This window comes from Notechis scutatus, chromosome 4 (genome assembly GCF_049901735.1).
Source record: "Notechis scutatus isolate UNSWTSFEM ecotype Mainland chromosome 4, rNotScu1.2, whole genome shotgun sequence".
NCBI classification, from domain to species: Eukaryota; Metazoa; Chordata; class Lepidosauria; order Squamata; family Elapidae; genus Notechis; species Notechis scutatus.
Genome location: NC_142012.1, coordinates 160,075,650 through 160,179,311, shown reverse-complemented (window position 1 = coordinate 160,179,311; position 103,662 = coordinate 160,075,650). Strand labels below are relative to the sequence as shown.

General features: G+C 41.5%; 2 protein-coding genes across 2 annotated transcripts; both read left to right on the top strand.

The window, feature by feature from the left end:
• Positions 1-5,587: 5,587 nt before the first annotated feature.
• Positions 5,588-70,240, top strand: LOC113422709 (kininogen-1-like). The gene is made up of 12 exons (XM_026683828.2): positions 5,588-5,677; positions 16,192-16,302; positions 50,134-50,342; positions 52,371-52,481; positions 53,305-53,389; positions 56,619-56,809; positions 57,290-57,397; positions 59,129-59,210; positions 60,062-60,234; positions 60,686-60,793; positions 61,757-61,849; positions 70,149-70,240. The coding sequence occupies exons 3-12, from the start codon at positions 50,163-50,165 to the stop codon at positions 70,224-70,226; spliced, it is 1,209 nt and encodes a 402-aa protein (XP_026539613.1). The 5' UTR covers positions 5,588-5,677; positions 16,192-16,302; positions 50,134-50,162; the 3' UTR covers positions 70,227-70,240.
• A 5,943-nt stretch (positions 70,241-76,183) lies between these two features.
• KNG1 (kininogen 1) lies at positions 76,184-103,347 on the top strand. Its single transcript, XM_026683827.2, has 10 exons — positions 76,184-76,420; positions 83,436-83,543; positions 86,335-86,410; positions 89,996-90,168; positions 91,186-91,293; positions 92,979-93,060; positions 96,192-96,364; positions 97,821-97,928; positions 99,202-99,294; positions 102,282-103,347. Exons 1-10 carry the CDS (start codon positions 76,235-76,237, stop codon positions 102,783-102,785), a joined length of 1,611 nt encoding a protein of 536 aa, XP_026539612.2. The 5' UTR covers positions 76,184-76,234; the 3' UTR covers positions 102,786-103,347.
• The last annotated feature ends 315 nt before the right edge of the window (positions 103,348-103,662 follow it).

Below are 103,662 nucleotides of genomic sequence, written 5' to 3'. Positions count from 1 at the left end.
GTGTTCAAAGTTACAACAGCACTGAAAAAAGCAACATGGCTATTTTTCACACTTATGACCATTATAGCATCCCCATGATCACATGATTTACATTCAGATGCTTTTCAGCTGACTCACATTTATGACAGTTGCAGGGTCCTGGGGTCATGTGATTCCCCCTTTAGGGCCTTCTGACAAACAATAACTTGGTCCTCAACACCAATAAGACCAAGGAGCTTATAGTGGACTATAGAAGGAACAGATCAGACATCCAGCCCTTGCTTATCAATGGAGACCGGGTGGAGCAAGTGGCCAGCTTTAAATTTCTGGGTGTTACCATAAAAGAGGACCTGACCTAGGGTGCTCACATTGCAGCACTGGTCAAAAGGGCCCAGCAGAGAAACAACAACTGAATGAAAAACTGCTGGTGACCTTCTACTGCTGCACCATAGAGAGTGTTTTAACTTACTGCATGGTTTGCCAATTGCTCCGTGGCAGATAGGACAGCACTCCAGAGGGTTAACATCATTGCCCAGAAGATCATTGGTTGCCCTCTCCTCTCTTTGGAATAGCTTTATAGCTCCCACTGCCTTAAGAAAGTTCAAAACATTCTTAAAGATCCATCTCATCCTGGGAACCCCTTTTTTGAACTATTACCATCTGGCAGACGGTACCGAATAATAAAAACAAGGACAAATAGGCTGAAAAACAGCTTCTATCCCCGGGCAGTAGCTCTTTTGAATTCTGCTGTATGGTGCAGTGCGGTGTCGGGGGTTTCCGGTTCAATGTGTGAAGGGTGAAGGATGTGTGTTTGTGTTTATTTTCATGGTCATGATGTGCACTGAAGATGGTGTCTGATTTCGTTATACGAGGTGCGATGACAATAAAGTAAACTAAACTGAACTAAAGTCAATGGGAAAACCAAATTCACTTAATAACCATGTTACTAATTCAACAACTGTAATGGTTCACTTAACAAATGTGACAAGAAAAGTCGTAAAATGGAGCAAAACTCACTTCACAAATTCTCACTTAACAAAATCAATTTTGGGCTCAATTGTGGTTGCATGTTAAGACCTACCTATATTAAGATCTTCAAATCAATGCAAACTACCTCTATCTTCCTGTAGGCCACTATCATTGCCCTATGCAATGTCAGAATTTCACACTATTTTATCCATAGCTTCAGACATTAGTTGCTCATTTTGAATCCCCTTTCCCCCTTATTTACTCTATCAATCATTCATTTTCTATTTATTTTGCGTAACCAGGGATCAAGGCAACTGGTTCAAGAACCTTGAGACCAGATCTACCCAAAAAATAAACATCCCTTTGAGATTATGGAACTGAATTTTTAGAGTCAGCTCAAAAGAGCTCCAATTTGGTGACTTAAGAGGATCAATCCATCGCATAGCCCAAATGAAATTGCTAGCCTGGGCTCTATTTATTGTAGCATGGACCAGTTCCTGCCGTGCCCTGATAGCCCCCGAAGCCTGTAATGATGCAAGAATAGAGAAGGATGCAGGGGTGGCCCTGAATTTAATCAATAAACATCGCAAAGAAGGCTACATTTTTGTCCTGTTCCGTGTTTTAATGCAAACAGGTGGATTGTTATTTGACTGCATCATGTGATCATTTCGGAAGTACTTCTCTGTCTTACTTAGGAGTTGTTTGGGGTCTTTTCGAAATGGCACTTTTAAAAAACTATTTTAAAAAAAATCTATTATTAATTGGTTGAGCTCATAAACTTAATTGGGCTTAATTTTGAAATGTGGTTAATTTTAAAGTACAAATATAAACATATGCTCTGTGAAGGTGAAGAATCTAGAATCTCTTCTTTTCCATCCATTTATGAGGGGGGGGGGGAAACAATACAGGTAGTCTTTGACTTACAACCGGTTGTTTAGTAACTGGTCAATGTTACAACAGACACCCCTCCTCCCAAAATCTACTGAAGATGGTGTTTGATTTCGTTGTACGAGGTGCAATGACAATAAAGTAAAGTTAAAAAAAAAAAGTAAAAAGTACTTATAACCAGGTTTTAAAGTTAAGGCCACTGCAGTTCCACTGCAGTTGTTTACCTTTACAACTGACCGTAGGTACACTGTAGTGGCACCTGCTCCATCTCCGCCATCCATTCTTCTGAGTCCCTGCGTGCCTTTGCCTGCTCCCAATCCAGCCACTCAGCCACCCAAGGGGAACTGAAGCCAGGCAGCAGAAGCTATCAGTCCAGGTGGTGGGTGGAGGCCTGCTTCCCACTCAGCCAACCCAAGGATTTGCAGGACTCGGCCTGTTCCTTCAGTTCATGGAGTCTGTGGGGCTTCCTTAAAAAGCCGGCTGCCTCTTACAGGATCGTGAAAAGAGTCCACGCTTGCAGAATAGCACCTGGTTGCCACGAGGAAGCCTCCGTTGGAAAGCTGAGCTTTGCATTGCATCGGCCTGAAGGAAGAGAAAATTGAGAGCAAGTTTGGTCACATTTTCAAGAGGATGTTGTCCCAGCCACTAGGGTCACAGTTTCAAGAAGATGCAATCCCAGAACAGAGGAACACAGTAGAAGTTAACTCAAAATATCTAGTGTCAAGTTCTGCAAAACTGGGGATAGCCTCAAGAGCACCCCTTTTGCCCCAGCAAGGCTCATTAGCATCCTAAAAACACACACCTCAAACATTGTGGGATGTCATTAAACAAGTCTGCCTGCACATTTAGCAACTAACCAATTGCAACACTCTGCTTGTTTCCTGTGAAAAAATGACAAAAAGCCATGTATGATGCTGTTGGGGGCTCCTCCTCCTTGCTTGGAGGCAACCCCTTCGCTGTTGCGCATCAATAAAGGGATTTTGCTCAAGGAGTTTCTCGTGTCCAGTGGGACTTAATTAGACATTGTCTCTGGACAAAGGACCATGGTCCAATTACCTATGTTGACAGGCCTGACAGGCCAGGCACCTCTCTGTAAAAACAGAAAGGTCAATTGGATGCTGCTGAGTCTTGGAGCTGGCTGTGGAGTGGGTTGAGTCCTGCAAGTCCCTCGTGGGGACTGAGTGGGAAGCAGGCCTCCACCTGCACATTCTAGCAGCCCTCCATGCACCAGGAGCTTCTGCTGTTTGGTTTTAGGCTCCCTTGGGTGTTTGAGTGGCTGGGTGATGAGCAGACTGAGGCCTGTGGAGACTCCAAGAGACAGGAATTGGAGTCCGGGGTGCCTCAGAGACTGGGGCCAGGAGAATAGCAAAGACAAGCATTGCTTAGTTTGATAAACTATCATCTAGCTCACTTGTCCCCAACCCTTGTGGCTTGGCAGCCCAGCGGAGGGGGTTGTTAGGAATGATAGTCACTTAACAGTTGGGTTGGAAATATATAAACCAGGATAGCTAATTTAATACTGTATCTTTAAGAGAATGCTCTAAGTGTGATTCGCTGAGGTTCCTCCAATGGCCATAAGATGCAGCCAGAAACCTGGTTTGTTCCCTTCTTGCATTTCCTGTTTTGCCCTATTAGCCTGATCGTCGTTCTACTTGGATTGCTGTGAGTTTTTGCAACTGTTAGCAAACTCCATTTACTGAACTTTGTTTATGCTACTTGACTTCGTCTTTGGATTATCCCTGGACTGATACTAACTGCTTTAACTGTGTATGATTTGGACTGTTTGTTGGACTTTGTTTACCCGTTTACTGGAAGTAAAACCTACATTTTACTATTCAGTGTATCTGTATGCTGGTCGTGTGTTATTCAACATCACTCTCACTATGTTTCCCTGAGTGCACTCATTCTCCTAATGGGGAATACCTCAACAGGGGTGAAAGAGGAATTGGCCACACAAGCAGCAGGCCAGTGTTCATATGCACACAACTTGACTTGTGCGAGCAGCAGGCCTTGCACAAGTTGAGCTGCACACAGGGATGGGATTCTCCCAATTCGGACCAGTTCGGTGAAACCCTTGTTCCACTGATCAGCTGGCTCCAAACCAGTTCACATGTGGGCCCGCCTGCCCACCCCTGCTTTTTCTTATAATTTATTTCCTGGTTTTAGAGCACAGCTGATTCATGCGGCAGAGCAGTTTGCCGCACATCAGCTGTTTTCTTCACAGGAGCTGCAATAGAAGGAAAGTATAAGGCCTTTTTTAAATGGGGAGCATGCGCGCTCACGGAACCAGTTGTTACACCAGTTGAATCACACCCCAGCACAGGTGTGTTTACACCTGCTGGCCCACCACTCATGCAAGTTGAGGTGTGCACACCGGCCTTCTGCTTACATGGCCCAGTTGCAATTAGGCCATAGCCCCAGTAGTGGGCTTCAGCCCAGGGACGGGGAACCCCTGATCTAGCTATTCTACCCAGAAGCCATCTGAATACAATATTGCAAGTGTCGGAAAACCAACCCAGGAAAAAAGTCAGACATGCAGAAATCAATCCAAGTATAATTAGTTGTCCCTTTCTAAGGGTTAAAAAAAAAAATCCATCATCTAGAAACATTCCAAAGATTTAACCCCTGAAACAAGCTTCTCTACATGAACTGTGCAAGTCAAGAAAAAAACAATTAAAACCATTTGTTTATTTGATTTGGAATTGATGGAATCGGAACCAGTTACTGATTGGATATACAGTTCCTGTAGCGGTTCTTCATACGTTTTAGCCTCCAGTCCCCTAATCATCCTGGTTGCTCTTCTCTGCACTTTTTCTAAAGTCTCAACATCTTTTTTATAATGTGTTGAACAAAACAGGATGCAGTACTCTAGGTGTGTGGTCTTACTGAGGCTTTATAGAGTGGTATTAGTACCACACTTGATCTCGATTGTGTCCCCTCTGTTAATGCAACTTAGGTTTGCATTAGCTTTTTTGGTTGCTGTTGCACACTGCTGGCTCACATTTAGCTGGTTGTTGACTAAGACTCCAAGATCCCTCTCACAGTTACTGCTATTGAGCCTGGTCTCACCCAGTCTATATGTGTACTTTTAGTTTTTCTTGCCTAAGTGTAGGACTTTACTTTTCTCTACAACTGAATTTCATTTTGTTAGATATGGCCCAGTGTTCTAGTCTGTCAAGGTCCATTTGGATCTTGAGCCTATCTTCTTGGGTGTTAGCTCGTAAACTAGTTTGGGAGCCTGTTTTTGCTGACAGAGCACTTGGGCTACCCCAGGTACATGAGTGATGTTGAGCTGACCATACCCCCCTGGCCACGCCCCCTGCCCCCCCCCCCCAAAGTCAAACACAACCCTGATGTGGCCATCAATGAAATCAAGTTTGACACCCCTGTTATGCTATTTTTATGAATGGGACACATATCATGTTTAACCAATCTCTTAACTGTATTAAAGTCCTTTCATAGTGTCATTATTGTACTAGCAGTGTTGAGAAGGGGCATCTTTAGTCCTCTTTCCTCATCCATTATCTTATACCTGGGATTATTCTGATTTAATTCTGAACAGACCCAAAGGAATAGCCTGATTTTTCTAATGCTTTCCTAGGTGAAAATTGTAATCAAAAAAATTACATCTCCCCTGCAGTCATCCTTAGATGCGAATGCCAAAGTGAACTATAATATTGGAAAAGTTAGATATAATTTGATCACCATTTTGTTTTGTTTTATGCAGGTGGCCGATCGTACGGTATTCATTGTTGAATTCACCATAAAAGAGACAAGATGCCCTAGAAACATCGATGCAACAAGTGTTTCCCAATGTGAATTCCTGCCTGATGGAAAAGCTGTGAGTTGAGATATATGCAAAAGTGGTTTGGCTAACCAACTGCAAGAAGAAAACAGGCAGTTGCGATATAGAGGTTTTCAAGATATATTATAGATCCTCAAATGTATCTCAGTAACAACAGAATAAAGACCAGTAGATTGGAGAGAAAAGCATTTAAACTTTGCTCAAACTATAGCTTCTAAAGGGGAGAATAGCAGATCTAGATACTAATTTAATAAGGAACCCCATAACTACTACAGTCCATTTTTACTGTTTTTCACCCACTAAAATTGTTGGAGTCAAGCCTTATAAATACGATGTATAAACAAAGGAAGGCTGGTATGATGAGTGTTAAGCCTGAATTCCCCAACGAGTGTTAAGGAAAACAAACTAAACAGAATGTGTAGTGTAGTCAGATAGGCAGACAGGTAAATGTGTGAGATAAGTTTGTATTTTAGTTAACACGCAGTAAAAAACAGATACGCTTGTGCTATCAAAATTATAGTTTATTCCATTAGGAATTATAGCATAGTCAAAATAAACAGTCCATTAGTCATGTATCATTTCAGTCAGTCCAGTCGGGGATAGTCAATTTGCAAAATCCATGTTGAATAGCCAATGTCAGTTCACTTACAATAAATCAGTCCGTATTATCTCTTCTCTCTGTTGAGAAATCAACACTCCTTTCTCTCCTCCGTTCCAGTAAGGAAAAACGCAGTCATCAATCCATCCAGTAATTAGGGATCATTAAGCCAGAGAGAGAGAGCTGCAATTGACTTGCTTCTTTTATGGTGCTTTACAACCACACCCTTAATTACATTCTTGTAGTTAAAGTTACACACACTTTAACCAACAAACCATGATAACTTATTTATTATTTTTTACCCAAACCAGTTAGGGTAAACAATGTTATCCCTAACAATGGGAATTGTAATTCAGCAATTTGGGGAGAACTGCAATTTCCCCATTCCTGCACAATCTTGGGCATACCAAGAGGCATTTTTTGGTGTGGTTTCCAAACTCCTAGAAAAATTGACATTTTATCAGATTTTTTTGACCAGCATAGAGGAAAAAATATTGCCTAGCCTTCTCAGGCTCAGAAGCTAAGCATAATCAAGACTGGTTAGTATTTTGATGGGAGATCTTAATTCCCGAGCTGAATTGGGAAACTGAAAAATAACGTAGTAGAAGAAAATGTCACACCCAATAACACACTGTTGTCATGTTATCAAGAAAACTGCTGCATATTTGTTTAGTCCCCAGGGCTCAACCTCCACTTGAGGGTGTCTTGATCTTAACTGTATTTAAGTAATTCAGTGCATTTTTGATCAGTGAAATTAGATTACACTTTCGTTCTGGCCCCTCTGACTTTCTATTCCATCACAGTTTCGTTACCTCAGTTTTAAATTGTGAGCTGAACTGAAAAGTGGCACAGCATGCCCTGTGGCAGCAATTCTCAAACCTTAGCAATGTTAAAATATGTGGACTTCAACTCCCAGAATTCCCCAATCAATCTTAAAGTGGCTAAGATTGAGAAACACTGTTCTACAGTAAAAGAAGATATCGCATACAATATGATGGAGTTAAATACATTTGAAAGGAATCTTATGCTTATTCCTTCCTCAGATTAAGTTTCTCTTGTTTGCCTTTCTTTTTTTTCTCCAGTTATAGCGCATTTCAAGCCAGCGGTGGGATTCAAATTGTTTTACTACCGGTTCTGTGGGTGTGGCTTGGTTGGTGGGCGTGGCTTTGTGGGCGTGGCAGGGGAAGGATACTGCAAAAATCCCCGTTCCCTCCCCACCCCACTAACCTGCTTTCCAGCTCCGTTCTCCTGTGCAGGGCAACCAAAGGAGACCCAGCCAATCAGCTGGGATTCAGGTGGCAGAGAAGAGATGGGGGCGGGGCCAGTCAGAGGTGGGATTTGCCGGTTCTCTGAACTATTCAAAATTTCCACTACCGTTTCTCCAGAACTGGTCAGAACCTGCTGAATACCACGACTGCTTCAAGCCCTAGGAAAAAATTGGAGTGGGAACGTGGGTCCTTTGGGAACAAGGAAAGGGGAAGGGAGGGAGAGGGGAAAGAGTAGGAGGGCACCAGTTACACAGAGATGAAGGGGAGGAAATTTGCAGAGGAAAATGCCTAATTACTATTATTAAGCTGTTGATATTTTTTTTATTTCTTAATGATGTAACAGATTTACAGACTATAAAACTGTAATGTGTGTTTTTGTACATGTTTGTGGATAGATCATGGATGGAGACAGAGAGAGAGAGATACCGTAGATAGATAGATACTGGTATAGACAGACAGACAGACAGATAGAGGAGAGGAGAGGAGAGAGAGAGAGAGAGAGAGACTTGTGTCAAATTTAGAAAATTCAATACTCTGTCAATTGTTACGATTTCCTTTTTCTCTGTAGAATCTGGGATTTTGCATAGGAAGAATAGTTAAAGAGACAGGAGCCCCAGATGTGGTCGAAGTAGACTCCTGTGTGATCTATGATACTCAGGTAAGAATGCAATGATTTAACTGCTAGGAGGGAAAACATATAGGCTTAAGTGCAATGGTAGCCATCAGCAGGAATATGAATCTGTTCTGTCCCAGCCTTCACAAGTAATGATAAGCCATTTACTCATGAGTAAAACAACCCCCCTTTTTATAACAGGGCAGTAACAGTCTTTTATTCACGGGGCTAAACAAAATATCAAACACAATTAGTCCCAACAAAAGAGGTTGGGGGGCCTAGTCTTTCTTGTATGTAACCATTAGGTAAAAAGATAAAAAATATATATATAATATTTTTTAAAAAAATTGGAAAAAAAAATAAATAAAAAAAAAAAATAAAAAAATTTGGTTTAACCAAAAATCTGAATTGCTTGCTGTGTACTAGAAACAAATCTGTAACAACTGGCCTCTCCCAAACTCCTCCTATTTATTTCCCAGCCAGGGAAGGGCTGGCTAGTGTCTGCATCTGTCTTTCCCCGAGAGCCGGCTTATTGCCTTCCGTTGCTCTCCTTTCCTCCCTATGCATACGTGCCTATGGGATGGGCCCCAACTGTTCCTCCCCCTCACTCAGCTCAGGCCCTGAAGACAGCTGTGTCTCCACCTGTGGGAGGACAGAAGGCCCCAGCTCTGCCTCTGTCTCTGATGCTGTTTCCTCATCAGCGCCTTCCAGTGGCCACAAAGCCAGCCCAGGCCCTCCCTCAACCCTCCTCCTTGTCAGACTCTGCTGCTAGCTCTGCTGGCAGCTGACAGGCCACAACACTGTCAACATCCAGCATGAGTATCAAAATAAAAGCCCAGGACCTTTTCGTTCCTGAAAAGCTTACTGTTTTTTGAATGCATTGCATAGTAATGTTGAGGCAAAACTAATTTTGAGGTTCTCAGGCACCAATTCATAGTATTAAACAATAATTTTCCCAGCCAACACCACCACCACCCGACTTCCACGTAGACCAAGTAAACAAGTTGTCTTTGTTATGGGAACCATCTGCCTCAACTTCACACCTGTTAAGACATCCTTGAAAAGTTTCCAGACTCTCATAAGCTTCAGTGGAGCTGTAGAAGTTTTGTTTCTCTAGCTAACCCATTCGTAATCAACACCTCCCACCCCCTTACTCTAATGGCAAATTAAACGAAGAGGCATGTATGTAGCTGCCAAATTTTCACTCTTGACAGAATCACAAAATGTAGAACCATCTCTGTCTCCTCTTCAAAGATCTTTCCAAAAAGGGGAGGAGTTTACAATTTACCTCACTTAGCAGCTATCTCGCTTAGCAAAGGAAATTTTGGGCTCAACTGTGGCTGTAATTCAAGGACTATCTACATCTGTATTTGAAGAGTGGTGAAATACACCTCATAATCAGTGGCCCCGAGAGGATCATTCAGATGGCAAACGTAAGAGTAAACAGACAATGTTTCTGAAGTACTTTCATATAATGTATATTTTATATTTATGTGTATTATTAAATATTATGCTGCGAACTCTGTTCAGGCACCAGGAATGACATCTAGCCAGTAAACGTTCAGCTCCAGTCAGTTGCCCCAACTCTACTCTGAATTAAGAGATTACAGGCTAGTAAATACCACGACTGCTTCAAGCCCTAGGAAAAAATTGGAGGTTTTTAAATTCATAAGGGAGGGAGTATTTTGATTTATATATTTTGCATTTTTTTTATTTCTTGCATGATGTAACAGATGTTACAGACCATCATAAAACTGTAGCAAATAAGAGTCTTGTGGAAGATCTGACTTGGCTACCGTTTTTGGTATAGACAGACAGACAGACAGATAGAGGAGAGGAGAGGAGAGAGAGAGAGAGAGAGAGACTTGTGTCAAATTTAGAAAATTCAATACTCTGTCAATTGTTACGATTTCCTTTTTCTCTGTAGAATCTGGGATTTTGCATAGGAAGAATAGTTAAAGAGACAGGAGCCCCAGATGTGGTCAAGTAGACTCCTGTGTGATCTATGATACTCAGGTAAGAATGCAATGATTTAACTGCTAGGAGGGAAAACATATAGGCTTAAGTGCAATGGTAGCCATCAGCAGGAATATGAATCTGTTCTGTCCCAGCCTTCACAAGTAATGATAAGCCATTTACTCATGAGTAAAACAACCCCCTTTTTATAACAGGGCAGTAACAGTCTTTTATTCACGGGCTAAACAAAATATCAAACACAATTAGTCCCAACAAACTTGTAACCATTTCATGTATTCACAACTATGTATACATTTATACTTATTATCTTGTAAACAATTGGCAAATCAAATAAATAAATAAATAAAATAAATAAACTTGGGTTTAACCAAAAATCTGAATTGCTTGCTGTGTACTAGAAACAAACGATTGTCTGTAACAACTGGCCTCTCCCAAACTCCTCCTATTTATTTCCCAGCCAGGGAAGGGCTGGCTAGTGTCTGCATCTGTCTTTCCCCGAGAGCCGGCTTATTGCCTTCCGTTGCTCTCCTCTCCTTTCCTCCATATGCATACGTGCATCTGGGATGGGCCCCAACTGTTCCTCCCCCTCACTCAGCTCAGGCCCTGAAGACAGCTGTGTCTCCACCTGTGGGAGGACAGAAGGCCCCAGCTCTGCCTCTGTCTCTGATGCTGTTTCCTCATCAGCGCCTTCCAGTGGCCACAAAGCCAGCCCAGGCCCTCCCTCAACCCTCCTCCTTGTCAGACTCTGCTGCTAGCTCTGCTGGCAGCTGACGGGCCACAACACTGTCAACATCCAGCATGAGTATCAAAATAAAAGCCCGGGACCTTTTCGTTCCTGAAAAGCTTACTGTTTTTTGAATGCATTGCATAGTAATGTTGAGGCAAAACTAATTTTGAGGTTCTCGGGCACCAATTCATAGTATTAAACAATAATTTTCCCAGCCAACACCACCACCACCCGACTTCCACGTAGACCAAGTAAACAAGTTGTCTTTGTTATGGGAACCATCTGCCTCAACTTCACACCTGTTAAGACATCCTTGAAAAGTTTCCAGACTCTCATAAGCTTCAGTGGAGCTGTAGAAGTTTTGTTTCTCTAGCTAACCCATTCGTAATCAACACCTCCCACCCCCTTACTCTAATGGCAAATTAAACGAAGAGGCATGTATGTAGCTGTCAAATTTTCACTCTTGACAGAATCACAAAATGTAGAACCATCTCTGTCTCCTCTTCAAAGATCTTTCCAAAAAGGGGAGGAGTTTACAATTTACCTCACTTAGCAGCTATCTCGCTTAGCAATGGAAATTTTGGGCTCAACTGTGGCTGTAATTCAAGGACTATCTACATCTGTATTTGAAGAGTGGTGAAATACACCTCATAATCAGTGGCCCCGAGAGGATCATTCAGTTCAATCCCATATGGCAAACGTAAGAGTAAACAGACAATGTTTCTGAAGTACTTTCATATAATGTATATTTTATATTTATGTGTATTATTAAATATTATGCTGCGAACTCTGTTCAGGCACCAGGAATGACATCTAGCCAGTAAACGTTCAGCTCCAGTCAGTTGCCCCAACTCTACTCTGAATTAAGAGATTACAGGCTAGTAAAAAGGGACGGTTTTTAAATTCATATAGTATTTTGATTTATATATTTTGCATTTTTCTTGCAATACGTGTTACATACCATCACAAATACGCAGCAAATAAGAGTCTTAAACTGACTTGGCTTCTTTTTTTTTTCTCATTCTCATCTGTGTTCCATACATTCACAAATGGTGGCTTGTCCTTTGAACTTCCTTTGCAAAGAATCTCAGCATCTGCCATCACCATCACCACTTCCACCATGATTTGGGAAAAGGCCGTCATCACTGCAATGTAACTGGGCATGGATGTAGACATCCGCTACATAAACATCATCATTACTACCATCACCATTGTCATCCTCACCATCATCATCCTCACCTGTTGTAATGACGAGGCAGTCGAGTTGTTTGATCATAAACAACTGAATCATGATGATCTTTATTGGAGTCTAGTCTTGCATTTATACATATGCCGGGCGTACAAGACGACCGAGCGTATAAGACGACCCCCAACATTTCCACTCAAAATATAGTTTGTTATATACTCGCCCCCTCTTCCGCACGCCTTCACTTTTACTTTTTTTTTTTTTTGAGGCACTTTGTGTGCACCGTGGAAAGCAGTCCGAATCCCGTGAAGCGAAAGGGCAGCCAGCCTTCTCCCAGCTCCCAGGAACGAGGCTCGCACCGCCCGGGCTCCACTGAGGTATCCGGCTGGGGCTGTCAGGAGTTGTTACCACTGGCGCGGGCTCAGCGGCTCCAGTCCCGCGTTGCCTCGGGAAGGGAAAGGCAAAAAGGAAGAGCCGCGGCGGCGCTTGCAATGGCAGCAGCGGCTCCTGGTTTTGCCTTTCCTTCCCGAGGCAACGCGGGACTGGAGCCGCGGAGCCGCGCCAGCGGTAACAACTTTGACAGCCCCAGCCGGATACCTCAGCGGAGCTCGGGCGGTGCGAGCCTCGCTTCCTTGGGAGCTGGGAGAAGGCTGGCTGCTCCTTTCGGCTTCACGGGATTCGCTTCCACGGTGCGCAAAAGTGCCTCAGCCGCGGGCAGCCGCAGTGCTTCCCAATTACTATTTGCCGGCGTATAAGACGACCCAGCATATAAGACGCACCCCCAATTGGAGGCATGTTTTTCAGGGCAAAAAAGTCATCTTATACGCTGGCAAATACGGTATACACATTTTTAGTTATCCTCAATCACTGGTTAACTTTGGTTACTGCTTAACTTTGGTTACTGTTTAGCACAGTAATCCATACAATTAATTATCTCTAGTTAAAGTCTAACATATGTTTACTTCCTCTCTCTAATCCTCCTTTAGATTAGTGACTTTGTTTACCTGAGTTGTATTTGCTTGGAAACATCCTTTATCTGAGGTTTGCCATCCAAGATTGGAACATTCCTGCAATTACAACTCTACACTCACCATCATCATCATCATCCTCACCACAATCATTCTCACCATCATGGACATCTCCACGAGTATAGAGATCCACAAATTCTTGGTCCTGGGGTCCCAGGGGAAACCATAAGTCTGAACAGACCCAAGAGGAACATCCTGGCATTCCCCCTCCCCCAGGACCTCAATACCCTCCTCCTCCTCCTCCTCCCGGGGGTCCCCATCATTTTCCTCCTAGTAAATATCCACCACCACCTCCTGGGCCTCCACCTCCCCGACCTTTTCCTCATTGGCCAGATGATCACCACCGACGGCCTTATTGGAGGTTTCCTAAATTTGACCATGGCTGCCACCACCATCATCACAGGTGTAATGACACTGTGTGTAAAAGAGAAGAAAGCAGATCCTCAGAAGAACAGGATTCATTCAGCCACCATCTTTCTTTCCATCGTAGCAGTGCGGACTTTGTCCATCGTGTTCCAATTTTGAGTGAACACGATGTCCTCCAAGCTCCTGATGCCAACTTTCTTGACCATCCTTTGCCTGACCAAGGAAGACATGGATCGAAGTCATGCCCAGGCAAGCCCAAATATGACCTCTTCCCAGGCCTTTTGTCTTTATTTCCTACATCATCAGCACGTTAAAAAGCTTTTCATGGAAATAATAATAATATCTGCATTTGTATGTGTTGGTTTGAATTTAAACTTGCCATAAATTGTAACCACGAGAGATAAATATCTTATATGGAGAGCATAGTTTATATATAGAATAGAATAACAAAGTTGGAAGGGACCTTGGAGGTCTTCTAGTCCAACCCCCTGCTTAGGCAGGAAATCCTATACAATTTCAGACAAATGGTTGTCCAACATCTTTTTAAAAACTTCCAGTGTTGGGGCATTCACAACTTCTGGAGGGCAAGTTGTTCCACTGATTAATTGTTCTAACTGTCAGGAAATTTCTCCTTAGTTCTAGATTGTTTCTCTCCTTGATTAGTTTCTATCCTTTGCATCTTGTCCTACCCTCGGGTGCTTTGGAGAATAGCTCGACTCCCTCTTCTTCGTGGCAACCCCTGAAATATCAGAACAGTGCTATCATGTCACCCCTTTCACTTCTTTTCATCAAACTAGACATACCCAATTCCAGCAACCCTTCTTCATATGTTTTAGCCTCCAGTCCCCTAATCATCTTTGTTGCTCTTCTCTGCACTCTTTCTAGAGTCTCAACATCTTTTTTACTTATAATCTTAGAGTGATGGATGCATGATCTGGAAATCATTTGAAAAATATTTTTCAGATGTTGCATAATTACATGTGCAATAACAACCTCTGCCATTCTTTAAAGCGGCCTGGGTTTTTTTCCCCTAGTCTTTCCATAAAAATCTGGAAGGAAGATCCTAATGTTTTATTCTAAGGAATAGATTGCATGCACCACACACAGGGAAAGAGGATTTCGTAGAAAGAATCTTCTTATGGAATGTCTGATTCTAAATACCTATTTTATTTAGCCCAGTGGTGTTCCATTAGAACTATCAGATTTGGACAGAAAAAGTCCAAATGACTAGTATCTGGCAGCAAAAGAAATAAAGAAAAAAAGGACAGGAAAAAGGAATTTCCCGAATCTCTTTGCTGCCACCAAATGGTTATCTAGAGTTTTGTAAACCAGATTTTCTTTTATAGCCAGATTGAGTTGAAGTGAGAGGTGACACCCATTGCAAATTGCTGAAGTTGAAAAATATCCTACTTTTCCTCAGGCCAAGCTTTTATCAACTGTAAACAATCCAGAGGTTTCAAACTGTGGGCAAATGACAAAGGCCAATGTTAACTCTGTAAAAAGTGTCAACAGAGATTGTATTTCCACAACACATTTACTCAGTGGCATATGCATAAGATATTGAATTAGTGTCAGCCTTGAGTAGCATACTATGCAGGTACAACTTACTTGGTTAGTTTATTGTTTAATGGGTAGCCTGAAAAATGTATTTTAAGGGTTTCCAAGCTGGCAAAAGGATTTTGAAATCAATAGCACAAGTCCTGATAGGAGCTATAGATGTGAAAGATGAGTAGGCCGAGCTGGAAGGTGGGTTTAAACACGTCATCATAGCACAGCCACAAAAGACCTATGTCCAGCCCACCCACCCCCATGAATTCCATTGTCCTTATCTAGTGCCAATTTATTATTCCTTATCTAGTGCCAATTTAGTTTTGACCATTAGTTGACTGGATTCTTGTGTGGAGGAAGTGATAATAAATTTTTCTGTGCTTTGAACTCAGTGAGTGTTCCTGGTTTTTTGTGCCAGACAGTAAGCGAGCCAAAACAATCTGTACCTATATGTCATTCAGAAAGAGGGATTGTGATGCTTAAATGCAATCTATCTTGATCTTGTCTTTATGTTATTGATTTGAAATTAATAAAAAACCACAAAGGGGTTATTTTAGCACAAACCACGACAGGTCCATGCAATCCACAGCCTCATGAGCCATTGCTCATAAAATTGCAAAACAACGATTTTTCAGACAATTGCACATAGGCCTGAATACAAAATGGAATATAGAGTTGGCTTCAACTGCAGATTACAAATGATTATGCTTATCCTTGTAAAAATAAGCAATCTAAAAATGCATCCATTTGCATCTTACTCGGCATTAAACTGTTTTTCCCTTACTGTAAATTCAACATCTAGTCAGAAGTGATGGCTCCCTTTATGACTTGTGGACTTCAACTCCCAGAATTCCTGACTCAGGAATTCTGGGAGTTGAAGTCCACAAGTCATAAAAGGGGATACCCCTGATTTAGCTATATTTATTCCAAATATAGTAGCACATTGAGAACCATTTTCAATCCTTGGATCTACTGGACAAGTTTTTTCTATGGGTGGGATTTTAAAATGTTTATCCTACAAAAGTGCTAAGCGAAGGATGTTCTGTGTGGCTCTGAAAACTGCTTTTCCCAGGCTGACCAAGGTAAATATTGGGCAGGTTTCCAAGCAGACTCCTAGTTCTGTTGATTCAGCATTTGCATCACATTTTTACTCCCTGAATCATGCACATGCTTACTGTTGCGTTGTGGGAAAAGAGACTCGTGACCCAGTTGACTTTTTCCTTTTTATTTTCTTTCTAGTAATCGCATGCGGAGAAACCGTGGCAGCCTTTTTTTATAGCCGGCTGCTTGTGGCTCGTGGCCAATGACGGCTCTTCAAATCTCCCGCCACCACGGACCAACCTATCATAGGTAAGTATGCAAATATATAATACCCCTCCCCATGTGGTCCAGTCTAACCAATCCGGGCCTCACCTATCTTACGTAGTCACGTAAGTAGATGGAGCACTTATGGTTCTGACTGGACCTGCGCAATTCAGTCATGAGTTCGCCTCTGGACTGTTTGGACGGGTTTGCTTTTTTTCCCGTTCTTTTCCGTGGAGCCTCCTGGAAGGTAGAGTCAGCCATGCTGCTCCCGCCAGACCTTTCCTGGCTGGTTGAGTTGGCGTGGCCGCTCCCACCAGGAGTGGCTTCCTGGTGGTTCTTCGAAGTCTGCTCCAGCTGTTTTCTTCTTCTATAGTTTCCCCCAGTTGTTTTCTTCTTCTATAGTTTCAGGTACGTGTTTGCGATTTCCGATTGGGACTAATGTTAGTATTGGTTGTTGTGTCATTGTTAGGGTTTGTTTTGTCACTTCTTTTACTTGTGGAGGGTCTCCCCCTCCCCTTTTGTTTGTGTTTGAGGGGTCTCTCCCCTTTCTGGTTTGGCTATTTTTGTTTAATGTTTGCGGCAATTCCTTTATTTATGTAGGTTCTCCCCCCTCCTCATCCTAATTGTTAGCGTTTCTCAGTGTGGTCCTCGATCTGATTTGGTCTATGTGTCTCCTCCAGCTCTTTCCGTCCTCTGTGTCTACCCTGTATGACCGGGGTCCTGTTATTTGGGTTATTGTTGCCGGTATCCACAATGGTTCCCACATGAGGATTTTTGCATAGACTATGTCCCCTGTTTTGAATATGCGGCACTTACTGGAGGAGTCTGCTGGCTTTTCTGGGCTATATGTGGGGTGTAGCCTGTCTAGGTTTGATTTTAGTTTCCTTTCCATTAATAATTCTGCTGGGCTTTTATTTGTTGTGGTGTTTGGTGTAATGTGTTGTATACTTAGTAGTTTGTCTATTTTTTCCTGTATATCCCCCAGTACCAATTTGTGTAGTGCTTCCTTAGTGTAATGGATCATGCATTCCGCCCGTCCGTTCGTAGCCGGACGTCCCGGCGCTGTTAGTGCATGCCTTATTCCTTGTTCTGCCAGGAACCTTTCGAATGTTATTGCCGTGAATTGTGGTCTGTTGTTGGATACAACTAAATCCAGCAATCCATGTGTCGTAAAAAGTTTCCTTAGTTGTCTAATAACAACTTCTGTTGTGGTTGAGTGCATGATGCTTACGTCTAGCCAATTTGAGTAAGCGTCTACCACTATTAAGAATGTGTGTCCTTTAGTTGGTCCTGTGAAATCAATGTGTATTCTAGACCATGGTCCCCTAGGTGTTTCCCATTCGTGTATAGGTGCAGAAGGGGGTGTAGGTCTAGATTCCTGGCATCGTTTGCAAGTTGCTACCCATTCTCCTATGTCTTTATCCATCCCTGGCCACCATACATAACTCCTAGCCAGGGACTTCATTCTGACAATACCCGGGTGACCCTCATGCAATAATTCAAGTATTTGTTTCCTTAATATGTTTGGTATGTGTTAAGTATGGAGAGTAACGGAGACCAGACATCTGACCAGTGACTTCAACTCTTTAATAAAGTAATAGAACATAACAGAGCAACGCTATGGGCAGCAGTAACCCTTTTATAGGGTTAGCTGCTGCCTTATTAACCAATGAAAATGTGCAACAAGTTCAAACTACTAACCAATAAGAATAGTCCCAAAAGTGGCCAATCAGGGACTAGTTCTGGCCCAATCCCAAGTTGTTGTATAAGGACCAATCAAGTGTACAGGTTTTCAACCCCTAATTTGCATTTAGGTTATTCACTTTTATTGATTCACAACACCCCTCCCCCTTGGGTTCGTTTGAGGGAGCTGTAATAAAATCCTCAAGATAGGCAGGCCGTTTGGTCTGCCTGGATGATTCTGAGGCTCCACCGGGTTTTGTCTAATGTCCGGTTCGGTGGAGCGTTTGGATGACCTTTGTTAAATTCTATTTCGCTGCACGACGATTCCGTGCTGCATTCACTGTGGTTGTCTCTGCTACTCCGTGTTTCTTCGGGGTTTTGCAGTTCGTTTTCCCCGTATTAAAGTTCCCTGAAAACGTCAACTCCTCCCGCTTCACGTTCGGTGCTTCGCTGGGCTGTAGGGCTCCGTTGACCTGCTATTAGTTGTATCAAAGTCAATTCCCTCGATACTTCCTCCCCCTTGAATTGGTGAACCGGGAAGTCATGGCCGCTGGGTGGTAATCTCGATCGGAGCTGGTCTATGTGGCGTTTCCACACCCTCCCATCGTCTGTTAGCAGGCGGTAAGATCTAGGCCCGGTGAGGTGGGTAACAGTTGCGGGTATCCATAACGGGTCGCGAAAAGTTTTTGGCAAAGATTAAATCGCCTACCTTAAATTCCCGGCATTTGCTGCTGGAGCCGAAAGGTTTTTCCGGTGCGAGCGGGGTGGAGCCGGTCAAGGTGCGATCGTATTTTCTGCCCCATAAGAAGTTCAGCGGGTGTTTTGTTGGTCACGCTGTGGGGCGTGATGTGCTGCAACAAGAGAATTCGATTGATTTTCTCGTCGATGTTGCCAAATTCCATTTTGTGAAGGGTCTTTTTTACAAATTGTACCATGCGTTCTGCACGTCCATTCGCCGCAGGGTACGCGGGCGAGGTTAGCGCATGGCGGATGCCCGATCAGCAAGATATTGTTCAAAGGGCAATGCAGTGAACTGTGGGCCGTTGTCCGAGACCAACACGTCCAGAAACCCGTGTGTGGCAAATAGTCTGTTTAATTTATTAATAACTGAGTCTGTTGTAGTTGTGTGCATTCGATGAATCTCGAGCCAGTTAGAATAGGCGTCAACAGTAATCAGGAAAGTGTGACCTTTGGTAGGCCCCGCAAAGTCAATATGAATACGGGACCACGGTCCCCTTGGCGTTCCCATTCGGTTGGGCTTGCTTTAGGTGGGCGTTGCTGGCGTCCTGGCAACGTTGGCACGTGGCGACCCAGGCCTCGATTCTTTTGTCGATTCCCGGCCACCAAGCATAGCTGCGTGCGAGTGATTTCATCCGCACAATACCCGGATGTCCCTCATGCAATACCGCCAAAACAGTCTGTTGCAATTTGCCAGGGATTACGACTCGATCGCCCCACAATATATAGCCTTTTTGGGAAAACAGCTCGGTTTGGCGGGCTTTGAAGGCGCCCATTCAGGTGCTATTTGGTCCGTCGGCCACCCCGTTCAACCCAGCGTAGTATGTGTTGCAGAACTGGGTCACGTTTCGTTTCAAAAGCAATGTCTCTAGCCGTCAAGGGTGGTGCATGTAGAGCTTCGATCTGTAGTGTTGAGAGGGTTGGGGCTGGATCCACAACAGCGTCTGGGAGCGGTGTTCTGCTCAATGCATCGGCGTGGAGAATCGATTTCCCGGGCGGTGTTGCAAGGTGTAGTTGTAGGCCGCCAGAAATTCAGACCAACGGGTCATTCTGGGGGACAATATATACGGGGTTGGTTTATTACCCGCAATGATCCCTAGTAGCGGTTTATGATCAGTGATTATTGTAAACCCACGGCTATAAACATATTCATGAAATCTTTTAACTGCAGCAACAATAGCTTCTTTGTCCAGCTGACTATAATTTTGTTCAGCTTTAGCTAAGGTTCGCGAAAAAAGCGATGGGGCCTCCGCTCCGTTTGGTAACACGTGGGCCAGAATTGCCCCAACCCCAAAGGTGATGCATCACACGTGATAGTGAGCGGCAGAGTCTCGTTGTACTGCATAAGTACTGAATCAGAAGTTAGCAATTTCTATACTTGTTGGAAAGCATGTTGTTCCCGTTGCCCCCAAACCCACGTTGCTTTTTTGTCTAATAGTCTATGCAATGGTTCAGCTACTGTTGCTTTGTGGGGTAAAAACACATTATAGAAATTGATAAGTCCAAGGAACGCCTGTAGGTCTGCCTTGTTCCTTGGAGTGGGTGCCTTTTTAATTGCTCGTAATTTGTCTTCGATTGGGATGAATTCCTTGGCTGTCCAGGAGATATCCCAAAAATTCTACTTTTTCGGTACATAACTGGCATTTATCTTTTTTTACTCTGAGGCCTGCATTTTGGAATCTTCGTAAAACCTCTCTGAGTCGTTTTCTAGGATGTCTTTGTTAGGTGCGGCGATGAGTACATCGTCGAAATATGGGACAATGCCTTTTATCCCTTGTAACAACCTTTCCATTAAACTCTGGAAGATTCCAGGGCGACGCTTACCCAATTGGAGCCGGTTGCATTTAAATGCGCCCCTATGTGTTACGATCATTTGCGCCTCGGCTGTGGTTGGGTCTACAGGCAATTGTTGATACGCCTGGGCTAGATCTAGTTTGGCGAAAACTTTCCCGCCGCCCAGGGAATGGAGTAAACGTTGCACTACCGGTACTGGATAAGCACTTTGCTGCAGTGCGTGGTTTAATGTGGCCCGGTAGTCTCCGCAAATTCTTAGGGACCCATCAGGCTTGATAGGCGTCACTATCGGGGTTTCCCAACGGGCGTGGTCGGTGGGTTCCAGTACGCCCTGCGCTATTAGTTTATCGAGTTGTTCGTCGATTTTAGGCTTCAAGGCGAACGGCACCCGGCGCGGCTTAAGGCGGATGGGTGCTATCTCAGGGTTCAAGTTAAACGAGATTGGGGTCCCCTTATACTTGCCTAGTCCGTTCGCGAAAACGTGTTGGAATTCTTGCACGAGTGCTTCCTCCCAATCGACGCTCTCGGCCTTGTGGACTCCGGCTACAGTGATCCCAAGCGGCCTGAACCATTGAAGGCCTAGAAGACTAGGCCTGTCTCGATCCACGACCGTTAGTGGTAGTGCGACGGTGCGGTCTTTGAATGAGACCTGGAATTTGTGGGACCCGACAACGGGAATTCTGTTACCCTGATAGTCTTTGAGTATAACCCTTTGAGGGTTAAGGTCTTGGCGGCGGATCGTGGGAATGAGCTGTTGGAGCGTTTTCCACGATACCATCGAGAGGGAAGATCCCGAGTCTACCTCCATCACGCAAGGTTTGTTTTCGATGGCGACCTTTACTCGGATTTTCCCGGCATCAAGGGATGTAAGCGTGGCCTATGGTGATTGTTTGGTGGGTCTCTTCCCACCGGGTTTCTTCACGCCTGGTGGAAGTGGTGGACGGTTTGTTTCTGTAGGAGTGGTTCAATTTTTCTCGGTGTGTGCCAAAGAATCCTGAAGACTGGTATTCGGCCTGTCGGGGTTTGGAGTTCTGTTTGCTTCTGCAAACCTTTGCGATGTGACCTCGTCTCCCACAATGGCGGCAGAGTGCGTCGAGGAATTTGCAGCCGGATCGTGGGTGATTGGCTCCACAGCCGGCACACGGTCGCAATGAGTGTTGTGTGGACAGGTCTCTCTCCGTTCGAAGTCGGTTGACCTCTTCCTCATCACTGTCGGACGGGGACTCTAGGTCTTCGTGGTGAGTTGATACCAGGTGTCTCTCCGAGCGAGGCGAGGTATCAGTGGCGAGTTTACGTAGCGGTGCGTTGGTGCGGCACATTTAGGCTGCCGACTTCTTGGTCGCCTCCGCTGCCGAGGCTTCTTTAAGGGCATCGGTGAGGCTGATGTCCCCTTAGCCATAATTTTGCTCTGGATCGCGCCGTCTTCTAGGCCCAGAACCAGGCGGTCCCGGAGGGCTTCTTCTAAGTCTGCGGAACCCGCAGAGGCCTCCTAGGTTCCGGAGGTCCGCGATGTAATTGGCGAGGCTTTCGCCCTTCCGCTGGTCCCTCTGGTAATATTCGTGTCTTCTTACTAGGGTTGGCACGGTGGGCGCGTAGTGAGCCCGTAGTAACGGCTCGAGGGACGTCCCAGTCCATTTCTTTTACCTCTGCTGGCTTGGCAAGTGACTTTGCCATTTTAAACACGGTTGGCCCACAATGAGTTAGAAAGATAGCTCTTTTTTTGCCGGTTGTCGCATCTTTCAAATTGTTGGTCTCCAGAAACATCTGGAACCGATCCATGTAGGCCTCCCAGTCTTCGGTTTCTGGGTTGAATGGAAGGCGGGTGGTGCGGCACCGCTGGCCACGTTGCCGTTGATGGTGCGTGTTCGACCACGTGCTCTGTTAGTTGCTCTGTAGGTTAGTCAGCTCTTCGATCTCCGGATCCCACCCTCGTCGCCAGTGTTAAGTATGGAGAGTAACGGAGACCAGACATCTGACCAGTGACTTCAACTCTTTAATAAAGTAATAGAACATAACAGAGCAACGCTATGGGCAGCAGTAACCCTTTTATAGGGTTAGCTGCTGCCTTATTAACCAATGAAAATGTGCAACAAGTTCAAACTACTAACCAATAAGAATAGTCCCAAAAGTGGCCAATCAGGGACTAGTTCTGGCCCAATCCCAAGTTGTTGTATAAGGACCAATCAAGTGTACAGGTTTTCAACCCCTAATTTGCATTTAGGTTATTCACTTTTATTGATTCACAACAGTATGACCACCCTATCCCCCCATAGTATACATCCCTTTAAGATTGATAGTTCCGTTCTATTTTTTCCTGTATGTCCCCCAGTCCCAATTTGTGTAGTGCTTCCTTAGTGTAATGGACTATGCGTTCCGCCTGTCCGTTCATAGCTGGACATCCCGGCGCTGTTAGTGCATGCCTTATTCCTTGTTCTGCCAGGAACCTTTCGAATGTTATTGCCGTGAATTGTGGTCTGTTGTTGGATACAACTAAATCCAGCAATCCGTGTGTCATAAAAAGTTTCCTTAGTTGTCTAATAACAGCTTCTGTTGTGGTTGAGTGCATGATGCTTACCTCTAGCCAATTTGAGTAAGCATCTACCACTATTAAGAATATGTGTCCTTTAGTTGGTCCTGCGAAATCAATGTGTATTCTAGACCATGGTCCCCTAGGTGTTTCCCATTCGTGTATAGGTGCAGAAGGGGGTGTAGGTCTAGATTCCTGGCATCGTTTGCAAGTTGCTACCCATTCTCCTATGTCTTTATCCATCCCTGGCCACCATACATAACTCCTAGCCAGGGACTTCATTCTGACAATACCCGGGTGACCCTCATGCAATAATTCAAGTATTCATTTCCTTAATATGTTTGGTATGACCACCCTATCCCCCCATAGTATACATCCCTTTAAGATTGATAGTTCCGTTTGTCTATTCCAAAATGGTTTAACAGTCTCGTCACTTGCAGTCTCTGGCCACCCTTTACCTACCCAATTTAAAATCCACGCCAGGTTTCTGTCTCTCATGGTTTCCATAGCAATGTCTGTTGCTGTTATGGGTAGGTTTGCCAACGTCTCGATTTGAAGGGTTGATGTGGTTGGTGCAGGATCATCGTCTAAATCAGGTAGGGGGGAACAGCTCAGGGCGTTAGCATGTGTTATGTTCTTTCCTGGTCGGTAGATCAAGTTGTAGTTATAGGCAGCTAGGAATTCAGACCACCTCGTCATCCGCAGTGACACTATGTTAGGTATAGCTTTGTTTCCTGCGAGGATTCCTAGGAGAGATTTATGGTCTGTGACAAGTGAAAAAGGTCTGCCATAGATATATTTGTGGAAATGTTTTATTCCTGTTATTGAGGCCAATGCCTCCCTATCTAGTTGGCTGTAATTCCGCTCCAGTTTAGATAGAGTTTTTGAATAGAATGCGATAGGTGCTTCTCTTCCATCTGGTAATACGTGGTTGAGTATGGCACCTAGGCCGAATGGTGATGCATCGCATGTTAATGTTATTGGAAGGGTCTCGCTGTATTGTATGAGCATGCAGTCTGATGTAAGTAAGTTTTTTATTTCCTGGAATGCTGTTTCTTCTTGTTGCCCCCAGGTCCAGGTAGCTTTCTTATCAAGCAACCTGTGCAGTGGTTCCACTATCGTTGCTTTCTGTGGTAAGGATACATTGTAAAAATTAATAAGTCCCAAGAAGGCTTGCAAGTCTGTTTTATTTTTGAGTCTGGGAGCTTCCTTTATTGCTCTGAATTTTGCTTTCAGTGGGGTGGATCCCTTCTTTGTCTATGAGGTATCCCAGGAATTTGACTTTGTCGATGGCTAATTGGCACTTCTCTTTTTTTACTTTAAGTCCCGCGTCTTTAAAACATTTTAAGACCTCTCTTAGGCGGTCTTTCAGTTGTTCTTTGTCCTTGGCTGATACTAATACATCGTCAAAGTATGGTACCACCCCCTTTATTCCTTGCAATAAGCGTTCCATTAAACTCTGGAATACCCCTGGGGCCACGCTAACTCCAAATTGCAGTCTGTTGCATTTGAATGCCCCCCTGTGTGTCACAATTGTTTGTGCTTCCACTGTTTCTGGGTCAACTTGTAATTGTTGGTAGGCTTGCGCAAGGTCCAATTTCGCAAAGATTTTACCTCCCCCTAAAGAATGTAATAGGTGCTGTACCACCGGAACTGGGTATGCGCTTTGCTGTAGTGCGTAGTTAAGGGTTGCTTTGTAGTCCCTGCAGATACATACGGACCCATCTGGTTTAATAGGGGTAACAATTGGGGTTTCCCACCTTGCGTGGTCTATTGGTTCTAATATCCCCTGTGCGATAAGTTTATCTAATTGTTCATCAATTTTTGGTTTTAACGCGAAAGGAACTCGCCTCGCCTTTAGTCTTATAGGGGCTATATTTGGATTTAAATTAAATGAGATAGGGGACCCTTGGTACTTGCCCAGTTCTCTGTTGAAGACATCCTGGAATTCTTTCATCAGGTTCTCTTCCCAGTCTGTCTCAGTAATGCTGTTTATTCCAGTTACTCCGATTCCTAATGGTGCAAACCATTCGAGTCCCAGTAGGCTGGGTCGATCCTGGTCGACTATTGTTAATGGAAGGACTTTAGTGTGTTTTTTGAATTCAACTTTGAAATGTCCAGTACCTACTACAGGAATTCTGTTTCCCTGGTAGTCCTTTAGTGTGAGTTTTTGTATTTCGAGCTCTCCCTTGTTTATATCAGGTATTAGTCTTTTTAGGGTATTCGATACCATTGATAAATACGAGCCTGAGTCCACCTCCATCTCGCATGGCTGGCCTTCTGTGGTGACTTGCACATGTACCTTTTTTGCATTGATTGAGTTTGAGTGCCCAATGGTTATTGTTTGATGTGTTTCCTCTTTTCTGTTTGCTTCTTTCCATCGCTTCTTTCTGTTTTCTTGGCTCCAATGGCTCCCTATTTGCTTTTCCTTCCCTCTGGGGGAGGTATTCCATCTTTATTTAGGGCCATAGTTATTTCTCGTTCGGCATGCCCTCGCTATGTGTCCCCGCCATTCACAATACCTGCAAATAGCATCGAAGAAATGGCATTCGGAACGTGGATGGTTTCCTCCGCACCCAGCACAACGGAATTCTGACTTTCTTTCATTCCGCTCCCATCTACCTTTTTCCGACCGGAGTTGATTTACATCTTCTTCTTCCTCTTCATCTTCTGAAAGGGATTCAATGTCCTGGTGGTGTGTTGTGGTGGTGGTTTTTTTTGTTTCATCTAGTGTCTTATTGCATGTTTGATTAGTGTCTTATCTTGGGTTTATTTTGGTAATTTATTCATTTGTCGCATGTGGCTGCCGATTTCTGTGTGGCTTCCGCTGCAGTGGCTTCTTCTATTGCCTCCTTCAATGTTATCTTAGGTCTTGTTAGTAGTCGACCCTGTAGTGTAAGGTCCTTTAATCCGAGGACCACACGGTCCCTCATGGTCTCATCCATGTTTAGAAATTCGCATGCTCCGCCAATGTCTCTTAGTGCTGCAACAAAATCTCCAATGCTCTGGTCTTCCTTTTGGTCGTGCCGATAAAATTCGTGTCTTTTGATGAGGCATGAAACGGTTGGTGCATAGTGGGCTCTGTTGAGGTAATTCCCCGTTAGGAGAATGAGCGCATACAGGGAGACATATTTGAGAGAAGTGTTTGAATAATACACACACAGTACACAGATACACTGTACAGTAAATGTAGGTTTTTACTTCCAGAAACATTAAGCAAAGTCCAAACAAGCAATCCAAAGTCATTCACAGGTAAGATCAGTCAGTTTTCAATCCAGGAATAATCCAAATATCAAAGTCCAGTGTCAAAAAACAGTTCAGTATTAGACTTACATTAAATCCAGTAATATCAGTCAATTAGAAGAAATGGAGGAACGGCAATACTTTCCAACAGAAGGAAACAGAGATACACTCACACTCTCTTCTGAGATTCAGACTAAAACAACCCAGGTTTCTGGCTCCATCTTATGGCCATTTGAAAAACCACACCCAACTACAGTTTTGCATTTTCTTAAAGATATAGTACTAAAATGTCTATCCTGGCTTATATATTTCTAACCCAAATACCTGTTAGGTGACTTATATTCCTAACATTCTCCCCTTTTGGGTAAGATAATATATACAACCTTACATTCTAAGTCCATAATCTTCACAGCACGCCTTATGATTTATAGAGCCTTGGGCCTTTGTAAAATGATCTGCTATATTGTTTTCTGACATACAGTATTCCAGCTTAATCATTTTACTTTGCATACATTGTCTCACATTTAAATATCTTAAATCTGTGTGTTTCGTTCTTGTTTTAACAGCAATATTTGAAGCCATCTGTATTGCTGATTGGTTATCTTCGTAAATAACAATAGGATATGTTACATTAATTCTCATATCAATTAATAATTGCTTATACAAAACTAAATCTGTACATAATAAAGACAAACATGAGAATTCAGCCTCCATTGTTGACAAACTTAAATGTTTCTGTCTAATAGACCTCCATCCAATCAATGCTTTTCCCAATAATACAGCAGTACCCGATGTAGATTCATTTACATCTTATGGCATGTTTACCTGGTGGTAACTTAACATTTTCGTATACCTCTAACTTTTTAAATGATTCCAGTTCCTTATCCATTGCTTTCTGCCAAGCAGCCTGACCTTTAGCAGGAAACAGTTTTAATTCACTATAATTACTTGGAACTGTATTCACTTGGCTTACAACACTAGTCTGATATCTATCAGGTGGTCGTGTTACTCGGGTTGAACGTCTTGGTAATACAGGGCTTACTGGTGGACTTTCCTGTGCCACCTGCTCCTGTTCTTCTACCTCCTCCTGTGCCTGTTCTACTACTTCCTCCTGTGCTTCCTCTTTAATGGCTATTTGTTGTTTACTGATTTTATCTTTAGGGACTATTTGGGTGTCAATAATAACATCATTGCTGGATTTCTGTTCCAGTTTATCTCACCCAACATGCTCAAGAAATTTTGCACTAGCACTACAATAAACATGAGCTGTGCTTTGATCCCAGAATCTAAATGATCTATGCTTGGCCTTATAACCCACAAAAAATAACTTCTTAGCTCTATGTTGCCCTTTCAGTCTTACTTGTGAGGGAATATGCATCCATGCTGGAGCTCCAAATGTGTGTAAATAACTTAAATTTGGCTTTCTGCCATGCCAACAAGTGAATGGTAATTCTCCAGTTGTTGTATTTACTACATTGTTTAAAACATTGTTGCTGCACATTATGGCTTCATCCCACAGTGTTTCAGGTAAAACTGAATCAGATAACATAGTGCAAGCCATGGCTTGTAATGTTTGCCCTCTTCGTTCTACAAACGAGTTATGTTGTGGTCTGTAAGGTGCAGAATGTTTATGCTGGACACCAGCCAATTTCAACATAGTTTGGAATCTCTTGTTAATAAACTCAGTCCCGTTATCAGTAACTAAAGTAATTACTTTACTCCTCATTTTTCTCTCAGCAAATCTTAGCCAGTTAAAGAAATGTTGGAATGTTTCTGTTTTGTTTTTCATGAGATAGCAGAAACCATACCTTGAGTAATGGTCCATTATACTCAAAACATAGCAGGCACCTCCCAAACTAGGTTTCTTAGGACCAATTATGTCAGCAAAAACAACCTCTAAAGGTTCTTTGGTCTTAAACCCATTAAGTTTGTTTGCTGGAATAGCCTTGCTTTTCTCCTGACAACAAGCATTACAGTTTAAGTACTTGCTACAGGGTTTTAATTTTACTCTCTTTGACAATTCAACAGTTTGTTTGAGCATTTTGAAATTAATGTGCCCCAGACATCTATGTAGTAAATGTATACATTCATCTTGTGGCTTAACATTGTTATAAACCGAGTTAGCCATCTTCAACTGATCATCATGTATCACATATAAATCATTCTCTAAAGTAGCAGTAACACTTTTACCCTCTTTCTCTATTATACAGTTATCTCCCCTAAAGGTTACTACATAACCAATATTAACTAAAGCCCTTACTGATAACAAATTAAATTTCAGTTTAGTACATATAACATAGTTAAATGCTCATTTATACAAGAACAATATGCAGTACCTTCACCAGACACTTTCATCTTCCATCCATTTACCAATGATACTCGTCGCTTACTTGTGGACATCGTTACAAACCTCTCTCTATTTTTAGTAATACACTGCGATGCTCCACTATCAACAACCCACAAATCATGGTTTACAGTTGAATTGCTAGACATGGCTAAACTAACATTCTTTTTAACCTTCTGGTGATTACCAGTATTCTGTCATTTTCCCTTCTTACAAAATTTAGCTATATGTCCCTTAGCCCCACAAGAAAAACATTTCCTAACAGTATAGGCAGTTGAAGACAAATCCTCTTCTTGTGGTTGTTCCTTCCTCAGTTGGTTCCTATCCAGCCATCTTCTTGCCTCTTCTAACAACCTTCCAGTTATGTCAGTCAATGTTAGTTTATCTCTGGTCAGGACTTCCAGTGAAGATACGTAATCATCATAACTTTCATCCAATGAGGAAAGAATGATGTAAACTTGATGCAGCTCTGAAAGTATCAGTTCCTTTTCATTTAGCTCTTGAAAAGTTCTTTTCATGAAGTTCAAATGAGCTAACATATTTCCACCTTTCAGAAGACGTGCTCTAAACAGTTTATGTGTAAGATGTATGTGTGCACCTACACTGTCATGAACATAAATCCAAATTCTCCCAACACCTAGCAGCAGACTCTTCTCCACGAATATGGACTAGCTGCTGGTCACTCAGTGTTAGTCCAATTATACAAAGAGCTTGTTCGTTGTTCCATTTAAAGTCAGCAAGCTTCTTGGCATCGTCCTCATTATCTGGATCCTAAGTATTTATATCCGGTGGATCTTGAACTGCATTCCATAAACCTTCTCTACGCAGAAGTAGACTGCACTTCATAGACCGGGAAAGATATTTTGTTCCATCCAACCGGGTTATCAGTGATAGACTTCTTGATGAGTCTTGTGCCATCTTTACCAGGATAGTAACCCACAATTAAACAGTAAACAGCTGTCTGTATACAGTACTGTGCATTCACACCAACTCTCAGTTATCTGAGCCAGGTATGGCCTGGGCCCATAACCAGTGTTGAGATAATTCCCCATTAGGAGAATGAGCGCACACAGGGAGACGTAGTGAGAGTGGTGAAGAATAACACACAAACAGCACACAGCTACACTGTATAGTAAAACCCAACTGTTAGGTGACTTACATTCCTAACACCTCATCTTCATCTTTCTTAGATGGGTTGAAAGTCAACTCCCTTTATTCCCCTTTACATCCCCAAACCACAGCCATTTTGGCTTGGAATGATGGGCGCTGAGCTTGAATATACTGTATCGGGTAGTCACCAGAAATAAGAAATCTGCCTCTAAAACGTCTTCAAGCTGATCCTAGCACTTGGTAGACGGACACAGCTTCCTCAGGCAAAAGATGTAGAAAAGCAACAGAGGGATGTCGGGGGGGGAAGAGAGTTGCATCAGCTACCACATAGTTTCCAGAAACATGTGGATGCTCTTCCTGGCAGCACTTTGCTTTTTAAACAGACAATGCCAGACTACACCCTTAAAAAAAAAAGTCAATATGGGGGGGAAAAAATCCTAGCCTGCCAACTTGGCTTTCTCTTATCTCACAGCAGGTCTTGTTGCCCAGAAAAGCAAAAATGTTAATAAAAAAAAGTTGCCCTGCTAATAAATTAAAAAAAAAGTTGCCCTCTTAGTGCTCAGAAATATTTTCTAGCTGGAAGGGAAAGTGCCCATTTCTACTTAATTTCAGACAATAAAATATTGTGTGTTCCAATATATCGGCTGATATACAATTACAGTATATTAGTCAGTAGTGGGATTCAATTTTTTTTCCTACCAATTCTGTGGGTGTGGCTTGGTGGGCATGGCAGGGGAAGGATACTATAAAATCTCCATTCCCTCCCAATCCCACTAACCTGCTTTCCAGCTCCGTTCTCCTGTGCAGGGCAACCAAAGAAGACCCAGCCAATCAGTTGGGACTTGGGAGGCAGAGAATAGATGGGGGTGGGGCCAGTCAGAGGTGGGATTTGCCGGTTCTCGGAACTACTCAAAATTTCTGCTACCGGTTCTCCAGAACTGGTCAGAACCTGCTTAATACCACCTCTGGTATTGGTGCTTTGTTAAAGTGGAAATGTGGAATGAAATATGTTGAATGCATTTAAATAAATGCATTGTTTGCAGAATGCCCAATAACGGAATGACATTTCAGAGGTATCTTAAGGTGCCTCCAGGTTTCACCCCTTTCTGAAATATGTCCAGAATCTCTATTCATACCAGAAGACCACGAGTTGAGTAGAAATTCATCCCAATCTGAGAGGAAACCACATTCATGAAACCAGGCAGGGCCTTGGCCATGCCCACGGACACAAACAGGGCCACAGACATGGACATAAAAAGTCAACAGAGAGCTCTTCTGAAGAAGTTACAGTTCTACCACCTGTCCCAAAGGTGCTTTTCAAAAGGCAACTGGACTTCCTTGGGTTGGTTTCCTTGAAAACATTTCACTTCTCAGATCTGAAGAAAAACTGAACTAAAAAACTGAAGGTGAACTGAAGTTTCTTGGATGAGAAGCGAAACATTTTCAAGGGAGAAAAAAATCAAGACAGTCCAGCTGCCTTTTGAAAAGCACCTTTGGGACAACCATGACCTGGAGGATGGAGAATCTCCAGAGACAGTTCTACCACCTGTTCAAACCCTAAGTCAACTGATTCTAAATTCTAAACATTAATCAGAAACTGCTTTTCCTGGTGCATTTGCCTGAATCCTGCCTCAGTATTTAAAAGGGCATAAGCTTTTCTCAGTATCCTATAGGGATAATCCCAAAAGGTGCGTTTTCTGAAAGGTAACTGGACTTCCTTGGTTTTTTTCTTTAAAAAATATTTCGCTTCCCATCCAAGAAGAGAAGTTGTTTCCAAGAAAGTCAAGTTGTTGTTTTTTTGGAAAAAGTTCCTCTGGGACAACCATGACCTTGATGATACCAGTTGTATACATCGATGACAATGTCATTCATTTTTTTCCCTTTTATATTGACCCATATGAATTCAAAGGGGCTTTCATTCTTGGTTTTGTGCATTTCAATACAGATGTAGTGAGCTCATACATATAATGCAACTCCACCTTCTGTTTTGTTAGGTCCGTTTCTTTTGACTAGTTTGTTCAACAGTTTATCCTTCCATCAGTACATTCAACTTGTAAATTTTATCTTACCAAGTTTCAGTAATGGAATCTATATCATACTTGCTGTCCTGTACTAACACTTCAAGTTCACCTTGGTGGTTCCACAAACTTTGAGCATTTGGGGAACAACCAAAGTGAACTTGAAGTCCACTTGAAGTCCACTTGTCCACAAGGGCAAGTATGATATAATTTTCATTACTGAAACTTGGTGGGAAGAAACTCATGACTGGATTGTATTTTTTAGAATAGAATAGAATACTTTATTGGCCAAGTGTGATTGGACACACAAGGAATTTGTCTTGGTGTAAATACTCTCAGTATACATAAGAAAAGATACATTCATTAAGAATCAAGAATCATAACGTACAACACTTAATGATAGTCATAGGGTACAATCAGCAATCAAATCATACTAGGAAACAGTCAATATAAACCATAAGGATACAAGCGATAAAGTTAGTGATACAGTCACAAGTGGGAGGGGATGGGTTATAAGGAGGAATGAGAAGGTTAATAGTAATAGTAGTGCAGGCTTTGTAATAGATGAACAGTGTTGAGGGAATTATTTGTTTAGCAGAGTGATGGCTTTCGGGAAAAAATGTCCTTGTGTCTAGTTGTTCTGGTGTGCAATGCTCTATAGTGTCGTTTAGAGGGTAGGAGTTGAAACAGTTGAAACAGGGTGTGAGGGATCTGTAAATATTTTCACAGCCCTTTGATGGAAGGATACAAACTGTTCAAAAGAAACAAAAGAAATGAAGTTGCCTTACATGTAAAAGATCACTACATCTCTACAGAAATGCACAAAACCAAGAATGAAAGCCTCCTAGAATGCATATGGGTCAATATAAAGGGGTAGGGGGAAATGACATTGCCATAGGTGTATACTACCAGAATGGGACAACTTGCCACAGCCAACTCACTGTGGCCAACTCATTGAAGTTGAAGTCCTCCAGGCTTAAAGTTGCCAAGGTGGGAGACCCCTGTATAGAGTCTTCTGCTTGACCAGAGGGTTGGCCTAGAAGTCGTCCAAGATCCCAACTCTGTTATTCAGTTCTGTTCTGATTGAGAATCTTCATGGATTGAAGGAGTCATATTCTGACTATGTGTGTATAAGGCAAAAAGTTTCAATTCTGTGTGTTTCTTTTCTCTATTCTGTGTGAGAGAGATCTTAGCTTGTGCCAGCTACACTCACACTAATGCCATCTGGATCCCTGGGGGGAAAAATCCTCTAAGTCAGGGGTCCCCAACCACTAGTCCCTGGACCAGTACCGGTCCATGGATCATTTTTTACCAGGCCGCAAAGCTTGGGCGCCGCCATCTTGTTTCGACGGCGCTTCCGGGTTTTCGGTTGCTTCTGGGTTTTTGGCTGGAAAGTGCTTCCGGGTTTTCAGTTGGAAAGCGGCGTTTGGGTGCTCGCGCCTTAGTTTCGTCGAAGAGCGGGGGGCGGCTTCGAATGAAGAGCCGTCCCGATGGCAGTGGAGTCTCGCGTTACTCAAGTACCGGTCCGTGGAAGAATAAATAATCGTGAAACCGGTCCCTGGTTCAAAAAAGGTTGGGGGCCACTGCTCTAAGTGACACAAAGAAATTCCTTGGTAAAAGCAGGGTTTAATTCTCCTTTTTATTTTTTTGCCTTCTTCTAGTGACAAGGTTCCTGTAGAGCTGATACTAATATTACTTAGTGGAAATTTTTTCTGGTCACCCAGTTTGTTGACTTAGGAGCCTTCCAGATATTCTTAGCATCCAAATTCTGGGAACAGATGGATGTATCTGCTGGTCAACATCAGGAAGAGCACAGGTTAACCCACTGAAGATATATGGAACAGAACAAACCATTCCAAAGCTCTGTGTGTACACATATAAACAACTATGACGCAATGAAGAAGCGCACAATGGGATCACTAGCAGCAAATGTAAACTGCAACATAACGATTTCTCAAATTGGCAAAGCCACAAGTAAAGTGCCCCAGCCCTGAAGAATTATCTCCCAACTGGCCTGGGCCCTAATGGGGGCATCATGTCATTCTGGAGGTAGTTAATGAACTAAGATAAGACAGCACCTCCTTCTCCTGGGCATCCTGCTCCCTTCTTTAGTCATCTTTGTCCATTTTAAACCAGGTTTAGCATTACTATTTATTATTTTAATGTTTTATATTGTCATTTTTATTGATTGTAATTCACCTAGAGTCACCAATATGGGCAGCATATAAGTTTAAATTAATAAATAAGTAAAGTGTGTCCATTATTTCTATTACAAAATTGACATAGATACTGAATGTTATTCCTGGACCCTCTAAATTTTGGAATAATCAAATATATATAAGTTTAAATAATCGAATACACACACACACACAATTATTTACAACTAAGAAGGACCAGGGGTGACATGATAGCAGTATTAAGGGGCATGAATAAGTGCACAATCGTGCCTCCTGTCCCTGTCCTATTGTCCCCATTTAATCGTACCTATTTTCTGTATTCTTACTCATGTTTATACTTGTATCTATTATTTTGTAAACGATGGACAAATCAAATAAATAAATAAATAAATAAAATAAGTATTCCAGTGTTTGAGGGGCAGCGACAAAGAAGAAAAGGGAGTCAGGCTATTCTCCAAAGCACCTGAGGGCAGGACAAGAACAAATGGGGGGAAACTAATCAAGGAGAGAAGCAACCTAGAATTTAAGAGAAATTTCCTCACAGTGAGAACAATTAACCTGTGGAACTGCTTGCCTTCAGAAGTTGTGGGTGCTCCATCACTGGAGGTTTTTAAAAAGAGACCAGACCAGGGTCTACCGGGTCAATACAAACTATGCAAGACAAATGTCCTAGGGAAGTCCACATACAATTCACCAGAAGATGTGTCCGAGACATGATATATAGAACCTCAAGAGATAAAACAATAACATACAAAGAGAAAGAAATTGTGATCCTTAAACAGATACCGAGGAGAATAAGGAAACAAAGGTGTGATTATAAATTTCTCACAGCATATTTAAATCAAAAAAGAATTACATTTAAATGGCTTATTCCAGAAGGGATGCTAGTGTCGTGGAAAGAGAGGAAAATCAAAATAGACACTATGGAAAAAGCTCAGGATTTTTACGAACGGATGGTGGGCCCACAGGAGCAAAGCAGTAGGGAGGAATTGGACATAAATTCCCAAGAAGAATACAGTGGACACAAAAATAGAACTGGAACGGTAGGGAACCAAGAGAACACTTATCCACAACAAAAGACAGAAGGAACCACATTAACACAAGCGCAAGAAGAGAGAGGAATTGTTACACAACAAAGAGCGAAACAAAACTAAATAGATGGGAGAAGAAAAAAAATTACTATCAATAAATATAAACGGTTTAAACTCGACAAATAAAAGAAAAAGGATATTATCTAAATTAATTAAACAAAATGCAGATATAACATGCCTACAAGAAACCCATACAAAGAAGAAGGATGAAAAATACTTAGAATGCCCGAAATTAGGAAAGTTATTTACCACACCAGCGGATGAGGAGAAAAAGAAGGGAATCGCAGTATATGTGAAAGAGGATTTGAAATCAGAGCTAATATGATCGGACTTGGAAGGAAGGACTCTGGGTTTGCAGATCTGGATCAATGATATTCCAATTCTTTTAGTAGTAATTTATGCCCCAAATGGAGATCAAAAAGAGTTTTTTAATCACCTATATAGAAAATTGGTTGAATTGCAAAAAAGAAACATTTGTATTGTAGGAGATTTCAACTCCATTGCTGATTTCCAAAAAGATCACAGTAATGGCGGAAAGAATAAAAAGGGGAAGAGAGAGCTCCATAAGATCTGTAGGGAAATGATGAAAGAGCTAAATCTGACAGATATATGGAGAAGACTACATCCTGAAAAAAGACAATTCACATTCTATTCAAATCCCCACCAAACTTGGACACGTATCGACATGGCATGGATGAACGGGGAAATAGCAAACGAGACAAAAGAAGTGGAAATCTTGCCTAATGAATGGGCAGACCATAACCCAATACAGGTAATATGGAAGGGCAGGGCAAAACCAAAGAAAAGATGGACTTTAAATACTCAATTAATAAGAGAGAAAGAATACTTTAATAAATTAAAGGAGGAACTAATTTTTTTTATAAAAGAAAACGATAACGGAGAAACCACGAAACAAAATATTTGGGATACGATGAAGGCGGTAATAAGAGGCATAACAATCTCTTATAACGCCAAGAGAAACAAGGAAAAACATTCCGAACAAAACAAATTACAACAAAGAATTAAGGAGCTAGAAACCCTACTACAAAATACCCCAAAAGAATCCAAACTGCAAAATCAGATAAGAATAGCCAAACACAAACTGAATTTAATTGAACAAGAGAAAATGACCATACATTTGAATTTGACTAGACAAACCTATTTTGAACACGCCAACAAGCCAGGAAGATGGTTATCTTATAAATTAAAAAAAAAGAAAGAGAAGAGATTGATATATCAGTTAATAGACAGTAAGGGTGATACATACCAGGAAATAGAACAGAAAAAAGAAATCACTCATAAATACTTTGAAGATCTATATAAAAAAGAAGATGTTAGTGAAGATAGAATAAGGAATTATTTAGATGAAATGAAGGACAAGGCAATTGGGGAAGAAATGGTTGATCTATTAAATAAAGACATTACTGAATCGGAATTGAAATCAGCAATAGAGAACCAGAAAAATAATAAAACCCTGGGCCCAGACGGGATCCCAGGGGAGCTGTACAAGGCAATAGTAGATCAAATTGGACCACTTATGGTGGAAGTCTTCAATGATGTTTTACTGGCAGCCAGGATGCCGGATTCATGGAGGGGGGCATTGATTTCGCTGATCCCGAAGGAGGATACAGATCCCAGATATATAAATAACTACAGGCCGATTTCGCTCTTAAATACTGATTACAAAATATTCGCACTTATTATAGCAAACAGATTAAAAAGAATGTTAAACTCATATATACATGAAGACCAAAACGGATTTCTCCCAACCAGGCAAATAAAGAACAATTTAAGAATAGTATTAGACGTACTAGAATTTTACGAAGCCCACCCCGAGAAACAAGTAGCACTTATGTTCCTAGATGCAGAGAAGGCTTTCGATAATCTAAATTGGCAATTTTTAATCCAAAAAATTTATAATTTGAATTTGGGCACCAAATTTGAAAATATTATAACAACCATATATGACACACAACAAGCTAATATAATAGTAAATGGGGAATGTACCCGCCCAATAAAGATAGAAAAAGGAGTGAGACAGGGGTGCCCACTCTCTCCCCTGCTCTTCATACTAGCATTAGAGACATTATTAATGTGAATTAGGTGGAATTCGGATATAAAGGGATTAACGGTTAAGAAAGAGGAATATAAATTGCAAGCATTTGCGGACGATATGATTTTCTTTATTGAAGAACCAAAAGACAGGGGACCAAAATTGATGAGTGAATTAGAGAAATTCGGAGCAGTAGCAGGACTCAAAATAAATAGAAAAAAAACCAAATTAATGACTAAAAACCTAACAGAAAAACAGAAAATAGAACTAGAAGAAATAATGCACATACAAGTGACAAAGAAAGTGAAATACTTAGGAATCTGGTTAACACCACACTGTAAGAAACTTAAAGAAAACAATTATGATAAATTGATACACCAGGTAAAGAAAGATTTAGAATCATGGGGGAAACTTCAAATTTCACTACTAGGTCAAATCGCCACTATCAAAATGAACATTCTCCCCAAATTCTTGTACTTATTCCAAACGATCCCAATTAAATTGCATAATTTTTTTTTTTTAAGAACTCAATAGAATAACCCTGAAATTTATTTGGCAAGGGAAAAAACCCAGAATAAATGTAAAAGCAATGCAGAATATGAAGAGCAGGGGAGGATTAGCATTTCCAAATTGGGAGTTATATCATATGGCCACCTCGTTAGTTTGGCTGAAGGATTGGGTGAATCTAACCAACAAAAGAATACTATTTCTAGAAGGCCATGATTTACAAAGGGGGTGGCACGCTTTTTTATGGGATGTAGGGAAAACCAGTCAAAAATATTTCCATAGACATTTAATCAGAGACGCACTACTAACGAATTGGAGGAAAATACAGAAAAAACATTATACAAAAGTACCAGTATGGATTTCAACAATGGAGGCAATGATTCACCCAAACAATCTGGAGATTACCAAAATGATTAAATACAAAGACTTATTGGACCCACAAGGAAATTTGAAACCGAGGCAGGAACTTCAGGAGCAAGGACAAAAAATTGATCAATGGGTTTACCTTCAGATTCAAAGCAGATACAAACAAGGCAAAAAAGAATTCGGAATTAACAATAAACTGCAACAATTAGATAAACTTTTATTAGGATCAAATAAAAAAAACATAACCAAATTTTATAATTACTTATTAGAAACAGAATTAGAAGAAGAAATCGTAAAAGGAAATATGATCGCTTGGAGTAAGAACGTAGGGCGCAGTATCACATTAGCGGAATGGGAGAAAGTTTGGGGCAGAAATAATAAGATTACTAAATCGGCAGCATACAAGGAAAATCTTTATAAAATGTTTTATAGATGGCATCTCCCCCCATCGAGATTAGCGAAAATGCACCCTAACATGAGTCCGTATTGCTGGAAGTGTAGGAAAAAAGAAGGAACCTTTTTCCATATGTGGTGGTCTTGTGCAGAAACCCAAAAGTACTGGAAGAAAATCAAAACTTGGTTGGAAGAAATTACAAAAGAGCAGATCAAATACAAACCAGAGTCCTTCCTCCTAGGGATTTTTGATAAGCAAATTTCTAAAAAAGCTAAATATACACATTTTAACAGCGGCCAGATTAGCCTTCGCTCAATACTGGAAACAACATCAAACCCCATCAGAAGAAATGATTATTGAAAAAATTTCAAAATGTGCAGAAATGGACAAATTGACTTTGGCACTAAAAAACAAAGACACTTCACTATATTATGATAGCTGGAATTGTTGGTATAATTGGATTGACCAAAGATAAATTATATACCATAAGGCATAAGAGAAAAGTATCAACCTATAATAATGAAGTAGCGATATAAGTAAAGAACAGGTGTGGGTATATGACATAAATTAAGGTTATGAAAAAAAAGAAGACCTTGCAAACTGTAAAAATAAAAATGCTTTTAACCTGGTAACCTCTTTTTTTTTTTTTTCCTTTTCTTCCTTTTTTCAAAATTCTTTTCTCTCCCCCTTTTCCTCTTTCCTTTCCTTTCCTTTCTTTTGCTTATTTATTTAAAAAAAGTTTTTATTGGTTTTAACAACAAACAAAAACACATACAACATAAGACATAACATAAAACCATCATTATTCTTCATATATTTACAGGCAGTGTATCGGTTGGTTTACCACTCCTTTTTGTGCATCCATTTCATAACCATCATAGTAATTATATTACATAATAACTCATATTATCAATCAACAATTGTATATCCTAATATCATTATTAAACAATCATTTAACTGATTTTAGTAATTCATACTTTAACGAGATAACTATAATTTAATTAACTTATTTTATAACAGATCATAAAATCATACCAAGTCTATCTTAATAAAATATTCTAAAAATGTTATCAAGGCCAAGAAGAGAGAAAAAAAAGTATATATTCGTTATTTCCTAGGTTTCTGAATATTCTATTGTTATATTGCATTATCTAACCATTGGTAAAAAAGATCCCAAATTTCATAAAATTGTTTTGGCGGAGCCACGTCGCCGCGCCACAGCTGTAATTTCGGGGCTCCGAAGTTACAGCTGATATCTTCGCCCCTGGTCGGTCCAACGGACCTAAACCATCCCGTAGAGACGGTGATAGTAAGGGGCGCATTCTGTCAATCACAGGGACACCGCAAGTCCCTGGTGGATCCAGGAGAAGCCCTTTTACCATCGGCGGAGAGGCAGCCATTAAGCTACTGAAGCAGGGACAGCTCCGGAAGGAAGAGAAGAAAGAAAGAGAAAGTGTATCGGCTGGTGAGATTTTTTATTTATTTATTTGGGATTTAAGGACACTCTAGAAGAAGAAGAAACCTGTAAGATTTTTGACAGAACTTGATAAGATGGACTTAGTGGCGATTTTTTAGGAGATGTCAAAATGAGGCTTGGCTTTTTACTTTTTTTTTCCAGTGAACTTCTATTGTGATTAGTAATTGTAACCAGACTGGTTTTTCCTTTTATAATTACCTATTTTTTCTTTTTTTTTTCTCCTTTTTGACTGTTTATATTTTTAATAGAGGCTCCCTTTAGTATTTTTTTCTTTTTTAAATATATACACATATATACACATATTTTCTTTTTCTATTGGGCTTTTTTTTTTTCGGGAAGAAGGGGGAGTGGAGTAGAGAAACTTAGTAACTCTGTAACACTGCCAACTAGAGGCTTGAAAATACTTTACTTGAAGTTGAGAGAACTGTGAGAAACTCTTTCCCAAGGACACTGAGTTGATAAGATAGAGGGAGGAACTCTGGAGAATGTTTTCACAGGTGTCTCTTTGGGATTTCTACAATCAACTGAATATTTGAAGCTTGGCTTTGAAACTTGTGGAGAAGCCATAATAAGAGCCTTGGACGTTTAAATAAAATGCAGTGTGCTCCTTGCTTTACTTGTTGTTAGCTTTTATCCCTCCTCCTCAACCCTATAGCATTTCGTAATATTTGTACACTTTTGCTTATCACTATTATTATTATTTTTCATTTATTCTTTTTCTAAAGGGAAAGCCTCAGAATATTTTTTCTTTTTTCCTTTTCTTTTTCTTTTTGGGGGGGGGACTTTTGCTTTTTTCACCTTTATATATATATATTCTTTTTTTATGGCTATGTTTTATTTTCTTGAGATCTTGCAATTGGATTAAAATGTGAAGAACCTGAAGAATTTTTCTTTTTTCCCTTTTATTATTATTATTTTCTAATATTATTGGGTTTTATTCTCCTTCTGACTATCGCAACTGAGGATTAAGGTCTAGAAGAACCTGAAGAAACCTTTCTTTTTTCCTTGAAACCTTTTTCTTTTTTTAAATTTTGGGCTTTTTATTTTTTACTGGTTTTTCTTTTTCACATTTTTCCTTTCCCTAATTGGATTACAATTGCCACCCTGCCAACTGGATTAAAAGGGTGGGAAGATTCTGAGTTATTCAAATGAGTAAGAAAATTCTACCTTCTGGTACCTCAACTTCTGCTCCTGCCTCCCCATCAACTGGAGGACAACTTTCAACAATGGCGAAGCAAGATAAAGCACAAATGGATCTAACGACGGTTATACAAGGAATTCAAGAACTTAAAATGAGTATTGAACAAAGGACGGGAGTATCGAACAAAAAATTGAAAACATCCAACAAATGATGGTGAAATATGATGAGAGACTGCAAAAATGGAAGAGAAAGACAATCAAAGAGATGAGAAACTGCAAAAATGGAAGAGAAAGACAATCAAAGAGATGAGAAAATTGGAAATATTGATGACAGAGTGACAACGCTTGAACAAAACAAGAATGAGATGTTGAAGTGGAAGATGGACAGATCAGAATATTACCTCAGATTTCAAAATATAGAGGAAGAAAAAGGACAAGATCTTGTTGCAGTAATGATAGAAATCTTGGCTGAAGCTCTGGAAATAACAGAGGAAAAGATGATGGATGGAATAGATGAGATATACCGAGTTTTTACAAGATATGCGTCGAGGAATAAGCTACCAAGAGAAGTTCATGTCAGATTTACCAAAAAATCTATTAAAACACAGATATTACAAGCGGCAAGAAAGAAGGCATTGAAATATAGAGATAAAGAGATTGTGGTTTTAAAACAAGTACCCAGAAAAGTTAGAGAGATGAGAAGAGAATATCGATTCTTGACTAAAATATTATTGGAAAAGGAGGTGAATTACAGATGGTTGATTCCAGAAGGATTAATGGTTACATGGAAAGAACAGAGATACAGAATTGGCTCAATTGACGAAGCAGAAACGTTTTATAATGAATTCTTCAAAAAAAGAGAAATAGAGATAGAAAAAGATTACTCCAACTGAATTTCAAGAGGACCAAATAGAGATGGGAAAAGTAGAAGGTGCAGTAGGTGGACGAGTGGAGACTAAAGAACAACGTGAAGTAAGATCAACGAGAGCTGTTAGACCTAAATATAAATCATAACTATGGAGGGAAAAAAATTGATTTCTTTGAATATAAATGGACTGAATTCAGCTACTAAAAGAAGGAAAACCTTTCATAAAATAGAGAAATTAAAATTTGACATAATTTGCTTACAAGAAGTACACATTAAAAAACAACATCAACAATTATTGGTGCGACCAAAAATAGGGAAAATTTTTACTTCTTTGACTCACTGTAAGAAAAGAGGAGTGGTTTTGTATATTACAGAAACTATCCCAGCAAAACTGATTTACAAGGATGAAGATGGAAGAGTATTAATGGTTGAAATAGTGGACAACAATACAAAAATACTCCTGGTTGCAATGTACGCTCCGAATGATAAACAAAAAGATTTTATAAAAATTACACATGAAAATAATTGAATTGGACTATGCTAATATATTTATAATGGGAGATTTTAATGGAATTGTAGACAATGAACTGGACTATACAGCAAAAATAACATGACAAAATAGGAAGACCCTCCCTAAATCCTTTTTTGAAATGATAGAGGAACTAAATTTAAAAGATATATGGAGGGAAAGAAATACTAAAACTCAACAATATACTTTCTATTCGAATAGACATTCATCATGGTCCAGAATAGATATGATTTGGACGTCAACAGAATTATTATCTAATATTCAAGAAATAAATATTGAAACAAGTACATGGGCAGACCATAATCCAATGACAATTAAATGGAAAGGACAAAAAAGAAGATCTAGATGGACATTAAATAATACTATTTTAAAGGAAAAAGACTTTACACAATGGATGGAAAAAGAACTGGCCTTCTTCTTTAATGAAAACAGAAAAGAAGATACTTCAATACAGAACGTTTGGGACACAATGAAGGCATATGCAAGAGGATTGATAATGGATTATACAAAGAAAAAGAATATTAGGAAGAGGCAAATGATTAAAACTTTAGAAGATGACTATAAAAAATTGGAAAAAGAATTACAGAGAACGCATACAGAAAAAAGATATTAAATTTAAAATGGACATAATCAAACATAAAATGGATCAAACAGAGAAAGAAGAATTGGCGCAAAAAATCAGAAGCGCTAAACAGAACTACTTTGAGGATGCAAACAGGCCAGGTAGATAGTTAGCATACAAACTGAGAAAAGAGAAAGAATCAAGGAAAATACTACAGTTAATGGACGAACAAGGTCAAGTTTGTCATGGTAATAAGGAGAAAAAGAGAATTATTCGAGACTTTTATGCACAATTATATAAGCAGGAGGATTTTGATGAGGGAAAATCAAACAGTATCTACAAAATGCTAACCTACCTAAGATACCTGATGAAACTGGGAAAATGTTAGAAAATCCTATAACAATGATGGAATTAACTGAAGCACTCAATAGGCAGAATAACGGAAAGCACCAGGACCAGATGGTTTCCCGGCAGAATTTTATAAAACATTACAAGAATCGTTGAGTATTTCATTGTTAGAAATTATGAATGAAGCTATGATAAATAAGAAAATACCTAAAACATGGTCAGAAGCTTATATTACGCTTATCCCAAAAGAAGGGCTGACCCATTACAAATTAAGAACTATAGACCTATTTCTTTATTGAATGCAGATTATAAAATATTTGCTTCAATTTTGGCAGAAAGGCTTAAAAAATACCTAAATAATTTTATCCATCCTGATCAGAATGGATTTCTACCAAAGAGACAAATTAAAGACAACATGAGAGTAATTTTGGACACTTTGGAATACTATGAGGCACACCCTGGAAAACAAATGGCTTTGATATTCTTAGATGCCCAAAAGGCATTTGATAACGTGAATTGGAGATTTATGTTATTATTATTAGAACAGATGGGCTTTGCTAGAAAATTTATTCAATCAATAGAAGCCATATCTTCTTCTTCTTTTTCTTCAGCGTTTGTCTCGCGCTCTGGCGAGGTCCGCTAATGTCCTTGAGTACTGCTTCCACGCCTCTCTGTCTGCCACGTATGTCGGGTCTGCCTTCGCGATCTCTAGATCGGCCTTGATCGTGTCCATCCAGCGTTGCTTAGGTCTACCACGCGGTCTCGTTCCTCCGACAATCACCTTCATCGCAGATTTGATGATGGATTCTTCCTTGGCGCGACTCACATGGCCGAACCATCGTAGCCGGGACTGCCTTATGACCGTGGGGATGGGCACGGCGTTGAACCGTCTGCGCACTTCTTCATTCCTGACGCGATCGAGTAGGGTGAGGCCTACCGACCATCGGAGCATTCGCATCTCCATTGTCTGGAGTCTGCTTTCGACTTCTTTGGTCGTCGGCCAGCACTCTGCGCCGTATATGGCCACGGGCGCACCACAGAGTTATAGATTTTTGCCTTCAGGCGCATCGGCATCTTCTTGTCACAGAGGACGCCCGTGACGGACTTCCATTTGCCCCACGCTGCGTTGATCCTGGCTGCCACCTCAGTTTGTAGTAGGCCTTCTTCCCCAAGAGTAGTTCCCAGGTACTTGAAGGTGGAGGCGCGCGGTAGCTCCTGCCCGTTCACGTGGATGGAGCCTGTCGTTTCGTTGTCAGTGGTCAGGTATTCGGACTTCTTTAGGTTCAACCGGAGCCCGAACTGCTCGAGGCGGTCGTGCCACTGTTGGACTAGGTGCTCAAGTTCAGCCTTGCGCAGGTTGGCCAGGAACACATCATCGGCGTGAGAGCAGCGTCCATGGGGCGGGCGTGTGCAGGTCGTGGTGTAATTGTGTCCATCACCAGAATGAACAGCAGTGGTGAGAGAGCAGAGCCCTGGTGTACGCCGACGGTGATATTGAACTCCTCTGATATCCCAGCTGCCGCTTTTACACGGCTTTTGTGACATCTGTATAGGAGTTGGACCCATTGTACGAGTAGCTCGGGCACGCCGTGATCTCGTAGTGCGTACCAGATGAGATCGTGCGGGACTCGGTCGAAGGCCTTTTCCAAGTCCAAGAAGGCGGTGTGGAGCGGGATTTTCTTCTCTCTGTGAGCCTCCATCAGCATCCGCACACCGAAGATGGCATCGGTGGTGCCGCAGTTCTTGATGAATCCGGCCTGGTTGACGCTGATGTCGACGATGTCCCGAATGCGCTTATCGAGGACGCGTTCAAGATCTTCATAGTGTGTGACAGTAACCTGACCGGTCTGTAGTTGGAGCAGTCCGCTGGGCTGCCCTTTCCCTTCCAGATCGGAACAGTGGTGCTGCGGTACCAGTCGTAGAAGCCATATATTACAAGCAAACAGCAAAAGTGATGATAGACGGAGAATTTACAGACCCTATCAATATTAAAAAAGGCACAAAACAAGGATGTCCATTATCCCCTTTGTTATTTGTATTGACTTTGGAAGTGTTAAATAGAAATATTAGAGAGGATACAAATATAAAAGGAATGAAAGTTAAAAAGGAGGAATTTAAATTGCAAGTCTTTGCGGACGACTTGGTCTTTATTTTGGAAGATCCTCTAGAGACAGCTTTAAAATTACTGGAAAAGATAGAGACGTATGGTGAGATGGCTGGCTTGAAAATAAATAAAGACAAAACAAAGATTCTGACAAAAAATTTGTTATTAAGGCAAAGACAAGAGTTGGCAGACCTATTGAAAATTCAAGTTACGAATAAAGTTAAATACTTGGGGATATTTTTGACGTCAAGATGTATTACACTGAAATAGAATAACTATATTAAACTTAAACAGCAGATAGCATCTGACTTGAAAAAATGGGAAAACCTACAATTATCTTTGATAGGTAGAATTTCAACAATCAAAATGAATATTTTACCCAGAATTTTATATTTGTTTCAAACAATACCAATTAAATTAGGTAAGGATTATTTTGAAGAATTAAATAAAATTGTGTTGAAGTATATATGGCAAGGTAAGAAGCGAGAATAAAATTAAAACTTTTACAGGATGCTAGAATTAGAGGAGGATTTGGCCTTCCTAATTGGGAGTTGTATTATCAAGCTGCAAACTTAATGTGGGCTAAAGAATGGATAACGTTAAGAAAGTCTAGATTACTGGCATTGGAAGGACATGACTTATTATTGGGTTGGCATGCTTTTTTATGGTATAAGGGAACTAAATCGCAGGGTTATTTCAGAAGGCACTATATACGGGAATCGTTATGGTTGAATTGGGAGAAAATTAAGAAACAATGTTATCTGAAAATACCAGTTTGGTTATCAACTATCGAAGCTTTTTCCTATCCTATAATTTATAAGAAGGAACAAACAGTTAGATATGGGGAAATATTGGATGAAAAGGGTGAACTTAAAACAATGCAAAAGTTAGAAGAACAAGATATAAAGATGAATTGGTTTTCATATGCGCAAATACACTCAAGGTATCTTAAAGATTCTAAAACAGAAGGATTTTATGATAAATTGACTGATTTAGATAGGATTTTGACTGGTTCCGATGAAAAAGTGATTAAAAAACTATATAGTTATTTGTTGGAAATTAAATTAGAGGAAGAACAAGTCAAAGAAACAATGATTGTTTGGGGGAAGAACTTTGGATATGGGATTGATTTAGAGAAATGGCAAAAATTGTGGTCTCAAAATTATAAAATGACAATGTCAGTAGCATATAAAGAAAATTTGTATAAGATGTTTTACAGGTGGCATTTCCCCCCGACAAGAATAGCAAGAATGTTCAAGCACAAATCTGAAAAGTGCTGGAAATGTCATCAGATCCCTGGCTCATATTACCATATGTGGTGGACTTGTGAGGAGGCCAGGAAATACTGGACTAGAATTCGCATATGGTTGGAAGAAATGACAAAAGAACATATAAATTTGAAACCAGAGATTTTTCTATTGGGAATCTTACCTGATACTTTTAATAAAAACTTAAAGTACTTGATTGTAAATGTGTTAACAGCGGCTAGGATCGTATTTGCTAAAAATTGGAAAAGTGAGAAAATACCATTAGAGGAAGAAATTATTAAGAAAATATTGAATTGTGCTGAAATGAGTAGATTGACATTTGAAATTAGAGAGCAAGAAGATAAACAATTTTATGAAATCCTTTCTTTTGCTTATTTGTGTATGTATTGTTGTTTGGTTTTAATTGTAAAAATTAATAAACTATATTTTAAAAAAAAGAGACCAGACAGCCACTTGTTTGAGATGGTATAGGGTCTCCTGCTTGAGTAGGAGGTTGGACTCACTAGAAGACATCGAAAGTCCCTTCCAGTTCTATTCTGATTGATTGATTGATTGATTGATAACTAAACAGGCAATGTGAAAGTGTCTAGGGGCAGCGAACTGGAGGGCACCATAGTAAGAAAGGCCAGCATGCTGCAGAATCTCTATGCCTTGGGAACACGAGCTGAGTTCCATCATCTAAATGAAGATTCTACTGCTGTAAAAGATGGAATAGGAATATTGTACTTTAGAGAATAAGGGTTCAATCAGTCAAGTTGATATTTGACCAGAAAATTGATAAAGAATGTTTCAGTTCTAAAGTTTAAGCAATTAAGCCTTGAGGTCATCTTTTTGATAGGAAAATTCTATGTACATCTATTCAAATATAAACCCTAAATCCCTGTTAAACTCAGGGGTGGGCTGCTGGGGGTTTGCAGGGGTTCAGGAGAGCCCCTAGCTAACATTCTGCACAGTTTGGAGAACCCCCAAATCCCACTCCTGGTTGGCCCCGCCCACCCTGCCCCTCCCCTCCCAGGAATCCCCACACAGCCCCACGCAGCCCATTTTGGATGCAGGTAAGCGCAGGGCATGTGCAGAGGCTCCGGAAGGGTGAGAAACAGGCCTCCCAGAAGTTCGGGAAGGCCGGAAATGGGCCTGTTTCTGGCTTCCAGAGAGCCCCCGGAGTCCCAGGAGTCTGTTTTCACCCTCCCAGAGGCTCAAAGAAAGTCTCCTGAGCCAGGGAGGGCAAAAACTCCCCTCCCCCCGCCATGGTGCAGGAGGCCAACTAGGCCACGCCCACCATGGCCATGCTCACCCAGCATCCAAGCAGAGAACTCCTTGCTAAAATGTTTGAAGCCCGCCCCTGGTTAAGGTCCTGTATCCAAAAGTCATATTAATAGGATAGCCTGGTAAACCAACATGCTAAGCAGGGGTGGGATTCTACCAGTTCGCACCTATGCGCTAGAACCGGTTGTTAACATTCTAAGCAGTTCGGAGAACCGGTTGTTAGAAGAAATTACTGGCCTAATCCTGTAAGAAAGGCAGGAAGGAAACATTCTGGTGTTGCTTACAGAAACTGCCTCTCTGTTGACCCTTATGACATTCTTGGTAGGACTAGACTTCCTGTCTCAGGAATGTCTCTGGAGTTTTTCCCCCCTCCTTTGCTGGTACTCTGCTTGTGTGGAGTGACCATTCAAAGTTACAATGGCACTGAAAAAAGTGACTTATGACCATTTTTCACACTTACAACTGTTGCAGCATCCCCACAGTCACAAGAGACCAGACGAGGAGATGCATGCCTCGATGTAAGTGATGTTGAGTTGGCCACGCCCAGCCAGTCACATTACCACTAACCCACACCCACCAACTAAGCCACGCCCACAGAACTGGTTGTTAAAAAATTGAATCCCACCCCTGATGCTAAGACAATAAAACATAGAAACATAGGCCTGGAAGAGACCCTGGTAGTCTAACCTTCTGCTCAAGGTAGGAGACCTTATATCATCTCGGTCAAATTTTTGAAAATGTCCAGTGATGAAATACCCAAAACTCCAGGATGCAAGCTATTCCCATTGATTAATTGTTCTCACTGCCAGAAAATTCTCCCTCTAGGTTGGATCTCTCCTTAGCAAGCTTCTACCCATTACTGTTTTTCCTCTGGTGCTTTGGAGAACAAGCAACCCCACTCTGCTTTGTAACAGCCCCTCAAGTACCTAGAAGACATTTACTGGGTTCCCACAATATGTTTGCATTAAAATATTAGCCAGACCCATTTTAGCTTACTAAAATCCCAATTTTGTTGCCAGAAAATATTAGTCAGTAAATAGTATTAAAAGCTTTCTGCTTTTAAGTGGTTTTCAAGGGCGGTTCCATGGCTCAACTGTGCTCTTAACCAGCTCACATTATTGGGTGGGGGGGCAAAAAAATAACAATTGTTATTTAAAAGCTGCTGCAAGGCAGCTCCAGCACAACTCTGGAGCACAACTCTTGCCATCACTGGCAAGAATATGGCAAGACCATGAATCCAAGCCCTCTTCTGCACTACAGGTATTTTCAAAGCTGACTGGAGTTCCCAAGTTAAAAGCAGTGATACCACAAGGGCTGGTGAATCAAATATAGATGGAGACCCCTCATGGACAAGAAACAATGGTTGGAAACTAATCAAAGAGAGAAGCAACCTGGAATTAAGGAGAAATTTCCTAATAGTGAAGACAATTAATCAGTGGAACAGCTTTCCTTCAGAAATCATGGGCGCTCCATCACTTCTACACAGTCACTTATCTGAAATGGTATAGGTTCTCCTGCTTGAGCAGGGGGCTGGACTAGATGACCTCCAAGATCCCTTCCAGCTCTGTTCTATAACTATTTCTATGTGGACTTGGGCAGTGTTTATCTCCCGGTTGCAACTGATTATATTCCATTTGCTGGATCTCTGCCCCAGAGGCTGACTTCTGCAGGAATATCACCTTTAATAAAAGCCAATTCTCCATCCCTGATTTAAAAATAAAAAAAGAACAACCTCATTTTTCCTTCCTTAGAATATTTTAAAACACCAAGATGAAAAAGAGGAGAAAAATCATTGTAGTTCTGATGAAACCAGCAATTCCATCATATTTTTTTACACCTGTTTAATCCTGTTATGGACCTAATTATCTCCTCAAGCTGGGCAACAGAGAAGGAAAAGTTGCAAACCTTGGAAACTATGAAGTTCCATTCTTTCTCCCTTTGAAACCTGCCTATTATCAATCTGGAAAATATTCTTGAACCGACCCAAAGTGCCATACAGTCAGAACTGTATGTTCTGACCCTGACATTATAAAGTAACAAATTGCATGCTAAACTGCAAGTGAATAAACTTAGTATTTTTTTTAAAAAAAGCAAATGCTTAAATAAACCCTAAAGGATGTTCACACTGACATATTTCAGTTCAGTATGACCCAAGCTCATGAAAGACTTTTGTCTATATTTTGTTTACTTTAAGCACTCTGAATTCCATTAGGAGGACATACCCCACCAGTTATATTAAAGCTCTTTCTCCCCTTCACACATTCATCAGATTTCAGAAGGAGCTTCACTTACCTGGATATGGAAGTCTTCATTCTGCTACTCCTCGGCATTGGACTTTGCCAAGCCGCTCGAGACAAATTGGACAGAAATGATCCAGAAGTTGTCGATGCTGTGGCTGGAGCAATAACAGCTCTTAATGAAGACAGAAGTCATGGAAATAAGTTGGCCCTAGATGCCATCCTTCATGCCTACAGAATAGTAAGTAAATTTGTTAACAACATCTAAAGGCTAATTAGTGAGAATTTCATAATTGGGGAATGCACCATCAGCGCCTTCCTCCCAACATTGAATGGTGGTCATCTGATTTAATATTTAATTTAACAGAAAGAAAGAAAAATAGTACATGCGGGCAAATAGTTATCTTTTCTGTATTCAGTTCTTTTGACTTGGGATTTTTCTCTTTTGCAATCTCATTCCCCCATCCTAAGATTTGCTAAAAGGAGCCCCATTGCTATTCCAATGAACATTTAGTGACAGTAAGTGGACCTTCCCAACATAATCCAAAAATATTGAACTTCAGCTCAATAAAATTAATTCCACAAGCAGTGAGGGAATTTGCCTTCCAACCAAGCGTTTTAATTTCAAAAACTTTATTTTGGGAGCGGGAGAATTCTTCCCTATTTCCAAACAATCTTTATGAGCCTGGCACTTTTGAAGTAGATTGGATTTCCATCCCTGGAACTGAGAGAATTATTGGAGCTGCAGTCCCGAATTTTGGAGGGCACGATCTTCCTTCCCAATTTTGCTGCTCTGCCCTACAAACGTAATACGATGCAACCTTTTGGTGCGTGCGTTCCATTTAACATCGCCTATCTTGGGATTTCCATGAATTTAATTCGTGGAATGAATTGGCAATGCTGGAATCGATCCAAGGGAGCCGTTTGGATTCCAAGGGTCAGAGGTGTGCCTGAGACAGATTGTGGGTATGCACACATGCCCTGTTGGCAGCCTCCCTAAGTCAGTTGGGTGTATTCCAGGGATCACACTGCAATAGAGAATGGGCCTGCATAATCCAAGGAAACACCTTTTACCCTCTCTGAATCCAAAATGCTTCCCTCTACAAAGCCATTATAGATAGTCCACAACTTAAGATCCTTAATTGGGACTAGAATTTATCTTGCTAAAGAAGGTGGTTTTCATGAGCTGATTTTACTACCTTTTTTTTGGCACGGTTGTTAAGTGAATCGATGCAGTTGTGTGAATCATGCAGTCGTTAAGTGAATCCAGCTTACCCCATTGATTTTGATTGACAGAAGCTGGCTGGGAAGGTCATAAATAATGACCCTCAAGATGCCGGACCATCATAAATACATGCTGGTTGCCAAGTGCTCAAATTTCAATCATGTGACCATGATGGTGCTGTGTCGGTCATAAGTGTGAGGACGGTCATTTTTCCCCCAAAAACTGCTGTAATTTTGCACAGTTGCCAAACGGTTGTAAATTGAGGACTACCTGTATTGATACAACTTCAACTATTTCTCTGAGGTTCTTTGGACCATTACATGCTCAAGAAACATATAGAATAGAATAGAATAGAATAGAATAGAACAGAATAGAATAGAATAGAATAGAATAGAATAGAGTAGAGTAGAGCAGAGCAGAGCAGAGCAGAGCAGAGCAGAGCAGAGCAGAGCAGAGCAGAATAGAATAGAATAGAATAGAATAGAATAGAATAGAATAGAATAGAATAGAATAGAATAGAATAGAATAGAACAGAATAGAATAGAATAGAATAGAATAGTTGGGAGGGACCTTGGAGGTCTTCTAGTCCAACCCCCTGCTTAGGCAGGAAACCCTACACCACTTCAGACAAATGGATATCCAACATCTTTTTAAAAACTTCCACTGTTGGAACATTTACAACTTCTGGAGACAAGTTGTTCCATTGATTAATTGTTCTCACTGTCAAGAAATTTCTCCTTAGTTCTAAGTTGCTTCTCTCCTTGATTAGTTTCCACCCATTGCTGAACATTGGCAAGATTTTTTTTTAATTACTAGGCCATGAGCCACCCGGGTGGGTTGGCCACCAAAATAAGAATGCAGCTTTGGGATAAATTATGCTGTTTATGTTTTCAATCACTGGTTGTGTTTCACTTTATTCTAAAGTTGTTGTTTTATTCTGTGTTGTTTTTAACTGTTAGTCACCCAAATCATGTATTCAAGCCTATCAATTTATTAATTACATGAATGAAACTGCAATGGCACTCATTTAAGTAATCTTTTCAGGCAGATCCTAGGAAAAAATTCCTTATCAACTATCACGTAAGAGAAACCGTGTGTCCAATTGCTGTGGATAAGCCTTGGCAAAAGTGTGAACTTTTAAGGACCTCAAAAGCAGTAAGTATGCATTCTTCCTCCTTTGAAGTGGCAGAAAAGAGTTTAGGGGGGACAGCAAGAAGAAAGAGAAAGCCTGCCAGGATCACCATATGCAACCAGGCAAAAAGAACCTTAATATAACAGATAACAAATAATCAGAGTTGGAAGGGACCTTGTAGGGACCATCTAGTCCAACCCCCTGCCCAAGTGGGAGACCCTACACCATTTCTGACAAATGGCAGTCCAATCTCTTCTTGAAAGTCTCAAGAAGAGACACTTGAGGAGAAACTGTTATGGGTATAATAGAATAACAGAGTTGGAAGGGACCGTGAAGGTCTTCTAGCCCAGGGGTCTCCAATCTTTTGGACCTCAGGGACCACCAAACTCATAATTTTAAATCCTGTGGACCAGAGACCCTGGGAAAATCCCCCAAAAAGTCTGCAGGAAAATTCCCCACCCCGTTTTCCTACCGATCGATCATTCTTTATTTGGGATCGTAGGATACCATTTCCAGATCTGTTCTCAGGGGGAGAGAAAGAGAGAGAAACTTTTGGCTTCATGAAAGGAGAGCAGCAGAAGCAGCAGAAGTCTTTCATTCTCTCCCCCAAACTCCGCCAGAAATGAGTCTTTGTGAGACTTGTTGCACCGGCGCAGCCTCTTGGAGCAGGAGGCCTTGCAGGGTCCCAGAGACTCATTTCTGGCGGAGTTTGGGGGAGAGAAAGAAAGACTTTTGCTGCTTTCCTTGCATGCAGCCAAAAGCAGAAGAAGAAAGAAGCAGAAAGAAGCAGCCCGGTGTTCAGGCGAGACATCATCAAATTGATGTCTCCTTTTGCTTGTCTTTCAGCACTCTGGAAACTGCGTAGCTAACATTGACATTAATGAATCAGAACAGTTTACCTCCATTTCACAAAATTGCAAAATTAGCCAAGGTAAGTAAATGTTCAAGTTAGAAATCTGAAAAATTCACCCTTTTTCTATCCTGTTCCTGAAAATAATGGAGAGAAAAAAAATCAGTGGCCAGATTTAAACCAATGCTTGTGAGAGGGGGCGGGATCAGGATGATACCACCACCATAAGTCCTTGACTTATGACCACAATTAAGCCCAAAATTTCTGTTATTAAGTGAGTGTTGCCCCATTTCTTGCCACAGTTGTTAAGTGAATCACTGTGGTTGATAAGTTAGTAGCCTGGTTGTTAAGTGAATCTGGCTTCCCCTTTGAGTTTGCAAAAGAGATCGAATGATCCTCTTTGAGTTCGCAAAAGAGATCGCATGATCCTAGGACTTGGTGTGAACCAGGTGCCAAGCATCTGAATTTTGATCACACGATCATAAGGATGCTGAAAAACAATCGTAAGTCACGTTTTTCAGTGCCGCTTTGAACAGTCACTAACTGAATTGTTGTCAGTTGAGGACTACCTGTAACTTGAGCTTCAATTTCCAATATGTAACTCAGTATATCATGAGCCAGACTTCATTTAAGAAATGAATCACTCAGCTGAAAAATAAGGAGTTGTATATTGTTGGAATAGAATGTGTAGGGAAAAAAACCTTTGGGCTGTTTGAATTTTTGGAGAATGGTTAAGGGCTGAATGATGACTTTAAACTCTAACTTTTAAACTCTTTAAAAAAATCATTTTGCTATTGCACCACAATCCTATACATCGCTACCTTATAAGTTGTATTCAGAACTCCCTGAATTCAAAAGTAAAAGAATACTGGGAAGGAATTCTGGGAGTTTCAGTTCTAATATTTTAGAACAGTTCTAATATTTTTCCCCAAAATAAGACCCTGATTTTTTTTCCCACCAACTAAGGCACCAGGTCTTATTTTTGGGAGAAGTCATCCACTGACTAACCTCACTTGTACATGTCACCCCCGGCCTCCTTTTTGCTGTCAGGGGCCTTCAGGAACTTCTTCTGTGGCTGGCAAGGTTTTCCTGAAGGCCTCTGCAGCTGATAATAGAGCTCTGGATCGATCCAGGGCTTTGATATCAGCTACAGAGGCCTTCAGGATAGCCTTGCCAGCCTTACCGGTTGCAGAAGAAATGGGCCGGCCAGGCAGGTGTTGTGGTGTGCGAGGCCTGGCTACAACTGTCCAAAGATAAGTAGTAGGGGAGCTCCACCCTCCAGCCCCACCCTAGCTTAATTGTTACCCGTGCACTCTGGAGTGGGTGGGATCTTAATTAGGGCTTATTTTGGGAGTAAGGCTTATATTGGGCACATGTGTAAAAATCAAGCTAGGGCTTAATTTCAGGGTAGGTCGTATTTTCGGGGAAACAGGGTAGACCTGGTGGTCACCAGGAGAGTACAGTTGAAGTAGGGTGCTATATACATCCTTTTGCCTAGCAAGATTATATAGGCTGGGACTAGATTCACTTCTTTTGATATGAATGTGCCAATAACTACGTGTGCAAAGTTACATGTTATAAATCCCAACGTTTAAAAAGAAAGGTGTCATTTTACGGGTTGCCTAGCCATTTTTGATGAACAAGTGACTTTGGCTGGGGAAGGAAAGGAGAAAGAGAAAAAGGAAAAAGAGACTTTAAGACCTATAAAAGCAATCAAAAAGGAGAAAAACAAGATGAAAAAGAGATATTATGTTAGAAGACAACAGAAAGGAGGAAAGCAGAGAAAAAGGGAGGTGGAGAGGCAAAGGGATAAAGAGGACAGAGAGAAGAATAAGCAAGGGAGAAAGGGGACGAGCCTCAATAGTAGAGAGCAAGATGTAAAGAAACAAGAGTTTTTAGAGATAATGGGTAAACTTTATTGATAAAGGGATTCTAAAGGTACATAAGATTGTTTTTAAATTTGTATTTAGAAATAATTTTAGAAAGTTGGAAATAATGTGTAATTTAAAGTGTGATAAAATGTTTAATATAACTTAGTGGAATTTGTCTTAAGAAAAGGGAACATTTCATGAAATAAGGATTTGAGATATGATGTGGGGGGAAATAATTTTGGAAAATATAAGTATTCCCAAAAGGCATGTTATTTAATTGAAATGGATAAAATGGTTAAGATATAAAGGAGTTGGAGAGAAAGATACAAATGAATGTCAATATTAATTAGATTGTGTTATTTCAGTGGAAATTTTTTTTTTTTGAAAGGAGAGATTTGAAGTAGGAGAAGCAGGAATACCTTAATGAAATAATGATTTAAAATATGTGATGTGGGGGGAATAATTATGGAAAGTAGGTGCTCCCACAAAAGTATGTTAATTAATTGAAAAGTAATGTGCTAAGTGTTTATGATATAAAAGAATATGAATATTAATGAATAGATTAGTATTGGTATTGATAATATTGTATGATTTTAGAATGTACCAAATAGAATCCCAATGTAAGTTAGGTGTTTTATATTAAGTATTATAATTGTAGGGGAAAGAGGTAAAGGCGTCATACTCCAATTAGTGTACAGGAGAAGCTCTTTTTTTTAAAGAAGAAAGATAAATCGATAGCTGGATAAACAGACAAAGAATACTAAATACTATGATTTGAATTGAGATGAGATAAATAAAATAAAATTAAGAGAATCTAAGAGAGAGAAGAAGCTATATAAAAATTGAAAATGGTAATAAGATATGGAATGGCACATAAAATGAATATGAATTTGAGTTGGTGTCTGTACAAAGAGTTTTGACCGGGATTAAGCAACTTTCAGAAAAGATGTTTTTTTTATGTTTATATGTTTTGTGTTCTTATGTGTTTATATTTGAATGAGCTAATAAAACCTTGGAGAAAGGCTAGAAAAGGACAATGGAGAGAAAGATAGAAGAAAATAAAGCAAGTTAGAAAGGGAAAATATGTGATTGTAAGGAAATGTGTTAATGTTGTAAAACTTTCAAATAATTTTTAGAAATTTTTAGAAAAAAGGTTTTATGTTTATCTTGTATGTTTTGTATGCTTTTAAAAATTAATAAAATTTGTTTTTTTTTAAAAAAAAGAAAGGTGTAATTTTTGTCTACCATTAATTTCTCTAAGATGAATTGCCCCGCATTGCTCATTCTTTCCCAAAGATAAGGTAAAGGTGATTCCTTACCTCTTTTTTTTTTTATCTGCAAGCCTTGTTTGTATACTGTAGTAATTTCCATGTAACTTCCCTTTTTAATTTGCTTCCTTTTGTTTCCCTTGTTGTAATTTATTATTGGCTTGCTTCCAGGACAGAAAAACATAGAACAATCCCATTGGGAATTTGTGGATTTGAGTCAATGCGTAGGTTGTTGGCATCGCATAAAAACTCTTAGTCCGAGAGTGCTTCACATTGTGAGACACACCGTGCGGCAATTTAACAATCAGAGTCAATACTCTTCCTTATTTGGCTTTCCAGTAATAAATGAGGCTGAAAGTCAGGTTTGTATATATTCCAATAATTCTCCATCTTAACTTAACTAACATCATGACTTAATACAGAATGTGGTATTTTAATAGATTTTAGCTAAAATCTGAAAAGAGTTGAATAGTAATAGTACTTAGATATATATACCGCTTCACAGTACTTTACAGACCCTCTGTAAGTGGTTTATAGTCAGCATATTGCCCCCAATAATCTGGGTCCTCATTTTACCGACCTTGGAAGGATGGAAAGCTGAATCAACCTTGAGCCATTCAGAACTGAACTGCTGGAGTGATCAGGGAATTAGCCTGCAGTACTGCATTCTAATCACTGCACCACCACGGCTCTTCCTTGAATTTCCTCCCCTTGTGTATATTTTTGAAACCATCATTTAAAAGAAAAAAAATACAGACTTGAGAGAAACTGTGCAAGCTAATTCTTTTTTTTTCCTAACAAAGTACTTGTCCTGTGCAACTTCTCTTTAAATTTTCGTGTAGGTGGTTAATGGAGTGAATTACCGTTTTAAATATTCCATAAAAGAAACAAATTGTTCCAAGAAGGAATTTGTGGATTTGAGTCCAGAATGTAGACCCCTTTCTGGAGGTGTAAGTGAATTTCTTTTATGTCATACTCCTACGAGACAGAGATTCCTGAACAGTGTGCAAGAAGGTATACTAGGTAGGTAGTGTAGAAGTACAAGAAGGAAGGCAGAGATGGATGGATGGATGGATGGATGGATGGATGGATGGATGGATGGATGGATGGATGGATGAATGGATAGATAGATAGATAGATAGATAGATAGATAGATAGATAGATAGATAGATAGATAGATAGATAGACAGTGTTCTGACCCATGCCCATTTCCAACAAATCAGACACAATCCAAAAGGAACAGAAACCTTGTAATGCTTTTACAAAATAATTAGTTGTGATAAGCACAAGCCTTGCCAAACTGCAAGCCTTGCCAAAAGATAACAGACAAGAAATAATTTGCAATACAAGAATCTTCAAATACAAACTCAGGATACTGGAATGTCCACGAGGCTGGAGAATCAAAACGTCTTTGCCTTCTGCAAAGTATGTTCCGTTCACAGCTGGCTTTTATCTTCTTGAAGGAGGGGCCATTACCTTGCAGCCTTACTCCTGAGTTGCCCATGCTGTTGTAGCTGCTCTTTCCTACGAACAATCCTGCGTGCACATGCACTTGACATAGGCTCCTTGGGAACCTCCTCATCACTGCTGCCAGCCCCCACAATCTTTGAAGGCAGCAGTCCACTCCCTAATGGTCCTCGCCCCTCATCTGAGTCCTCGCTCTCCTCAGCCGTCCGCACCTGCTGCCGGCTAACCACAACAGACAGACAGACAGACAGACAGACAGAGAGCAGCTTGTGAACAGTTTTGAACAGGGAAAGTTGTTGTTAGTTGCAAAGTCATGTCCGACCCATCGCGACCCCATGGACAATGTTCCTCCAGGCTTCCTGTCCTCTACCATCTTCTGGAGTTAAGCTCATGCCTGCTGCTTCAGTGACTCCATCCAGCCACCTCAGAAACAGCCTTTTGGCAAAGGGTGGAAATTTAACAACTGGTTCTCCCAGGGTCATGTTGGCCGTCGTGAGAGGCTTGTCCCGCATGTGTGGCAGAGCTGGAGAACAGGGATGGGCCACGCTTCCCACGACAGAGAACCCTACCGTGTGCAAACAGATTGTTAAATTATTTGAATCCCACTACTGGATACAGCCAAAGATAATCTGTGCATGTAACAAAAAGGCTCCTCTCTATTGGAGCAGATTATCTAGAATCAGGAATGAACTCACACTCATACTTTGTGCCAGTCATACAGGGATGCCATCCAGGGGTGGACTTCAAAAATTGTAGCAAAGGGTTCTCTGCCCGGTTGCTGGGTGAGCGTGGCCATGGGGTGTGTGGCCTATTCGGCCTCCTGCACCAGTGTGGGGGGGGGGGGCATTTTTGCCCTCCCCGGGCTCTGGAGGCTCTCTGGAAGCCAGAAACGGGCCCATTTCTGGCCTTCCTAAACTTCCGGGAGGCCCAATTTTCACCCTCCCTGAGCCTCTGTGCATGCCCTGCGCTTACCTCGCATCCAAAACGGGCTGTGTGGGGACTCCTGGGAGGGGAGAGGGGCAGGGTGGGCGGGGCCAGCCAGGAGTGGAATTTGGGGGTTCTCTGAACTACACAGAATCTTAGCTAGGGGCTCTCCAGAACCCCTGTGAACCCCCAGCAACTCACTCCTAATGCCATCTGGAAAAACTGAATGCAACAAAGGAGCTGCCTGATAAAAGCGTGGTTCAGACTTCTTGCTTTTTGTCCCCTTCCAGCTAAATGTTTTCTGTAAAGCTAAAGCCTACATTGACAATAGAGGCAAACTCATCCATTCAGAAGTGGAATGCAGACTGGAAGGTTTGTAACCGTTGCTTCCTTGATTCAGTCTTGCCTGGTGTTCCTGAGCAACAACAGATCCATTTTCTCACGCATTCCATTCTTTAGGGTTTTCTAATAGCGATATCAAAGCCCCCTTAGAAGCGCTGACCTACAGTTCCCAGAATCTCCCCCTTCTGGCCATACTTTCAAAAGATGCAGGGAATGGGCAGAACCTATCAGGCCCCAGCCAACCAGACAAAGTAGAGAGGATAATGGGACTTGGAGTTCAACTTTTGGAGAGTCACAGATTGGCCATCTGAAAACAAGTGTGGCTGAAAAGGTCAAGTTAGGGAGCGCTTCCAAAATTATTTACAGGCTACAGGTTTAGACTGTTTGAATTAAGGACGACCCATAGATATCAACAGGCTATAATATTGAAATTGAGATCCATGTTCTTCTTCCTTGAGCCGGCGAGATGCTGATGCCGAACGTTTTTAATTTACAGCCTGTTTTCAGAAATATTTCAGTAGTTCTTGAAAGCACTGCACCGCTTTAGTGCTTTGTTGGCTCAAGGAAGAACAATGCTGTCTGCCATTTTTAGTAATGAGCAGCACTGTATAGTGGAATGGAATAAATAAATTGTTATTTTTATATGCACAAGTTGGTGGCCATGATAAATCCGTAGATAGCCTCCAGTAACAGCAAATTCCAAACTGCTACAGAACAATTTGCACTCATGCATTTTTGGCATCGGCCAAATGTGTTCATTAATCTCTTACCAAAAATAATAATAATAATAATAAGATAGGTGCAAGCTGCCATTCTTGTACTCTTTCCTTTTTTAAAATAACCTGATATAAACCTGTATTTTTATTTATGTGTTTCAACAGCTGAAGACAATATGAGAACTCTTGCCCAAGTGTGCCCTGGTTGCCACAGCCCAATTGCACCAGACAGTCAAGAACTGAAGAGGCATCTAGAAGCTGTTGTGAAATTATTTAACATCAAAAGCAGCAGTGACTTTTATTTCAAAATTGTGGATATAACAAAGATATCAGGACAGGTGTGAATTCTGACTACCATTGTATTTCAACATAGATTTTCTTTAAAAACATGGTTTGAGGTAGAGTTATCTTTTGACCTTGACTCCTTTCCCAGTTCAGCTGGCCTCATACAAAGTTGATATTGTAATGGAAGACCAGTGGTTTATATGTTTGAACTTCCCCCAGGTAAATGGGTGGGATAACTAGGGATGTAGCTTGTGAACATCAATAATATTCAGCATGAGGGATCAGTAGTTTGATTTGATCCATGGCAGCTTCTTCTATGCCTCTAAAGGGACACCATCTTTCCTTGGCTCTTTCTCTTGCTTGTTTTTATTAGAACCCTGGAGAAGGAATAAGTCCTTGGGGCCACATGAGCTAACTAGATAGCAAGCCAAGATTTTTGTTCTTCATGGTATTCAGCATCCAGTCTAAATACAGTTGCTAATCATTTTTCTCCTTGAATTTCAGATGTTGATTGGACATGTATATCGAATTGACTTCAAAGCTCAGAGAACAAATTGCTCCAAGGCTGAAGTTGAGAAGCCAGATAAAAACTGTCATGCTGTAAAAGGCGGTGTAAGACACTTGGATTAGTTCAACAGGAATATTTTATTTAAGGGAACAATGTCTATGGAGGTCATCCAGGCCATGGTAGTCCCAAAGGTGCTTTTTCAAGAGGCAACTGGACTTTCTGGTTTTTCTTTGAAGATGTTTCGCTTCTCATCTGGGAAGCTTCTCCAGAGAAGAGCTTCAGAGCTGAAGAAGCTTCTTGGATGAGAAGCGTCTTCAAAGAAAATCCAGAAAATCCAGTAGCCTCTTGAAAAAGCACCTTTGGGATGACTTAAGGGAACGAGTTAATTTTAAAGCAGATTCTTAAAATGGAACATTGGTGGGAAATGTTGCATTTCTCTATGGATGCATATTATGTCTTGAGATAATCTTTACAATAAGACAATCCGATGTATTTCTACTCAAACCTAAGCACTAAACACAAGTTAATAAAACTCCTGGGCCCAAACAAACCATCAGATTAAAAGAATTGCCTCATTCACACAATGTGCCCATTTTAATTTACCTGGACTCGTTATTTAGTTTAATATTGGGCTATAATTAAATGAAGGAGATCTATGCTCCAGTTTGCTCCAACTTACTGTTGAATCAGTTGGAAAGCCCAAGACCCCAAACATATTTGCATATACCCTTATTGGGCATGGGTTTTTTGCACGCATGCACACATGTGCACACACACACACACACACACATACACATACACGTGTACACACAAAGATGTAGGTCATGATTTTACAACTTTAATTTATACTCCTTGCTTCAATGTTTTGAAAGAATTCCTTTTCCCCATAGATAAAAGACACTATTCAGAAAACAAATTTTAAAAAATGGTCAACTTTTGGAAAAGAGAACATTCTTCCAAAACACCATTCAATTCAAAACATAATTATTCTGTACATGGTATTTTATTTGTATGTCAATCTTTGACAAGAGATGAGTGTTACCCTTTCTGTTTTGTTTGGTTGACAGGAACTGATGACCTGCCATGCCTTAATTTATGTAAAACCCTGGGAGCCATCAGTCGTACCAGAAGTGACCTGCACAGACAATCAACCTTTCCAGGTATTCAAATCTGTCTCCATCCTTTCCTCTATCACTCTCCCGTCCTAATACCAAATGTGATAATCTGTGTATAGGCCCAGAAATATTGGCATATTTCCCAAGGAATTGATAATCAGATTTTCAGATGTTCTGTTATGAAGATAAATTAGAGAAAGTGGTAGAGAAGAAGTCCAGAAATATTAATTGTACTCATGAAATTGTTCCTCTTAAAGATGGGTAAAAGCTCATTGGTATTGGAGGGTAGGATACATCAGCAGGAATTGATGTTGTTAATTTGGACCACTTAATTCTCTTAATTGCTAGAGAGAGAAAATGCTGACCAATACATACAGAGGTCATCAAGCTAAGGAATAATGTTTTAAAGGTTTTGCTTTGTATGTTTAGTACAGTGCAGAGTGATTTGCAGTTCCTTCAGACAGCACAGGTTCTACCTGATCTATCTTGAAAGCAGTGGTGGTATGCTACTGGTTCAGACCGGTTCAGCCGAACTGGGAATAAAAAAGCCGATGATCAGCTAAGAGGAGGAAAAAAATCCTCTATCATCTGGGAGGAAAAAGAAGATCCTCTCAGATGATTGGCGCTGCAGGCCTCAGGTGGGGTGGAGAAAGCTGTGCGCCGGCGTTAGGCAAAGCATGCCCACCAAGCCATGCCCACCAAACTGGTGGTAAAACAATTCGAATCCCACCACTGCTTGAAAGGGGTTGCCAATCTTAATAGATATTCCTGGAAACTCTGGTAGAAAATTAGTAGTATAATCTTTATTTTCATTGTACATTATATACACAACGAAATTGGTTTAGCCTCTCTGGTGAAATCCATAACAGAAAATACAAAACGACGTGAATAGTATAGAGAATAATCCCTGTACAAGTAATTGGGGGAGAAAGTCTAGTCATACGCTTCCGTATGTGTGTGGAACAGAGGTGGTATTCAGCAGGTTCTGAGCAGTTCTGAAGAACCGGTAGCGGAAATTTTGAGTAGTTCGGAGAACTGGCAAATCCCACCTCTGACTGTCCCTGTCCCCATCTCTTCTCTGCCTCCCGAGTCCCAGCTGATCGGCTGGGTCTTGTTTTGTTGCCCTGCACAGGAGAACGGAGCTGGAAAGCAGGTTAGTGGGGTGGGGGAGGGAATGGGGGTTTTGCAGTATCCTTCCCCCGCCACGCCCACCAAGCCACGCCCACAGAACCCGTAGTAAAAAAAAATTGAATCCCACCACTAGAATGATTGTGCTTGTGTTTAAGAGTCTGACAGTCCATAGGTAGGAGCTCTTTTTAAACCTGTTTGGCTGGCTGGCTATGCTTCGATGTCTTCTGCACAATGGTAGAAGCGATGGTAAAAGAGACACTGGCCATGGTAAAAGAGACACTGGCCAATGGTAAAAGAGACACTGGCCAGGGTGTGAATCATCCCTAAGTATCTTCCTTATTCTGCTGAAACAGCGAGACCTGCCGATGTCATCTAGTGGTGTTAGTGGGCAACCAATGGTTTCTTGTGCCGAATTGATCACTCTCTGTAGTGCCTCTTCACTTCACTCCTGCCTAAAGTACAGTAGATGCAGAACAAAAAGAGGCCAATAACCTCACCTATTCCTAACAACAGTTCCAGAATCCACAAAGAATATAAGGAATCTTTGTGTCAACCATCCAATGAAGGAAATCTTCTCAGAATGAATAGCAAGGCATTCAACAGGGCTTGTCTGTGGCTTTGAGAAGCAGGAGCTCCACATTATTTGCTATTTGAACCCACTTGTGGTGGTCTTCCATGGAAAGAATGAGACACAAGCGTGTGTACTCGGGATGGGAGTCTAGAGCAAATTCCAGTGCTCCCTTTTATTGAGATTTTAGTACATAGTAAGCATTCACATTGTGGATTACAATAATTAGATATAGTACACAGGCTTGTTTACAGTTGTCTGAGCTGCTTAATTGTTTCTAGTGTTTGCTTTTAATTTCCTTGCTTTATCTCAGTGACCTTTAGGCAGACATGTATGTATAAGGTCTTAGACTAATCATTACCCAGTACCCAAGTCAAAGTTTATTCCCACATCTCCCCTGTTTTAGTTTTTTGATGATCGCGGATGCCTCGGTAGCTTTTCACCATCTGCAACAGCAGTTCTCCTTCCATAGGCTTCACCCGACACATTCCTAAAAGTCCAGAGAGACATTGGATAATACAGCATGCACAAAGAGAAAGTATAAAAAGCAATATCATTCCAACAATTAGGTGATGAATCCATGAACCATCTGGCAACCAGGATCAAAGTGCAGACCACACGTCCAGTCCCTCGCCCTCCGATTGTAATGGATTCTCTATTCAGGGTTTGTTCCATATGCTGTATAGTAGCTGTAATGTTTGGAAAGTAATCAGAGATATACATGCAACAATGCGTATGAATCACAGCGCAAACTCCCCCTTGCGCAGCCAGAATAGTATCCACCACATATCTGGTTTGAAGGACAAAGTCAATAATTTTTCCTTTATCCAATAACAATTTTTGTGCGGAACTGTGACAGTAAATCTCTACCCCACAAGTTTATGTGCAGGGGCAACACAAGAGGTTGAATCCTTGCAGTCTCACCAGTTTCTCTATGCAATGCCTTCAACCAATGTACACTACTTCTTGCAAGCTGCATACCACCCACTCCACGAACAGCTGGAGAGTCCTCAAGCGCCCATTCATTTGGCCATTCCTTTTGGCGTATCACAGAGACATCTGCTCCGGAATCTATAAGGCCAGAAAATGATTTTTCTTGAATTTCAATTGTCATTTTAGGTTGGTCTGTAGTCAAATTTTTTTGTCAGCGCTAGCAATTCTGCAGCAACTGGAGAACTGGCCATTTCAGTGGACCCAAAACCGCCAGTTCGTGGGATCCCAATTAAAGGATTCATAGGAATGTATGGAAGCAATAATAATTGTGCAATAGAGTCACTGGCCATTAATGATGCAGGAGTATCAGTGTATAATTGTACCTTAATAACCCCTTTATAATCTTGATCAATAACTCCTGGAATAACAAAAAACCCTTTTTCTGATGCAGAAGACCTGGGAAGTACCAATCCCACTGTTTTTTCTGGCAGTGGCCCATGCAAATGAGTGTCCTCGATGTATACTTGATTAGGAAAAGTCACATCAATTGAGTTCAACATTTTTAAACCCAAACCTTCACTCCCAGTAATTGCAGGCGATGCTTTTGTGACAGCCTTGGGAGCGGGGCTAGCTGCACGCCCCAAATTTAGTTTCCCGGATTTTGGTTCTGATCAGAGCGACATTGATTTGCCCAATGAAACCCTTTTTTGCATTTCGGACAGACCGACTTCGGGCGGACGTCCCTATTTTTGTTTTTGTTAAATGCCATTCCCCCCCCACAGGTGATCGGCACTGGGCTTTAAAATGGCCAGGCTTCCCACAATTAAAACAATTCCCTGTAGGTTTCATCCCTTTTTGTAATGCCATAGCCAAAGTCTCCATGTTGTAAGCCTGAGAACCCACCACTGCACATGCCTTTAAAAGATCAGCCAGAGTAACCTCACCTCTAGCCACCAAAGGCTGTAAGATACGCTTGCAGTCAGCGTTTGCATTTTCAACTGCCAATTTCAGCAAAAGTTCTTTTGCAGCTTCCTCATTAGAAATTTGCTGGGTAATTGCCAATTGTAGCCTTTCCACAAAATCGTTATAAGACTCAGATGCTGTTTGCTTAATTTGAGAAAAAGACCGTGCCGGGGTTCCCACATCCTGGATGTGGGACAACGCCCCAAGGACAGCTGCCATAACCACTGGAAATACGTGATCAGGCAAATTAGCAGCTTGATCAGCAGTGGATTCAAACAAGCCTGCCCCATAGATTTGGTCTGGCGTATACAGCCCCCCCGAATTCCTTCCCCTAGTGATAGCTTCCCTTTGATATTCTGAATCATAAACCACATACTGAGTAGAGCTCAATATCATTCTCATTAAATCTTTCCAGTCACTAGGAATCATGCGTGAGGTAGCCAAACTTGTCAGGAGACCCTTTGTAAAGGGACTTTGAATACCATAATCTTTAACTGCTTTCTTAATTTCCCTAAGTACTGCCAAAGGAATCGGAACCCATTCAGTCTGCAGATTGCCTTGAGCATCCACTTGCCTATTAACTGGAAACAAATTCATCTGGGGAATCTCATCAGGCTCTAATTTCCCCTCATTGAAAGCCTGATGCATCATTGCTTGAACTTTTCCCATTTTTGGTTGGATTTTATCATCCACTGGAGTAGGCGCTGTTGGGGGTAAGAAAACATACTCCAGTTTTGGGGTTGGTGGGTGCAACACAACTCCTTTATAAGGAGGAGGTTCTACTAAAGTTTTTAAAAGAGGTTGTTGCTGGGTCTCTAAAGCAGTCATAACAACCTTCCAATATATCAAAATTTCAGCTGTTGCCCGTGGCTCTTCATGAAGGATAGTTCCAATTTTCCTCCACGTGTCTAACTTTAAAGAGCCTCTCTCTGAGTACCAGGGGCATTGCTGCCAGATCTCTTGCAGCAGCTGTTTCACATTACCTTTTGAAAGAACTATTTTCTCCCCCCCCAGAGGGTTTAAAGATTAAGAAGTTTGTCCTGACTAACTTCAGCAGCTCACTAACATGCCATTCCTGTGGCTGAGAAAGTTTTCCCCCCATGTTCCCTGAAAAAAATCCTATTATCCAGCAATAGTTAAGTACGTACTTTACCTATTCCAGGCGAAGAAACACGGAGGTCCGGACACATACCACCTGCAGTGGATCACGTTGGGGTCACCACTTGTGGTGGTCTCCCATGGAAAGAATGAGACACAAGCGTGTGTACTCGGGATGGGAGTCTAGAGCAAATTCCAGTGCTCCCTTTTATTGAGATTTTAGTACATAGTAAGCATTCACATTGTGGATTACAATAATTAGATATAGTACACAGACTTGTTTACAGTTGTCTGAGCTGCTTAATTGTTTCTGGTGTTTGCTTTTAATTTCCTTGCTTTATCTCAGTGACCTTTAGGCAGACATGTATGTATAAGGTCTTAGACTAATTATTACCCAATACCCAAGTCAAAGTTTATTCCCACACCCAATAAGAAATTTTTCCATGAATTTTTTTTTAAGTCGGGGGAGATTCTCAATCATCCAAGTCATGGTTGTCTCAAAGGTGCTTTTTTTTCCCCCAACTAAACCATACTGGATCTCACATAAAAAATTGTACCACCCTTAGCTTCCCTGATTTCATATGAGTGGCTGAAGGCGGGGGGAACACTGTCAACCTTCTCCAGTTGGGATGATAAGGTGCATACCTTCCAGAAAGGATAGAACCAGTGGTGGGATTCAAAAGATTTTACTACTGCTGGGTGTGGCTTGGTGGGCATGGCTTGATGGGCATGGCAGGGGAAGGATACTGCAAAGTCTCCATTCCCACCCCACTCCTGGGAGAAGGTTACTGCAAAATCCCCATTCCCTCCCCACCCCACTAACCTGCTTTCCAGCTCTGTTCTCCTGTGCAGGGTAACAAAAGAAGACCCAGCCGATCAGCTGGGACTCAATGGGAGGCAGAAACTAGATGGGGGCGGGGCCAGTCAGAGGTGGTGTTTGTCGGTTCTCCGAACTACTCAGAATTTCTGCTACTTGTAGTCTCATGCCTCAAAAACCACAGGAATTTACAGATTAACAGAGTTGGAAGAACTTTGTAGGTCGTCTAGTCCAGGGGTCTCCAACCTTGGCAACTTTAAGACTTGTGGACGTCTTCTTCCGGTCTGCAAGGCTTTGGCAGCGGCAGGGATTCGCGACTCCGCGCGATCCCTGCTGCGCTCGCTGCTGAGGTACCTCCGATCCGTTTGGATTTGGAGGATATAGCTGCCCCTTAGAGGCAGCTGAAGATAGGGGGGACCCAGACAGGGGTTTGGGGGTGTCGCAGACCCCCTCCCCAGCTGGCAAAACCCCCTTCTCCCAAGGCGGTGGAGTGGCGGTCAGCAATGGCCGCCACAAAGAAGCCTGCAGCTGGACAAGATTGTGCAGGAGGAAGAAAGTGAAAGTTTTTCTCTGGCTGAACCGGGACAAAGAGGAGCCTTTAAAACCTGGAAACTTGCCTTTTTTATTGCTACATTGTTTCCCAGAAAGACTGTGTAAGCAGCGGAAGAAAGTGGTGAAAGGGAAAGTTATTTTTTCTCACTCTCCTTCCCTACGGAAGTAGCTGATGGAAATTTGGAAAACCTCCTTGGGCAAAGAAGGTAAATAAACCTAAAAATTAAAGCCAAGGGGATAAAAGATTTTGGAACACTGGAATTAAAAATTAAACGTTTATTGCTATAAGTGGGAAGGAAGAGGTAAAAAACTTATTCTAAGTCTTTATTGAAGAAGACTGCTTGAAGTTTATAAGATTAGAAATTAATGACAATAAGGCTTCTAAAAATCATTTTAAAACTGTCTAATTGAATCTCACCCCAGGAGGAGGGGAAAAAAAAGAAGAAGAAGAAAGTGTTAATGGAACAGTTTGTTCTGATTTGGATTGCTTTGTGACTTTGCGACTTTGGGATTTTTGGGGAACTATTTTTTGAAAGACTAAAAACATTTGGGTTGCTCTTTTAAAAATAAAAAAAATAAAAAATGGCATTATCTGTGCAAGAATTACAAATGGAATTTCAAAAGCTACAAGAAGAGAAACAAGAAGGCAGGGGCTCTTTTGGATCTATCTTTCGTTTTTTGGAAATGGCAATTTCCACTTACCAAGAAATACAAGAATAAGAGGACTGGGATGAAGAAGGAGAAGCCATCTTTAATGGACAAAAAGTTATAGTTGAAAAGAACAAGGGGGGAAAGAAAAGGGAGAATTCAGAACTTAAAAAAGCAACCAAGAAAGGGGAAAATAAGATGAAAAATCGATAAAATGCCAGAAAGCAACAGAAAAGAGAAACACAACAAAGAGGGAAGATCAAAAAAGTGGAATTTGAGAGATGGGGGGGGGGGGCAAAAAGACCAGAATTGATGAGAAAGGCCATAAAGGTTTAAAACAAGATGCTAAAAAAAGGTTTTTTTCAGAGCTAAAGAGTAAAATTTAAATTAAAAAAAAATATGATTCTGCAAAAGTACATAAGATTGTATTGTAGATATTAGTATTTGAAACTGAGTTAGAAAACTGAAATAATATGAGTTAATAATGTATTAAAGGGAATATATAAAATGTTTAAGAGTAAATAATAGAGTTTAATTTTCTATGGAATATTGTTTTGATCATACTATAAACTCAACCCCTTTTTTATTTTTGTTTTATTATTTTAAAATGTAGTATTTTGTGCTAAGCAGAATCAGCATGGAAAGTATGTATTATTTTAAGTGTCAAATCTAGGGGAAAGATAAAAAGTTGTCATACTTCAACCAGTGATTACAGGAGAAATATTGTATTAGAAAGAAAAGATAAATAGATAATTGAAGAGAACAGACAAAAGATACAAGTATAACTATTTAAAATGAGATGAAAAAAATATAATAGAATTATGAGAGTGAATAGAGGAGAGAAAATATATAGAAAATACAGAATGTTAATTAAGATATGAAACAGTATATTAAGTGAGTATGAATTTGATTTATGTCTGTATAAAAAGAGGTAACCCGGGGTAAGCCGCTTTCCAAAAAGAAGTTTTAGGTATTTATGTTTTGTGTTTTGTATGTCCATGTTTGAATTAATAAAATCTTAGAAGAATGTAAGAAGAACGTCGGAGGAGAATAATGAAATTGTAAATAAGACAGATGGATAAAAAGAATGTATACAATCTAAAGTAAAAGAAATATAATTTGAATAATAGAAGGAAAGGGAGAAATAAAGAGAAGCCGGGATAAGATATAAAGTTGAATAGATGTGATAATTTGGAATTATTCTGTCTTTAAATAAGATGTTATATATGTTTTTTCAGAAAAGATCTTTTATGTTATTACAATCTATGCTTTGTTTGTTTGTGTATTGTTTTGTAAAAATTAATAAAATTTGCTTAAAAAAAAAAAAGACTTGTGGACTTCAACTCCCAGAGTTCCTCAGCCAGCAACGCTCTGCGAATTGAAGTCCACAAGTCTTAGAGTTGCCAAGGTTGGAGACCCCTGATCTAGTCAACCCCACCCACCCAAGGAGGAGACCCTACACCATTTCTGACAAATGGCAGTCCAATCTCTTCTTGAAAGTCTCAAATAATTCAGAGACTTATTTCTGCATTTCACCGTTCCGTTCAAGATGTTGATTGTGCTTTCCTTTCCAAGCTGCCAAGGCCTTTACCTGACCCATCTGAAAAACCGTTTTTGTGTATGTGTCCTTCCAGGCTCATGAATTGGGAGAACCCAAAATTTTAGAGGATGAATTTAACGTCTTTCATGATTATGAGGAACAGAATTGGTAAAGAAAGGAAGAAAGAAGGCAGTGAGCTATTTCTCCACTCTTGGAAATGATGATGTTCTTGGGATTTCTGACTGCATAAAAGCATAACACTTAAATACAGTTGCAGCCAAGGTTGGCCTGCAGCACCTGCCTGCTTAGCTTCTTAATGTTTTGCAAGATACAATAAATAGTTAGCAACAGTGAAACAAGAACTGTGATTCAGCCACCTCAATCAGCCAGCAATGCGCACAACTGCCTTCTGCAGGACCAGCCTTGCCTGCTTTCAACCCTGGAGAAAAATATCCCCTGGAAGAGAAAATCTCCAGCAACTCCATGGGTGAATTACGTTAAGTTTCTCTGCAGTCAGTCAGGATGGAATTTCAAATGTGATCTACTTTCCTACATACCTCATTCTAATCAATATTTTATGACAAATTTATGAGGAATGGCACTAATTCAATACAATTATATTTATGAATTAACCCAATCTTGTCACTACTGGATTGACATATATCTGATTGTATACCTTTCCTTGGTTATCACAAATAAAAGACATATATCAAAATACCGGAGGACTAAATTTGCTTCATTTGAAACATCAGAAATGTCACTGGAGACTTAGCCAAACATGTGTCCTCAGAGCCCACATTCACGAGCAATGAACTACTTCTCAGAATGGAAGCGTCCCTCCCTCTTGTTTTGAAAACCTCAAGCTAAGACGTATCCATGCATGACCCAGCTAGGAAACACAACTACTAGGTCTTCCTCAGGGATGGGATTCTACCGGTTCAGACCGGTTTGGGAGAACTGGATGTTAAATTTGCATCTGATTTGCTGAACCAGTATTTGAACCGACCGGCTGGACCTGCCCACTCTGCCCCACCCCTCCCAAGAGTTTTCACACGGACTATTTTTGATGCAGGTAAGTGCAAAGTCCGCACAGACGCGGGAAAAACGGGCCTTCCAGAAGTCCGGAAATGGGCCTGTTCCTGGCTTTCAGCAGGCCTCCAGTGCCCGGGGAGGCCATTTTTGCCATCCCAGAGGCCTGAGGGAAGCCTCTGGTCCCTTTGGAAGGTGAAAAACGGCCCTACCAAAAGTACTGGAAGTTCAGAAATGGGCCTGTTTCCGGCTTCCGGACAGCCTCCAGAAACTGGGGGAGGCCATTTTCACCCTCCCAGAGGCCCGAGGGAAGCCCCTTGAACCTTGGGAAGGTGAAAAACAGCCCTCCCGGAAGTTCTGGTAGACCACACGCACCACAGCCACACCCATCCAGCAACTGGGCAGTGAACTGGGATTTTTGAATCGCACCCCTGGTCTTCCTAGAATGCCCGTATTGTAGTTTTGTGCCACAATATTATTATTATTATTCATCGCTCAGTCAGCCAGATGTTCAGACTGGATTTAGTCCACCTATTAAGTCCTTCCAAAGGACCTGACAGTGGTTGATATTTTTTAAAGGTATCTTCACAGAATGTAAGCTGTTCCATGTAAACCTGCCTTTAGCAATTGATTGATGGTGAGTTTGTCAATGCTGATGATATTCAAGAAAGGTTTCAGTTGCTAGGGATTGCACCTATTACTATCTGTATTACCTTTGCCTCTTAACATTTATATGCAGCATGACTCCCAGTCACTCTGGGCATTTATGATTCTTTCTATGATTAATCTAGGCAGGCTTTTTCCTCTTTTCTGATGGTGGACAGGCCTTGTAGTTGAGGTACCTGATTTTGATTCCAGAACAGCTCTCTAACATTCATCTCAAAGGGCAACCAATGACCTAACGCTCACCAATGGCTCCTTTTGAGATTATCTGGCAGTGTGCATGTTATCGATTACAGGTGCTACAGACAGGGGTGGGCTTCAAAAATGGGCCCATTTCTGGCCTTCCTGAACTTCTGGGAGGCCCGTTTTTCACACACACACCCTGCACTTACCTGCATCCAAAACGGGCCACATGGGGACTCCTGGGAAGGGAGGGGAGAGGAGGAGAGGGGTGGGTGGGGCCAGTCAGGAGTGGGATTTGAGGGAGTGGGAGTGGGATTTAGGGGCGTGGGATTTCTCTGAACTGCACAGAATCTTAGCTAGGGGCTCTCTCGGACCCCTGTGAACCCCCAGAAGCCCACCCCTGGCTATAGATAAAAGCAAGAATTGGCCGCCAGAATTGTTGTAAACCAATTAATTGTGAGGGCAAAAAACAAGGGCCAAGAATAGTTTGTAGCAAAAGGCAGAGCTGCTAGTTTTGTTCTTGTTCTTGGCCACCAGCTGCCAAAACAAAAACAAAAAACCACCAGTGGCCATATGTCCCATAAACCTGTCTTGTGCCCCCCCCCACCCAACAGTTTGAGACTAGAAGCCCCAAAATTCTTGTTGTTCTGTGTAAAAATTTCCTTTGTGCTTCCCCAAATCCATCAGACGGATTGCATAGAAGATGTGGCGATTTTTGAAATGGTTTGTGGAAGCTGGGGAGAAGAAGAACCAAAACAGCTTCTAAAGTCCCTCTGAGGTCTTAAAGTGAGGCATGGGAGAGCCTCTGGTCTTAAAGTGAGGCATGGGAGAGCCTCTGTTTAAAGCCAGGGGGCTGGCACAGCTGGAAATGAAGCCGTCATCTCCTGTCCCCCCCTGATCCATTGCCTTATTCTTCTCAACAGCAGCATACTCCCTATGGCGTCCTTTGTCAGTCTTTCTTGTGTCCCCCGGGGATTAACCTTTTCCCAGGATCATATCTTACGGATACAGAAACTCTTGGTGATTTAGTCTTCTCCCACGATGATATATCCCTCCCAGTAATCTATTTTCTCATTGCCCTCAGTAAGCTTCTTTGCAAGATTCCTGTTTTACACAGAAAGGCTCCGCTTTCTCTTTTGAGCTGTCCTGCTGATTGACAGCTACGAAGTTATAGCCTGAAGAAACCAATCACAGTGGACTTCCGGTTTGCAGGGCTTCGGCGGCAGGCAGGAAGTGTGCGGTTTCTGCCTGGGCTCGCCGCTGGAGTGCCCCGAGCCAGCTGGCTTCGGGGCTAAGCCACCCGGTAGAGGTGGTGAAGAGGGGGGAGATCGCCAGCAGGGTTGAGGAGAGCTGCATCTCTCCTCCTCCTACGAAGTTATAGCCTGAAGAAACCAATCACAGCCACTTGGTGGCAGTCATGTTACGATCAAAAGAATTCCAGGCTCCCTGAAGATACATGTGGGCTTCTGGTTTCTTCCATTTAGACCATTAGGGAGCAGTAAAGCTGCCTGTGCTTCATAGTTCTCCTTCCTTGCTATTGCTCAGCTCACCTCCTTTTTGCCAGCTTATGGAGGGAATCAGTCGTGGGATTCAGCAGGTTCTGACCAGTTTTGGAGAACCGGTAGCAGAAATTTTGAGTAGTTCACAGATTAGTTCGCAGAACTGGCAAATCCTACCTCTGACTGGCCCCGCCCCCATCTATTCTCCACCTCCTGAGTCCCAGCTGATTGGCTGGGTCTTCTTTGGTTGCCCTGCACAGGAGAATGGAGCTGGAAAGCAGGTTAGTGGGGTGGGGAGGGAATGGGGATTTTGCAGTACCCTTCCCCCGCCATGCCTACCAAGCCACACCACACCCACCAAGCCACACCCACAGAACTGGTAGTAAAAAAAATTGAATCCCACCACTGGAGAGAATGTGTCAGATCTGCCATCTTCAGCTTAGCACTTTGCTGGCATCCTGCCGTAAATTGTTAGGGGAAGAGGGGAGGAAAGGAAGTAAGCAATTGGCATGTAGAAAATAGAGACGGGTGGGGGAGTGACAATCCTGAGGGAAACCAGAAGTGTGAGAACCAGCCGATTCCAGCCTTCAAGGCCAGCGAGCCTAGGAAAGGAATGTGAATTGCAAGCAACACCAAACATCCGAGCAGTTCCCAAAACACCTACACAGAACGTCATTGGACAAAGACAGACCAGTCAAGGGAGGAGGGATGGGGAGAAGGAGAAAGTGCTGTAACATTTTGCACGGGAACTTTAGTTCTAGCCTTGCTTTGTTTGCAACCATTAATCCTTAGTAAAAGAACCTATATGTTCAATCAAACGGAATCAAAGGTCTTTCTTTCTTAGGGACCTAGCTGGGGCAAGCCTGACAAAATGACTGAAAAATGTCACTCCATAACTTGAACAACTGATGTGCCATGCTAGCTGGTTGGCATGCTTATCAGGGGCCACTTCAAAGAACACCGTTCTTTGTTTCAGGTGATGCATGACACTTCAATTTGAGAAAGAGATTGGCCCTCCCTGCAAATCATTTTTCACACTCTGGCACTGTCCGTTATTGAGCAAGACTCATATTTCCAAGCCTCCAAGCAAGTTTATGACAGGAAAATCTCACAGAAATCCTGCACCAGCAAAACTGTCATATTTGACATGGAATGGAACGGAACAGAACAGAACAGGAAAGAATAGAATAGAATAGAATAGAATAGAATAGAATAGAATAGAATAGAATAGAATAGAATAGAATAGAATAGAATAGAATAGAATAGAATAGAATAGAATAGAATAGAATTCTTTTATTGGCCAAATGTGATTGGGCACAGAAGGAATTTATCTTGGTGCAAATGCTCTCAGTGTACTAAAAAGAAAAGATACATTCGTCAAGAGTTAAGAATCGTAAGGTGCAACACTTAATAATAATCATAGTATACAATAAGCAATCAAATCATGTTGTAATGAAGAGGCAGTCGAGTTGTTTGATCATGAACAACTGAATCATGATGATCTTTATTGGAGTCTAGTCTTGCATTTATACACATTTTTAGTTATCCTCCATCACTGGTTAACTTTGGTTACTGCTTAACTTTCGTTACTGTTTAGCACAGTAATTAATTATCTCTAGTTAAAGTCTAACATATGTTTACTTCCTCTCTCTAATCCTCCTTTAGATTAGTGACTTTGTTTACCTGAGTTGTATTTGCTTGGAAACATTCTTTATCTGAGGTTTGCCATCCGAGATTGGAATATTCCTGCAATTACAACTCTACATAATCATACTAGGAAACAGTCAGTAAAAATCATTAGGATACAAGCAACAACAGTCATACAGTCATAAGTGGGAGGAGATGGGTGAAAGGAAGGATAGGAGGATTAATAGTAATAGTAATGCAGACTTAGTAAATAGTAGCATGGTTACCCATAGACTTTGCTCATTGGAGGGTCACAAAAAGATGGTTGCAGTTCACATAATCTGCAATTATCATAAATATATGCCAAGCATACAAGTTTTGATTATGTGACTACAGGAATGTCATAAGTGTGAAAAGCTATCATAAGTCACTTTTTTCAGTGCCATTATAACTTCAAATGATCACTAAATGAAACTAAGTTGAAGACTACCTCTATATTACTACAGTCTTGATTGCTGCAATGAATAATTCCTTGTCTTAAAAAAAAATCTGGATTCTGTAATATACTGCCTGGATCCTTTCTTCATATGTGATTGCAATATTGTAAATCCAAACATTACTGGGAAATGATTCACAGTAAAATGGAAGATATTCTAAAGATTGTAATTCCATTACAACCTGGGATGCTTAATTTCACTATCGGAGGACACTGAACTAATACTTAACAACTGGAGTGATTTACTTACCCTATTGTGGCAAGAAAGGTTGTAAAATGGGGTTAAACTCCACTTACAACTGCATAGAAACAGATGTTTTGGGCTCAGTTGTAGTCATAAGTCGAGAACCCCCTTATGCGTTATCATTCTGGAAAATATCCTTGAAATTACCCAACACAACCTACCATCAGCACCGTATGTTTTGAAAACCTTGAGATTGCCAACTTGCAGGTGAATAAACTTGTTTTTAAAAAAAAAAAAAAAAAAAGTTTGTGGCTTAAATAAATCCCAAAGGTTGTTTACATGGCTTATAGATTGTGACTTGACTTGAGGCCAGGAAATAGCTTTGTTTACTTTGAGTTCTCTGGTATCTGTTAGGAAGATACACCTCGTCGGTTATCTTGAAGCTCTTTCTCTCTTTTCCACGCTCATCAGAAGCTCAAAGAAGCTTCTCTCACCTGGCTATGGAAGTCTTCATTCTGCTAGTCCTCAGCGTTGGACTTTGCCAAGCCGGTCCTGTCCAAGATGATGTGAGCTGTGATGACCCAGAAGTTTTTGAAGCTGTGGCTAGAGCAATAACAGAACTTAATGAAGACAGAACTCAAGGAAATAAATTTGCTCTGAGTCTCATCCTTCATGCCCACAGAATAGTAAGTAAATTTGGTAACAACCAGAACCTCAAGCACCTAATTAAAGGGAATTTCATAATTGGGGACTTGCACAAGAGTGCACTATGTCATTCTTCGTGCCTACAGAATAGTAAATAAACTTGGTAACAACATCAAAAGGCTAATTAATGGGAATTTCATAATTGGGAGAGGCACCATCAGCCCCTTCTACCCAACATTGAATGGTGATCATTGAATGGTGGTCAGAGTTTTCCCCAGATTTAATGATTAATTTAACAGAAAGAGAAAAAAAATTATTACATGCATGGCAAGTAGTCATCTATACTGTATTTCATTTCAGTTTGATTTCAGTTTTTTCTCTTTGGCAAAAGAGAAAAATCCCATTCCCCCCGCTCTAAAATAAATTCCCCCTTTCTGTTTGAATGAGTGTTTTAATGACACAAAGCGTACCCTTCCTAAAATAATCTAAAGCTACTTTAATTCAGCTCGATGTAATTCTACAAGCTCTGCGGGACTTTGTATTGCAACCAAGTATTTTATTTACAATCACTTTGTTTTGGGAGGGGGGGAATTCTTCCAAGTTTTCAAACAACTTTCATAGGTGTGGTGGTACTTTTCAAGTACATCGGGGTTGGGGGGGTGGGATTATTGGAACTGTAATCCCACATTTTTGGAGAGCAATCTTCCCAATTCTGTCTTTTTTTGCCATACAAAACATAGTACGAGGCAACCACTTGGTACTTTCCATTTAACATTGTCTAACTTGGATCTCCATAAATTTGAATTCTTTGGTAATGCTAAAATTGATCCATGTTCTGCATTAAAGGAGATGTCCATAGGGATGGGATCCGACCAGTGTAACTACCGGTTTGGTGATTTACGTGATGGGCTGTTCTGAAATAAATATATAAATATAAATAATAAATAAAAGACTCCTTCACCTGTTATTTTCCCCACAATATAACATCCTTGTGAGGTGGATTGGGTTGAAAGAGTGGCCCAAAGTCACCCAGTCAGTTTTTATGCCTAAAGTGGGACTAGAATTCACAGTCTCCTGGCTTCTAGCCTGGTGCCTTAACCACTAGACCAGGGGTCAGACTCAAGGCCTGGGGTCAGATCTGGCCCATGGGGTGCTTAGATCTCGCCTACAGGGCCCCTCTGGAAACAGTGAAGGACTGGCCGGAGGTGCCTCTGCCAGTGAAAATGGAACTCGGGATGGCGGCACGCAGGTCCTCCCAAGTTCCATTTTCACTGGCAGAGGGTTGTGGGAGGCCGTCACAACTGGGGAGCCTGTTTTCTTTAGCAGAGTGCTCAGACCACCACAGGTGCCCCCCCCCCCGACACGAGTGATGTTGAGCCGACCACACCTACACTGACCACGCCCATTCCGGGTCCCCCCGAGGTCAAACACAACCCTGATGCGGCCCTCGATGAAATCGAGTTTGACACCCCTGCACTACTAGACCAATGATGGCAAGCCTTTTGGGTTCGACATGTCAAAAATTTGGAAAATTCTTTATGGGACTCTGCTGATGTGTTATTGGAAGAAATGTCTTTCTGGGTTCAGCTCCAAGTAGGGGAAAAGACACTGGAAACATGGAGGCTGTTTGGAAAGATGGTTTAATGGTGGACAGGACCACCTGGGAGCTCTTGGGCGAAGTAAAGGGCAGGGATGTTGAGAGTCCCTGGGTTTTATACCCTCTCTGGCTTTGAACTTCCTGGGGCACAGGAAGAGTATCCTGATTGGTTGCTGTCAGAGGTCATAGGCTAGCTTTGTAGGTTGTCTGTGTGCTAAGTTTGGTTGAAACTTGGTGGGTGGTGCAAGGAAGGGCAATTGAATGGCCTTAAAGAAGTAGATCTTTGTTATGTAGAATAGACTGACCCAGGCTTTAATGGCCCTTTAACAAAGGTGGTGAGGGATGAGTTTCTGCCTCCCTGAGTTTCTACTTCTCTTTTAGGGGAAATATTCTGCCTTTTTAGTGTATCCCAAAATATTTCATTATTCTAGGAGAGAGGTGGGTTTTAACTTCCAACAGTGTCAAGAAAGAATTCTCTATTTCCCACTATCACTATTCATCTAGGCCACCCTAAACAGTGGCATTTGGCAGCAACTCCGAGGCTGGGCCTAAAGTAGAGGCCCAGACCTCAACTTCAGTCTTAGCCCCAAAGCTGCCACTCAAAAAGGCTGCCTCACACCATTCCCCAAGACACACAAGGTTACTCCAGGTTGCATGAGGCCTTTGTTCTTGAATGTCTATGGAGATTCTCAGTCTTCCAGGTCATGGTTGTCCCAAAAGGTGCTTTTTCAAAAAAGGCAACTGGAGTTTGTTTTTTTCCTTGAAGACGTTTCACTTCTCATCCAAGAAGCTTTTTTCAGTTCTGACTGAATGGTGGAGAACTGAAGAAGCTTTTTGGATGAAAAGCGAAACATCTTCAAGGAAAAAACAAAGGGCCCAGTTGCCTTTTGAAAAAGCACCTTTTGGGATGTCATTCTTGAAGCAACTTCAGCGAACGCTCTTCCATGCCGTCTGCAGCTGCTAGAACTACAGGAAAGCACCGCCCTTCGTGCAAATTCCAGTGGGTCCAAAAAAACTATGCAAGAGCACGTCTCATTCTGACATGGCCCCACAACCTCCTAAAATCGCAAGAGTATGGAGCATGTTTTCGAGAATAGCTGTCAGGCGTTGATAAATTCTCTGTGGCATGGGACTTTAGACATGTTTGTCATAGATTCACCATCGCTGCAATAGACCATCCAATAACGATACTTCTTATATATCTATTCGTGGAATTAAATTGGATAGCAAGCAAAGCAAAACTGCAGTTGAATTATTTGTAGTTTAGGATTGTTGTAAGAAAATATCCTTCTGGGTTCAGTTCCAAGTGGGGAAAGGAAGACACTGGAAACATGGTGACTGCTTGGAAAGATGGTTTAATGGTGGACAGGACCACGTGCCTTGGGTGGAGAAAAAAAAGGGTGATCACATACTTCAAGATGTTGGGTGAAGGAAAAGGGAAGAGATGCTGAGAGTCCCTGGGTTTTATGCCCTCTGCTGGGATTTGAATTTGAGCTTGTATTCTGATTGGTTGCCAGACTCCCATGGGGCCATGCAGGGGCAACTCTGTAGGCTGTCTTTCGAGACCCAGGCTTGGTTGAGCCTTGCTGGATGATGATGTAATGATTTGGGCAACTCCTATTTAGCTCTACATAGAGTAAATCTTTGTTATGTAAAATAGACTGGCCCAGGTCAGAGTAATGGTCCATTAGCAAAGGTGGGGGGCCGAGTTTCTGCCTCTGAGTTTCTACTTTTCTTTTTAGGGGAAATATTCTGTCTTTCTAGTATATCCTACAATATTTCATTTTCCTAGGAGAGGGGTGGGTTTTAATTTCCAGCAGGATATTGTAAGAAGTAGCTCAACATGATAAACCTTAGTTAATGTTTCTAGGCATAAACATGGGGATTGATCAGAGGAATTGCATACACCTAATTTAACTTATATTTAATTGGATTATATTTTTGCCCTGGTCCCATTTCAGCACTTCCCCCTTTCTGTGGCTCAGTTCTTGGAATTGTACTCAGTGGACAAAATGGAGTCATGCCGTTTATCTCTGGATTAAAGCAATAGATGTTACAAATAGGCAATGCATTCCTGCCTCCAACATTCATGTTGTCCAGGCAAAAATCAGATGATGTTTACAGAGGTTAAATATTTGATCAGTTACACATTTACTGAAAGTTTGCTTTGAATTTAAACTTGATTTGCCTCTTGAATTGAAAGGACTGTTTTGTGGCACAAGAGACACCTGCAAGAAATTTTGACTCCAATAATGTTTTTGATTCTTGAAGCTGGCGTGAATTCCAACGTTAGTTAGCTTTAAGATGAGGCTATCCAGATTTCTCAATCTCGACAACTTTTAAGAGGTTGGGTTTGGACTCCTAGAATTCCCCAGCCAGCATGCATTTTTGTCTCCAAAACAGCAGTTAAGGTGTAAAAACCTCTGTTTGGACTCTCACACATCTACCTGCATGGGAGCTGTACAAATAAAACATTCCTATAGTGAGAAAAACAGCAGATCTGCAAAAGAGCTAGCACTAAACTGCTTTTGCTGGCATTGTTGTTTTGTATGGAAGAATAGTCAACCCCAGTAAGAGTTTCCTTAGTTAAACAACACTTTCTTCATCTAGGATCCTACAGATGTAAAGGTAAAGCTTTCCCTGTCCAGTCATATCTAACTGTAGGGCAGGGGTGTTAACTGAAGGCCTGGAGGCCTGATCCAGCTTGCAGGGTGCTTAGAAACAGGGGACTAGCCCTCAGTGCCTCTGCCAGAAAAAACAGAGCTCAGGAGGGCTGCGTACGGCACTTCCAACTCTGTTTTCGCTGGCAGAGGGTTGCAGGAGGCTGTCGCAGCCGAAACAGAGCTTGGGAGCCCCTTATTGCTGGCAGAGCACTCGGGCCCCACAAGTTCCCCGGACACAAGTGATGTCAAGCTGGCCACTCCCACCCAGCCACTCCCATCCCACCCCTCCAAGGTCAAACACAACCCTGATTGTTCTGACCAAGGCTTCCGAAGCTGTAATTACGCACACACTTATTTTAAAAACAAGTCTTGTTTTATTGCAACGCTGGGAATTATTTTCATTCCCAGCCGATAATGAATCTCAAACAGTCCCTTGAGATAAGCACCCACCTTTCTTTCCTGGGAAGTGCTGCCAGAACAGTGTCAAATGAACTAGAAAAAAAAACACCAAAGTATAAAAACTTCAAGAATGAATCTGAACCGAATGAACGACTTTGCTTCCTGCAAAGGTTTCATCATCTTTGCCTGACCTTTATACCTGATGGAAGGGGCAATCACCACCCAGCCTTACTCCCAAGTCACCCTTTTTGTTTCAGCTGCTCTCGCCTTCTGGAAGCTCTGCACACACGTGCACTGGGAACAGGCTCCCCTGGGTCCTCTGCCTCGCTGCTGCCAGACTCCAGAGGCTCCGGAGGCAGCACCCCACTCCCAGATGGTCCTGGACCCATCTCCGCATTGGACGCAGGACCCTTGTCCGAGTACTTTCCAGACTGGTCCCCGTTCTTCCCCACTGTCCGATTCCACTGCAGTCTGCACAGGCTGCTGATGAGCCACAACACTGATGTGGCCCTCAATGAAATTGTTTGACACCCTGCTCTAGGGGATAATGCTCATCTTTGTTTCTTAGCCGAGGGAGCCAGTGTTGTCCGAAAACTTTTCCACAGTCCTATGGCCAGCATGACAATATGCTGCAACCCAGAGCATGGGGTGAAACACAAAATGCTATTAGTTTTCCCAGCAAAGGGGTTCCTATTGATCTACTCGCATTTTGCATGCTTTCCAACTGCTAAGTGGGCAGGAGCTGGAGCAAGTAACAGGAGCTCGCCCGTTGCAAGGTACTCAGGTCTCAAACCTGGGCTGTCAGCCAGCTGACAAGCGCAGCGTCCTTAACCACTGAGCCACCACATCCCCGCCCTACAGGTATATAATATTTAGGGAATGAAGGTTTGCTTGGATTCCAAAGGGCGGAAGTCCTGAATTGTGGGTGCAGACATAGAGATACTGTGGACAAATTCCTAAATCAAATGGGTCTTTTTCTGGTATCATATTGCAGAAGGGGAGGATACTTGCAGAGTCCTAGGAAAACTCTTTTTCTTCTTTGAATCCAAAATGCTGCCCAGCTCTATACAAAGCCCATTACAGGTAGTCCTCAACTGACAACCACATTATGGGACCAGAAGAAGTGATAATTAAAAAGAAGATATTCGATTGTGCAGAAATGGGTAGACTTACATTGAAAATCAAACAGAAAGAAGACACCAAATATTATCAAACATGGGACTTATTTGACCAATGGCTGGGGAAAAGGGGTGGAGAGTAAGAAGGCAATTTGTATCGTTAAGCAATTTAAATACCCAGACAACACGATGTTTATTAAGCACTAAGAAATATAATAATTAGAAAATTAATAAAAATTAATTTAAAAAAAGAAAGTCATACCCGATTTTACAACCTTTTTTGCCATGGTTGTTAAGTGAATCACTGCAGTCATTAAGGAAATCTAGCTACACTCACACACACACACACACACACACACACACATTGACTTTGCTAGTTAGAAGTCAGCTGGGAAGGTCAAAAAATGGTCAGCCCAAGATGATACGATAAATTACATGCTGGTTGCCAAGCGCCCAAATTTTGATCACACAACTGTGGTGAAGCTGTGATAGTCATAAGTATGACGACCAGTTGGAAGTCACTTTTTTTCAATGCCATTGTAACTTCGAACATTGCTAACTGAATGGTTGCAAGTTGAGCCCAACCCATATTGATACAACTTTAAGTATTTCTTTGAGGTTCTTTGGATCATTACATGCACACAGAAGAATATTGGCAGTTTTTTTTTAATTACTAGGACATGGACCATTACAGGTAGATTGGCCATCAAAATAAGATTTGGGATAAATTATTTATATTTTAACTAGCTGATAAACCGGAGTTACCCAGGTATTTATTTATCCTTTAGACAGGAAAAGCCCTGATTTCAGCAACAATCCGGAACAAATGTAATTTCTAATGTTGGATTTTCCCCGTTACCAGAGAGAGCCCCCTTGTGGAGTACTGTGAAGCTGTTATATGGCAACTCCATTTTAAGGCAGTACGGTAGAAGTCATTTGAAGGCACAACAGGCTGTATCTTAACAGAATACACACCCCAAGGGGTGTTAGGGGTGTCTTACCCTCACAGTATTTATTTCCAGAAAGTAAGTAATCTGTGTACCAAGTTTGGTTGAAATTGCTCGAGGCGTTCCAGAGTTATGCTGAACACACACACACACACACACACACACACACATCCTTTTTTAGAAAAAAGATATAGGTCATTGGTTGTGTTTCACTTTATTCCTGTGTTGTTTTAACTGTTAGAAACTCAGAATCATGGATTCGAGATGAGTGGCAGTATCGATTTATTAAATAAATGAAATTGTAACAGCACTCACGTAAACACTCTTTTCAGGCAGGTCCTAGAAAAAAATTCCATGTCATCTATCAAGTAAGAGAAACTGCATGTCCAATTGCTGCGAAGGAGCCTTGGCAAAACTGTGATTTTTTAGAGATATCAGAAGTAAGTATTCATTCTTCCTCCGTTGAAGTGATCAGAAAGAGGTTTATGGGGGACAGCAAGAAGAGAGAGACAGGTGAACAGTATGTAGGGCTGCCAGGATCACCCTATGCAATGAGGCAAAAGATGCCATTAAAATAGACTTGTGGAGAAATTGCATTTTGGCACCAGCCTCAAGATTGGGTACTATTAGATGAATTTTCTTGGCAGTTTTAAGACACGTGGACTTCAATTCCCAGAATTCTCTACCTAATAGGCTAACTGGGGAATTCTGGGAGCGGAAGCTCACATTCCTCAAAGCTGCCAATTTGGCCTATATTGTCATGTGACTGTTGAGGGGAAAGTTGGCCCATTAAAAAATAACCCCGCCTTTTATGCCCAGGTGGTGTCACCTGCCCCTTAAAGGCAGTGGTTGGATTCAAAAAATTTTACTACCGGTTCTGTGGGTGTGGCTTGGTGGGCGTGGCAGGGGAAGGATACTGTAAAATCTCCAGTCAGAGGTGGTATTTGCCAGATCTCCAGAATTGGACAGAACCTGCTGAATGCCACCTCTGCTTAAAGGCCAATAGAAAGAAAGAAGAGATTTCTATTGGATTTGGATGGGAAAAATTTAGATGTCTTATCTTGGCTGGAATCCAGGATGAGGGGTAACTTCAGGCGAGGTTGAAAGTTATTGACTTAGAATTACATTAGGAGCTTTTTTATTTAAACTCTTTCATCTATCTATCTATCTATCTATCTATCTATCTATCTATCTATCTATCTATCCATCTCTATCTATCTATCTATCTATCTATCTATCTATCATTATCTATCTGTTTATTCCACTAGTAAAGGTAGATTCCCCTCGCACATACGTGCTAGTCATTTCCAGCTCTAGGGGTCACTGCTCATCTCCGTTTCTAAGCCGAAGAGCCAGCGCTGTCCGAAGACGTCTCCGTGGTCATATGGCCGGCATGACTAAACGCCCGAAGGTGCACGGAACTCTGTTTCCTTCCCACCAAAGGGGTCCCTATTTTTCTACTTGCATTTTTACATGCTTTCAAACTGCTAGGTTGGCAGAAACTGGGACAAGTAACGGGACCTCACTCTGTTACGTGGTGCTAGGGATTCGAACCGCTGAACTGCCGACCTTTCTGATCGACAAGCTCAGCGTTTTAGCCACTGAGCCACCATGTCCCTTGTTTATTCGACTAGGCACAGCCAAATGATATGATAACAAATGAAGATAACCATCTACCCAACTGAGAAAATACGATGCTTTGTTTGTCTCCCCAAAGATCTATCTGCATGCCTTCCATCACACATTTTAAAAAATATAAGATCTTATCTGCAATACAGGAAGTTCTCGACTTATAACAAAAGCCCTTGACTTTTAACAGTGACAAAAAAGTGACTTATGACCATGTTTCACAGTTATGACCTCTCCAGCATCCCCATGACCACGTGATCACAATTCAGATATATTTATGACCATTGCTGTGTCCCAAATCATGCGATCACCCTTTGCGACCTTCTGACAAGTAAAATCAATGTTACTAACTTATCAACTGCAGAGATTCACATAACAATGGAGACAAGAAAGGTCATAAATGGAGCAAAATTCACTTCACAAATGTCTCACTTAACAACAGAAATTTTGGGCTCAGTGGTGGTCGTAAGTCAAGGACTACCTGTATTCAAGTACAGCCAGCAAAGGTCTCACTAACAATGATACTCACTAACAATGAACTTGACGGATTATCAAACCATATCAAAAAGCTATGAAAGGTGATGAGTTCTATTTCTTAACAGTGGAAAATGAATGTACACAACTCTTCACAACTCCTGTGATGTCTCACTGAACACCTAAGAGCTCAACTGATGTCTCTGTCAGCATTCCAGCAACCCTCCTTTCCAGCCAATAACTCCGAAACAGACATATCTCAAAGATTGCTTTATTTAGATAGTAACTGACACATCTGTGGAACCCCAAATCTGAAAGTTTTCGGGCTTCCTTGCAATATTCAAAACTGCAAATCCATCCCCCCTTGGCCATCATCATATCACATGGCCCAATCGCGATCCGTCCTAAAGTAAGATCCCTATTTCATTCTGCGCCATACTCAATGACCTTGAACTAACAAAATAATTTTATTTTGTCTACTTAGAAACAGGGGTCTCAAACTCAATTTACCTGGGGGCCGCTAGAGGCAGAGTCTGGGTGAGGCTGGGCTGCATAAGGGATTCCACAAAAACGTTGTTAAAAAATATCCTCAAATGTCATCAACAGTTAATGATTTCTCCAATACATGAACTGTCCTGAACACATGAATGGAACATTGAATGAAGATCATGAACAGTTCCTCAGAACATGGCTTCTCCAGCTTACTCCTTGCTGCCAGAGACTTGACAACGCTTCCTCTCACATATCTGAGCCACATTTGGCTTGAGAGAGGAGGCACTTGAGACCCTCAGTATGGCTTGAAGATGATCATCAGTAAGTCTGGACCTGTACTTGGACTTGTTAAAGTTCAGGGTGGAGAAGAAGCCACGACGAGGAACGGCGGGCGGGACTTCCTTCAGAGGTCCATTCCCCTGCGGCCGCACTAATATTATACTTTCATATCACGGTGGGTGCCACTGGATATCGTCCTGCGGGCCGCAATTGGCCCACGGGCCATGAGTTTGAGACCCTGACTTAGAGTTACTCAGTTGAATCCCCCCTCCCACTTTCTCAGGCTTGTGGCAGTGTGGGAGCATCGAATCTCAACACAGCTTCAAAGCTGATGGTCTCTTTTTTCTTCTGTCACAGGATTATGGAAACTGTACAGCTGACATTGACATTGACTCACAAGGGTTAATATCACAGTATTGCAAATTTAGCCCAGGTGAGTAAATTTTAAGTTAGCATTTTTTTTTAAAAAAATCACCATTTTCCTATCCTACTCTTGATGATAATGGAGGGTGGAAAAATCAGGAAAGGGTGAAACTAGGGCAGGGGTGTCAAACTCGCGGCCCGCTGACCCGATGCGTCACATGCTGGCCCCTTCCCCACCCAGTTTAGCAAAGGGGGGGGAAGTCCCAACTTGTCATGTGATGCCACTGTGACGACGTGAGTTTGACACCCCCTGTACTAGAGTAACTCGACCTTCATTTTCTGTTGCATAACTCAGTACACTGTGGGTCAGGTGACATTTAAAAGTGGATTGCTCAATTGCCAAATAAGGAATTGCATATTGTTGAAATAGAATGTGTTGGGGGAGAAAACTCTTTTGAGATTTTTGAATCTTTTCACAACGATAAATAGCCGAATGGTTTAAAGCAGGAGTCACCAACCTTTTGGACCTCAGGGACCACCAAACTCATAATTTTAAATCCCACAGACCACTAATATGAATTTTGACTGACAGTGGCTTGCTGATGTTGGTGGGAAAGTCGGTCCCATATTCCAGAGCTGCAAGTAGTCACAGGACTGGCCTAGGCACCAGCCGGCCATGGATGAGCTGCTCCGGGATGACCAAAGAGCCAGTCTTGTAACTACTGAAGCTCTGGAATATGGGACCAGCCCATGGTGGGGTTGGAAATCTCTGCCATAGACGGTGGCATGTGTAATGTGCAAATTTGCAGGTGGCGCAATGTGCAAAAAGCAGTACAGCCTTGTGTTCGCGTGCAGCCTGGATGAATTGCTTGGGGGGGGATGACATTTATCTGCAGATCACCAAAATTTTCTTGTGGACCACCAGTGGTCCCCGGCCCACCAGTTGGCGACCACTAGTTTAGAGTTAAGGCTTTTAAACCGTTCAGCCCTTTATCGTTCTCCAAAAATTCCTACATTAAGATATTACTCCCATAAAAGTATGATATTTAATTGAAAAGTAACGTGTAAAGTGTTTAAGATATAAATGAATATTAATATTAATGATTAGATTTGTATTGGCATTGATAGTTGTTTTAATTACATCATATACCTATAAAAAAAAATTCTATAAAAAACATTGTGTAATTTTAGGATGTACTAAACAGAATCCCAATGCAAGTTATGTATTATATTAAGTATTATAAATTTAGGGGAAAGAGTTAAAGGCGTCATACTCCAATCAGTGTACAGGAGAAGTTTTGTTTAAAGAGAAAAGATAAATGGATAGCTGGAAACAGAACAGAACAAAGAATAATAAGTATTATGATTTGAACTGAGATGAGATAAATAAAATAAAACTAAGAAAGTTAAAAGAAGTGAGAAGTTATATAGAAAATTGAAAATGGTAATAAGATATGGAATGGTATATAAAATGAATATGAATTTGAATTTGTGTCTGTACGAAGAGTTGTAACCCGGGATCAAGCAGCTTTCAGAAAAGATGTTCTATGTTTTTATATTTTATGTTTTGTTTGTTTGTGTATTGTCTTTGAAAATCAATAAAATTGTTTTGTTTTTTTTTAAAGATTACTCCGTAAAATTCCCATGGGAAAAATTAGTTCAATTTTAGTGATGAGGGATTGTAGAGAGCACAACGGATGCCTTTTCCCTCCATGCCTTACCTCTTTTCTCATCTTAATCAACCCTTGCAGCGCTGACCATTTCAGCGTAAAATTTTTCACATCTATTAATGTTAACATCAATTAATCAGTGGGACAACTTGTCTCCAGAAGCTGTGGGTGCTCCAACACTAGAGTGAAGTAAATAAGTGATTGGACAACTGTTTTTCTCAAATGGTATAGGGTTTCCCTAGAAGACCTTCAAGATCCTTTCCAACTCTGTTATTCTGTTTCTTTCCATCTATCAGTTCTAAGGATTTATAATATATGTTGGTGAGTTCAGTCACAAGAGTTATTTCTCCAGCAATCCCTGTGCAAAACATCTGTGCAGGTGCATCTCAGGTTGTTAGTTTACTGAACTAAACTTTTTAAAATAAAAAGGCAGTTTTTTTTTTTAATCTTTGTGGTTTAAAATATATTCACAATGTAATGGTGACACCTAGCTGTCAGCAGCATTCAGTGGCCAGGAGATTGTGTTTTCAAAGTTAAAATTCAAAAATGACACACACACACCCCCCAAAAAAATGCACCTTTGCCTACCAAAAAAATCCTCTTTGTGCTTGTATAAAAAAGGGACAATTAGGGCATCTTCTCCATCCCTTCTCTTCAACTCTATTAGAGATTTGACCATCTATTAATTCTATAGCATCGTTGATAACATGGTTTTCCTGAATTTGAACAAGTTCATGATTCAATCCAGATATTACAATGTGGGGGGGAAAGGGTTAAATTTTGCAGCAACATTTGAAGCCTAGCAGGTGATAAGTCTCCCACCTTAATGGCACTTAGATCCTCACAATCTATGTAATTATCTGGTTTCTGGAGTTTCCTTTCTAGCCCATAAATAGCTTTGGGAGACCCACTATGTGTTTCTCATCCAGTCCATAGTTTATCCTCTCGTTCATCTTCGTCCAACTCATTCCTTCCTAATACAGTATGTTACAATCACAACTCCCAGAATTCATAGCCAGAAGAATTCTGGAAATGAATTCTGGGAGTTATAGTACTTGGTGATCACCAGGCTGACACATAGCACCCTACTCCAGGACGGAATAGGATGCTATGTGTCATTTTTGTCCAGCAAGACTATAAGAGCCAAATGTTCGTATATTGTTCGTAGGCCAGGATTAGATCTCACTTTTATTTAGATGTAGGTTGTAACTACCATCTGTGCAAAGATTAGATGTAATAAACCCCAGTGTTGAAAGGCAATGTACAATATTGCCTACCATTGATTTCTCTAAAGATGAATTACCTCACATCGCTCATCCTTTCCTAAACTACTTTTCTCGTTCCTTGTCCTTTCTTTAATCTCTCATCTTTACCTGTTTGTGCCTTCAATCAAGGACCTGTATACTGCACGAGTCAAAAAGAAGGCTGTGAAAATATTTACAGACCCCTCACATCCCGAATATAAACTGTTTCAACTCCTTCCCTCAAAACGACACTATAGAGCACTGCACACCAGAACAACTAGACACAAGAACAGTTTTTTCCCGAATGCCATCACTCTGCTAAACAAATATTTCCCTCAACACTGTTCAACTATTACAAAGTCTGCACTACTATTACTGTTAATTTTGCCATCACTCCTTATCACCCATCCCCTCCCACTTGTGACTGTATGACTGTAACTTTGTAGCTTGTATCCTTATGGTTTATATTGACTGTTTCCTCGTATGATTTGATTGCTTATTGTACCCTGTGACTATTATTAAGTGTTGTACCTGATGATTCTTGATGATTCTTTTCTTTTTATGTACACCGAACACATTTGCACCAAGACAAATTCCTTGTGTGTCCAATCACACTTGGCCAATAAAGAATTTGATTCTGTTCTATTCTACTGAGCACTGCAGTAATTTCCATGCTACTTTCACTTTTAATTTCTTTGCTTTTGTTTTCCTTTTTCTAATTTGTGGTTGGCTTGCTTTCAGGACTGGAGAATGTAATACGGTCTACTGCACATTGCCTGGGGTGCTGGCATCCCATAGACCCTAAGAGTTTGGAAGTGCTTCCGATTGTGAGATTCACCATACGGCAATTTAACAATCAGAGTCAACAATCTGCCTTATATGAAGTTAGAGAAATGAAAACAGCGACTCGTCAGGTTGGTATATGTTCCAATAATTCTCCATCTTACCTTTCCAGAATTAGGTAATTTGGATGGATTTATAATTAAATCTGAAAATGTGGAATGTCCTCCCTTTGGGTATGTTTGTGAAACCTTCCTTTGTTAAAAAGAAAAAGAAAACAGCCCTGTTAAACACACAAAGTATAAATATAATTCTGATAGTAGTCTGTGGCAATTTTATTTAAACTACAATGGTACCTCAGTACTTGTCATTAATTGGTTCCAGGAGGTGCGATGAGTACCAAAAATTATGGGTATCAAGCACATTTTTCCCATAAGGAATAATATTAATAAATATCATGCATTCCCAAACCGAAACCAATGCACATTTTAATGTAATATATAAAAAGACAGGGCTGTATATCATTACTTTACATGAGAAATAAACCTAAAAATCAATAAATACTTAAAGACGACTTAACAGCCGGTCATCAACACACCCCAATCAACATCTAAAAAGCCATATACAACAGGAAATATAAATACCACACACAGAACAGTACACACTCTGCTAGAGATGAGTTCTTTGAGGATGAGCTCCAGTATGAGTCTGGGAGTTCGGAAGACAAAACCTCTGGTCCCGATGACCCGCCCAGATTAGTATAGGTTCTCCTGCTTCAGCAGGGGACTGAACTAGAAGACCCCCAACATCCCTTCCAGCTTGTGCTGATGAGGGAAAGAAGCACAAAAATATACAAGATGATCACAGGCGCTAAGATAAAACTGCAAGGGGTTGTGCACAGAGTAAGGGTTACTGCCTGACTAACGTGTCACCTTTGTTTTGGCTGGAAGAAGTAGTGAGTCACGAGGCAACGGACATCAACAAGTTCTAGCTTCCACGCTGAGTACCAAACAAATAGCAAGTATCGGGACAAAATTTTCTCGTCAAAATGCATTGGGTACCAAATTCAATGAGTTTCAAAGCAGTCGAGTCCCAAGGTACACTGTAATTTCTTTTCTCTTAACAAGAAACTTCTCTTAAATTTCTTGCAGGTGGTTAATGGATGGAATTACAATTTGGAATATTCGATAAAAGAAACAAATTGTTCCAAGAATGAATTTCTAGATTTGAGCCCAGCATGTAGACACCTTCCTGAAGGTGTAAGTGAACTTCTTATATCATATTCCTAGGATAAATAGATAAAGATAAAGATAGATGATAGATAGATATAGATATGATCGATGTCTATCTATCTATCTATCTATCTATCTATCTATCTATCTATCTATCTATCTATCTATCTCCATTTACTATATATACTAAGACCTGGAAAAACACAGAGAAATACGAATAATGGAAAAATATTCTGTTACTTTTGAGATAGAGCAGCGTCAGCAATATGAGCCTTGTGAAGATTAGCAAGATTTTAAAAATCAATTTCTTAAAAGAAAAAGAAACACAGCACAACCATCCTTGCTTAATTTTTAATGGTACATGTATACAAAGATAGTCCTTGGTTACCAATAGTAATCAACAGTCCTCACAGCTATTGTTAAGCAAGAATCGCAGGCAGGTGATTAAGCAACTTCCTGTCACCTTGCAACATACAAAGACAATGGGGAAGCCAACAGGAAGTCCAAACAGATCCTGGATTGTGCTGGCTGCTGCTGGACACAGGAGGGCGCACAAGCCCCAGCAGTGCAGCACAAAGCCTCATGCAACCGAACCCAGAAGTGCAGCACAGCGCAAAACTCTGGGCACTCCAACCCAGCAGCAGAACGCAATGTCCCAGTCACCCCAATGAAGCACAAAGACCCAGTTGCTCCAAGCCCAGCAGTGCAGCATGAACACCAATGCTACACTGCTAGACCCCCAGCTACAGCCGTTCTGCACTCTGCAGCCACTGCTACCATGCCCTCTGCCATCCCAAGCTGATTTTCGCCATTCTCTTCCCCTCACTGCTTAGGAAACCGCACAGCCTGGCCCTTCCCAAGGCATCTGCTGGTTATGCATGGCTTTCTTCTTGAGGCCTCTCATGAAGGAACCACCATGCACAATCTCAAGAAGACGTTTGTACAGCTAATATTTGCCTTGGGAGGGGCCAGGCTGGACATACCAGGAGACAGCAAAGGTCAGTTGGAGGCAGCAGGGCAGTGGTGGGATTTTACCAGTTTCCTACCGGCTTGGCACACCTAAAGCGCACGCACAGTTTTCCAAACACCAGCTGGGGCTCTGCCGCGCCAATCATCTGAGAGGATAAAGAACAGAAAAGTGCAGGGGGTGCAGGGGTAGGTGGGAGGGCTGATCCTGTGCTCTTCTCTTCTTTCTCCTCTCAGTGATCATCAAAGCTTCTTTTACTACTAGTTTGACTGAATCAGGCCGAACCGGTAGCATTTCACCACTGCAGCAGGGGAAGGGGAAGGGCCCACAGAGTGCAAGGAGCAAAATTGCAAGGATGGGGTGGGGGAGAGAATATTCATGGAAATGTTAAATATAAATCAGACTCTTGGAAGACACCCCCCCCTTAGAGCTCTGCTTGCCCCCCTCCCCCACCCAGCGCCAGTTTTCAGCTTCCAACTGAATTCTGCCTCAAGATTTGAAGGGATGAAAGCTTTTCCCTATACCTGAAGTGGTAGAGGCCAAGATGATCTGTGCACATAGCAGAAGGCTCTTCTCTCTGTGTGCACCTTAGCTGGAATAGGGCATGTGTATTCTGTGCATGAGCGTGTACTTTGTGCCAGTCATTTTCACAGGGATGCCATCTGGAAAAACTGCCCTGAGTGAAACAAAGGAGCTGCCTGATAAAACACACAGTTTAGCCTTCACTTTTTTTTCCCTCTTCCAGAAAGAAGGTTTCTGTACAGTGACTGCCTACGTTGACAATGCAAACACACTGGTCCATGCACAACAGGATTGCAAAGTGCAAGGTCTGTAACTGTTGCTTTGTAATCCCTTGATTCAGTATTGCTTGAAGTATCTTGACGATAACAAATTCATATTGCATGCATTCAGTTCTTTAGGGTTTCCTACTATAGATGTGAAAATCCTGATAAAGTTGCTGAACTACAGTTACCATAATCCTCCTCCTCTGGTCATACTTCCAAAAGATGCAGGGAATGGGTAAAACCCATCAGGCTCCAGCCAACCAGACCAGTGGTGGGATCCTACCTTAGTCATTACCGGTTCTGTGGGTGATTGTGTGTGCATGCATGCACCCCTAACACCAGAAGTGGTATTCAGCAGGTTCTGATCAGTTCTGGAGAACTGGTAGTGGAAATTTTGAGTAGTTCAGAGAACCGGCAAATACCACCTCTGACTGGAGATTTTACAGTATCCTTCCCCTGCCACGCCCACCAAGCCATGCCCACAGAACCGGTAGTAAAAAAAAATGAATCCCACCTCTGCCTAACATGCAGGCACCTAATAAGCCAATCAGCTTAGAGGATGAAGAAATGAAAACCCTCCCACCCACCCCCTTGCGCTTTTCGGTCTTTTATCCTCTCAGTTGATTGGAGGCTTTTTTCTATTACCGGTTTGGCTGAACCGGGCCGAACCGATAGCAGACAAAGTAGAGGGGTTGTTGCGACTTGCAGTTCAAGATTTGGAGACACAAAGATTGAGGGCAGCGGTTCGCTCTCCAAACTTGTAAGTTGGTTTCTGAACACTTCGTTACCAGGTCCCCTAAAGTCTAGTGAAGATGTTATCTAGCCTGGTCATGAAATGTTTGAAAACCAACCCACAAGCTCGGAGGACAAACTTCCATCTTCAACCTACACCTGAGCTACAGATATTTGCCACCATCACAAACAGTGATTGGCCATCTAAAAACAGAAATGATCAAACAGCATCAGGTTAATAGAGCGTCCAGAATTACTTACTTACAGCCTGTACCTGAATTAAGAACGTTTGACTTAAGGATGACTCGTAAATATGAAGGAGCTGTCTACTACTAAAAATGGTGAACAGTGTTCTCCTTCCTCAAGCCAATGAATTGCTGATGCCATGTGTTTTTGACATGCGGTAATCCCCAGGTTACGTACATTCCCTTAGCGAACGTTCAAAGTTACACAATAAACGCCCCCTAGTGTTTGTAAACAAGGCCCGAAACTACAAATCTTGCAGCACCACGGCAGTTGTTCGCCCTTATGAACAACCACAGAGGCTCTGCAACATTTGTCTTGCAGGTTGCTGGTCGAAATGGAGCTTCCGAGGGGTGGATCCACCCCTCAGAAGCCCCGTTCAGGTGTCCAGAGGCCTCCCCTGGAGGCTCCATTTTGGCTTGCAACAGGCCAAGGGAGACCTGCGGATGGCCGAACATTGGAGGGCCGGATTTGCCCCTCAGAAGCTCAATTTCAGCTGGAGACCTGCCGGGTGAGGCCTATGGCAGCCCGAACAGAGCATCAGAGGGGCGCATGTGGCTGAGAGGCTGGAGAGGAAACTGCTTACTAGATCTTCACAAGATAAGTGACCTGGAGTGGCAAATTGGGGGGGAAGCAATTTGGGGAGCATGAGGTATTTCAGTGGGTCTGGTAGGCCTTGGGTAGTCTTAGGCAGGTGGCTTCTTCCATCAGTAGCGCCCCCCCATGGCCTTCCTGACCCCGAAATACCTCGTGTGCACTTAACAAGCCTCGCATTCTATTAACAAATGCATGGGTGAAAGGAGGGAGTGATCCCGTTCAAGGCAAGATTCACTCCCATGAATCCTCAGGTTACGAATGGAATGGGCAGGCTCCATTGCATTCGTAACTCGAGGACTATCTGTACAGTCTGTTTTCAGGACTTTTCAGTGGTTCCTGAAAGTATTGCATGGCTTCAGCACTTTCTTGGCTCAAGGACGAAATAATACTGTCTGCCATTTTTAGTACAGGTAGTCCTCAACTTATGACCACAACTTTTACTTATGAGCCCCAAATTTATATTGCTAAGTGAAACATTTGTTAAGTGAGTTTTGCCCTGTTTTACGACTTTTCTTGCCACATTGGTTAAGTGAACCATTGTAGTTGTTAAATTAGCAATATGGTTATTAAGTGAATCTGGCTTCCCCATTGACTTTGCTTGTCAGAAGGTCGCAAAAAGGGGATCATGTGACCCCGGGACATTGCAACCATCATAAATATTGGCAAGCAGTTGGCAAGCCAGTTGGCAAGCATTTAAGGTTGACTCAGCCTTCCATCCTTCCAAGGTCGGTAAAATGAGGACTCAGATTGTTGGGGGGCAATAGGCTGACTCTGTAAACCGCTTATAGAGGGCTGGAAAGCACTGCGAAGCAGTATGTAAGTCTAAGTGCTATTGCTATCCAAATGTAAATCACATGACCATGGCAATGATCATAAATGTGAAAAATGTCACTTTTTCAGTGATGTTGTAACTTTGAATGGTCACTAAAGGAACTGTTGTAAGTTGAGGACTAGCTGTAATTGGCAGTACTATATAGCAGGGGTCCCCAACCATCGGTCCCTGGACCGGTACCGGTCCGTGGATCATTTTTTACTGGGCCGCAAAGCTTGGGTGCCGCCATCTTGTTTTGACGGCGCTTCCGGGTTTTCGGTTGCTTCCAGGTTTTCAGTTGGAAAGCGGTGTTTGGGTGCTTGTGACTTAGTTTCGTCAAAGAGGGGGGGCGGCTTCGAACGAAGAGCCGTCCCGATGGCAGTAGAGTCTCGCATTACTCAGGTACCGGTCCGTGGAAGAATAAATAATCATGAAACCGGTCCCTGGTTCAAAAAAGGTTGGGGGCCACTGCTATATAGAATAGAATAACAGAGTTGGAATAGAATATAGTGGAATATAGTGGAATGGTATAAAGCATTATTTTTATATGCATAAATTGGTGGCCATGATGCTACCCTAGATAAAAACCACCATTCACGGTAAATTTCAAAACGCTACAGAACAATTTGCACTCACACATTTATTTATTTTTTTGCATGGCCAACATGTGTTCAATAATCTCTTACCAAAAAACAACAACAACATAGATGCAGGCTTCTATCCTTGTAGTCCTTCCTTTTTACAATAACCTGTTATAAACCTGTGTTTTTAATCTATATATTTCCATCAGTGGAAGAAAAAGTGGGACCTCCGGTTCACCTCTGTCCTGGTTGCCCCGTTGCGATTGCAAGGGACAGCCCAGAACTGGAGGAGCCTCTACAAAACCTTATAGAATCGTTTAATGCAAACAACAACGGTGACTTTCATTTCAGAATTGTGGGAATAAAAGATGCAACAAAACAGGTTTGAATTTTATCTGTACCTGCTGTATCACAACTTTGCTAAGAAAACCTGGTTTGAACCTGAATCCTTTTCCAATTCAGGTCCTCTGTATTGATCGGTGACAAATAAATAAATAAAATAAAGGGCATTCATTATTTCCATTACAAAAACCAACATAAACACAGGTTGTTATTCTTGAAACTTCTAGGTTTTGGAATAACCAAATATAAGTGTATATATAACTTATAACCACTGCGGTGCGATGGCCTAGAGGTGAAGCTCTCGCCTCATAATCAGGAGGCTGTGAGTTCAATCCTACCTAAGTAGACACAGATATCTCTGGGCAGAGTGAGAATATATCTGCTGAACAAAACGCTGCATTGGTGACAGGAAGGGCATTCGGCCACTCTGCTGGCTCCATTCAGCTGCCCCAGCTGCCCATGTTGCTAGCAACAGCAATAGCACTTAGACTTATATACCGCTTTATAGTGCTTTACAGCCCTCTCTAAGTGGTTTTCAGAATCAGCATATTGTCCCCAACAATCTGGGGTCCTCATTTTACCCATCTCGGAAGGCTGGAAGGCTGAGTCAACCTTGAGCCTGGTGAGATTCGATCTGCCAAACTGCAGGCAGTAGAAGTAGATTACAGTACTGCCCTCTAACCACTGCGCCACCGAGGCTCTGATGATAAGTTGTAACCACTGCACTAATAAATTAACAGTTGGGGAGAAGGCTAAGCCCCACTGTTCATGTATTGATGTTGATGTATATTTAAAAATAAAAATCCCCTCCCCCCAAAAAAATGTTGGAATATTGGAACAAAAGTACCTGATCAGGTGAAAAAGGCGACCGGGGGGGGGGAGTTTCCAGGGCCAGGGGGCCAGAATTCCAAAGGGGCTTCCTGTCCTCCCCAGAGTCCTGAATCCCCCCCCCCCCTCCCACCCACCAGCAGGCCATAGGAGCACCTTCAGAGTGGGTGGGAATCTGGGGCATAGAACAGCTGCTCCTTTGCGTCTCCCCTCTGAACAAAGGAGCCGTCAGAAGTGGGGGGGGGGCAAATCAGCTGACCTTGAAAACCAGGATATAAAGCACAGTCTAGAGCCCAGGTGGGCAGGTGGGCCCAACAGGTGATTGTTGGAGCAAATCGAACCGTTTCACTCCTAGCTGATCCTCGGAGCTACCGGTTCATTTGAACCAGGCCGAACCAGTAGAATCCCACCCCTGATTGTAGGTCAGTGGTTTGGCTTGACCCATGGCGGCTTCTTATGTGCCTCTAAGGGAAGGCCAAGACATTTTCCCGTGGCCCCCTCACTTGCTTGTTTTTATTAGTATCCTGGAGAAGGAATGGGTCCTTGGGGCCACGGAATCCAACATGAGCTGATCAGATAGCAAGCCAAGTTTTTTGGTTCTCGTGGTTCGTGCTATTCAGCATCCAGTCTCAATGCAGTTGCTAATCATTTTTCTCCTTGAATTTCAGGTTGTGGCCGGGACGAAGTATCGAATTAACTTCACCATTCAGCAAACAAATTGTTCCAAGGCTGAAGTTGAGAAGCTAAGTGAAGATTGTACTCCTGCTAAAGCTGGTGTAAGACACTGGGATTAAGCCTTATGGAGGTTCTCACTCATCCAGGTCATGGTCGTCCCAAAGATGCTTTTGCAAAAGGCAACTGGAGTTTCTTGTTTTTCCTTGAAGACATTTCACTTCTCTTCCAAGAAGCAGCTTTTGAAAAAGCACTTTTGGGACGACACTGGGATTTGTTCTAGAGGAATATTTTACTTCGGAGAACAAGAGTTAATTTTAAAACTGATACTTGAAATACAATGATGAGAAATGATGCAATTTCCCATAGATGCGTATTAAGCCTTGAGATAATCTTTCGGATAGGGCAATCCTACGTATCTCTACTCAAGCTCTAAACCTGTGGTGGCGAACCTATGCCACGTGTGCCAGAAGTGGCATGCAGAATTTTCTCTCCAGTCATGCCAGCCATCACCCATTGGTCTTCTGGGTTCTGGTGCGCATCTGGTCTTTGCGCGCACAGGAGCATCAGAAACCGGAGAGCAGCTCCCCGGAGTGCATGTGCATGCCAGCCAGGCGGTCTTCACACATGCATGTGCATTAAAAACTGGAAGACCAGGTGGCCTGTGTGCATGCACACGCCGAGAAGCTAAGTTTTAGGTTTCTGGTGCTCCCAAGTGTCGGGGATCTGGTCTCCCAGTTTCTGGCACACACTTTGGCACTCAGTGCTGAAAAGGTTAGCCACCACTACTCTAAATCCTAAATACAAGTTAATAAAACTCATCTGCCGAAGCAAACCAAAGGATTAATAGGATGACTTCATTCGTCCAACAGGTCCACTTTGAACTACCCAGAGCCATTTTTTTGGTTTACTAAAATACTATAATTTGTTACTAGGAAATCTTCGTAAGAAAATAGCTTTGGGATAAAATTAGGCAAAGTAGAGATCCATAAACCAGTTTTCCCCCCTGGGTCATCCAGAAATTAAGATTCCCAACACAATTGCACCCCCCCCCCTTCATTGGGAATGGTTTTCAGAGTGTGCAGAGTCACATATGTGCACACACAGGTGCACAGATCCAGATATAAAATGATATCGGGGTAATAGGTCGTGATTTTTATTGTGTTAATTTAGATTCCCTGACTGAACATTCTGAAAGAATTGTTCTTCCCCTGAATCATAGACCAAAGTCATAAAAATTTTTGTCATCTTTCGGGAAAGTGAACGCTTTTTCCACATCGGCACTCAAATTATAATTCTTCTACATCATAGATTGTTTCTCACACCAATGTTGATTGAATGATGAGTGTTTCTCCTTCTGTTTTGTTTGTGTGGCAGGAGTGGTTCCTCTGCCATGGCTCAGTTCACATAACACTCTGGGAGCCATTCAGCAAACCTGAAGTAACCTGCAGCGAGGCACAAATTTCAGAGGTATTCAAATCTGCCTTCATCCTCTCCTCAATTACATTCTCCTCCTAATGCAGAATGTGAAAATCAGCATATAGGCTCAGAGGGATTGGTTCCATGTTTCCTCAAAAATAAGACCGTCATATATTTTTTTTTGCCACCAAAAAAGACATCAGGTCTTATTTTCGGGGATATCATCCACTGACTCACCTCACTTGCATGCGTTTCATTGTCAGAGGCCTTCAGGAACTTCTTTTTCTGCGGCCAGCAAGGCTTTCCTGAAGGCCTCTGCAGCCGATAACAGAGCTGAGGATCGACCCAGAGCTTTGTTATCAGCTACAGAGGCCTTCAGGAAAGCCTTGCCAGCCTTGCCGGCTGCAGAAGAAATGGACCAGCAAGGCAGGTGTCAGGGTGTGCAAGGCCTGGCTACAAATGTCCAAAGGTAAGTAGTAGGGCAGCTCCACCTCCCCATCCGCACCTTAGCTTAATTTTTACCCATGCACTCTGGAGTGGGCGGGATCTTAATTAGGGCTTATTTTGAGGGTAGGTTTATATTGGGCATATGTGTAAAAATCAAGCTAGCACTTACTTTCAGGGTAGGTCATATTTTTTTGGGAAATGGGATATATTTCCCAGGGAACTGGTAATCAGCTTTTCAGATGTTCAGTTATAAAGTTATGAAGATAAATTAGAGGAAGTGATAGTGAAGAAGTTGGGAGATATGATGTGCACTCGTGCAATTGTTTCTCTTGAAAATCGTTGAAAGCTATATTGGTGTTGGAGCATAGCATACATGAGCAGGGACAAACATGGTGCATTTGGACCAGAGTTCCCATATTTCCTAGGAATAGAGATTGCCAACAATACATATGGAGGTCATCAAGCTAAAGAAAATTGTTTTTAAAATGTTGCTTTATAAGTTTAATACAAGTGCAGAGTGAGTTGCAGTTCCTTCAGAGATCACATGTTCTACCTTCGCTGCCTTGAACATGTATGCAAATGTTCAATGATACCCATGGAAAGGCTTTTTGAAAAGCACCTTTGATGGGAGTTGAGCTTCAATATACTGTTATCTGGTAGTTGCCAGAAGAAAATCCCTTTGAAGTTTTAGATCGGGGAGTAAGGAACTATGGCCCTTTTATGACTTGTGAACTTCAATTCCCAGAATTCCTGAGCCAGCCTTGTTCTAGAGGAAGGGTCTACAACCTTAGCAACTTTAAGACTTGTGGACTTCAACTCCCAGAATTCCTCAGCCAGCTTGCTGGGAATTAGAAGTCTACAAGTCTTAAAGTTGCTAAGGTTGGAGACCCCTATTCTAGAGAGAATATCCTCAAGCTGGCCCTGCCACTAGATAAAGTGACACAGCTTTCTCGTGCAAAAGATGCCAGAAAACAGCAGAGAATAGAATAGAATAGAATAGAATAGAATAGAATAGAATAGAATAGAATAGAATAGAATAGAATAGAAAGTAGAGTAGAGTAGAGTAGAATAGAATAGAATAGAATAGAATAGAATAGAATAGAATAGAATAGAATAGAATAGAATAGAATAGAATAGAATAGAATAGAAATAGAATAGCTTTATTTTTATTGGCCAAGTGTGATTGAACACATGAGGAATGTCAGGGGGAAATGCACAGAGAGTCACATCCAAAGGTGATATTCAGCCAGTTTGGACCAGTTCTGGTATACCAGTAGCGGAAATTTTGACCAGTTCAGAGACCTAGCAAATACCACTTACATCATTTTCAGGGATACTGTGGTGACTATTCCTGGCAACACTAAAGCCCAACTCTTTACTTTTTAAATCAGGGAATGCCAGACTGTGCTCTTTTTTTAAAAAAAAAAAAAAAAGACAATCTGGAAAAAAGAAACTCCTACCCGGCCAACTTGGCTTTTTCTTATCGCACAGCAAGTCTTGTTGCCTTGAAAAGCAAAAAGGCTGCCTTGGTAATTAACAAAAAAAAAGTTGCCCACTTAGCGCTCAGTATTTTCTAGGTGGAAGGGAAGGTGCCTATTTCTCCTTAATTGAAGGTAATCAAATGTTGAGTGGAGGGAAAAAAAGATATTCAAGACAGAAGACAGTTAGGCCCGTAGAGCTGAGAGGGTTGTTGCTCAGTTGCTAAGTTGTGTCTGACTCTTCCATGACCCCATGAAGCAGTATGTAGGGTTTTGAGCATAACCTTGCTAATGTGTGAAACAAGCACAATTGTATAGTAATTTGAACATCCTTTGGCATTGCCCTCCCTTGGGATTGGAACGTAAACTGACCTTTTCCAATCCTGTGGCCACTGTTGAGTTTTTCCAAATTTGTTGGCATATGGAGTGCCGTACTTTAATATCATCAGTCTTTAATATCATCAGTCTTTTAGGATTGTAAATTGCTCAGCTGGAATACCATCTCTTCAGCTAGCTTTGTTGTTGGTAATGCTTCCTAAGGCCCACCTGGACTTTGCCTGGGGTCTGCAATTGCACCTTCGTAAATATGAGGAACATGAAGACCTTCCTCACATAGTTCTTCTGTGTATTCTTGCCACCTCTTCCTCATTTCTTTTACTCTACTATTTTTGTCCTTTACCACGCTCGTCTTTTCAGGGAACCTTCTCTTGATATCTCCAATCCTCCTGATGACATCTCTAGTCTTTCCCATTCTATTGTTTTGCTCCATTCCTTTGCTTTGTTCATTGAAGGAGGGGCTTCGTATCTTTCCTTGCTATTCTCTGGAAATCGGCATTCAGCTGAGTATGTCTTTCTCTTTCTTCTTTCCTCAGCTTTCTCTTTCCTTCTTTCTTCAGCTATTTGTAAAGCCTCCTCAGACAGCCACTTTACTTTCTTGCATGGTTTTTAATTTTCTGCCTCCTGTATAACGAGCAGAATTGGCTGATATACTGTGTAATTACAGTATATTAGTGCTTTGTTAAACTAGAAACGTGGAATAAATTATGTGAAATGCATTTAAATAAATACATTGCTTGGAGTATTCCCAATAATTAAACAATTAAAAATTTTCAGATACCTCCGGATATTTTATTAAGGGTACCTCCAGGTTTCACCCCTTTCCGAAACACAGACACTACTCAAACGGAAGGACCAAACGTTGTGAAGAAATTCCATCCTGAGCCGAGAGGACGCCACACTCATGAAAAAAAGCAGAGCTTTGGCCGTGCCAACAAACACAGACAGGGCCACAGACACAGGCATAAAAAGCCAACAGAGAGTTCTTCTGAAGAAGTTATAGTTCTACCACCTGTTGAAACTCCAAGTCAACTGCCTACTTCAAAAGCTTTTCTGGAACAGGAGGCTAACAGTAGAAGTCCCCATGAAGAACGAGTTGGGTTTTCTGATGTCTCCCCAGTACACGGTAGCTCTACGGATTCCCCCATTTTCTCACATCAACTGCCGGATCTACCAGAACCACCAAAATGTCCTGGGACACCATGGAAGCCTATAAGGGACCCAGAGCCTGTAGATACCGTTTTTAGTGATTTTGATCTTTTGGATGCTCTCCAGGATTAAATGTTTTTAAAGGCAGTGAATTATTTCTCCAGAAATGTTCCACTCTTGGAAACGATAAAGTTTTTGGGGGTTTCTGACTGCATAAAAGCATAACACTTAAATACAGTTGCAGCCAAGGTTGGTCAGCAGCATCAGCCTGCCTAGTTTCTTAAGGTATTGCAAGATACAATAGTTACCAAATAATGAAACAAGAACTATATATAATTCAGTCAGCTCCATTCAGCCAGCAATATGCACAACTGCCTTCTGCAGGACCAGCATTGCCTGCATTCAATCCTGGAGGGAACAAAAAAATTCCTGGAACACAAAGGGGCCTTTGCATGACTACAGCAGTGAAGTGAATGAATTGTGTTAATTTTCTCTACAGTCAATCAGGATGGAATTTCAAATGTGAGTTACTTTCCTATACTTAATTATTTCCTGCACCCTGATTATTTTATGATAAATCTGTAGTAAGTTCAATGCAATTATATTAATTAGTCCATTCTATTACTGGTTTGTGATATATTTTGTTCATGCACTTTTCCTTGGCTATTGCAAATAAAGGACATGTACCAAAGCACTGGAAGGCTAAATTTGCTTTATTTAAAACATCAGAAAAGTCAACTGAAGCCTTTGTGAAATTTAAGACTTCAGAGCCCAAATTCATGAGCAATGAACAACTTCTCAAAATGAAGGTTCCCCTCCCTCCTATTTTGAAAAAAAAAAACCTCAAGGTTTGACATATCCATGCATGCCCCAGCTAGGAAACACAACTGGATGGTTCTTCTTAGAATGCTTGCCTTGCAGACATGCAGCAAAATATTACTATTCATTGCACAGGCAATCAGATGTTTAGGCTGGATTTGGCATTATCAAGTCCTTCCCAAAGACCTGG

What these genes read in the sequence shown, in the direction of transcription:
- KNG1 (XM_026683827.2), top strand. Translation starts at nt 76,235, where the DNA reads ATGGAAGTCTTCATTCTGCTAGTCCTCAGCGTTGGACTTTGCCAAGCC. An exon ending in TGAAAACAGCGACTCGTCAG is followed by an intron (nt 90,169 to 91,185) that starts GTTGGTATATGT and finishes AATTTCTTGCAG; the next exon opens with GTGGTTAATGGATGGAATTA. An exon ending in GTAGACACCTTCCTGAAGGT is followed by an intron (nt 91,294 to 92,978) that starts GTAAGTGAACTT and finishes TCCCTCTTCCAG; the next exon opens with AAAGAAGGTTTCTGTACAGT.
- LOC113422709 (XM_026683828.2), top strand. Translation starts at nt 50,163, where the DNA reads ATGGAAGTCTTCATTCTGCTACTCCTCGGCATTGGACTTTGCCAAGCC. An exon ending in AGTGGAATGCAGACTGGAAG is followed by an intron (nt 59,211 to 60,061) that starts GTTTGTAACCGT and finishes GTGTTTCAACAG; the next exon opens with CTGAAGACAATATGAGAACT. An exon ending in TAACAAAGATATCAGGACAG is followed by an intron (nt 60,235 to 60,685) that starts GTGTGAATTCTG and finishes CTTGAATTTCAG; the next exon opens with ATGTTGATTGGACATGTATA.